A 123,179-nucleotide genomic window follows, 5' to 3' on the forward strand; every position below is an offset into this window, starting at 1 on the left:
GAATTTTTATAAATTAATAATAAAGTTGAGAAAGTTGAGGGTAGGATTGAATGTGTATTGACAAATCAAACAAAGGTTTTACTATTAATAATTTGCGTTAGATAGAACAACGCGTTACTCTCAATAATTAAATATTATTATTATTATATTTAAAAGGTAAGCTTCTATTCTCAATTATTAGATTATTAGGTATCTAATCTTAATCGATTTTGGTGCAGTCCGATACTTAGTACCGACATGTATTTTTAGTCAGCGTCGAACTGACGCAAAAACGCTAAATTGTATAGTAATTAGTATTCAGTATATGTTGTTTCGCTTAGACATTGTTGTAGTAATTTTTCTGTCCGTAATATTGTTACTTTCTAGTTTTATAGCGTTTTATTACCTTTTATTTTATTTTTGTTTTACCGGACCATCGAACCATGGAGGTAAAACTAATGTTATACCTCCATGATCGAACGATAAGACCCATAGGCCTACCAGGACAATATAACGATCAACGATAAGTAAATAATGCATTTTTCCTACCTAAAACAAAAGAAATCGACATAGTGTTCATCCTAGGTCTAAATATTAACCATTTATAATGCTCCCTTTGATGGAAATAAGTCCAAGTACAGATGATGTCATGATTGTAAGTGCAAGTTATTGACCACGACGTACAGTATACAATACGATATTGTTCTTATTTATCATTACGTCTTTTGATTTGATTGAATTCAAAAAATATTAGGCCTATTTAAAAATAATTTTTTACACTATCTTCCTTTGCTTTATGTAAGAAAAATGAATATAAATCCTAATCGTCGTTCGTAATATCATGATATAGAAAACTGATGTCCAGTGATGGACATCAGAAATTATTATATTTGTTAAAACATATATAATAATCTGCTTTGATATATAAAAATATGAACCAAATCAAAATATTTTATATTTTTAATAATTTTACATGAAATGTGCTATAGGCCATTGAACTGTGGCTGTGCGACGACCCTGTGTTGTACGTATCTATAGCCTACCCTGTACTTGATAACACTATATAAATAATATGTATACAGGTTAAAGTACAGTTGGCCAAGTTAGCCTTGGTTAGAATAAACAGTATTTAAGCTCTGACATGACGTGACCCAAAGACATGTTTTAAATTGTTTTTTATCTTTATTTGCGACATTCAGGTCTTGCATTTTAAGTTTGAGGTAAGACTAAGAAGGATGGAAGGATTATAATTGATACTGGCGCTGGACGCAGATTATTGAAGTATTTTGTTGAAGAAAGTTTGATGTTCTGAAGGCTAGGCCTGACGTATCAATTAAAATCAGTCTTCAGCCATGGCAGAAAATGTAACCTGGTTTCCGGTACATCCTGTTCCATCATCATCACCAATACAAATCGATGAATGGATAGAAAGTTTAACTGTGACGTCATGTATTCTGTCAGCAATTGGATCCATATTAATTATTTTAACTTTTATTATTTGGCGCGACCTCCGAACAAAAACACGTGAACTTCTTGTTTATTTATCAGTTACGACCTTCTTTGTATCGGTTAGTTATGCCTACGGGATAATTGAAGATTTCCATTCCAATCCTATCGGATGTACTGTACAGAGTGCCATTACAACGTTCTCCGAGACCAGCTCTTTTTTCTGGACTGTTGCAATTGCGATTTACCTCTATGCGCTAGTGGCACAGTCCAGTCAGGTTGTGATGAATAGGCTGGTGTGGTTATTCCATTTTGTCTGCTGGGGTGTTCCACTTATAACAGTGATTGTTGCAGTATCTTTTGGTGCTCTGGGGTACGATGATTCGTATACATCCGTAGGGTGGTGCTGGGTCGACTTGGATGTGAAGCACAGGATTATGTGGATGTTGTTGGTTGGTAAAATGTGGGAAATCGCTTCATATTTCATCCTACCTCTTCTCTATATCTTAATCAAGAGAAAGTTCAAAAGATTTGTGAGTAAATTTATACAATTATTGCTAAATTGTAAATGAATCTCCATTAAAAATAATATAATCAGTAATAACGCTCTATTAAACTGAACGAAATAATTGGCAAAACCTTACAGAGACCGACAGAGGGCGCCCAATTAACGTATTAGTCCATGTTGAAGATACAGATAACTCGAGATTTTGTGATGTCATCATATATCGATTTTTCTTGAAAATCAATTGGTAGGGTCTACGGTACAAAATTCAAAACAATTTTAGGACGAACGAACTCTCACTTTTAAAAATTGCAACAATGTTTATAATAATTATATACAATTTTTTTTACAACGTCCAGGTGTCCGACCAGAACCAAGTGACGGTGATTTCAAACCAGGGATTGGTTACGACAGTCACTCTTAAGATTGATGTCAAGCTGACGTTTATTCCAATAGTGTTTCTGGTGTTACATATCTGGAGTACGGTCCGATTCGTTTTAACGGTTTATGATAGTAGTGCTGTTTCCAACCCTATTCTAATTCTGTTACATGTAAGTAATTTCATCAAGATTTTGTTATGTTAGGGTCAGGGGTCAGAGAGGGAGACCAATATTTTTGGGGAATCAGCCATCCAATAACATTTACTTTTCTGTCACCTGCACATTCAAAATGAGAAGTCTTCCTAACACCAATGAATATGGAGTATAACCAAATAAATAGGCCTACACTGAAATTGTCTATCCACTGTTGAGAAACTGTATCAATTTCTTTGTCAGAATTGTAACTTTACTTTGGATATTCTCTCAAATTACAAATACAAATTACAGATATGTCTTTTCAACAATTTTAATTTCTTATATTACAGGGAATAGGCAATAGTTTCCAAGGAGCGGCCAACTGTATAATGTTCTGTCTTTGTAACAACAAAATCAGGCATCGTTGTAGAAGAGCCTGCAGGCGGTTAACAATAGGCTGCTGTACGTTGAAATGCTGCCAGCGTCGTAGAAGAAACGAGGACTCTACTGGTATAATTGTGAATACGAATACGGACAACGCCTTCCAGCAACCGTAAAACGTCGCTGAGAAGTGATTTTCGGGCGCCCTTAATTTTTGCGATCATTTGTCTGTCGCGAAAATAAGGGCGCGCGAAATCGCAAATTTCCCAGTAAATAGTTGCTGTATTCATGAACGGTTCCTGTTTTTCTAATGGCTCGAGTGAAACGATTCTATCTATACGACCAACCGCGATGTGGACGTCCACTTGATATACAAACACCCTCACTAACTGGGGGTTATCTTTTTATGGGATATGGATTTTTTAAATATTTATTTCAACAATATTTAATGATGGTGGTCCCTCCAGCCGATGTTGATTATAGGACCCTGGGTAGCAGCACCTTTCACTCTCGGCTTGCTATGGTGGAACACCTCATACAGACCTCCCAAACTCTCCCGGCAATGCCGGAAGTCTCACAATAAAATGCAATTTCCTCCCGATTTTGGATAAACAAAAAAATATCCCGATAATCTAATATCTATTATTCCAGATGATAAAGAAAGAAAAGAAAATATGTTAAATATCAGTTCGCAAGATGTTTGTATAAACAATTCATGTATTGTTTAATAAGTGAAATAATGAGTTGGCATCGTCCCATGTTTACTATTATAAATACCAATACCTTTAATTTTCTAATAGCGCCCTCTATAATTTGATGTATTTATCAAATATTATAGCGCCCTCTATAGTTTGGACATGATGTCGTAAATCCTTACGATATTAATTTTTTCCAAGTCTAGATTGGGAGGTCTGCTTATATTATGCAGAGTAAACCGCGAGCCAAAATGCCTTTCATCCCCGTATAAATTGTTTGAATAATTGGTTTATCCAGTAGAACCAATCCTTTGTGGGAAAACTTTCCCGTTAATAGGCCTATCGCTACGGCGGCCAGAGAGTTTGGTCCCGAAGGTGTGTCTAATCATGGTCTAATTAATAGGATGGTTTCATGTATCCTACTCATGGTGGTACTTTATAGCCTAAATTTAAAGTCTGTGAAGCATATTCTTCATATTAATCCGCTATCGACTTTCCACAAGTAGGCCTATGTCATGGCAAACGTACCACTACCTTAAATCTCCATTCATCCGCGGGCTTAACTTGCATCCTGTAAGAAATGATGAAGAAAGTCATTGTCTGATAAATTTATTTGTAACATCAATAATCAGTTTGTGTAAACTTAGAAAAGTCGGAACTATTTAATTATATCTTTTCTAAATATAGAAAGCACAAACTAAACTAATGAGTCGGAGATGATTGATCAACATAAATTGTTTTATTTTCTAAAAATTAGCCTCTAAAGTGTATATTAATCCGTTGCGTGGGGTAGTAATGGATTTTGTAAGAAATCCATTTTGAAATGTTGGGCCGGGCCGTCTTTTATATTAATTTATATGTAAAAAGAAAATATGTAGTGTGCTGATTTTGTATTTTTACTGTGATTATTGGATCAATCAGAAACAAATTGTATTTTTTGTATTTTGTTGACCTACTTTTAAAGTTATTTCTAATTATTTAACGGTTGTTTATAACGTGTTTATGGCTTATTTTAATTTCTTTTTTAACTAGCGTAAAGTGTTCTGAGTGCGCAGGCGTATGAGAACAAAAAATTGTCTAGACACACACACACACACAACACCCAAGAGTCTCTATCTAGACCAATTACTCAGTCAAATTCTGTAAAATAATCTAAATTTGATACTTTATAAATTATGTTTTTTGTTATGTTTTTTTGATGGATTCGGTTTAAAAAAAAAAATATTTTACTGTAGGCCTAATTGTGATTTGTTTACTGACAAAAAAAATTCCCAGTATAATGAAAAAATACATATAAAATATATTTAAATATATAGTAATCCTAGATTCAATTGTAGCGGTTTACGTTTATGTATTTGTCCTTCAATATGAAAAATAAAGATGAATGAAATAAAACTTTAAATAGGCCACTTTTCCATATAACAAAAACATAATAAAATAATGATTTCACAAAATGAACAATTAAATTTAACCCGTAATGTTTTTTTGTTCGATCTAATTTTTGATCAAATTGAATAATTATTATGTGACATTAAAATCGCATACACAAAGTGTAAAAAATATTTTTTTTTTCAGCAGGACAATATATCAGATGTCAGAGTGTAATAATGAAAAATAAAACTCTATTAAAAAATACACTTTTTCGTCTTTTCTTGTTATCTCAACTAGACTACAGAACATCCACCATTATATTTTAAATGCTAAGTAAATATAAATGGTTGTTTGAGGAAAGACTTAAGTTTTTCTAGAAAAAGTATTGGCCTAAGCAGCAACAGTTTTGACAATTGTATTAATGGTATAGAGAGAGCGATAGAGAGAGAGAGGTGGGGAGGGGGGGGGGGAGAGAATGAACATTTTGTTAACCACTTTTGCTTTGACCAACCACGATTGAGCCTTGACCTTGGGTTCGGAGGCGAGGCACTATGATACACGGCCACTAATTTATCTAGGTCGTGATACGATATTCATAACAAAGACGTTCTTGTTTTCTCAGCTGGTATCTAATAGTTCGATAATTAAAATTGCTAATTAATTGCATGGTTGATTTGATTAATATTTCTCGGAAATCCGAATGTGATTCTGCTTTATCTGGTCCTAATTAATAATGTTATCCCATCTGTAGGCCTACACCTCTGGTCATCCAGCCTTGCAGATAAACAGTTACAAAATATACATTAGGCCTACTAGTCTTAAAACTAGTAAAATGTTCGCAGGTATACGGCATTGTCCGTTCTTTAACACAGCCTTGGCTATTAGGACGAACTTTAGTTTTTAATCTAATTTTGTTTAAAGATATATTGTCCCCTTGAAAAAATAATTATTTAAATTTTTGTTGTTGAATATGCTATTTTAATGTCACATAATAGTTATATACTTTGAAAAAAAATTTAATCGAAAAAAAAAATATTTCCCTGAAGAAAAAACTGTAATTTAAAGCAAAACATAGTCAAATTGGCTGCCAGCCAATGGGTTTTTGGTTGAATTTGACTATTTATTTTGTCATTTTATATGATAACATTTTTTTTTGACGGAAGGGAATAACTTTATTAAAACTACAAAATAACCTATTCAAAGTCTGATTAATTAATCTTCATTTTTCATGTTTTTGGGGACAATACATCTTTATAAGATGTTTATAATTGTATTTTAATATACTTATTAAGCAGAAGTCTCAATTGTAGGGTTACATGAGTTTCTCAATGAGATAAGACTTTCGGCACGTAGCATAATTATTTTAAAACTGATGTGAAAATCTGTACTTCAGAATTATGTATATATCCATCCATACGCGCCTCCTCCCAAAAAATAAGTATTTTGTATTCTATATACAAATAACGAATAAACAAAATTCAATGTAGTATGCACGTGGATATTTGGCTAGGGGTTTATCGTTTGTTGTATACTGTCACTTCCTCGAAGACACTGTTATGTATTATTGTTGCCAAGTTAACGGTTTTTTCAGGACAAAATAGCTTAATATTAAACAAAAGTTAATATCCGGGATTTTGTCGGTATTGGCAGCAAAATTCGATGCCAAACGAGAAATATTATGTAGGTCTCAAATCCTTTCTCACTGGTCGATATTACTATGTTTATCTCTATTATTATTGTTTCTATGTTAACGATTAACAGACTATTACCGGCATATATTGACAATCTGTGAAAGCCGAGTTTTGACGGTATTGCGGTAATTGATAGTTCGATGCCAAAAAACATGAATATTTGCATGAATTTATAGTTGGTTGTAAAAGTGGCGTAACGCAGACGTTTGTTTAGGAACCCTAAGTGGCCTTCCAACGCTGGAAGCCTCGGGCGTTATTAGCCCTTTTCGCCATATCTTCAAGTCTTTTTTCCTCTGGGTACTGCTCAGGGGCCCCCATATAAGCTCCGGGGCCACTGGCGGGTTTAGCCAGTGAGCGCTCATAGCCGTTACGCCACTGAGTTGTAATGAACAGGCCTACAATGAACTTTATTTGTAATATTTTTTTTCCGTTAGATGACGTCAGAAACCTGACTGAAATCAATAGTTACGAGAGTTACTGAAATAGCATAAATGTCATCCGGTGAAAATGCGCATAATAAGCGGCACGTAATTATTCATAAAAAAGAAACGAAACTAGTAATGCGTAGGTCTTGGGATGCGGTTGTGCCGCACTGAATCTTAAATGAGCTATAACTCGAATGCGAGTAGCTCCCCATTGAAACATTATTAGCTACATCCATTGGCGTAACTGCTATAAGCGCTCGCTGGTTAAACCCAGGGGCCCCGGATCTTATGGGGGCCCCTGAGCAGTGTCCAAATGAAAAAACAGGCATTACAATATGTCGAAAAAGGCTAAAAAAAACCCCCGAGGCCTCCAGCGTTGGAACCCCAAGTGGCTCTCCAACGATGGCCTCCCGGGCGTCTGAGTTACGCCACTGGCTAGCCTACATCTCTGCTCTGAAATGTAATATTGGCTCTAATGCTTGGTTCTCACTAGTGACGCAACACAACGACGCAACGCAAGGGATTTGACCAATCACAAGCGATGAATTTATTTGACGGTCGCTTGTCATTGGTCAACTGGTTTGCGTTGCGTCCTAGTGGGAACCAAGCTTAATGCGCCGCACTGAAACGTAAAGTATGTGACACCAAAACATGTCGCTCTCTACTGCAACCACCGGCGCAATCATGAAGAGTGATGGTTGACACAAGATTGTAAAAATCGGCAACACCAGTCCTAAACAATGTGTGAAAATATCATAATCAACTGTACAATTAGTAGGCCTATAATCTTAGGAAGCGGACCAGGCTGAACCATCTTCGGCCTTTTCTTCCCTTCTTACTCCAACCCTTCCTCCCTACTGCCGTAACCCCATCCCCAACTAAGCGGATACAGTATTCGACTGCATACGTTCATTCAAACTGCACCTCTAAAGCTTGGTTCCCACAGTTCGCATAATCCATCGCTTGTGATTGGGCAACTCACGTCCTTGCGTTGCGTCCTAGTGTGAACCAAGTTTTAGCAGTGCATTTCGAGACACATGCGAGGGCAATGAACATACTAAAACAAAAACAAGAATAAAGTTAATTAAACCGAATTTAATAACAGCTTAACGTATAATCAATGATAATTGTCTATCTCATGAACTGATATAATCAGCAGTTATAAAACAGACGGTAGACGGTACTGTTAAATCTACCTTATATTAAAACATTAGTGAATCTCATTGCTAAAATTCCAACTGCAATATAAATTCAATCAATGTTCATTTCGTAAATTTGCCAACTTCGTTTTCTACCACGCGTTCTATCGACCAGTATCCGATCCACGGATTAAAACAACGGAATAATCACCGTATAGTACTACAAACTAATAATTCGTGGCCTAGCTAGCTTTAATATCTATACGCCCACTCAATCCGTTAATTTCATCTTTGTCTTGTTTAAATTGATTGAAGTAACGGCGTTAATTACAATATTGAACTCTTATCGTCCGTAAATGATATTTTACTGAGGCTACTGATGATCGGATCGTTTATTACAATTTTAAAGTTTATAGTTTCCAGTATATAATATGAAGCACTTGCATCATGCGCGGCTACCCAGTTTCATGCCGATACCAAACCATGACGATCGGACCTTCAAATTTAAAGAATTCCCGACAACTTTTGTATAGTTATTCCGTTTCTAAGTTTACAACAACGCTTATTCACATTCTTAAACGTCGTTCTCGTCATGCACAGCGTACTCATTGCAAGTTTAATTTCTTAACACTTGTCCACATTACAGGAGCTTGGATTAGAACAAATCCGTTTGATTAGTAAAACTTCGGCTTGTCCACACCAAACACAATTAATTTAGGCCTAGTAGTAGGCATAAACCATCTTATTTTTTATTACGCGCGCGCGTCAACACAATTTTGAGCGCGTACGTGTGTACGTGAACACACGTCATATTATTATCCTTGCTATTCATTGTACCAAAGACAAGTTTGGTTCACATGATACAAAACGACATGACCGAACTAATTTGCAAAATGTTCCGTTGCTCTAATACGTGAATATAAACCACGTGTATGTAATGGCAATTAAGGTTATGCATCGTAATTACGGACGAAACTGCTAATTGGCTAGATCCAAGGCGACCGGTAAACTATAAGTACAACAGCTCGTAGATTAGTTATTACACTCAGACTTTTAAGTTCGCTATGTTTATCTTGTCTTAAAAGTTACTGTAGGCGTGTCAAACAATATTTGCTGTTAGAAAAATAATATTGTTGATTGAAAATCTATTTGGAGTTCGTTTAGAAGAAGGTAAGATATTTATTTTTCATTTAGTAATTCTTCTAATAATTTTTAGTAATTTTTATTTTAACAATTTAATTTTTTGGCAAGCAACCGAGATACAATCGATGTTGTTCAATATACGACTGCGATTTCACACTGGTGTTTGTATGAATGTAACCTGTACTTCTATTCTAACAATATTTAGGTAGATCAGTACGTTCGCCTAATTTACGGGCCTGATTTTTCGTGAATTATTGGGCTACTGTCCCTGTGTTACAATTTAGACTGTATTTTTATGTTAGTGAAATCACAACATTTGAGATATTGTCCCTCCCTACGTGAGCGCAGTCTGTCGATATTACTTTAAAATGGCAAACATTATTTATTATAAAGAAGATTTTTTTAATGCATTGCATATTATAATCTCTTCGTGTAAATTGTACATTGCTATCAGAGTCTAGTAATTTTCGTCGCCTTCATCAATCTTTTTAACGTACCGTATATTTTAGTAGAACCCATGTAAAGTTGACACCTTTGGGCTCAAAACAAGTGTACAGCTTGTTTCTCACTAGGACGCAATGCAAGTTCGTAAACGCAACGCAAGGACGTAAACGCAACGCAACGCAAAGACGTAAACGAAACGTAAGGACGTAAATGCAAGTAATTTGACCAACAAAAAGCGATGGATTATCTATCGCCGAACAAACCGCTTGCGTTGCATTTACGTCATTGCGTTGCGTCCTATAGCGCCAGCGGGAACCAAGTTTAAAAACATTACCCTTCATTATTGTCACTACACTGTTATATATTTTGTTTTATTTAGATGGCTTCAGTATATTTAACAACAATTATTGGGATTGTCTGTTTCTTTGGAAAGTTCTTGTCAATCTATGGCGCTCCTACATACACTGAGGTAAGAGTATGTGTGAATAGGGCCTACTAATGTAGACCTCATACATTGAGAGTAAGAGTATGTGTGAATAGGGCCTACTTAATGTAGACCTCATACACCGAGGTAAGAGTATAGTATGTGTGAATAGGGCCTACTTAATGTAGACCTCATACACCGAGGTAAGAGTATGTGTGAATAGGGCCTACTAATGTAGATCTCAGTCACTGAGGTAAGAGTATGTGTGAATAGGACCTACTAATATAGACCTCATACACTGAGGTAAGAGTATGTTTGGATATGGCCTACTTAATGTAGACCTCATACACTGTGGTAAGAGTATGTGTGAATAGGGCCTACATAATGTATAGTAGCACAGCTCAGCTCTGTAGATGTCGAGTTGTTTTAATCGACTCACTTAAAAAGCAAGGATTTATAACGGTTATACAGCGTGTAATATTTAGTAAAGTACCGGTAGTCCTTAAATGGAGCATCGTCTCTTTAAATGTTAAGTTCTTAACACATTCACTTAGCGTATTAATTTCTTAGCGTATTAATTTTTTAAACATATTCATTTCTTAACATTTAACAATTTATTCTTATTCAGCCCGAATATGGTACCGTATTACGGAACGTTCTACTCTCGGCACATAAAGCGACGAACAGACAAATGCTACCAAACAGACAACGGCCAGTTATGATTAACTCTGGACTAGAACCCCAACATCTGACTAAAGGAGGATCAAACCAGATTATTAAACCGTCATTAGAATCCATTTCACTTCTTTCGTCTATGTTGGAAGAGAAAAACAAATTAAAGAAGATGCCACCAAATATTATGCCGATGCCACCAAATATAATGTCGTCACCACCGCTGAGTAGCCCGGATCTTCCTGGACCACTCTTGCCTTCTATGCACGCCTTCCCAAAACCGTTGGTAAGAATGGAAGTTAATTTATATATTTTAAAATTAATTACATTCTTTTTTTTAGCTTATTGCCGTTATTTTGAATTATTGCATTGGGGAGGGTTTGCTTTGATTTCGCCCAACTGTACCCAAGAATCGAATGAGGAAGCATATTCAAATGTTCCTGCATGCGCAAAATGAACGAAACTAGTTCCTATCGAAATCTCTCTATTGGGATAATAAAACAACTTAACACCGTTCATTGTAGTCACTATCTGTGCTTTTACAAATTTGTTTTATTCTTTTTGTATTTTCACTCCTTTTATCATATATGTACAAAATGTTTGACTTAATTTGTTATTTTACAATAAGTTTTAAAGAATTCTGTAAGCATGTTTTAACCTTTTATTTTCTATAAACAGGACCATATGTAAAACAGGTGATACATCTATACCTGATATGTTTTTATCCTGTATAAATATGTTTTTAAATAAATAAATAAATAAATTAGGGAGGTTTCGATTTGCGAAGACCGACGACTTAAGGGTCAATCGATGTGTTTTCGGCCGTCACCTGGACTTAGATAAACCATCAAACCTGTGTCGAGATGCGCACCATGAATGATCGCCTAGAAAAAAAAAGTCTCTACGCATGCGCATACATAATGAAAACTTGTGTTTTTGTTTGGTTACATAGTCAGATGTTTCGATATCAGTAATCACTGCTCTGCCGTCCACATCACGGACGTTCAGCTTCGCCGTGCCACCAATGTTCAATACAATGAGTCTTCTAAGTCGCTTAGCCATCAATTTCCAATCTGAAGAACCAACAAACCGTGTACCAGTAATATTAAAAGAAGCAACAGGAACGTGTCAGGAAATCGATCAACTTGGACCGTTGACGTCACACAACGACGCAATAACCATAGAAATTATAGATACTGAAAATCGAGTAAGTAATGGCCAATCAATTCATTACCGCTAAAGTAATTATAAATAATCGAATGATCTGTAAAATTAGTAGCAGTTTAACAACAAAAAGAAGGTACCAGTATAGCTGACGTCATCAGCAATTAAAATACTTGAGTTTGAATGGTAACCTCAGAGTTTAATTGATAAATTGGTTCGGTCATGTGAACGCACCTTGAAATAGCCTTTAGGTATTGTTCTAATAATTATATTCAATTTCATACGTCAATAACAATTATTATTAATAAATAATAGTCTTCTTCTGAAGCTGTACTGGCACTTAAAAATGAATCGTTGTGATAATTAGACATATGGGACCAACAGCATAATATTCATTTTGAAGGACGATATAATGATGATAAGAAGGTCAGAAATGACAGTACTCACGCGCGCACCTAGACAATTACAAATTTCTGTATAGAATTAAATTGAAACCGTACTTCGTCCTCGCACCAACTATAGAACTCAGTTCAAGTTTGGTACGGTATTTTATTTATAACAATATAACGCTGCAAAACATGCGTGTCCGTCCCCCGTGCTCTTAATATTCAACATCGTTCTTTCCATTTATTAGGCCTACATCCAATCCATTTTGTATCTCTATGGATTTTTCCATCGCTGTTTCTTGTTATCCTAATATTTAAAGATATATTCTCCCCTGAAAAATTAGTTGTTTTTATTTATTATTATTGTTGTTGAATATGCCATTTTAATGTCACATAATAGTTATTCACTCTTTGACCAAAAATTGAATTGAAAAAATATATATATTTACCTGAAAAACTGTAATTTAAAGCAAAAAAATATTCAAACTGACTGGAAATCAATGTGTTTTTGGTTGAATTTAATCGTTTAATTTGTGATTTTATAAGTGAAAACATTTATTTTTTCGAGTTTTTTTTCCAACGGAACTGATTAACTTGGTTAAAACTACAGCATGGCCTGTTCAAAGTTTGATTTTATTAATCTCATTCTTCCTTTTTCATGTATGACAATACATTTAAATTTCGGTCGATATGTCGTTGGTTACCTGTGCATATGTCTCAAGTAAACTCCGAAGAACAAATATCAATTTCTTTTTCTTTTCCTAGGTTCTCTGGGACAATGAGTGTCTACCAGAAGACACACTGTACATCTTGCCTGGCTATAAAGTAAAATTCTACTCTGCTTCAGATGATGACACAGATCCAAGCTACTCATTGTCTAGCTGAACAGTTTGTCTATCTGTATAAATATAATTGTTCAATAAAGGCTAATTTATTATGTATAATATTAACAAAATGTATTTACAAAAAAAAAAAAATATTAATTTATATTCAAGTGAAAATATTTATCTAATAATGATATGTTGTATTGTCAGTGACGATTTTTGCGCACCCACACCAATTGACCCCGATTAAACAATGGGAAAATGATTTTACTGATTGATTTTTTAAATAACGTACGTAAAAATGCAACTAATATTAATGGTACTTTTATACCCGCGCCTTAAAATGCACATAACTGAACATTTAAATACAAATAAATGGTACTTACTTTTGAACGCGCGCGTCCAAATAATAATGATACTTTTGAACGCGCGCGTCAAAATGAGGACGACACATTTGAACGCGCGCGTAAAAATGAGGATGATACTTTGAACGCGCGCGTAAAAATGAGGATGATACCTTTGAACGCGCGCGTCAAAATGACTATATGGTCAACGCGTTGACTTGTATATTCATATCATTTTGGTTCATTCTCATTGCAGGGTATAGAATAACTTCATAGCAGTAGGTCTATAACGCCAACTATATTAATATTGTAAAATCATTTGGAAAGAAGAAAAAATACGCAATGATTACAGAGTAGGCATTTAGGAGAAAGATTTGTTATTACTGGTTGGATAAATCAATAAACATAAATTAAAAATGTTATAAAAATGTATTATTGTATTTTACTAACAACGTAACAACGGCGGTAACAACGATGACGGCGGCAAAAAATGACGACGGCGATGTATGTAACAACGGTGACAACGACGACGGAAAATATATATGAAAACGAAGACGAAAATATAATTTCAAATGTTTTCGAAATTTATTTACATACAATGATCTGAAGGCCTGTTGATAGTTCGTTGTAAAATGTATAAACGTGTTTTACAAAATATATTGTTTACTGTCTTCATATTCCTTCTAATAACATTCTGTCACGATTTCAACAACACAGTAAGCTACTTATAAAATAGAAATTCAAGAATTTAAATTAAATTTAAAAAATAGCATTGTTTAAGCTAAAAATACAAAAACTAATTTTAACACAACGAACAAAAAACACGTTTCAAAACAGGAAATATTTTAGTAGCTACAGTAAATAAAAAAGAGAATCAATAATGGAATATCCCTCTAGTATTTTAACTGTATACATAAATGACAAATTTATTGTATTAACTTGAATAATATATTCTAAACAATATATATATATATATAAGTGTATATACCCCAATGTTTAATAAGACAACAAACAGTTAAAGATAAAATTGTCCCACTGAAAAAAAACCTTTAGGTCATTTTAATGTCACACAAAAATTATTCACTTCAACAAAAAATGGTACCGAATGGGAAATGGTAAACCAGAAGTCTATTGCCTGAAAAACAACAAAAATATGGAGCGGGGTTGGTAAAATCTGTCCATAATAGGGGCTAAAGATTAAATGTAATATTTATTGCGTCTTTTTATAAGCGAAATCAATATTATCTTAAGTTATGGGGAACAATAGTCCCTACTTTGATGTAGAAACTGCCCAGTTCTGTACGGTAGGTCTATATACACAACATATAAACACAACTGGCTGGATACATTAAATTGTTAAAATTATCTGAAGTAGGCCTATGCCAAGTGCTTTCCAAAAAGCAAAAAATACAGTATAGAGTAAGCGATTGTTTTTATATAACTATAGAAGTGCAACAATAAATGTATACATTATCATGAAAGATTTCGCGGCAAGATGACAGATAATATTGAGAAGATAATACGTAAATTGCTTGCAAGATATAGGATATTCGAGAGAAAAAATCAACCAAAAATTGATTACCAGTGTTTCAAGCACTAAAGTTGTCAAGTGGAGTGAGGATATAATTTACCACCACCCAGACTTTACCAGCTTACCACCTCAAACTCCGTCTATCCTACCTACATTCTTGAATACAAGGATATTTAGCTACAATACAAATTGGTTTTAAGAAACAATAGGCCTATATAAAAAAAAAATTCAAAACAATATATGGCAATTGAGCCATGTACAACCACATCATTCTTATGGAAATACTTCTCCGGTATCATAGGCAAATTCCGAAATACAGAATCCCATATGCTTCACATGTGATGTCTATCATGGTTACAGTAGGTTAAACGGTTCATTAGGGTGTAATGCTACTTTGTTATACATGTTTCACTTATGATGCTGTATCACTGAGTTACTGGGGAAATTTGGATACAGTCCTGATAATTAATACAGTACAATTAGGTACACTCACGTAGTACATACCAGCCATTTTGTGTCATTTTAAGATCATTAATGCAGATGTCATATGTGGAACATTATACTGTTTATTTTTTCATATGTAGATTCGTGACTGCTGAGATACAATACAATTAATTAAATTAATAATTTCTGTACATTTTCATGTACACGTTAAAGTATAAATTTATGTATACGATATCATTATTTACAATTTTTATATTTTCATTTTGATAGCCCAAATGTTATAACACAGCAAATATGCTGAATAATCATGAATAGTGGTATTAAAAACAATCGATAAATCAACATTGGATCTAGAATTCAAAATTGAATTCAGTCCCTCCAATTAAACGTTTTATACACTAAAGGGCCTAATTAATCTGTGTATTTCTAGTGCTTATAAACCAGATATATCTCTATTATGATGTCTAACCATAGATTAACAGTTATTGCATCACTGTTGACTAATTGACTATCTGGATACTGTCGTAGTAACTCTATGTCTATAAATAAGCATATACACAAACACATGAATCATAATTTTCATTTGTATTGATTACAATTGGTTGATATGAATATTAACAGCATTTCATTGAATATATCATTTATTATTCTGATTAACCAACATTTTACCAATACAATCAATATATTGATATCAATCAATAATAATCAATAGTAATCAATATATTGATATCAAAAAATAATAAATATATCTATACCAATCCATATATTAATAACAATCAATATATTGATATCAACCAATAATCAATATATTATTTTCAATCAATATATCAATACCAATCAATATATAAATACCAATCAATATATCAATACCAATCAATATACCAATATTAATCAATATATCAATATCGATAAATACAGTAATTCCAACAAATTATCAATACCAATCAATATATCAATACCAATCAATTATCAATACCAATCAATATACCAATATTAATCAGTGTATTAATACACATCAATGTATCAATAATCAATATTCATATATTGTACAATCTTAACAAAGGCATAGGTCTACAATAAATGTAACATATTTTTTACATTTGGTTGACATTTATTACACTAAGTTTACAAATCGAATACTGACATATATACAATATATGTCTTTTACATATCTACATATTACATAGCTATTACTATAATTAATATTAAAGATTTACATTAATTAACTTAAGTACAAATAATTTGATCTTATAAACTTTTGTATACACACAATAATTATTATCTTATTTTATACAGAGTTGATTATAAACAAATTCAATAAATAAAATGTAGAAATTATGTAACATAAGTTAATAACCATACTAAATATAACATTCTTATATACCTAATTATACATAACGTTCCCTACAATAATTTTTAAATACAAATTGTGAATATAAACTGAACCTTATTTCAGTTAAAATATATTATATGTTTAGTATTTTATAAGTTTAAAATGAATTTTCTCATTGTGGAATTGTTGATTGATGTGTGTACACTGTGAGGTGGCATTTTTCATTGCACATAATCAAAATTCATCGACCATGTCTATTTTTTCTTTCTTGTAATAATATTTCAATAAGAAAATGAATATTGTACAATTTACAATTTTTTATATGTACAAGAGAATTATGAAAATATTAGAATAGTGAAATAATAAATGAGAAGTACACATTGTATGTAACAAATTAGAATCAATAGTAATGTGTGAAACACTTGTGTATACTAATGTCCAAGAGATTTGAAGTTGGAAATATATAAACAGTATATACATCTGTTTTTAGTCCTCGTTTTCAGAACCATTTTTTCTAATTGCTCTACATATTTTTTTGGTAGAGTACTAGGTACTACTTTTAAGAGCCACGTCCTCCTAGATAAAATGCAGGAAAATCAACTCTCAGCTAAATCTCATATCCATGAAAACATTAATAGACACATTAATTTCCTAACTATGGAGATCCAGTCCCATTGACCTTTGACATGCATTTTAGTAGGCATAAATGCTAAGTAGTAGCTTATTCTATAATTAAATGAAAAGTACAAAAGAGACAACATAAGGCATTTTACACATATATATCATACACATCCTGGGTCAGATTGATCAAATGTGCTTAGCATAAAAATCATCTAAATTTGAGTAAGCTATTTTGCTTAAGTTATGTTTATTACTAACTCTATTAGTAAATATGTTTGCTTATTTTTCTGAAATCAAAGATGACTTTTTCTGATAATCAGAAAAATACAATAAGGAGCTGACTACCAACCTAGGTCAGGCCAATCAAGGTGTCATCGGTTGTTGTCTGAACCTACCTGTAGAAACCATGAAACCTGTGTCGATGTGGGGTCCAAGGACACACATCCCATTCTCTCCACATGCGCACAATGAACTAACATGAAATAGTTTGGTTGTCAGTCTTTGCAAATCAAAAAGCTCCCTAAAGCTCTATCTTCACTATCAAACTTTATGTGACAAAAAAATGATGTCATATCACTACCATTTTTGGTACATCACGCATTTTTTGTCAAACTAGTTTGATAGTGTAGACGAGCTTAATAGTTTTTCTCAGGAACAGCCGAGCAAAATTAACACACAATCGTGGTCCTTATCACCATAAAGATATTATAACATCTTTATGTTATCACTTATGGACAACTTTCCATAGTTCAATGTGAAAATTGTTTCTGCTTGGTCGTATCTGCAGGTACAAAGATAACAAGATCTTTTGCAGTTGAAGAAAACCTCTGAACTTTGACATAACTGATGATTCTTTAGGTTCAACTTGTCCATCCTGGTTTATCATTAACAACAAAGTCGCAGCCTGGACAAGATAGAAGTATGAACATATATATAATATATTATACTGTGAACATATATATAATATATTATACTGGCTTGAGAGCAAGTGGTACAAATATAGTCCCAGGGATCCCAAATTACTGTATACTTAGAGTCTTTAACTTGTCTTTTTGAAGTTGTCTTTATTGGAGGCAAAACATATATTATACTTACATACTGTTAGGTGTCACTGCCCATCTTTTATGGAGTTTCATCTTTGTTCTTTGTCCTAAAAACTGACAATACTTTACTTTTACCGCTGAGGGTCTTGCTTAGTTTACGCGCTTTCTTCTTTTTAGCATCATGAACTGGTTTTGGGGAGGATGTAATAACCGTCTTCTGCGGTGAGTTATTCTCATTTACTTTCTCATTTACTTTCTCCGAGCTGGTAAAAACGTCATATTCCACAGCATCGGATCGAGTCATCGAAGCTCTGTTTTTCTTTTCGTCTTTTTGTTCTTCGATTTTACCGTTGGACACTTGACCGTTTTTTACCGGAGAAGTGGGAGGGGATGGAGCATCATCGCTTAAATCAGCGTCTTCGTCGCTACCTGATCCAGGGACGTACACGGCTTTGAATTGCCCGTTAATTAATTCATCTTCTTCGTTAACGCTGCTCGGTGACTCCTCTGTCACTGATGTTATGGATGCAGATGGTTCCGATATCACGCCTCTTGATTTAGCCAACACGTCCCATCTTTGTTGCAAAATTGGATTTTCAAATGCGTTATCATTCCCTTCTCCTTCTACATTTGCTGAATCAAGCGAAGCAGTGAGCGGTAATTTGTTGCGCTTTTCATCTGTTTCTCGATCACCTTCACTCTTATTACGGCACGTTTTGAAATCAGCTTTTGCTTGAAGCGATGTAGGTGGCACGACTGTTCTATTAGGAATGAATGATTCTGGTTCGCTAGTATCGGAGTAGTCGTCATCATCGTATGATGACGGAAACATAATATTTCCACTGTGCGTTGGTAAAGGACTTGATTCAGAGGAAATACTGTATTGTCCCAAGCTTGAACTGTCGTCTAAACCAATATTCGGTGTCACAATGACTGTGGGAAGCGGTTCTGATTCCAGGAACTGATCTGGCGTCTTTGGATCTGAACTGTCTGGAATTACGGTTGGAACTTTCGTGACCGATTCATAAATCTCATCAGCATCTTTGGTACATACGTCTTTATACATTTGCTATAGAAAAAGGAAATAAATTAATTTATAAAACATGGAGCTATAAATTTCTGTTCACACTTGGGAGACAAATTCACAACACATAAACATCTAAAAGAAATTCCTATCAATAACACTGTATCGCTTTTCTTTAGTTTTTATTTAGTGACAATGTAAAAATTATTCTACTTCAGTTACTACATATTTTTACTACAATAAAATTTTATTTGTTACAATGAAGACCAAATGTATTTTATTCAAGGTCCTCAAAAAAGCTTGAAATAATTGCAAAACAGGTTAAAGAGTAAACAAAATGTAGTAAACTGAAGTTGAATAATTTTAGTAAACACCTGTGTCATATTTACTTAAGCTTAGCATTACTCTAGAAGAATGTTGAAGTATAATAACCAAAATGTTGAGACATCCACAACTTTACCCCTATTTCCCAAGGAACTAACCAGGATAAAAATCGAGTTGACTTCCAGTTAACAACTGTACATAACAACCAAAATTCTAGTTATAAATTGGTTTTAACTGTAACTTGTTAAATTTAACTAAATTAGAAATTTACTGGAAATGTTTAAAATACCAGTTAAAACTAGTTATTTACTAGAATCCAGTTCTACCAGTTGAATTAACTAATTTTAACTGGAATTTTATAACTGGTTTAACTGGAATTTTATAATTGGTTTTTCAACTGGAATTTCCACCAGGGTATGTTGTACTGTGAACCTTACCTATAATAAATTAATATGACTGTGGTTTGGTTGAATTATTGGGCATTCTCTTGATATATAAAAACACATTTTTTCAAGTCTACCTATCTACCTATGGTTTCATGCAACGTATGTTGAATAGTGGTAACATCCTTGTTGCTTGTGTTTGCAAACATATGCTCCATAACTCCAAAATGTATTGTAGATGGAGAAGCATTCTATATACTTAAGTTTAGTTTTATGGTTTATAAGTTTATTAATATGGATGATATTTCCGAAATAAAATGAAATTGAATTGAATTGAAAGTACCTTTGCCTTCTTGATACATTCCAGCCATTGCTTCGTTGCTAACCCTGATTGCACAATAAAAGCTGACACTGCACATCCATACTCATCTTCATACACCACCGCAAAACCACCTAAAATACATTGTTTACAACAGAAACATAAGTAAGTTGACTGTCACAGTTTGGACAACAATGGAAGAAAAAAATGCAGGAGACAACCGTGGAAAAAGAAATTCCTCTGGAAGTGACTGTGTGACAACAACCTTAGTTTTTTATTGAATTAATAAATAAAAAAGTACCAATATTATTACAATTGCAAAGCTCTGTCTACACTATCAGACTAGTTTGTAATGTGCCCAAATATGGTAGTGATATGCCCAAATATAGTAGTGACATCACCATGTCCTTATTTGAGCACATCACATTTTTTGTCACATAAAGTTTGATAGTGTAGATAGAGCTTAAGGATACATTTACTCTATTCTGTATATTGTACAGTATATATGCTGCGAAGGATGAAATAAAATTTATCTGTTTCTGTATACTTACTTCCATCTTTCAGAATCATAGTCTGCAAACGATCGATTCTCATTGGTTGTTTAATGACCTTCATTTTAACACTGGTTCCTTTCTTCAGAGATTTCTTTGTGACAAGTAGCATATCAGTAAAAAGTAAACCTGTGGCATCCACCTATCAATACAATGTTTTCATTTAATTCATTTAAATTCCATTCATGCACTACCAGTGGCGTAACGCAGAGGCCTTAGGCTCCTGGTTTAGGAACCCCAAGTAGAACACTGGAGGCCTCAAATGTTTTTAGCCTTTTTTGACATATTTTAATGCGTTTTTTTCCTCTAGGCACTGCTCAGGGGCCCCCTATTAGCCAGTGAGTGCTCATAGACGTTACGCCACTGTACATTACTACCTCTATGTTGCATTATTAAATGTACAGTATCAACGTACGTGAAATCAAGAACTTGTATTGGGTAATCATCAGGAATAGTCCTGAACAGCGAGATGAGCGCCCCTGCCCACCGATGAGTTTCGGGATCCCTTTGACCCGGAGGGAGAGTACCCGTCAGGGTCCCTACCAAGGGTTACAGGTCCCACGATTTTAATTGTTTTTAAAATTAATTAGTGTTCCATGACCTTCTCATCAAAATTAACGTCTCTCATTGTTGTGCTATGTCAACATAATGTCAATGACGGCGAAATGTCCCCAACAATGGGGATAGCTATGAAAACAAGTAAGTAAGTATGTATTATTTATACCTTTTTGTTTTCCTGGTCTTTTATCTTCAATGGTCCCTCAAGAATCAACCATCTTACTTGGTCTGGCATTGCATTTGGCATAGCTGACTTCAGATTTAAGGCTTTCAGTGCCAACAACTACATAAGATAAAGAAATATTTTATTATATTTATTTTAGCCTCTCTATGTATAGAGATTTACACACTTTATTATGTGATATATAAAACTAGCCATGTTTTACTTAATTAAGCCTGTTTTCTACTAGGCAAATTGAAAGCATCAACTAAAAAAAACAAATTGTAACCAAGTTTGCATAGTGTGAAAACAATTTTGAGGAAAATCTTTAGAGATTTCACAGGGGTCCCTTGTGAAATGTTGAGAAAAACACACCAACTAGAGGCTGCGTTTTTTGTTTAAAGATGTCCCGATTCAGTACTACAGTATATGCATGTGTAATTGCTCTGGTAAATCATAGTAATCAAATAGTGCCCAACTATAATTCCTCTTGGTCAAAATTGTTACAAGTTCTAACAATTTGTGAAGATGTGAAGGATATACTATATGCATGTTTAGTACCAAATCCATTTCTGCGATAAATTTAGGTTCCTTCGGTCTGAGATTGATACCAATCCAATTACTAGAGCTGTTCTGCCGTACCATGCTAAGGGTGTTAGAGTCGCTATCCAATCGAGTTTGAACAATACCATGAAAGCCCCAGTGTCTAATGGTTAGGAAATCTGCATATCAAGCAGAAGGTTCCAGGTTCAAATCTCAATTGGGGTGACTTTTTCTCATTTTCACAGGTTTCCTCATCTTTATTGTATAAATTAGTAGACTAATATTCAGTATATCACAAGCGGTTTAGATTTTGTTTAATGCCTGTTAATTTGCATATGTTACCTGAGTCAACTCATCAGTATTGCATGAGTCAACGATATCGCATGACTCGATTCTTGAGGCGACTTCTTCAAGACGTTCTAACTCGTGATCCTTGCGGACTTCGTGGTTTACAGATCGGATGAACGAACCTACTTCTGTCTCCTTGAGAAGAAAATGTTGTTTAATATCATATGTATTATGAGAAAATGACTAAAGTTTATTAAACTAAATTTCCCAAGGCAATTACAGTATCACACCATCTATATTTTATATTATATATACTTCTTAATATAAATAGTGCCCTGGAAAAGTAATACTGATTGCTTATTATTGTTTTTAAATCTTAAAATTCTCCTTATCCAATTTTTCTAATCGTCAAATCTTTCAAATCATCAAATCTTTCTAATTATCAAGTTTTTCAAATCATCAAATCTTTCATAAAAAAATAATCAAATATTTAAAATCATTTAATCATCAATTTATTTTAAATTCTAATCATCAAATCAGTTTATTCATCAAATTTTCAAATCTTTCTAAATCATCAAATCATCATTTCTTTCAAATCATTATTTTATAAATTCATTTTAACCATCAAATCAATCTAATCTTTAAATCTTTCAAATCATTTCTAATCATCAAATCTTTTCTAATCTTCAAATCTTTCAAATCATTTTTAATCACCAAATCTTTTCTAATCTTCAAATCTTTCAAATCATCAATTCTTTCAAATCATTTCTAATCATCAAGTCTTTCAAATCATTTCTAATCATCAAATCTTTTCTAATCTTTCTAATCATCAAATCTTGTTAATCATCAAATCATTTTTACCCTTTGCTTCACCAGATCCTGCACATCTTGGTCCTCTTCCTTCTTGCCGACAGCACCTAACAACAGTGGATACTTTGTTAACCTTTGCATAGGTGATACAAGTAACTCGGCTAAGGACCGCCTCTCACTTTTTGTATGCTGTTCACACCACTGTGAAAAAACAAAAACAAGTTGCAAATGGCTACAAGCAGATATGAATATTCTCTACTCTATTACAGTATTTAGGGTAAACTTTCCTGTGAAACGAACGAGGGAAAATGTATATTGTAACAAAACGGCTAACCCTTATTCAGGACACTGCCCTATTAATATGAAACTTTCCTGTGATATAAGCAAGGTGTTAATACATGTTTTAACATCTATTCAAGGGACATCCCTAAAAAGGCCATGTACTGCCGTAAGACCAGTTTACACAGACAAGTGGCAACGGTAAGCGGAAAACCATGTAGGTTGCCCCACGTAGAATCTGTATCTATCATGAGTGGAAACCGCCCATCAGCTCCGCGTTGTGTAAATGGTCATAAGGAATAACATAGATAATATATTTTTATTACTGTTGTCTATTGCATATTGCTCTTTCTGCTGATTTCAATGTAAATTACTTACGTCTACGAACAGTTTAAATGCGTCATTCTCTTTTTGTTTTTCCCTGTGATAGTGCAAACATTTTTCTTCTTCTCTGCAAAATTTATTATATGGGTAAAAGCGTTCCTGGAACTATGAATAGAATGAGAACATGATTTAATTATTATTTCAGAAAAAATGTCAGTAACAGTAGTAATAATAGGAAACTGAGTGAAATATAATATATCAGGAAAAACTATATTTGGAGAGAGAGGGCTCACTACTTAAAATTATTGTTAAAAGAATACAAAGGGGGTGCTATTTAATATCTCGTATGGAAGATTTTGAATGCAACTCTTACTGTTTCAAAGGCTTTGGCAATGTCGACGGGGGAGAGAAGACTTTTTGCTGTTCTGGCATTTAGGAGTACATCATGAAGACACTCTTTGTAAAATTTAATATGCAAATCCTGAATATCTCGTATATTACTGAATAACTTCTCTGAATCGATCTGAGAAAATAAAACAACAACGAAATCTCAAAGCTAAAGAAATATTATGCATTTCAATACAAAATGTAATGAAAAAAGGAGAGTTTTGAAATCTTCAAATACTCTAACCATTGTGAAAATAAAGTTATGGGTGTAGTGTATGATGGTTTAGGATGATTTATAATCGAATAATAGGAAATAAAAAACAAATTAAAAGATGAAGGTATAGTAATTTCATCATAGAGCTTAATTGAAAACTGAGGAAATTCGGATTAAGCCCTCTATGGACCCACAGTAGCCAGCAGTGCAGCGCCTACCAGATCAGCAAACCGGGAGACAATATCCTACTTTTTTTGAATAGCGAATGTACTAAGTTCAGCTCATGCCTATCACATGCTAGTCCAATGTGATTATCATTACATCATTACTCTATGGCACCTGAAATAATATTCCCATTGCTGAACTTCTGTGATATGACGAGAACTGGTGTTTCAACGCAGTATGGCCGTATTATGACTTGAAGATAAGTTTATTTATTAACAATAAATCAATTAATTTTGGTCAGAAAAAACCCTCAAAACTTACCTCGCACAAAATTAAATGCTGTTGTACATTTAGAAGAACTGATAAAAAAAGCTAAAAGTTAAAAAAAAAGACAATTATGTTACTTTAACTTCATATTTTCAGTTATTTAAAATTTAAGATATGGTTAATGAATATTATAGTTAGGTGAAACATACATGTCACTTAAACTTATCAAACTTTATGTGACAAAACAATGTGATGTACCCGTATATGGACACAATGATATCATATCACTACCATATTTGGGCACATCGCACCTTTTTGTCAAACTAGTTTGTAGACAGAGCTTTAGAAACCTTAAAGATGTATTGTCCCCCTGAAAAAATAATTCTTAACAAAATTTTTGTTGAATATGCCATTTTAATGTAACAAAATAGTTATCCACTTTGACCAAAAATTGGATCGAAAAAAAAAAGGTATTTACCTGAAAAAACTGTAATTTATAGCAAAAAATGGTCAAATTGGCTGCCAGCCAATGGGTTTTTGGTTGAATTTAACCATTTGTCATTTTATAAGTTTTTTTTCTACTGAAGTGATTAACTTTATTAAAACTACACAATAACATATTAAAAGTCTGATTTAATTAATCTTCATTTTTCATGTTTTTGGGGGACAATATATCTTTAAGTTTTAGACACCTTTATGCACACTGCCTGCATCGTTCAGAATATTCATATTTTTCTGTGATTGTGAGAAGAAATTCATGAAGGATGTTAAAGACAACACTTACATCCACAATAATGTTCAATTTCTTAAGGTACGATGCCTCGGTAAATATAATTTCCCACATGGCTTCTTGTTGATCTCGTTGTTGTTTGGTTAACGCTGTTGGGTCTCCACTATAAATCTCTTTCCAACTCTCCTCCTTAAATTTAGAAATTAAGAATCTTAAAAATGTCCACCAAAAAAGAAACGGCAGAGAGATTGACCTCATACTTTTCTTGAAAGGTTGCCTAAATTTCTAAAAATTAAATTCATTGCAATACTAGCTAGCTAATTCATCAAGCTATACACTTATATTATTTAAAGTTACAGATAAGATAAACAAAAGAATATCTACAAATTACTCAGCCAGGCTCTTCTCAACGAGCTACACTAATGCATCTAAAAATTAATGATGCGTGTCAATTAGAATAGCCACAGTTGAGCCAAATCGAGAAGTGTCATTGATCTCAAATGAGATTCTGTAATCTGAAATAATTTTTCAATTGCTGCAAATCCTTTTATGCCCTCATTGGAGGATTCAAATTATTATTGTATATTTTATTGTTGCTATAGTGATATATATAAATATTTTTGTTATCTAGATGGATATAGAACTAGATTGGCACCTTCAACTTGAATTGTGAAAAAAAAAAATTATATTTATATTATATATATATATATATATTATATTGTTCTTCATCAGGTTTCTGTTATTATTTTTATATTCTAAATTGAACAGATAGTGGACATTTTTTAGAGTCTCTGTCCTGTTGACATCACATCATGGTCACCTAGTTCTTAGTGTGTCTATGGTTGTCCATATTTTAGATTATTTCTATATAAATTACAAATTAAAAGACGTTTACTAAGTAATTTCAACGTTTCGGTATCGAAATGTCAATTTTTTTTCTTTTTGTTAGTAACTTTTGCATTAACAATATTTTTATATACTAAATATATATATAAATCCAAAGGCAAATTACTGAAAAAATGACAATGCTGTGGGTATCAGTGGCTGGATCTCAATGGAGATACAAAAAAAAGCGAAAAGCAAAACGATAAAGTAAAACAGCCAGAAAAGTTAGCAGAGCTTTCGGGCAATATATCAACAGATACAATGGTCCCTGTTCTATTGGAATCACTGCATTGACTAGTTTTCCATGTCTATGGTTTATATAAAGTGCGGTACACCGTAAGAAGTCTTAAACAGCTTTCATTGTCATCAGAAAAAAACAAACATTTATTCGTCTTGTATTTTTACGGAGACGAATAAACTTTCTGGTATGTAGTTTTGAAAAGCTTATTGAAGTTTCAGTCAATGCTTTCATCAGGATAACAGTAAAAAAATAATACATTGATAATTTTGCAATTTTCTTACAAGTTCTAAAAGTCCTGAAATGTCTTCTTTTTTCCGGTTGAATGAGAGCAATGCCGGAAATTCCGGAAGACCTTCTTCCATATAAAGCTGAAGCTTGTCCTCCAGCTCTATAAGGCGAATATCCTTAACTTCCTGAAAATTCAATTCATAATTCTTATTAACATAGGGAGTTAGTGGACTATTTTTTTAAAAATCATCAAAATAGTTGTCAGTTATGCCATAGCAATGCAACAGGAATGAATATTGTTAGCAGATTTTTACATAAAAAAATATATCATAATTTCAATTAAAATGCATAAAAATACAAAAATGCAATCTCTGGTAATATTCTAACCATATATTTTTTACAAAAGATGAATTAAATCATTTTGATTGTCATTTTCCATCACTTTGCTATTGGCAAAACAAATTTTAAATTAGAATAAATTTAAACAAGTAGCATTAAATCAATTTAAATAAATTTATTCATTTTAAAAATCAAAGAATATATTATCAGCACGATGTTACATACTTACTATTTCTTCTGAATCAAGTGTAAATTTGTTAATTATCCCATATTAAATTAGTCGATTAAGTTTTCTAAAATCTAACCACATGCAAAGTATTTTTTTTTAAATTTAGAAGTTAGTTATTATTTTACCAAATGGAAAAAAAATTATTGAAAATATGTGCATTAGTTTTATTAGGAATCGCTCTAAAATATTAGTCCACCAAAATACAAACCTGTCAATTAAACCGATTTACGCAGTAGGACACTGAGCAGTTCGCACTACTTTTTTTAAAATTTATTACAATTCTTTTTTTTTTTCAAAATAAAATTTTTTAGTTAACAAGATTTTATACAAAGAGGTAAAACAGAAAAAGCTTCAAAATTTGTACGTAATTGTAACATTTGTGTACAATTTAATTTTGGAAAGGTACATACTTAAATGATGGGTTTAGAGACCCAACAAATAAGGTAGGCTTTCACATGGATAACGTAAGAAATACTGTAGTTTTAATGCATGGATAAACAACATTTCTAAAAAACAATATTTTAGAAATATCAATATCAAAATATTAAATCTCAAACCTTGCCATAGATAAATATTTTCCAATATAAAATATTTTGTAAACTATTTGGGCATTTATTAAATTTTAACCAGCGCAATACTTTAGTATTAACTAAAACAGCCTATGATACAAAATTATTAAACTATATGACTACTTTGTGCAGTGGAAAATAAAAAGTGTTGGCATGCTGTGAGAAAGTGCAGAAAAAACAAATCTTTGAATTTAACGAAAAATGAAATTGACAATAGAAAAACAAAAGTAAACATAATTTGTACAAAAACAGTAATGAAAACATCATAATAAATTAAAACATGACAATGTTTTGTATCTCAATTTAAGCAATCAGTATTTCATGTTTTTATGTCTGGATTTTAAAGTCTAAAATATTTCACAATAAATGTTATTAACATTACTCTGGATATCAAAAGTCTGGATATTCTAGGCTAGGGTTGAAGTACCTGGAAAGATAGGTATGTAACTAAACATACCACATGAAAAAAACATCTTTAATTCATATATAAGTTTTTGAAAATAACACAATTTTGCTTGTAAAAAGTGATTTTATTATATATTTTTTATGCTTTAGAGCAGACAACACTAAAAAAAAAGCAACATTTTATAAACATATCAAGATGTGCTTTTTGATAATATAATAGCAAAAGTCAAATTTCATTATTGATTTTAAGCTACCAGATGCACTAATATGAAAAATCAATCCCAAGCAACTATTCATAGCCGTAGGAAGTATAAGCATTGAGGGCGATTTGCAGTAGATATTTAAAGCGTAAATTTAGTTGGAACTGAAGAATGACTTGAGTTTTAGATCTGTGACAATTAATTCTAAAGAAAAGTTTGATGACGTCGTAACATGATGCATAGAGTATGTGTAATCCTAGGACATAAAATCTAACAAAATTCTGTTAACACAAAAAATACTGACCAATCACAATGAAGAAAATTTAGACATCAATTGAATAAAAATGTGCCTATTTTACGAGTGTTAGGCCTACTTTCTGTTGGTCCTTTGCTCATCTAGCCAGATGTTCCAACTTGGAAAATATTGGGAAACTTTTTAAAGGCTGTAATCAATGCATTTTTTGGCTTTTATAAAAAAAAAATCAATAAAGCTTGGTTCTCAGAATACAATGCAGGGACGTAAGAGCAGTGAAAATTTGAAAAATGCCACCGCCCATCATGATTGGTCAAATTACTTGTATTACTCTTATATCCTTATGTTGCATCCTAGTGGGAACCAAGCTTTTGTAGAATTTAAATATAGTTAATACATGGTTGTAGATTTACTAGTTGTCACGGATCTAAAACTCACTGCCATTTCAACAAGAAGCCAGGATATTTTTCCCCACGGCTACGTAGTATCTTTAAAATGTAAAGTGCTATATGGCGAGTTGCGAATGATAAGATATGTTATCATGAGAACATCCGGTGCTGTTAGATTTTTTTGTTTTTTTGTATTGTTTGAGGAGCTATCGGTACAAACCTTAGGGGACGAATTGCTGGAAAAGTTCAGAACAGGGAGTGAGACTCTCCTAACTGCGGGGGAGTTGCTTTCTGGGACTGGCAATGAAGCGATGGAAATTGTCGACATACCAAGATGGGTGAAGATGTCTTTTCTATGATATTGTTGCTGAAATGTAAGACAGATATTGTACTACATGCTAAGAAAACAGACAAACTTCCTATTTATAAAGTAATTGTTCATGTTTTATGGATTATACTTGTATTCTGCAATGTAATCTTTTAAATTAATTGAACATCCTCTCAAATTAATGTGGTAAAAATAAAAACAGAAGAAAAAATTATTAAATACAAAACTACAGCACACCTATCTTATTAATAAATTCATATTTATAATATTTATATACAGTATTATTAACATTTTCCAATTTGAAAAAAAATGGTTTTTCTGCATAAGGAATCAATTTTATTTAAAAATCTAATTTATAATATTGCAATTTGTGTCCTTGCCTTTGTGTTTATTTCATCTGAATTTAAAATTTCTAGAAATTGAAAAAAAATAAAGATCGGTGGTTCAATAATGACGATATGTTTTTGCTTGATGTTTATACCAAACTTATAACGATATTTTAATAATATTGAATATTTTCAAATTAAATTATAAGGTTTAAGAATGTAAGTACCATCGTTGTAGTGTGGCTCATATTTTTCAGCCTTTTTATTTTGGATTTGGACAGCAATCAATTTCAAATGTGCAATTGTATTTACTAAACTAAAATGCTATATAGCTTGATTTGAAACCATAAAGATTTTGAAGAATTTTTTTAGGCCCACAAAATTGTTAATTCTTAAAGTTTGTCTGTTTTCATAAAGAACAAGATTAAAAAAGGATATCTGAAATGAAAAAAATCGACATAATCCAAAGAAATGAAGAAAATGATATAAAAGACGGTATAGAAAAACATCATAGGAAAAACATAAGTATAATATATATTCCACAGCACAGCAAGACTAATTGATGATTTGGAGTAGAGGAAGGTGGTCTGCACGCATTATTTTTTTCTCAACATGTTATGGAAAAATCATAAATAACGGATGAACATAATTATTTTCATGTAAGAATCGCAAGATAGCTTTATCTACCAAATAACTATCAACATAGCAAACCTACTCAGCTCTAATAAAAACGGCATATGAGTTTAAAACCCGGGTGTCAGCTTTCATTAACATTAACCATTAAGCAAACTAGCTGCTTGCAAAAAAGCGTTCTCATTACGTAGGTCTGAGCGCCCTCTGTAATCTATGCCATTTAGAAAATATTTATGTTCATTCATTATACTGTTCATGTTTTTTGGTTGTTTTGCCTCAACATGTTGTGAAAAAAAACCCAATATATTATATTGATTTCACATCTATAATCTAGGCAAGAATAATACTTTTTTCTTCAGTAGATAATCGCTAAGGCAGATCCCAATGTAAAGCCAATTATTAAAACCATGAATATTGATTTTTTTAAAAACTTATTTTAAAAGAAATTTGTAATAAGATATAATATTAAAGAGCTCAAAGTTTTAATTTGAATATCATAGTAATACTTCCAAATAACCTATATACCAAGAAAACCAAGATATTAAATTTATTATTATAATAAAAATCCTTAATGTAATTAACATTTACCCAAACTATACCATGTAATATAAAAACCACAAAAAAAAAAAAAATGAAATAAATCCTTAAATATAATTTTGATTTTATAACACAAAAAAAAAAAATTGTAAACTATTAGATTCATAAATATTATTAATAAAAAACGGTGGTATTGTGTTTTTGTTAGATTGCATTTAATATTTCTATGTTAATAGAATACAATTACATGCAATTTCATTAACGATGTTACGAGTGAGTGCTACAAACTTGTGACCCAACTATAGGCTTAATTTAATGCAATTTGAGTCACATTACTACTAATTGGTGAGAAGATATCAGATTATTAGGTTCTAATATTATTGAAGTATTAATTAACTTATCTACATAATTAAATTTGTATAAACTAATATAAAATATTAATTTTTAATTCTACCATGCATGCTTAATAAAAAACTATATTAAATACAAACATCATTACTATAAGTAAAATAAAATGTTTAACAATTTCTGAAATATAAATCGCTAGACTTTTTATTTTCCACAAAAAATTACTAAACGATGTATTGAATTTAGAATAACAAAAACTTTTTCTGTAGCATGTTTCTTTAATGCTCATGACCAAAAAATATGGTATAAAAACATGGCTTCAGTTCAGTAATGTCTGAAATAAAGGCCATGTATTAATTTTGAAATTAGGCAACTCTGCCTCCGGTTGGCTGAAAAAAAATCTAGGCCACAGGAAAATTCAAAAAGTATTTAATCTCAACACAAAAAAGTAAGCAGAAAACCTTTTAACTTAATTTTACAGAGATAAAATCACTCTGGTCTGAACACAAGTTTTAGATAGATATAGATTATTTTCACATTTATTGGAATATACAGAATGTACATTAAATACCCAATATACACACTAAACAAATTCTTGTCATTTGATTGGATGATTGAGGATCACATGGCATGCAATAATCAATATTAATTTTTTGCTACTGTTACATTTTTGTTATTCATATTCATTTCATTTCATTCAGGCAATTGGTGAATTTTATTTTTATGTTATATTTCATGCATTTGCAATATGAGAACTACAGTACAGAACTAGATGGTTTAAAGAGTAGCTCCGGATTTTCTATTATTTTATAAACCTTTCTAACAACATGATGATGATAGCCCAACTTATTTTTCGACAGCAATGAAGCCAAACAATTATGAAAACAATATATATATATTGTTTTCTTAATTTTATATCAAAAGAATTTAAATTAACATTTCATTGTACTTGCCGAAAATAATTGGGGTTACTATCATTTGCAATGGTTTAGATTATATAATAAATAATAGAAATCTTAAACTTGGAGACCATTTAAGAACTTAAACAAATTTAAAAAGATGAATCCATATATATATATATATAAACCTCTTACTCTAATATTAGTATTTAATTATGGAAAAAAAAAAGATTAAGAAAAAAAAAATTTCGAAAAGTCTTACTGCTGGTGGGGTAATTCCGAGATGGCCAAAAATATCTTTTCTGAATTTATATTCTTGACCATGGTCAAGCGACTAGTTAGAAAGGAGAGAAGAGAGGAAAACAATAAATCAATTCCTTTATTATGGAGAAGAAACATTATAATTACAGTACAAAAAACACTGTTTAAGACAAATTAAAATCCTTTGGAATATTCCAACCAAAAGTTGTAAACAAAATTTGTTATAATTTTACATTATAAAGATTTTAAGAACTTTTAATTAAAAAAATAAAATTTATATTTTTTAAAATTGCAGGGCAATACTGTACTTTTAATATTACTATTAAGACAATGGAGAAATTTTACAATCAAGGTGGATTTAAAGGTATGTGAAAAAAGGGGAATATAAATAGAAAAAAAATAATGGAAAAGTAATTAGGAAAAACCCGGAAGGAGATGCAGGGATAAAGTTACCTGACAGATACTGAGATAATTAAAAACTAAAATTACATGGAATAACGATTTGGAACACTACAATTATCCGGGAGGAGATATTGGGATACACCAATTTTCAGGAAGGAGATACTGGGATAAACCAATTATCCGGGAGGAGATACTTGAATATCACAACTATTTGGGAGGATATTTTGGGATACACAATTAACCGGGAGGAGATATTGAAATACACAATTATCCAGGAGGAGATATTGAAATACACAATTATCCTGAAGGAGATACTTGAATATCACAACTATTTGGGAGGATATTTTGGGATACACAATTATCCGGGAGGACATATTGGGATACACTATAATTATTGGGAGGTGGAATGCACAATTATCCAGGAGGAGATTTTGAGATACAGTACCATACAATCACCTTGAAGGATATACTAGGAGGCACAACAAAAACTACCCCACATCAAAAAACCCACGGCACATTTTCCTCAAACAACACACAAATTACATTACTATTCTTAAATTACTGGGTTGGGTATGGTAAAATCAAATATTATTTTCAAACTTTTACCAAAACAAGAAACTTCACTTCAGTATCACAAGAAACTTCACTTCAGTATCACAAGAAAACATCTTATATCTTTCATGATCATTATTATTTTTTTTTAATTACCAAAACGAAAAAAAAATCACAAAATGTCCACTGCATACAACTCTCTGATAAGTAAAAGCAGAACATACCGCATGCAAAATATTTTTATATACCAAGGATAATTGAATCAACAATAAAAAAAAAACAAAAAAGAAAAATAATAATGAAGATGATAAATTTGAATACAGTATGCAAAATGATGAATTTATTTGTGACAAAAATAAACAATACATACATAAAATGTGTATGGAAAAATAAATAAAATAAAAGAAATACCATACTTTTAAATAATTCTTGTTTGATTTAATTTAAATTTATAATATTTGTTACATATTGAAATTAAATAATAAACATGTAATGTATAAATTGTATTGTTCTGAGGATAACCAATGGACCACTTTCATTAAGTGTAGTTGAAATAAAATGAAAATGTTTAAAAGAACATAAGAATATCAAACACACAGCAATGCACACACACACATTTGGTACAGCATACATGCAGGCAGTACAAACACACATAAAACATTTATGTTTAAAAAATCACTGCAAATCATTCCCAAGAGAATAAAAAAAGTGTGAGAAAAGGTTGTTCAACTTCAAGTATGAAAGTACTGTAAACTCCAAATATGTGGGTATCCTTTGATCATTTGATTGGCTAATTTTTTGTCTAATTGCCATTTGATTGGCTGACTTTTTGTATCCTTGCCATTTGATTGGCTGACTTTTTGTATCTTTGCCATTTGATTGGCTGATTATTTGTATACTTGCCATTTGATTGGCTGATTTGTTTGTATCCATGACATTTGATAAAATGACTTTTTGTATCGTTGTCATTTGTTTGGTCGATTTTTAGTATCTCGACGTACCATGCATTATTTTCTTCCAAGTTTTGCTATTTGTAAATACTTTGAGCGACGCGATTGGTTGGTGAATAATGCACAACCAATCTGTAAAGCTTGGTTCTCACTTGTACACAACAATGTAGGCACAATGCAATTGAGTTGACCAATCACAAACACTGTGTTGAGTTCACGTGGGAACCAAGCTTAAGGGATCCACCTCATGGCAAATTTCAGAGAGCATTCGACAACAATCGTTTCAAGAGTGAAATGCCGGATCAATTGAATAAAATAATTTACTTAAGGATAGGTTTGTAAAATAATATAAAGTTATATTTTATATTCATTGAATGGGAATAATATTTTCACTCACTGAAAGCCTGACTGCTCTATTAGTCTGGGTGTATAATCCTTCACCTCATGAAAATATTAATTCTATTCAACTTTAAAATACAAACATCCACGATGGTATTTTTTTCATTTATTGGAGTATGAATATACTTTTGTACCTGAAGTTTAACCACATTTTTATTTTTTGAGAAATCTTGATGGAATAGCTTGAAAAAAATTGTGTTAGAATGAAGATATTTTAGAAGACAAAAAAGAACTCTTACAGGATGTGGTGCGATACCAAGATGACCAAAGATATCCTTTCTGTATGTTTGACCGAACTCGGAATCTGACTACATTGAAGAAGAAGTGAAGAGAAGTATATATACAGTGAATTATAACAAATACAACAAATATTAGTACATTTCATATAACACCTAACTAAAGTCCTGTTATTTGATTGGACGATTGAAATATGTGTGCAATGGTACAAATAATTGCATGAAAGATGAACTTGGAAATAGAATTTCATCTTTCATGAAATTATTTGTACCATTGCACTCATAAACATTCAATATTTGAATACAGGTGCACTCTATAAATAGGGACATTTTAATTGCATGAAGTGTCAGGAGACTATTGATGAAGCAACAGGGTATAATGAATTTCTTTTTAATTTCTGTGCGTCATGTTTTGCATATCAATGCATGTGTACAAGTCAGGTTTGTATAGATTTCCATTGCCATCACATCTATGCAAACAAATCAAGTTGTTATTTGTTGTTGATTAAGTGATGAAGACCTATAACAACACTAAATTGACTTGCACACAAGCCTGTACAAAAATGTTTACTGGGGTTCTTTTTTTCCACAAAATGGAAAACATCGTAAAGAGCTGGACTAATTATTTAACATCTCTTTAGTTTCAGGAAAAACGAAGATTTGAACACTCGAACCCCAAAATCTCTTTGTATAGTCTCTTTTGGTGAACTCCATCATGCAATTAAAATATCCTTAATAGCATTACCATACCACAACATCTGATGTTTTCACAAAATGTGGTGATGCCTGGTAATGAATGCTACAGCATACTTTATTAGTGAGTTTAGGCCTATAGGATTTATTGGAAATTTGTTAATAACTTGGCCTGGTGCCAAATTGAAATAAATCAGTCAATAAAGAATTTAAATTGGATTCTTTATTAATAGCTGAAAATGCCTTCTTGCAGCCAATTACTGTAAGGAAATTTTAAATTTAATATTCATGTAATATAAATTTCATTAATTAAAAACAAAATTCCTCACTATAGGCCTAAATTGTATTATTTACCATCACAAATACTTTGATATTAGTATACAAAGCCATATTTTAATTCATTTATCTTCATATTATTACCAGATAAATAAAAGCATTACAGATACAGTAGAACTCCTCATTTGGGACACCCGTTATTTCTGAGACACCTCTATTTAAGGGCCAACCTCTACTCAAGGGCCAACCTCTACTCAAGGGCCAACCTCTATTCAAGGGCCAACCTCTATTCAAGGGCCAACCTCTATTCAAGGGCCAACCTCTATTCAAGGGCCAACCTCTATTTAAGGGCCAACCTCTACTCAAGAGCCAACCTCTATTTAAGGAACAACCTCTATTCAAGGGTCAACCTCTACTCAAGGGCCAACCTCTATTTAAGGGCCAAGCTCTACTCAAGAGCCAACCTCTATTTAAGGGCCAACCTCTATTCAAGGGTCAACCTCTACTCAAGGGCCAACCTCTATTTAAGGAACAACCTCTATTCAAGGGTCAACCTCTACTCAAGGGCCAACCTCTATTTAAGGGCCAAGCTCTACTCAAGAGCCAACCTCTATTTAAGGGCCAACCTCTATTCAAGGGTCAACCTCTACTCAAGGGCCAACCTCTATTTAAGGGCCAAGCTCTACTCAAGGGCCAACCTCTATTCAAGGGCCAACCTCTATTTAAGGGCCAAGCTCTACTCAAGGGCCAACCTCTATTTAAGGGCCAAGCTCTACTCAAGAGCCAACCTCTATTTAAATGCCAACCTCTATTTAAAGGCCAACCACTATTTAAATGCCAACCTCTATTTAAAGGCCAACCTCTATTCAAGGGCCAAACTATATTCAGGGAAATTTTGTTGGGCAGGTGTAATTTTAATAGAAGTTCTACTGCACAAAATATACTGGTATTTGAATAATAGCTGTTATAAAAAAAGCTTTTGTTAATTACAGTCATTTTTTAAAAACAATATGGTAAACATATTTAAATCAATACAGACATTTTTGTTTGTATCTGGTGGCTGTTGAAAGCCATTTGTTTAATATTTAAATTAAATATATATATTAAAAAAAAAAAACATTATTTATGATGAGAATAATAACAATGTTAGATCATCTAACAGTTATTGTTATTAATGTATGACAGTAAAAAATCTTTGAGAAAATTGAAATTCACATAATCCTTTGGATTACTATATTTTACAAGTTATATGTGAAAGGCCCAGTACAACAAGGATCTAATATATTTCAGTGGCAATCATTATAGTAGGTTGTTCTACATGTTCATAATAACATTGTTTAATGTAGTACATTAATTTGGCTGTCAGTGAGGAGGCAGAAGCCTGTAGTTAAAAGGATGATGCACATCATTTCTCCGAGAGGTTGACAAATTTCTTGGATGCTACGATTGCAAACGGAATACAATTTTGAATTTAATTTTACTAGTTTCAATAATTCTGTACATGATATGTAGGAACATGTTAGGAAAATGAACCCAGATATCAATGCTAAATTTGCGAGTGAACCCCTTCTTTGTATAACCCTATTCAGGGGACTACCAGTAGTGAAGAGGGAATGCTTTAAAAACTACCTACGCCTATTACGAGGACACCCTGTGATGATTTGGGGAAATCTTCAACCTCAATTCAGAGGACATTTGTTGGGTCCTGAATGTTTCCCCTGAATAGGGGTTCTACTATACAATTTTGCAATTCCAGATAAATCATTGGATTGTCTGGATTCAGACAACATTCAACACCATGTCTCAATAACCGACTGAAACTAACTGTCACTTTGTATTAAGTCTGTATACATAACACACTTTCATAATGACTTGGGTAAATAATTGTTACAGATATATACGTATGGTCCGCAAAAGATGCCACAAAAACAGTGCAAACATTATGGTAATTTTATTTTAAGAAAGCAAACATAGAGACAGCAATTGATACGACTTTGGTGTATATTGTGATTAAAACAATACACTATTCAGAAAATGGTGTCAGTTGCAGAAGCTATCATGACGTACAGTACATTGTATATTTGGTACATAATAATGATATTACAATCAATTCTTTTGAATAGTTACATTTTATTAGGGGGGGTGGGGGGTTGGGGGTAGAGCAGAGTGGTCTCCCACACATCTTTTTTAGGAATATTTGTAGGAAACTTTTTTTTTATTTACCGTAACTCTATTTTAGATTATAAAATATAAAAAAAAACGGCCATTTATGCATACAAAACAATACAAGGAAGGTTACCTACGCTAGACAATCAATTTCTATCTACATTAATAAACAAGATTACCATTATTAATATAACCGTAATGACGCTACAATGTTGTATACAAATTAACTGATAGTGGTATCCAGCCTCATCAATTATAAAATAATAATGAAAATGACATTTTGTTTCATTCTATAATCTAGGCAAGATAAATTTATAACATTTTCATAACCAAGATTTAATTTACGTGGCAAATGAGTTGGAAATTTTTTTTGCGACTAACATTGATAATCTATGCAAGTTTTTAATAAACTGGAATTAATTTTGATATATCAATTTAGAAAATTTCTTAGAATACTATGAGTTTCATCCCATCAGTAATAATCGTTTGTTAATTTATTAATAGGGAGCCTTCGGTTTGAATGACCTAGGACCTACGCATATCGTGAAGTTGGTAATTGTCTAGACTTAAAATCAGTCAAAAATATGTCAAGGAATTTAGTGAAGAAGCATGTGCCAATGTCGCTGTAAGCGCATAATAATTTAACACAGTTTTCGTAGGTCGTAGGTAGGTGCAAATACCTATCAACCTATTAAACAGAAAACCCAATCCATCAATTCCAAATAAATAAAATACATTGATTATATACATTTTGAATTTATAAAAAAAACATAGATTTCATCTTTTAGGAATAAAATTTTGGTTAGATATAGGATTTATAATTAATATTGAACATTAACTTGCATATAAAAGGCAATTAAGTACCAGAGAAGTATCCAGGATTTTTTAAACTGTGAAGCATGCACTCAAAGAGCATGCTTAGCACACCCCTTGGATCACCCCTAAGTGCCATAAATTTGAGGGTAGGACTTATATATCTAAAGTACTTATATTTGAATCAGAAATGCCCAAAACATGTAGCATCATTACATCATCATCATTAGTAGTATAGCAATTGGATTAATATTTTAAAAATAACTTATTCCATTAAATTAAAAAATTAAAAACAATTACTACAAAAAAGCTCTATTAATTAACCATACTTACACAAAGCAAATAATATTATTAGTAAAGAAGAAAAGTAGAACAACACGAAAGATAGGAATTGATATCTTAACGACAATAGAATTATAGTGTATGTATGATATGAATTATTCATCCTTGTTGATATGTTCACACCTATTGTGTTTTCGTAGCCAACAACAAACAAAAATTATTATTATCAAGTAATTGAGTAGTATACTGTATATTCTATTCCTCACATAAAACACAACAAACTCATTTACTTACTTCTCTAATTTGTTTTATGATATATTTTCAATCAAAACAAAAACAAAAACGATGAATAAAATCAAACTTTTTTGTTTTTTTTTAAAATAAATAAAGTAACTCTCTTTTTTCAATCCAACCCCTTCCCCACTCCCCTCACCCAAACATAAAAAAACCACACAATCACAAATAATGAATGTACAAAAAGTGATAAAAAAATTATTACATAAAACCAGAATCCTTGTCTTAAAGACATAACCCAGTTTACTATATATTCCTTTAAATTATTAAAACAAATTTTAATCATTATTTTTCCAGGGTGAAAATATATCTTTAAACATTTTTTTTTTTCATAAAATGATTTAAATTTACTATTTTTTTAATCTGTACTACTCACCGCTTTGAAACTAATATTGTTTCAAATAATGTTTAAGGTAAACAGACATTTTCTATTTATCAACTGGGTAATCAACAAGAATGAATGAAACGGATAACAGTCAATGTCATTCAACACAAATGTTTTTCATCCGCTGGCTAAAATCTAATCACAAGAAAATTTATCTGTGTTGCAGGGAACATGTAATTTGTTAGAAGATCTAAAAATAACAATAAATGAGATTTTTTGAATGATTTGAGTCTATGTGCAAATAGGATTTCTCTTTTAATGTTATTGGAGATGTAATCTGATGTTTTGTTTACTTCAAAAGATTCTAAGTACATTTTAAAATTGAAGTTTGACATAAAAAAAAAGTTCTTCTAATAACAGACCTACAGCAAAGAATAAATAGCAGATTCCATTCATATTGTGTATACTGAATTCTTGAAAAGAGTAAAACGATTTCATCATGATACTTTCTGATATCCTTTTATTGGTAGAACCTTTGTTTTATTGAAACTTTATTTTTCATTCAAAATTATAAAATGTATACAATATTTGAAATCACTCACAATACTTTTGTCAGTGTCTCAAATCTCAAATTTAAAACCAAGAAATATATTTAACAAAATTAAATAATTTAAAAAATATTAATTATAATTTAGTACCTTTATACTTCATTTTAAAAATGTTCACAACTTAACTTAGATATCTATACTGAATATCATTTGCATGCTATAAACCATCAAATAAACTGAATATATCTAATTAATGTTGAGTTTATTCTACTGCATTTTGGAGGTGCTTTGGATAACTTTATACCGAAGTGTGTGATTTGGTGTGGAGTTACACACAGTACCAATGTTAGTCCCATATTAATTTGTATTTGAACAAAAATTTAGTCAACAACAACAATTCATCAATGTTAACTGTTTGTCTTATAATACTTAATGTAATATAATTGTAAAAAATGAAATAATAAATAACATTATGTGTAAGTAAAACTTAAATAGAAATTATTTTTATTGATACTATACCTAACACTAAATTTTTGGTTGTGCCAATATATATCTACTTATATTTATTATTATTATATAACTATTGTCTACTTACTGTACATAATTCAAGAAATTGAATAAACTAAATATAAGTCAAATCATCTATCTTAACTGCTTATTTAATTTACAGGGTATAAAGCAATAATTATTGTATGTGTGGTGATAAAACTAAAAAAATAACTTTATATTGTATTTTTGCTAGATAATAATTATAAAATAATAATTATTAAAATAAATACAATAATAGCATGGAGTAAAAATCCTTTACTTGATGATAATAATTTAAAATTCTGAAATGCAAGTAGAAGTTGTTATATATGATAATAATCTGTGAAAAAAAAACCAAATTAAACTTGATTTTATATATTTGAAATAAAATCTAAAGAAAAAGTAATTGTTGTACTTACGTCCTTATCATCCCAGGCCTTCATGTTGCGTAGAGCTCGTGGCCCGACTGTTCGTCGTCCGTCACCTATTGCGGAATCTTTCCTTTTAGCTGAGAACGAGTATAAAAATATATGTTTTCAAAGATTTGCTACTAGCAATTAGACATTGTCTCTGTATGTTCATTTTCTTTTAACGAAAATATGCATGTTCTGATATAAATGGTAAAATGGTATTTTTCTGTTTTATTATTGATACCAATACACCATAAATATAAATTGTACAGTTTTTACAATGTATTACAATTCTTATTTTCATAAATCTATATGTCCATAAAAATGTAGTTGTGGTAATTTCTTAAAAGCAACATTTGTTATTATTGTGACATGAACAATTATGAATGCAAGTTTTTTTCCTAATAATACGAAAGTCGTGCAAAAACTTCAGTAAAATAATGAAAACATTATTATTAATAAATCCGATTTTGAATAGGCAATTTTGTAGTTTTAATAATGCAGAAAAAAACCCCAAACTAATGTTTTCACTTAAAAAAAGACAAAACAAAATTCAACCAAAAACCCATTGGCTGACAGCCAATTTTGTTATGGGACAAATTAAAATGGCATATTCAAAAAAAATAATTTAAGCAATTTTTTTTTCATTTATTTTTCTATTGAAGTGAATAACTTTATTAAAATTGCAAAATGGCCTATTAGATTCTGATTTTATAGATTTTTATTTTCCATGATTTTTGGGAGTCAAAGGGAGGAAAAGTGTGCATGCCCTATAATAGTTCTCCATGTCCATAATAGTACGCTCAGACTCGCGCAGTTAATCTAACGATGATGATCATTGGTCTTGCTGACATTATGTTTAGTAACTTACAGCGAATGTATATCTTTTGACCTCCAAGATGATAGCTGGGAATTTCCAATGGTAGAGGTGAGGATGAAGACTCCAGAAACACTTGTATATTGTTAGTGTTGATTTTACGGGTCTCGCACAACGGTTGAATGGCTTCCCTTAAATAATGGAGAAAAAAAAAGATCACGTAAAAAAAAGATATTCACTTTGATTAAAACAGTAATTGGCAAAAAAAAAAAACTGTAAGCCTAAAAATGAATAATGTTATTGGACAAAACACAAAAACCTGTGGAAACAACCATCTATTCTATTATAGCCATTTCAAGATATAAAATAACACTGTATTGGAACTCTTCCTCGCACGGCAGCCCAAGTATATAAAATAACTATACTGTACATCCATGGCAAACATGGAATACTCTGTCTACACTATCAAACTATTTTGACAACAAAAATGTGATATGGTAGTGATGACATCATCACATTTTCATTTTTTGTCAAGATTTTAATCATATTTTTTTCTATGCAATATCTTGAATGTTGAAATAAAGAATTTTGTTTACTGAAAGAAACAAGTTAAAGATTTTCTTGCATGAGGTCAAAGGTTATTTCGGAAGACTTTCAGTGACAAATCCATTTGCCCATTATGCTCGAGGGCACTGTAAAGTCAGTAATTTACAATTTAGAAAAAGATGTCATTAGCAACATGTTATAGTCATAGGCATGCCATTAAACACCTATGGAACAGTGATTAAAAACCCCCGAAGTGGAATAATGAAGTATAAATACGCACATTCTGGATGCGAAAATCATGCGGTGACCGACGCGTAACTGGGTGAAAAATGACATTCAGCACGGTCTTTAATCATCTAAAGTATGTATTCTGTTTGAACATGTCACTAAATCATCTTAATGAGTACGCTTCATTCTTCACGACTTTAATTCAAAACAACGCTTTACTAACTGTTTGATGAGATTACATGATTTTCTTGGATTTTTGTAGGGCACGTTCTACCAAGATGCGTAGCTATAACAAACAGAAGATTGGCTATTCACAACAACATGGTTAATGTATCGCCCAAAATAGGAACTTAAATTTACAAAATTACTTAATTAGTGATCTGGTTGCTATTTATAGACAGTCTCGGGTCTATGTGTAAACAAATAGTAAAAGTGCAAATCTTTTTTTGCAATTCTTTCATAGTAATTCCTTTCTATTTTTTTTTCAATACAACTTTTCGTTTTCACAATGCGCCCATTGTACAACTCTACCACGAGATTTGATATTCTCGTCTTTCTGACAGGTACAAGATAAATTAAAGACACAAGAAAGAATCTACCTTTTAAAGATTAATTCTCTTTATATGTAAATCGTTTTGATTTAACTTTTCGCTTTATTTTTGTATCTCCATTGAGATCCAGCCACTGATGACATTTCTTCAGTATTTTGCCTTTGGATTTATATGTAAATGTAATGAAACTTTTCCACGAAACAATGAAATTTGTAAATCAACTTTACGATCGGTGAATGTTGACCTTCACTATCGAGTCTCATTTATCAAATCAAAGAATAAAAAAATGTTTATGTAAATCCAGCGATAATCTCCAAATGCATGCTTTGTGCAAAAGCGGATATGGCAATTTCTGCTATTTTAACGATGAAACAGCTTATAAATTCTCATTGAATTAATATAAAAAATTTAAATAAAAATATAAAATGCAACCAGACATTATTATTATGAAATCAATTTTTCATGAATGAAGAAATAACTTATTTTAAATTCAATTTAGAAACTATTAATTTTTAAAATGGTATGGTTCAGTTTTAACTTTAACAGAATTTTAATTTTAAATATTGATTTGATATTAATTGTACTGTAAGATTGGATTTCTAGCCTAGAGATAAATATATCAAAAAAATATTAGCTGTTCATTTGAGCATAATTCATATTTATTTGAGTTGAGTTTTAGTTTCTCAGGGTCTTGGGTTCAAATCCCGCCAGATGCCACCTTTTTCTTTTCTCATGACACAGACTTTTTAAAGACTCAAAGTTAGAACATACTTGAACTATTAGAGCCTGTCCAGACCTACAGTACAGTACAGGAGCTTTCATATTAAATTTTACAAGGAAAATATGGAATCCACCTGCTAGGTACAATATTTACAATATGAAAGTCATGCATCAACGATTTTGACCAGCCAGTCACCAACCATTCAAATTTATTCCAACAAGTCAGATTGTTTCCTCGATCATCAACACTTTAGTTTTTAACGAAAGCGTTATAAAATCAAATATAAAGAACATTTTTCTGTTACGAGACTAATTATAATGTGACCTTGCTTTACGATACAAAACCAACTGTATGTTTGAATGTACTCTTTAATCAATAGATTTTTCTTCTGAATATCTATATATCTGGAGATAAACATAATTGTCTAGGCCTTGAATAATAGCTTGGTTTCATTGTGACTCCACATAAGAAGGGACAAGCAGAGCTAACAGTACTTAACCTCAAATCTTAAGCTCTTAGATTTAAAACCTCTTAGACCTACAAAAATTATACCCTGTTGATTTGTCCAAGGAGAAAGGAAATGAATGTCGGACAAATGAATGACTTAATAATTAATACATTATTTGAAACACTTTTTAAGCATTTAACCTAACATTACCAATGATTTTAGTGTTTTTCTAAGTTTTTCCCAAGTGTGCCATAACTAAAGTTGTTTGTCAGCAGTCAATAAAATGTTACTTGTTACTATACCATTTTACCTGAACAACATTATCAAAATAAAGATTATTATTTTGAGAAAATTGGAGAAAATGTGATGGTGGAATAGAAACAATTTCAGTATGAACTTCTGAATCAGCCACCCCATAACCTCCACCACCCAACCTTAAGCTCTGTCTACACTATCAAACTAGTTTGGCAAAGTGTGATGTGCCCAAATATGGTAGTGGTATGCCCAAATATGGTAGTGATATGACATCATCATGTCCATATATTGGCAAATTACCTTTTGTTGTCACATAAAGTTTGAAAGTGTAGACAAGGTTTTACCAGCGTACATGCTGGTTATGTATGTGAAAGAAGAAGAAAAAAAGAACCCAACAACCACCAACCTGAGAGATTTGTTTTTTATTGATTGGACTTTCACGACTTCTTTAGCTCCCAAGATTTCAAGGTCCACATGGAAAAATTCTCTCATACGCTAGAAAAAAAAGGTCGTAAAATGTCATTTTAAGAAAAAAAAAATCAAATTTAATGAAGAATATACTTATTCAAAAAAGTGTATAAATTGTTCATGAATTTTAAGCAAAATGCGTCTAATGTGTAATTATGGATTTTGAAAGTATAATTTCATAATAGTCAAAATGATGAAAAAATGGTGCAGATTTATGTACCTGGCTAAACATAAGCAGAAAAATGACAATAATTTGCAACTTTGAAAATTAATTGTAGTGATTAAAAAATACATTGACAAATATGATTAATTGAAAAAAAAATGAATTGATTATTATTATTATTATTTTTTGAAAAAGCATTTAAAAAAAATGTAGTTACTTTTGTTTATTTGTTATATTATAAATTAATTATATTTTAAAAACTATATATATGATTCATATTAAAACCTCTATATTTTTTGTAAATTGTCATTAATTTTAATAGGTTTTTTTTATCCAGAATAAGATAGTTTGATAGTCAGATATAAATTGTAAAAAAAGTTATTAAAATCAATTTATTTACAAGTTTATAATAAAATTCTATACATTTAAAAAAATTATTTTAAATCATTTTATATTTAGAACTATCTTTTTTTTTTTAAATTAATATTATATTCTGTACCTTCTGTACCAGACATTGAAATATTTTATGTTTGCTATGTTTTGTTTTTAAACCTTCCTTAAAAGTTTTTTTTTATATTGGTTCTAATTAATTAAATTGAGTTAAAAAACAAATGGCCACATGGTGATTGGAATGTGATCAATCAACCAGGCTACTAAATTATTCTGTCTGTTCCATCAAAAATAATAAAAACTAAATCTTTCTGAGATACTTGAGGTTAATAGGTTGATTAAAATTACATGAGCATATCACGATCTAATTATGGCGTCAAATAAATACTAGAAAACAATTCTTCAATTAGCGACACAAATTTGAACTTATAATTTGAAACCATGCTGAAATAATCCTTCAATTAGTAAGCCAATCATCAATCAATCTATCAATCACATGGTTTGAGGTTAACCAATCAACTCCCAATTTATTTCATTATATTCTGAAGTTTGACATTTCCTAAATGTGTGTGTGATTTAATACATTATTTGTTTTCATGTAAATCACATGTTAAACATTATTTATTGTAATTACCAGCTGAGAGTTTTATTAATACAAAACATGTTTAGTGCTTAAACCATTAATAGTCAATAAACACAGGGTATTTTATTTTAAGTTTTTATTCTAAACAAACTCAATTGAGGTTAAACGATTCAGAGACATTCATCTCACATTTTTAAATTTTTTTAAATGGTTGTTTTTTTCCCTGTATCATGTATTGTTGTTAAGGAGATAAATTAGTCTAAGATTTATATTTTGTAAGAATTTGATTTAATTGGTCCTGCTTCTACTGCACTACCAAAATACAGGTAACTTTCAATCTACACTTCAGACTGTACCATTTATGGAAAGGGGTGTTCAATGAATTTATATCTTGCTCTTCAAGGAGAAAAGAATATTATCAGCTTTTCCAGGTAAGATTGGCACAAAATAGACTTAAACTAGATTTACATATTCAGTACCATGCAGTGTAGTACACTTTTTGTGATTGATACCTTGTCAGATTTTGGGCTACCCACTGGGGTCTTCTGTCCCAGTGGCAGGGATAACCTGTTTTTTATCAGATCTTTGTCGTCTAGTTGTATTGGAATCGGTATCGGCTTCTTTCCCTAAAAGCAAAATGCAAGAAATATGGCATGCAAAAAGAAAAATGAGAAAATTTAAGAAGAAAAACAAAATCATAAAACAATCAATAATAAGAAATTCCCAGAATTCATTGCAAATATAATATAATGAATACACCGTCTCTAAATTTCAGTTCTTGATTTAAGTCAACCAATAAACATACAACAAATAAAATAAATAAATCTGTACAATTTTAATGTTGTTTAGGAGGGTATTTGGTTGAAATTGTCAAGGGTTGTAGGTCTATTATTTTGTTTGTCAGATAACTACTGAGTACCATATATAGAGTCCAATTAGACTGAACTCTGCTAAGCTATACAGTATTTAAGATCAGCGCTGTACATATTACCCTGGTCATTTTTGGATCAAATATGTTTGGAAACATACACCCATAATGCAGTTACTGTAGTAATCATGGCAAACTTGTTTCTTGACCTTATCAGGTACCACAGTATTTGTATACCTGGGTGGAGACAGAGGCAAATGTAAGTAAAATGTCTTGACCAAGGATACAAGCAATGCAACGAGCATTGGATTTGAACCCACGACCAGTAGTCCAACGGCCAACACGCCCTTATGATTTAAAAATTTGTTTGTACAGTTATTTTGCACACCTTTTCCCCCAATGTTAGTTGGTTAGTTAGTTGCCCCTCCCTCACCCCAATGATGCGCCATTGATGTACTCTTATTCATGTTTAGGGATTATAAAACAATAAACAGATGCATTCTCAAAATCATTTTAGCTGATTACAATTGCTTTATACAGAATCACATCTTGCCACATAAAACACAAGAAATTTAGTCACCTTGAATTATATCTGAGTAATTTATCAAGATAACTACGACGTGCAATGATCATTATTCTTATGCTGATTGCATTTTAAGACAATAATCTTTTGTTATAATTTGTAATTTGCCCGTAGCAGATTGAATTTGAAGTAAAATCATCATTTTAAATATTGGAAAGTGATGTTTGAAATATCTCATTGAAGATTCATGATATCAGAGGATTCACGATAAAAAAGGTCATGTAAAAAAAATGAAGCAAACATAGAATATTTTTAATAATTATTTTCTAAGATATGATTTTGATTTCCTCATACAGTTTTTCCATCTTTCGTATTTGTAAGGGATAGGTTGTCAACATAGTGATGAGTTGGTAGGTGAAATTATATTAACTCTACACTTTCATCCAAAGTACAAAGGACATTGGCTGACAGAACTATATACGTCTGAATGCCCAAGATACCCAGGGATATTATATAGGCCTATATATAACACATATGATTGGTGAGCCTCAATTAAGCAAGGGACAGTATTTGAGTTTGAAATTATACAAGGGGCTATATTTGAGCCTGGTATTTTTTTTATCCGGTTTATAATAAAATCTTTTAAAATAATAACTGTAAGGTTAAATCTCAGAAAGGCACTTGAACAATATTAATTCTTACGCTTAGTTCCCACTTGGGCGCAACAAAACTACATTGACACAACACAAGTGAGTTGACCAATCACAGGTGGTAGTTTGGATGATGGTCAAAGTACTTGTGGAGAACTTACATCCTTGCATTGCGTCCTAGTGGGAACCAAGCTTTAAACCAATGTTACTACATTTATTACTTGACTAAAATAAAGAACAACGTAATCACATGTTTATAATGTGCGTAAAAACTGCGAGACGAGAACAAATCTCGCAAAATATTGCAATGAATTCTGAGAAGGTAAGTCTACTAAAGAATAAGATGCAAATAAAGTATAATGAACAAAAGCAAGGGATTATGTGAGATTATTAACATCGCAATGGATTAAGACGAGATTAAGTACATCACTATACTAAAATGCATGCAAATGGATACGGATTATCAAGGATTTATCTATCCTTTGCAATAAAATATTTATGTTTAATTATTTGTGTAATATAAAATGCAAAATAAAATGTAAATAATAATGTTTAATCATTTTTCTAATTAACTAATGCAGCTCAATTTACATATTTATATAAATATGTATAAAATGTATTTTAATAAACCTTTAATGATATCAATTTACATAATTTATTATCTACATTATAATTATAATTTATATAAATAGTTAATAATTTGGGTATATAATATAAAATAAATGTAACTTTATCTAACTAATAGTGATTGTTGCATATTTGTAATCTACATATCTAAATAATAAATAGTTAATTTGCATATATTAATATTGATGATGATGAATGAATATTTATAACATATAATGTATGTAATACATGTAATAATATGTAACATATCTATAAATTATATAAATATTTATTAATTCTTATATTAAATGCAATAATAGAACTGAAAGAAATTGAAATAAATTCATATTAACGAAAATCCACATTTTATAATTAATAATTTCCATTAAGATGTGCATTAATATATGTTTTTATTTATTTTTACATACACATCGCAAGTTAATTTGTTTAATTCAGTAAATATTTGCTGTAATGAGGGAATGTTAATTTATATGTACAAATAATAGACTGTTTGAAAATGAATATTTTATATTTAAAAAAAAAATAGATATAGACACATTTTAAATAAAAATATTTGTCTAGTCTCCACTCCACATAAATAAAATAAAAAAACTAAATGCACATAGAATTCCCGATAAAGATGTTTTATAGTAGTGATATTTAGCTAACATTCAGTTCCAAAAATACAATGTAGGACACACAGTCATGCTGACAAAAAGATATTTAAATCTTGAAGAATTAGTAATACAATAAATTAATAATAAATAATAAATTAACACAAAACAAGACAAATATATAATTTATGCACATACCTCGGTATTACGCCTCTTAATCACAGCTTTGCGTTTTAACTTTGAGTCGGACCTTGTAATGTCGATGGGCTTACTTTCCCTATGACAAGAAAAAACAAAAAGAAACCAAAAATTATAAAACCACATTGTCAGGAAGAATAAAACCATGTCATTGGCCCAATCATTAAAACAAATTCTGTAGACCATTTAAGTTTGTGTATAAATGTCTATCAGAAAACCACATTGTACTGTAAAAAAAAAAAAAATAAAGCCATTTATTTTTTTAATACCACAATATTTCGCAGACCATTAAAGTTTGTGCTTTATGTCTGATTTTACAGGAAGTAGAGTTGAGGTAGGCATTGTTACACTTAAAATTTTTAGAATTTATACATTTTGTCAATTTAATTCTAGTAAATATATCTATAAAACATTGAAAAATGAGGTAGTTTTTTTAACGCAGAGGGGTGACGCCCCTGGTTTAGGGACCATAAGTGGCCCTCCAACACTAGAGGTCTCTGACGTTTTTAGCCTTTTTCGACATATTGTAATGCCTGTTTTCTTCCTCTGGGCCCTGCTCAGGGGCCCTCATAACCTCCCGGGGCCTCGAGTTTAGCCAGTGAGCGCTCATAGCCTGTAGTTGTGTAGAAGGTATGTGAGAAACAGAATAAAGTTAAACATAAAAAATGTTATAACAAAATAATTTAAACTCCAATTATTGGAGGAAATATGCCAGACGTGATCGCTGTTTAAGATAGCAAAGTAAACAAATAAAGGGTTTACAATGCATAAAAGCATACAAAAAAAGGAAAATGGTAAAGGTGAACCTTTCATTTGAACTACTTTATAGCAGCCTCTTGTGTAAATAACACATCTTATTTGTAGCATTGTGCAAGATTCAACAACACATTAAAAGGGGATTTTTTTTATTCACAATTTAGACATTTTATTTATGCTTAATCAATTATGGTTAGTTGCGTTTTTATTCATGCTCCTGCATAAGAATTAGGGGAGCACTAGGGGTGAGCGCACCCCTGCCTGTTAAAAAATAAAATTATGAACTTAGATATCTGTGACAGATTATTAATATTATAATGTTTAGTATTCTACTGTGGACTCCAATGCAGCAAAAACGTCCCTAAAGCTCTGTCCACACTATCAAACTAGTTTGACAAAAAAAGTGTGATGCCCATATAATGGTAGTGATATGCCCAAATATGGTAGTGACAAAAAAGTGTGATATACCCATATAATGGTAATGATATGCTGAAATATGGTAGTGATATGACATCATCATGTCCATGGGCACATCTCATTTTTTGTCGTTCACATTAAGTTTGATAGTGTAGACAGAGCTTTAGAAAAAAGATTCTCACTGATAAACAAATTATAAAGAAACTGAATTGTAGCAGGTGAAAGCTTTTTAATGAGACAATTGCATTAATTTGTCACTATATTATGTGACATTTATAAGTAATTTGTCATTACAGCTACATTTTGTCCTTGTTAAACCACCACAGGATATTTCTGTTGGCATGGTTACGGTGATTGCAATTACTCCATTGACCAACAGGTTTCATTTCCGTTTCAAATAAATATTTTTTTTTTAAATAAAGATTAAAAAGCAAGATTTTTTACCATATCTCGATTTTTTGTAAGTTATTTCTCAACAAGAATAGAATAATACTGTACTTTAAAACAAATTTTATATAATTTTTTTTTTGATGTTGCACCAATGTGAGCGGTCAGAGATAAGCTAAAAAAAGCCTTCAACGGCAAGTATTGTACGCAAGACAAATGGATAACTATAAATGTGATTTAAAATAATATGGTTGGATTTGTATGACCATTTGTAAAGATAAATGAGTTTATTTATAGATGATGGGGAGTATGTACATATGAAGGGGTAAAGGTTGCTGATAACAATGTAAAGATGTAAAGAAACAAGTTTATATAATATTTATAGGCTATTATAGAGAAATCTAATATTAAAGAAGCAAGCTTTCATTTTTGTTACAGGAGCAGAACATCCTTGGACGTTGAAATATATGATTTTGAAATAGGGGGAGAGGGGTGTGGATGGCCCTTTAAATTGAACTTCTGACCCTACACAAAATTGCTCTACATTGTGCATTGTGTTCATAGGATTTGTGGAGGATGGATACACCAATGCTACTTGTAGCACTATCTATAGAGTACCTCTGTTTTATTTCTTAAATACTATTTATAGAATGAATATCACTTTAAGTAATACTATGATGTATAAAATTCAGTTAGGCAAACTTTTAATATTATTAATCGTATTATACTTAATTACAAATTAATTTCATGTATTTATCATACATGATTTTAATACATACATTTAATCTGTATAGTGGCATATCACTGCCCATGCTATTTCCAGTTCGGAGACATTATTCACAGTATGTTGTAGTAAACACCTATACACGTTTGGGCGATTACGATAACACTATCTAATTTGCATATCAAAACTTTGGTCATGCTTCATCGGTTTAGTGATTTAAATCTAATAACTATCGGTGTTTACATAGAGGATTAGAGTGGGAGGAGTTTAATTGGTTAATTGACATTCTTTATGGTGAAACATTGATTTTATGTATGTTGGTAAATGTTAATAATGATGTTAAGAAAACATGGACCTATAAATTAGAATCATTTATCAGTCCATGGATAAACTATTTTTAAAAATTTATAAAATTATATATAAACACAGGTTATTCATTATTTAGTAATTTATAGTTTAAAGAGAGTACTGTATTTGGGACAGTAATGATGACATTCCACCAAAATAAATTTGTACCATGTACCCTAAAAAACACATACAACATTTATAAATCTCATTGTAGGCGAACTAATGTTGCTAACTAGTCATTCATTCACTTTATTTTCGCATCATCATTTGATTGCCAGAATGTTATGTTAATCAGCATAATAGTATATATTGTAGGTTTAACCCAATTTTTAATTAATTTTTTTTAATGGTAAAGCACAATGATCCTCTTATAGAGTAATTAAAGGTAATTAAACGAGTTAATTACGTGAGTTAATTAGCTTTGGGTTAACTTCTAGCCTGCAGTAGGTGTGAAAATATAATTTAAAGCTATTGGCAAACTAAATTATATATCAATCTGAATAAATATATTGTATTTAAACTGACATACAATACACCTTATTTTGGCAGTTTCTCTTAGTCTTTTGCTAAAAAATTAACTATTATATTATAAGGCTTAAGACACCACCAGCATAATATTCCATTCAAAGGACACAGCAAAAGAGTTACAACCTTTTATTTTACTTTATTACTCTTTCAGTGAAGAAAAAAAAAATATACAAAAATAAACAACTGCATTTTGCCTAAGGGCATACATGGAATGATACAGACAGGTTTCTGATTCTTTTTCAGCAGAGCCATCTGCTATCTTAAAGTGTTCATAGTGTTGCAGTTGTCTATTACAAAAAGTACTGTTGAATGAATATTAGCAGATTCTTGGTACCTGTATCCATAATTTATACAGGATCACAGGCAAATACTGCAGCACAGTGTCACAGTATGCATCACATGTGATGCGTCTAAGCCCAACCTTAAAATTACAGGTGCCATATGTGATACATACTGTATGTGACACTGTACAAGTATTATAGAATTTGCTTATGATTCCAGACATGATGCTATACACGTATCACATAAGAGGGGGTTGGGGGGAAATGTCACAGAAGGGGGATTTTCGGGGGAAACCAGCCATACTGTAAAATGTCATATTTATACCTATGATGCATATATCATAGGATATTAACCTTAATAAAATACAGGCATTATATGTGATACATATGTGATACTGTATTACAGAATTTTCCTATAATACCTATTACATTAATGGCATATGCAGAGACAGTGACGAATCTGGTGATATAATAGAAACCATCTGTTTATTCTAGTGGATGATTTCTTTATGAGCAAATACCTAGTAGAAATCTAAAGAACATAAAACATTGTACAAATTAATGACAAGAGTTTGATGTTTATTTTAGCAGTAGACAATTTGTTCCTAAATTTAGAATATTATGATGTTGTTACATCTTTTTATGTACCATATCGATTTCCAACAATATCATTTTGATATTTATATATGCAATTAAACCAAATTGAAATACATCATTTCACAATTCCCAGTAAAGGTGAAAAACATAAAATACACCAAAATTGACAACTAAAATCGAAAGAAACAAATCAAAAGAAACAAGAGATATATAAGAATGCTATAAATAGTAAATGTGAAACCAAAATTTATTAGTTTTCAACGTGTTCTAACCCTCGGCATTTAAAAGCGATTAAACGAACATTGAAAAATATGCATCTTAACAAAAATCAGCATTTTATACTTGGGAATTTGCGTAAAAACAAATTCCGCAAATTGTTCACGATTTTTTAACTAATGTAAAAGTAGATATACTGTAGGTAAACATCTATCTTATATACAGTTAGAGGAAAAATAACAAAATCAGCACTGGTCATGTTTACAATCAATACACACTATCTGATTGCTGTATATCTTTAGGTATAATCCCGCTTCGGGTTTATAATCCCACCCCCTAGATTATGTCTGATTTCACAATCAGGCATATCAGTGGGTATAGTCCCAGTATATTGACTTTTGTTCTGGTAAGTAAGTCTCTCTCCAGCCAGTTCATATGAGTTTTTACAAGAAATGCTTAACAATCATTTTTTCCCTGAACCAGGCTTTCCCCAGATGTAGTCCACCCCACAAAATTGAGCCCAATTTCATGTTCGAGGGGGAGGGGGAAAGGTAGATATTTACAGAAAAGTCGAGACACTGAATAGTTCTTGTCACAATACATGGTGTACCGCAAACAGAAACTGTATATCAACATATGTCTTGAGATTATTTTTTTTGTAGATTTCATAATTGAGAGGGCGTTTGAGTCCGTTTTGTTTCCATTTTACACCTAAAAAATAATGCCTCCCCAAATAAATGTCCATCCTAAAAATCTACCTGAACAATTTGACATTAGGGAGGTTTTGCAACCTTACGAATACGATAACGAAAACGGATACGTCACACATTTGTGAAACTTTTGAGCTGATCCCCATTTCATATTCGTAAAGCGTATTCGTGTTGAAGAATATCACCACATATTCGTAACTACAAAACGAGTATAGTTTTTGATATATTTTGTACATTTTGCATTTAAATCAGGAATGATTCATGATTATAGATTTATTGAAAATAATTTACTAAAGTAATTTACTAAAATGCCAGGTCAATTTTGATAAATAGCAGTTTTTAAAGTCCTCACTCGCTTTGATGTTATGCTAGGCCTAGGCAGCTAAGCACCAAGCAACACGTACCTGCGCTTCGCTCAAATTTACCGCAGTCATATTTTGGACGGCGCCCTCAATATTTCGTTGCCGTGCGAAGCAGGTTTTTACTGGCTTACGAAAAACGAATACGTGTGTGTGATGTATTTGTTTTCGTTATCGTATTCGTAAGATTGCGAAACCTCCCTATTAACTCAATTTTGTTTCAATTCTTCTGAGTTTCTTTCAAATTTTGATTCCTTCTACTACAGAATTATCACATAGGAAACATTTTTACAATATGGAAAAAAAATTATATTATATAATAAAAATCATCAAAACCATGTTTTTCTTTCTGAAATCTGAACCATACAGTAATTGTTCTATAAGCAATATTTCTCTACAAAAGTAAAACTATTGTTTTTTAAAGAAATAAAAGAAATGCTCTAAAAAATAAAAATAACATTTCTCTCTTTTTCAATTTTCTTTCTGCGCAAAAAAGATACATTCCAATATTACATTAATTTATACTTGTTATGTTTAGAATTGATATCATAAATATAAAAATATTTTTTCATCTAAATAAATACTAAATAGCTGATTCTTGGTACTTTGTCAAATATTATGGCTAATTTTATAATTCACAGTGTCACACATGTATCACATGTGACGTCTGGACCATTAACTCCTATAAACTCTACCTATGGTGTAAAAATTTACAGGTGCCACATATGATATATGACAATGTTATTACAAATTGTGCGTTGATACAGGCCCACAGATGTGAAGATTAAAGAAAATCTTAATGTTTATTTATTGCGAAATGTGGACATCAGAACAATCTTTCCAATGCTTTGTAACTGTACAGTACTGAATATCTAAAACTATCAAAACATTGTTTTCGTTTAATTGTTGATTTTAATTGTTACAGACAGTATAATAACCTCTGTTTATATACTTAAACTGAGTGTTTTTACAAACTATTTATCATTAAAACGTTTAAAAGAATAAAATATACTACATACCCAACAAATAAACACTTTAAAGCGAAAAAGACATGGCTATGAGGCTGGCCTAAAACAAGTACTGTATGTTCAACAGTGAATCACAGAAAAAAGGTGCAGTCAACACTATGCTAGAGGCATGGTAACCATCAGGGGGGCTAACCAATTTAGTATTCAGTGACCTAAGCCATAAAAAGGCTTCATTGTGACTGGTTGATGGTCCGTCTATAACCTACTTGTAATCATTATTTCCAGGGCACAAGTGCACCAGTGGTAAATGAGAAAATATTGATGGAGCAATGTAATAGAATTAGACAAATTCATACACAGCTTGTTTGAATAACAAGTAATGTTTTAATTGCATGAGAACTCATGTCCCTGTCGCACTTGTTGAGTGATGGTAAAGAAACAAAGTTACAGATCATTAATTAAGAAAAGCAAAGCAGAAAAAAAAATTGCTTCAAGTGTCATTTCATTGAAAGGTTAGCTAATGAAGGAAAAAAAATCTTCAATAAGTGACCTCCTTTCTGTTGAGTAGTAATTCATTACTTACAGTTCTAGTTTTCCAGTCAAATTGAGAATTTATGCTGTATGTATGCTGCATTCTTAGAATTTCTATATTTGATTTGGGACGTAAAAATTCCAATAAATATAGAATTTATGGTTACCAGTTACCAGTCAACTACTATAATTGTAGAAAATGTAATTTAAAAAAAAAAAAAATTATCATGTTGTCTTTAGTACTATACATATATTTATTCATAAAAAAATGATAAAACCATTACATTATGAATAGGGATGTATAGTAAAGAATTCTATCATAAATCTCCCTCTAAAAAGTAAAGGGTATTGTTTGTTTATCCAGGTAAGTTAAGCATAACAGAGGAAGTTATTCTTAACATTTTTTCAGAGAAGCAGGAGAGGGGGACCAAACAAGGGGTTGAGATGTGGGCTTATGGAAACAATACTTTGTGGTACTTTTTATAAGTGTATAGTTAATTGTTCTTTTTAACTCTCCACCTTTCCCCTCCTCAAATTAAGGTCATTATCTGAATGCATTATGGGATACATAAAGTAGAACGCTTCCTAGACACACTTTATGACATGATTACCTTTAACAGCATATTTGCCAATTAAATGTCTTCGTCTCGTACGTTTAATTGTCTGATGGGCTTATGAGCTGCGAAACTTGATACAGTTATTACGATGCTTTTGTATAACATGTCTAACATGAAAAGATAAACAACCACGTCTGTGTTATTAATTTTTGCCTTTATAGCCATATTGGGACTTTTTATCTAATTTCACTTTATTGTACTTATAGCTATATGGTAGATTTTATGCATACATCGTGATTATCTGATAATTAAGGGCTTCTAATGCCTCGTTGGGGTCTTTTAAAGATAATGATAAATAATAATATGTCATTCTTATGTAGCGCTTAATGCTCAAAGCTTTAAAGCGCTTTTCACATTATCACCCTCTGCCATTTTTGGATCAAACACGTACATGGAAACATACTTCCATAATGTTGCATCTAGCAATTGCCTATAGAGGTCACCTGATGCCCTAGTTGAGGTCATCTGATGTCTAGTTGAGGTGGTCATCTGATGCCTAAGTTTGGGTCACATAATGTCCTAGTTGAGAAATTGATGTCATCTAATAATTATGTCCTAAGGTCATCTAATGTCTAAGTTGAGGTCATAGGTCAGGTCATACTATAAACTATAAGTTAAGGTTTTTATGTCTTTAGACCATAATACCAAGTTTTTATGTGTTAGAGGTCATCTGATGATTAAGTTGAGGTCATACTGCAAACTAAATTAAGGTTTTTATGTCTTGAAGGTCATCTGATGGCTAGTTGCAGTCTTCTAATGATGCCTAAGATATCTGGGTCACCTGATGCCTAACAAGTTGAGGTCATGATGCTGATGCCTAAGCTGTTAGTTGAGGTTAATTGTTGACCATGTTGAGGCCATGTTGCTGATGCCTAAGCTTGGTCATCTGATGCCTAACAAGTTGAGGTCATGATGCTGATGCCTAAGTTGGTAGTTGAGGTTAATTGTTGAATACGTTGAGGTCATGTTGATGATGCCTAAGCTTGGTCACCTGATGCCTAACAAGTTGAGGTCAGGATTCTGATGTCTAAGTTGTTAGTTGAGGTTATCTGTTGCCTAAGTTGAGGTCATCTGAAGTCTAAGTATTAATTCTATTTAGGAGGACTGGAGTAAGGTACTGTACTGGTTTTTACACTTGGATTCAATCCACCAACATTCCATGATTCATTGTAATATGATAATCAATATTTGTTGAGCTTTATGAACGAGACACAAGTGCAACAAAATAAAATCAATAACTGTTAGTATGAATATTTGTACAACATACATAATATTTTGATGTCATACTAGTATCAATGGACTTGTAGCTTGGGGCTTTGGAAGATTGCCAGTCTCAATCTCATGGGCTTGGGTTCAAATCCCTGTCTCTTACACACAACTACATGTGTAGTGTACTGCGGTTTTGTATGTCACTTCCTGTTAATATTTTGAGGTGTAAACTGAATTGGGGTTGGAACCGGACTCTGTGACAGTGATTTAATTAGGTTGACACCTGGTCTCTGCAATTCAGTTTTAAGTAAATATTAAAAAAGACCAAATAATAATGATTTGAAATTCCTGATATTGGAGGATTTAGAGAGGAAGGGTTTGTGAGGAGGGGATGAAGTAATTTGACTAATTTTGACCAATGCAAAACATAGTTCAAAACTGAATACCCTGATTATGCAAATCGTACCGTTTATCTGACTAACTTATTAGTTCAAATGCGTAATGTTCTATTCTGTCATTATGATTGATGTTGAAACATTCCGTAGTAGACCCACAGGTTTTACATCTATTCTTGTTAATCTTAAATTATATTTATTTATTTATTCTAGGAAATGATTCATAAACTAAGGTAAGATTCGTCGATTAGTCATCTATTTTACATTTTCCAATACACAAATCAAATTAATATGTCATCTATTTTACATTTGTTCTTTCATCATTCAATCACTTTATATAATATACAAAATGTCTTATTATTATTTATTTTAAAATCGATAAAATAAAATCCTTCCTTCCGTTGTTGACAGCCCTAATAAGTTTTAAAAACAAATTAACTGTGTATGAATTAAAAATCATGTCATTTGTATGCATTCAAATATTGTCCCCCTAAAAAAAAAATTTTTTTTTTAAATGTTTTTTTTATGCCATTTATTCACTTTGACCAAAAAATTGGAGAAAAAAACAATTTACCAGAAAAAACTATAATTTAAAACAAAAATTAGTAAAATTGACTAGAAGTCAATGGGTTTTCAAAGATAAGTGAAAACATTCATTTTTTTCCCTATGGAAGTGGTCAACATTATTAAAACTGCGAAATGGTATATTGAAAGTCTTTTTAAAATCAATTTCCATTTTCATGTTTTTGGGGACAAAAACACAATTAAGCTGTTTAAACTTAGAGAACTACGGTAAGAAAATATGATAAATAATGAAACATTTTAAAACCTTTCCCATGACTTAAACAATTATAATATAATTATCTATTTTAATTGAACAATTTCTGAGATTAAACAATCAGTCTTATATAGTCCTTAAATGTCAAATTGTTCTGATATCCTATATATTGAACTTTTTTAATCAAGGAATTTCTAAATGAATGAATGAAGGAAGGTCATCATGAGGTCATTCTAAATCAATTTCCCAGTTAGAGCAATTTATGACATCATCAATAATAGAGACAATACAGTGTAGTCATACTGTACTTAAAATATTGAATACCATACCCAGAATTTACAAGCGGATTTTCATCATCTTGTTCAACATTCTGCCAAATGTGGACTAAGGCCCAAATTAGGTTTGCGAAAGATTTTGTAAGGGCTACAGGGCAGCTTGATAAATTGAAGAACAACATTTTAGCATCATAAGGGCCTTTATTTTAAAGCAATATGTGTTCTAGTAATCGCGATATAATGTAAAATATCCTACAGTGTCATAGTGTACGTGATTTCACAAAAAATCACAAATTTGATTCTGAGTGAATGAACATTTACAAAAAGATGTCATAACAGGAACGAAAGCAACCTCATTAACTCTTATTTTTCTCAATACACCATCAAACGTGAAGCTTTGTTTATGCAAACGTCTGTACCCTGTGGGAATAATGATTCCTTCATCATGACTGAAATTCTATTAAAAACGAGACAACATTGAGAATAAACGACTTACGACGCTTGAGGAAAGAATGAAAATGAATTTCTTCTCTAGTGAGAGGCTAAATGTAGATATTAATGAAAGTACTACATGAAGCTGTCTTAAATCCTATATTGGAGTTAGTGGTCTAAATCTGTACTGATTAGTGGACCTTTCGCAGTTAGAGGGCAACTTTTTGGGCAGTATACAGTAAATTTATAAAATTGGATTATTGCTAGGGAGTCATAAAGTTATAAAGCTAGGGGTCCCTAAAGCTGTACTTACTTTACTTGATAGTGGACCTTTCACTACTAATGTTAGAGGTAAAAGGGGGTAATGGTGATTTTTTAATCAATTTTATAAAGTTGTAATAACAGGTAGTCATTTTGATTATAAAGCTAGGTGGTATACTAGGCCTCTAAATCAGAGAAATATTGTATAATTATACAAATTTAACTATCAAGGAAAAAAATAGAGTATTATGAGAAATTCCTGGTTAAGCACAATGATTCTATTGGTTTTTCCCTGAAGTATAAAAACAAAGTGTAGTAGCAAATAGAGACCTTTAACAAAAATCTCATGCTCGGAAACATGCTCGTGCACAGAACGCACAACAAAAATAATACAATTTTTGTAGACACACCGAAATAAATTATAGCAGCTGAGAATTATTACTAAATTAAAATAAAGAAAGATCAGTGAATTCATAGCTGCGCTATTTAAGTTTAGTATTGTTTTAAGTTTAATTTGAAAACCAGGTCTCATGTTTAAAGAATTTACAATTAAACCTACTTTAAAGGTTTTACTAATTTCATGATTTCTTAACTTAAATTGTTGTATATGTCACTTAACATTTAAATAGCTTTATTTTATTGCCCAATAGGAGAGTTTAATTGGTTTCAGAAGGAGAGAACGACCAACGGACTTTGCAACCAAATTATATTTTTTCATTCTAATTAATTTAGAAAATTTGGCCCGATACAGTAGGTAGATTGAAAAATGAAATAAAAAGAAAAATGTTACTTAAAATAAAGATAAAATAATACAAGTAACTCCAAATATAGAGAACACATTTTTGGATGTATAAAGATGTCAAATGAAAAGTACATTAATGGAGAATTAAAAAAACAGGATACTCCAAAGTACAATGCCAGCCACACCTTTTGACACACTATCATTTTACGTTTCCATTTTTGAAAATACTCCTGACTAAAGCTCTGTCTACACTAGATCAAACTTTATGTGACAAGAAAATGTGATGTGCCCATATATGAGCATGATGATGTCATATCACTACCATATTTGGACACATCACACCTTTTTTTTGATAGTGTAGACAGAGCTTTAAAGTTATTTTTAATACGATAAACTAAACAATGTTATGCATCAATCTCATACAAAATAGTATTAATATACTTTATTTTTCCTTTCCTTTATGACTTTGTTATACCATAATATGCAAGCAATATGTCATTTAATAATGGTGTAGATCAGCTAATAATATTTTAACTAACAATAACATTAAATTTAAAAAAAACAAACAATTAATTGTGGTAAAATGGAATATTACCAAACAAGATTTTACTATCTCCTTGAGATCACAATGAATCAACACCATTATTTCATACAGTAATAAAATATTAATATTTTTATTATTAATTCCTGGAAATTGGGTCATTTCACTACTTTCTTAAAGCACCTTGCTTCTTTCCTTCACCACTTCACAAAACACTATTTATTATTTAAGAACCAAATTCATGACAGTTGTAATAGTCTAATTAAAACCATATATATGTACTTCCACAATCCAACCTGGATCAGCATTGGTGCAAATTGATATTTTAGGTTGTTTTTGTAGAACATGCTATTGTTAATTTCCTGGTGAAATTGTTTCTGTTTTTGTTTTGTATTTTTTATGTAATATCATGTCTATATACTATTATACTGTATATATTATAAACATCACAGGCACAGAATAAATTATAAACCGCCCAGCCATATACTGAAATTTAATTAATTAAATTGAAACAATAAAGATGAGAAAATCTGTGAGAAAGAGAAAATTCACCCTAATCGAGACTCAAACCTGGAGCCTTCTGCTTGATATGCAGATGTCCTAACCATTAGATCACTGAGGCTTTCATGGTATTGTTCAAACCCGTTTATATGTACTATCCGAAATAGGAAATGAATGAATGAATTATACTACAATACTCTGATATTAAAAGGTTTTATAAATCTATATTACCTATTTTTAAAGAATTATTAAAAAAAATGAAAGGTACATTATATCAGATTAATTTGTTTTTCCTTGGGCAGTCTATTTTAAATTATTCATATTTTATTAATAATTTCCATTTGTATATATACTGTATATCTATTTTACTCTGTGATCCAGGTGACCTACTTCTGATCGTCCATGTGAGGTGATTTACTTCAAATTTTATGAAATAAATGTTGACTGATATTACGGTCGAAAGTCTATATTCCAAAATTAAATATTTTGCCTTGAAATTACATAAAGCTGAATATATTACTACAGACATAATTCTCCTTTTAAGAAATTAATTGGATCATACAGTTACATGGCTACATTAATTCTATCTTAAATAGCTGAAAATCAAGCAGAACATATGATTGCTTTAAAGATGTATTGTCCCCCAAAAATCATGAAAAATAAAGATTTTTAAAATCGGACTTTGAATAGGCCATTTTGCCGTTTTAATGAAGTTGTTCACTTCCATAAGAAAAAAAACGGGGGAAAAAATTATTTCACCTATAAAAAGACAAAATAAACAGTTAAATTACCCAAAAACTCATTGTCTTCCAGACAATTTGACCCTTTTTTGCTTTAAATTACATTTTTCTCAGGTAAATAAATTTTTTTCAGACCCAATTTTTTGTGAGAGTGAATAACTATTATGTGACATTAAAATAACATATTCAACAAAAAAATTTAAAAAAATATTTTTTTAGGGGGACAATATATCTTTAAATAGGCATGTTGAATAGGGTCTGTTTTTAAAGTATAGCGTTGACTAAACCGTTTATTTAAAAGTAGATTATCAAAAATATAATTTTATATTGACCACATTTTTAGTTAGTTTTCTCCAAAAATCAGAGTTGTTGATAAAAAAATGTTGATATTACCCAAAATGCAATGCGCTCAGATCAAAGTCTGAAAAACGATCATTACACAGAAATAACTATAATAACCTTAGTTACACAGCAATAGCCAGTTAAATGGCATGCGGAGATGTTCGGACATGTTTCTTAACTCCTCACCTCGGCACAGGTTTGGGTCCAGACGACGACCAATGACACATCGATTGACCTGGCTTGGTCATCGGTCATCGCAAAGCTCCCTACTATTCCTTAGTTTAAAGTTGAGTATACTGTATTCCCTTTAAGATTTAATATTATGTTTTGATAGGATACAACCATTTTGTAATAGTTAAATTAAACGACACAATACTATTTATTGATGGCTATCATATATTCAGTTTATATGAAAATACATGTCTTAATTTTATCAGGTATTAAATTTACATTTACTAGACTACAGTGAATGTGTGAGAACAAAAATTAAACTAAGCCATATGGCTACAAAATAAATATCAACTCATTTAATAGGCAAATCCAAGGCCAGAAAATGTGATAAATCTATACTATGTTTAGTAATTAAAAATATATTTAGAACTAGTGTTTAATCTTATTGTTTGTTTAGGTAAAATTATACATTTTTCTTCTATTTCCAATAGTTTATGTCCAGTATTATAAAGGCAAATTGTGTAAACATGTGATGTATGAATCAATTGATCATATTTAGGTCATAATAAAGGGTTTGGTTAGAGTGAAAATGTTGGATAAATATATAAAATATGTAGAATATATTGTAAAATATGTTATAAACATATTCATTGCTGATATTATCAGTGATAATGACATAATGTTGAAATATTGAATCCTTTCATTAGTGTATACAATATTTAGTTACTGCAGTAAGTGCAGTAGAATAATTTTACATGGTTCCTTAACAGAAGAGTTCAATCAACTTTTAAATAAGTAAAATTTTATGAACATATTCATTGCTGCTATAATGACATCATGATGAAATATTGAATCGTAGTCATTAGTGTATACACAATCTAGTTACTGCAGTAACTGCACTAGATCATGGTCCTTTAACTGAAGAGTTCAATCAACTTTTTAAGTAAAACCTTGAATGTTAATTGTTATGAAAATTATTCATTGCTGATGATGACATAATATTTAAATATTGAATCCTCTCCTTATGGCCTAGCTCTCATCACTTAAATGTATCATATCTTACATAAAGATATGTATCAAATTATATAATAATTCTTTTTAAATGACACTTAATATAATTGACGATTCGTATAACAACAGTTTCCTGAGCAGCTGCTTATAGCTCTTTTATCTGATCTATTTCTATTTATACAGAGATGGGTTTATTGTCGGTTATTACTATACATTGATATTATCTATTGCCGACATAAAGTCTAATATAAAGTGCAATAAAAATAAATGGTTAACAAACTTTATGGTATATTTATATAATAATTAAAAGGAAAGCAAATTTTAGATTTTGTATGCAGTTTATAGCGTGATTAAATGATGATGAAATTGAGTATTAAACTTTGTTGTGATTTATGTAATTCTACAAATAAAATAGGACTGAAAATGTTGAGAATTGTTTTGATCTGTTTGATCTTTCTAACAATCTGATAGGCTTGACATCGTTTTCCATATAAGTACAGTTTTTACAATTAAGTGTCACCAGCACACAAAATAAGGGCAGGGAAAAATAACAGCAAATAAAGAGGCAATTAAAAGTTAATGACTATTTGCTATTTTAATTGTATTAGTTATAAGAATCAGATAAGCTATATTTTTCACACAATTTTAGTCGCATGCAAACGCGACTCTATACAGCTCACTATGTCGGTCGGTCGGTAAACAGTAACTCAAATTTCTGCACACGACTGCAGCCATGTATATGGCCTTGTTAATATTACATACAGTATTTACACAAAAAACACCACCAAAAAATAGCAATAACAAAATTAAACAAAACCATGTTTATGTTAAATTTAGGAAATTTTAGAATGATAACTTCCATTCTCTATCCAATAATACGTGTTGGGGGAGGAGGGGGTGTGGGTAATTGTTATGATCACATTAGAAATATTAGATTGTAGATTTGCATATCATCATACCTCCCTCTGTTAAAAAACATTTTAATAGTTAATTTGTAAAAATACTACCCATCATGCAAGTTGGATAATACTGTACAGTATGTCTTTTTTAATGTATTCTTCAATATTAATTTTTAATTTTTAAAATCTAGACATTCATTCAGATGTTTATAATATTTTACAATATATATTTTATAACAAAATTATTTTATGTTTTCAAAAATAACCAGAAAGCCAACAAACCCCTCATCTTTTTCACGAAATGTCAACGTTGCAACTGTATGTCTACGAACAAGTTGCTTATTCGGAGACATCTTGTCCAGGCCGATGGATTCTGCCACATGTCCTACTCAACAAACTTTCTTGCACAGGCTAGAGCAAGCCAGGTCCCAGATGTCGAAAGGAAATCCTGTAGGTGAATCCTCTAGCCTAACGTCCAGGAACTAACAAAACTAAATGTACAACACAATTGATAATACCAGCATACAGCGAAGGTCAGTAGTAATCTCGATATAATATCCACAGAATATCCAATCGAGGCCTCTTGAAATAGACTAATCCCAAAGAAGACAATTACAACTTATGGTTATTAATATCTAAACATGTGTTATGGTCACAGACGTGTAAAGAACATATAAACAAAGCATGTGGTGCCTGAACATATGAGAAAAAAACTCAATTATGATAATATTTATGATGCTAGTTTTATTGCATATGGTGAGATATTTGAAACTAATAAAGCGTACCCTCAATGTATATTGCTTTAATATGTACAGTGTGTATGGTTGAGATGTTGTGCAGTTTAAAGTTGACCAGATTTTAATACGAACATCTGTTTCTATGGGGATAAATATTATAACGCTAGTATTTTTCAATAATAGTGATATATTTCAAATATTAATATTACAAAGTTAATAAGTTTCCACATTTTAAGCAAGATACCTAGAATTTTAGACATAGTTTTAAGTGATATATTACCATTTTATAATCCCTTATTATTATTAACCATTTTTAATAAAATCTGTACAAATATAATCCAATAATTAATTAAAAACATGAAAATATATTCAATGACTTTATTTATTTATTACTTTAATTGTTAAAGTTATATTATCTCCCTCAAAAAAATAATTTGTTATAATCATTTTTGTTGAATATGAATGTATAATATTATAATATATTTGAATGAAAAAAAAAAGTAAATTGTCTGTCAGGCAATTTTGGTTCAATTTAACAGTTTACACTGTATGCTCATTTATTTTCGTTCACTATTTTTCTAAACAATTTAATTAACTTTATTAAAACTGTAAAACGGCATATTCAAAGTCTTATCTTCACTTTTCATATTTTTTGGGGACAATTACATTCTAAATTCATTATTAAATATCAAAGATTACATATTTATTTTTGTTCATGGAAATTGAAATCTGAGCATTATTTCATGAACCAGGAAGTAGTGACAATATTAATCTAAAAGTATGCTTCTACTGGATAGGAGGAAGGCTGGCTGGCTATGGGCTTGAAAAGCATGTACAAATTTTAGACCCTAACCCTACATTCCGACCCCTATTTAAAAATTCTGGATCCTCCACTGGCTGAGATGAGTTTAGGGATTAGTTGATCTAACAGGAAGTAATTCTTATACACTAAATAATATTCAATGGAACCAGTGAGATGTCACAACAAAACAAGATGTACACTGCAGTTGACTTTACCTGTACATGAACTTATGAACAATACTTTCAACATAGAATCTAACTGTTACATTATACTACATTAAGTAGTAATCCAAGGCATGTCACACCACTCTAAAGCTGTCCGCAACAAACTATTCTTTCCTCATTAAATCTAAAAATATCTTGATCTGCAGTAATAACAAAAGTCAAATTTTGAGAATGAAAACAAGACAGTCAGTTTCAATAATTATTTGAAGTTGATTTCTACAAAAACAAAATGTTACATTTGTCTAATTGACAAATTGTTTACAAATAGCTTGTTAAAAGACTAAATAAAAACATCTAGATTTAGACATTTTTAAACTATTAATATCAGAGTTCATGGGAAAATGTTTGATTTTTGTTTTCTAGTCAAGTTCCATACATCTAGCATGAGACTCTTTGGCCCAACTTTAAGCTTTCAAAATCTCGCACTTTTTCACTATTAATCTCATTTTTTGTTCTCAAATTACTTGTAAACATCAAAATTCTATTGTTATATCAATATCATGCCTAGAATCACGGATCTTAGGCCTCATTCAACATTAAATTAATCTTTATAACTGGGGAATCTCAGCAGTGACCTCAAACTTTAAATTTATGTAATTTTAAGTATTTAGTTTAATTATTTATCTTGTTCCACTTAGTTTACATAGATACAAACATAACTGCTATCTATCCAAAGTAATTTTATATTTTTACGTTAATTTTATAAAGATCAATTCAGATCCGTTTAAAAAGTAATGCCTTATAGTTCTATTATGTTCTTGGTTCTTATGTGTACAATACATTATATTGATGTTTAGATGTAACTACTGTGTTGGACAGAGGTGGATAACAGTTTCCACCCAGACAAAAGGAGTATATAAGCTATTGAAAGACCTTACAGCCAGCCTACAATATTTTTAACGTAGCACCAATCCAAGAAACCTGTGGGTATCTGAAAGTACTGTATTGTACTGTACCAACCTCCACCATCCTATTATATTACCTCATTGCTCCTTCCCACACATTTGTCAGGGCAATGACCTTATATTCAAATGACTTAAACAACCTGTGTCAATTTACTGCCCCCTACACCCAAACACACACACCCCTGCTTCCTCCCATTGGTCAGAGCAATGACCTTATATTCAAACTAATTATACAACCTATGTCAATTACCTGAACCAACACCCCCCCCCCCCCAACCCCAAACACACACACAACCCCTGCTTCCTCCCATTGGTCAGAGCAATAACCTTATATTTTAACTAATTAAACAACCTGTGTCAATTTACTGCCTCCTACCCACAAACACACACACACACCCCTGCTTCCTCCCATTGGTCAGAGCAATGAACCTTATATTCAAACTAATTAAACAACCTGTGTCAATTAACTGTCCTTCCCCCAACCCCAAACACACCACCCTTCCCCTCATTGGTCAGAGCAGAACCTTATATTCAAACTAATTAAACAACCTGTGTCAATTAACTGCCCTCCCCCCAACCCCAAACACACCACCCTTCCCCTCATTGGTCAGAGCAATGAACCTTATATTCAAACTAATTAAACAACCTGTGTCAATTAACTGAACCCGCCACCCCCACCTCCCCCACTCCCAAACACAAACACCACCCTTCCTCCCATTGGTTAGAGCCATGACCTTATATTCGAACTAAAAAATCTATAATATTCTCTCCAAGTATTAACGTGCAAGGAATTCATAATAGAAATTGTCTGATGTTGCGACACGACAATGGAACCCCTCAGGGAACGGAAGAGGTAACGCATTATGTACGTGATTGATTCTTTAGCTATTAAAATGGCGCCTTGAGTAGCGTACTAGAGATGGATACGCATCATAAAATAAGGAATAATTATGCTAATTATTTTAGAAAATTAATTATTCTTATGAGGTACTGTACTAACATATTCTAGGACAAAACAATCTTAGTATGAATTGTATTCCAAATAGAGAAACCTTTATTTTATGTTGTACAAATTCATTCTTGTCAGAGGAGTTCTAATAGTATAAAAATGTACAACCACTTGATTCTGTTTCAATTAAATATTGTTTTTTCCTAGAAAAATGTAATTTAATTGTGAATGTGATGAAAAATGTCTTTTTTACATTTTACAAATGACTATAATACTGTATCTGTAATAGAGGTATCATTGAAACTCAACTTGGCAATAATGCAACTCAACTATTATACTGAACTAAACACGCAATTTTCTCCTTTCAATATTTGAGAGACCTCAAATAGCAAGTTACGAATTACAAAATCTGAATTACAAAATCTTTTCCTAAATTTATTCAAACATTTTCAAAGTGTTTACTGATTAAATACAAACGAATTCCCAAACGTGGTATAAATATTTTCCTAAAGTAGAAAGCACATCCCTATACGTGCAGAACTGTGGGCTAGTGTATCATGTACACATAGACGACGTACTTATTGAAGGGTGACCGAATGCAATATAGTCATTATCCTAGGTCGTTATGCGGAAACACATTTTAACGGGTGTAATTAATCGGTTAATTAATAAAACCATATTTGGAAAGAAAATGCAATAAAAATAATTAGTGTTGGTGTAAAACATAGCGAAATGGAATATCAGAAGGCATTTTAGTTTAACGACTCAAAAACAAAATTATGCGACGAAAGATATACAGATGTCATTACAGGCGGGGGAAAACATGTTTACAGGTCATGAAGGAGGATCTGGATTCTGCATCTGTTCTTGCTTTTTACTCTTAGTCGAGATCGTAACCCTCTTATTGTGTTATTAAATATTTTTTTTAAAATCAGCAATAAAAAAAACCCCACCGACTGACCCTATTGTTTCAATTGATGCTTTTAAATGGACGAGACGGAAGAGGAAACAGAACAGAAAGAGGAAGAAAGTACATATTGATAAATATTTGCGATTCACTTGAAATCTTATCTAGATAAAATATTTTACCTAAAAGTATTACTAATATTATCATTTATAATATTTCTTTTATTTTGTGAATCTATATTTAATATAGCACTAAACCCAACATTTTGAACTCATCTCCTCCTAAACCAAGAGTCTGATACTAGCACCATTTAATATTATTTATTAATTATTATATTAAATACCCTTTTAAGTTTTATCCATTAAGTTATGTTAGAATGGCGAATTTGTATGAAAAATGTGTTTTTTTAGATCAATGTTTTTGTCAAAATGACTTATCCTATGACAACTATTGGCTTTGTAAAGAAAGTTCAATAAAATACATTTCATTTCGACAGATTTTTATTTGACTTCTTTTCATTTGAAAATCTTTACAAATGATAGCTGAGAAGTTTCCAAAATCTTTGAACAAACATCTGCCCACTGAGGAGAACTACATACTAAAAGTGTCTATTACTTCAGAATCACTCTTTATGGCCCAAGGACAAACATGGCATTTACTCAGCTAACACAGTACAAGCTGTAAAAAAAATTATCATGGGGCCTCAAAATATTTTAACTTTGGACTTGGAAGCAATTACATAGAAAAATGTTATATTTTTTTTAATGATCTTCTTCGGCAAGATAGGGTTATAAAATACATTTCAAATACTTATACAAGAAATACATTAAAAATAATTATAAAATGCATTAAAATATGATGTGGCGGTTTACATTCTGAAACTATTGGAGTTGTATAGGATTAACAATTTCATGGAGGAAAAAAAAGAGTTAATGATCACACAAGCTATAGTTACATCAGTTTTTAACTCCGATATTATTTGGATCAACCTAACTCTCTATGTACGCTTGTGAACACAGAAATAATCTTGCACTGTGAGAATCAGAAATATCTTAAAATAGTGTGTTGACAATGTTATCCCTCTTACTCTTAGTGCATTCCATTCAATAATCACCTTTGATAAGACTAATATTAGATTCCTTAAATTCTTAATTAATTAACGATATACTTTTGCAAACAAATATTCTGTATGATTAAAACAATTCAAAATCTACCTTTTTCTCCTTTTCGCACTAGTGTCCGCAGTAAATAGACAGAGTGTGACTAGAACAGAAATATCCACAAAGATTTCCTTGTTTTATTACAGTCAGCATGCAGTGAAATGAAATACAATACACAGTTTGACAAGAACTGTCAGAAGGATAAAGCATAACAAGTAACCATAGCAGTGACTATATGGATAGAGGGCGCCAGGCATTTAAAATACAACATGTGCACAGTGTCTATTAACATTATTAATGGACCTGGATAAACATGACTTGTGAAAGATTGAATCTAATTGGTCCAATGGGAGTATAATTGACTCTGTATGATCTATGTTCAATGCGGATTTAAGCTGGAATTTAAATGACAGATCAAATGGAAAAACATTCTAAAAATAAGCTGAACAATTTTAAATTATGTTCTTTTTCATTGCTATGCTCTACTAAGCTGCTATAGAAAAAAAGGAAAGGGTTTTTTTTTGTTTGTTTTTAAATAAAAATATCATTTACAAATACATACGATGAAAATCATACTACATGGAAAACAAGACATTTGGCCATCAGATCGGAGTTTGTCCTAATTTAACTGTAGTACAATACATTTTCTATTAATAAAAAACAAGATGAAAGAACAAGATTTTACAACATTTCTATAGCATTTGGTTCTGAAAATGAATTGCAAAGGATTTTGGTTTTTTTTACTGTTTAAATAAGCAGCTTTAAAATGGAAAACATGAAAAAAAAGTTAAAAGAACAAGAAAAAGTACTTTGAAAAATTAAAGTTGCATATATGCAATAAATAAAAAAGATATTTAAGGAAACCTAAAAATTAAAATTGTTCAAGCAACTCTGGAATACCTGTCACAACGAAGGAGGGATACCATGACCCAACCTTTCCCAATGCCCTCAATCTGTCCTTCCCTCTCTTGATGATACACATTTGTAATACAGTGCGCAATTCTCCACAAAAAGTCGACCAAGGAATTATTTTTTTGAGGAAGCAAAATCAGGAAGCATTATTCATGCACAAAAAAAGATTTAAAATGGTAAGCGTTGGCTATTTAATGATTTAATCTTTAAAACATTTTTTTTGGACAAAGATGGGCAGTGTGTTTCATACATACAGAATACAAAATCATGAGTGGTGGTTGATGAAGGAATTATGAAGTTCGATCCATGCAACCTTAGCGCACAAGATGGTATAATTTACAAAGGTAGCATAAAATTTAAAAGAAAAAAGATGCAAGAGATTTTAAAACAAGTACAAAAAATACCAATGAAGATAATATCTTAAAAAATACTGTTTATTTCTTACCGGTATGATCTATAGAAACGATATCTGTAGAAGAATAGAGATTTATAGTTTATTTTACAATAAATATATCAGGGAAAGCTTGGTCTCCATTTTAGAATCAATGAAAATTAGAAATAAAATTGTGGTGAAGTCTCTACCCGAATAAGACTTAATATTGAAATAAATCATTTTATTATGTATTTTAACTACTTAACAAACACTGTAAAAAATCTTTGTGAAACATACAATTGAGAAAAATGCTTAAAAAATAAATAGATTTTTTTAAGCTACAGTACATTGTAGAGTATAAATTTGAATACAATATAGCATTCTCAATACTACAGGTTGCCATCAATTATAGTATGTTCTGATAATAACTTTAAAAATTATAAAAAGCCCTCTCTCCATAGCAATCAATACTGTACATCTTTCTTTAATTAGTATGCCAATATTATAATAAAAATGTTATAGCACCCTCTACACTCTCAGACCTCTATCATATACTCTTTTCAAATCTGCATAAATTGTTACAACTTGTTTTGGACATTTGTAGAAGTTTATGCATCGTTTTGACAAATTAAGTTTGGCGAGGTTTGTGAACTCCGTGAATAAAATAACAATCTTTGGTTGCTTTGAAGTCATGTGATTAAACTCCAGTAAGTTTAGAAAACAATCCCAAACTTCTCCAAAGAGTGGCAAACTCATATGCAAACCAACATTCAGTAAAGTTTGATATTTAACACCTAAAAGATTCATGTCATTTGATTGGACAATTGTGGGTCACATGATAATCATAAGCACCTTCGTGAAAATAGAATTTCATCTTTCACCTCATGAAATTATTTGTACTATTCCACTCATAAACATTCATTATTTGTATACTAGTGTACACATAGCATTAAAAGGCTCTTTAGTGTATCATGAATATTATGATATTGTAAAACATTTCACTTAAATACCAGGATATGAAGTTAACAGCTACAACAATCAAGCATCTGTCACTGAACATTCTCCTTCAAACTAAACCAGGAACCAAGGAGTTTACAGGAAACAATACATAATACTACTGGGTCTTACAAATTATCCAGTTTCCTTTATATAACAAGACTTCAGGGACCTCAAAATGAGTTTTAAATCTGCTCAGGGATCCTGTTTATGTATAGGTTGACATGTGGTGTAACTCAAGAAGAAAATTGATCCTATAAGTAAGGGGAATCCCCTGTTCATTTGTTGATTCGAGTTGTAGTAGTACCAAGGTGGTGTACCACCAGCTGATATAAAGATGTATAAATAAGTATTTAGTCATACTTGACAAATTTCATATTTGAAACACCCAGGATTTCGAAAGTTACTTTCTACAAAATTTCTAAAAACTCTTTCGCACTGGTGAAAGTGATGAACTTCGGAGTTCAGATTGAAATTTTTAGCCAGCGTGGTTTAGATACCTTGGTCAGTTCAACTGGGCAGGCGTGGGTGGTAAAATTAACCATTGGTCTTTGGTTAATTTAACACTAGAGAATTGTAGGGCTCGAGCATTTAGATTGAACTTTTTTTGTTATAAAAATAGACTGCGCCTAAGTTAGTTTGACCAAATTAAGTCCAGTGCAAACGTGGCTTAAAGTTGTCTTTACAACATATTTAAGAATACACAATATGCTGCTGGCACCTAAAGCCTCGATCACACTGAACTCAATTTGACCAAGAAAAGTCCAATCCTAACACTGGCTACGATTCCTAAAGGAAATTAAGTGTAATGGTTACTTTTACCAACCACTGCCTGTCCAGTAGAAATTACCATGGTCTCGGTAAAAATTAAGAATGAGAACTTCCTCGAATCCAGTCAGTTGATCATGGAAACCAAACGAACATCACAGGATAACTTTAAATTTATGTTCAAAAGGAACATGATTTGCATAGAATTCTCATAAAATCCTATGTTTATATATGGAAGTTCCCAAAAAAAATATTTGGAAATCTGCCCAGAGCACATATTGTTGTTCTTTTATTACAAAATGAAAGTGACAGGGAAATTCCCAAGTTACATCATGGGATAAAAATGACCAGCACATTTTACATTCCCATCGATTCCAGCCCTACTATCACTTGGTAAATGTGTGAGGTGTCATTGGTATTTCAAAGTAATTAATCAGATTTCATTGATTATGATTTAAACTAAAATCTTCACTTAAATTTGCAACTATTTAAAATTAGACAAAAACCACATTGTTAGTTTTATGGCAGGAAACATGTGGGATTTTGTATTACTAAGCTTTAGTATTATCCAATGAATTTATTCAGAATAAAATCAATAGATTTGATTTGTAAATCTCTACACCACATAACTTGGCAAAGTATGTAGCAATTTGTGTGAAAACAATGGAATATGTCATTGAACTTTGTGGAAAATTTGTACAAAGTTTGTGAAAGTAGACTGGTGGTATTGAAATCAATATAAATCATACCAAAGCAAACCATTTTATAGAATGAAATGCTACATGTACAGTAGGTGTTTAATTTATACATATAGAATACTGTAGTATACTAAAAACTGAATATGTATGTATAGCGCACCAAGCTGTCATTTATTCAGAAATAAAGATATCTTAGTTTAAAACTAAGATATCTCTAATAGAGATATTTCTATTTAAAACTAAAGATATATCTCTATTTAAAACTAAGATATCTCTATTAAAAACTAAGATATCTCTATTAAAAACTAAGATATCTCTATTAAAAACTAAGATATCTCTATTTAAAACTAAGATATCTCTATTAAAAACTAAAATACGGCTTTACCACGTTGAAACACTGGTTCTCGTCAGATCACCGAAGTTAAGCAACGTTGGGCCTGGTTAGAGCTTGGATGGGAGACCATCTGGGAATAGCGGGTGCTGTATACGGAGCTGGGGTTCCGTTAGGCATTTGAAATCAGCACTGCTGACTCTTATGGCAGCCTCTGCATCTAGTATCTGCCTCAGACCTCTGGTCAAGGTGGGCACTGGATGAGAGACGCCCTTGATCAATGTTAGGACCAATCAAGTTGCTTTAAACAGTCCTGGCTTTGTTTGTATCAAACCTGTTAGTGGCGGTAATTATCGCTGTTGTTTTCGATTGAATAAAATTAAAAAAAATAAAAAAAAAGGTATCTCTATTAAAAACTAAGATATCTCTATTAAAACTAAGATATCTCTATTGGTTGAATAATGACAGCTTGGCGCACCATACTCACGTGATATTAATTTGATTTTATGAAATAATCATGCTCTGAAAATTATTTTTTTATTAATTTCAAAATGATAATTTTGGGACAAGTGTTTGAACTAGAAGGTACAAATTCATCCCCCTCACGTCCTAGGAAAAATTCATTGTGCTTCCTTACTTTATCCTCTCGACACAGACAGCTTTCATAGTTTTTAGGTCCAGACGACAAACGACGACAAATCAATGTATAGGTCAGAGGTCAAAACAAAAAATAATTATAAAAAACTTACAGATCATTTACGTCATCTTGCAAGTCTTGATCTGAACTAGGGTCCATGTTAGCTGGTGCAGACTTGCTGGATAATCCTCTTAGAAAATCAGACTCTATAAAATAAAAATAACTCTGCTATTAGCTGGAAATCTAGTTAGTTAGGTCGAGCAAGACACTATGAGAGGAGTCTAGGAATATTGTGCATTAACAAGGAAAAACTTTGATTTTAGCTAATTCTAGAAAGGCATCTTCAATCAAAAAAATTAAGGGGACACTTTCCGGTGAAATATATGAAGCAAAACATATGATTTAATAACAGATCCATATAACCAATCTCTATTAAGGGGACACTTTGTTGGGTCTTGAAGGTGCTAAATTTAAATAGGAATTATTAATTAACTAAAATTATTTTAAAAATAGTTATATATAACTACTTTCTATAGAATACAGTATGTTTGACAATTGTACACTTGTTTAAAAATGAAAATGTCATGTACTATATGTGATAGCTGTTTTTAAATGCTGTAATTGGCCCTTAGAGCAATTAAAGAAAATGACATTTTTATAGTTGTACTGTAATTATCAAAAAAACAATATAAAACAATTGTGATTGCAAAAACAATCAATAGGAATTATTGAATAATACATTCAATTTCTCATTTCTCAGAAAGAGAGTGTTTACAAGGATCAGAAATGTGTAACATTTAACTCACTATATTGTACAACTACAAGCTTCTTTCATCTCAATGTTCAACTTTTAGTTTCACCGAGATAACCATCCACCCTCCCTTGATGAGACACAGTTTCAATATGACTCAACGAAGGGAGAAAAATGGGATAAAGTTTAGGACACAATATAGATGGCATCCACTCTAGACGATTTCTTATCTATTAGCTATTTAATGCCAACGAATCAACAAATTTTAATATAATTATGTAATTAATTAATCAATTAATTATAAGTGAATTGTTGGTGTGAAAATGTGAACGTTCAACCAGTCTGAAATGAATCATGGAACATCCTTACTTTCATTTTTCGTAAGATTTTGTCTGGAAAAAATATCCAAGAAAGTTCACCATGATATAGGTTTAAAAAAACATCTACAAATATCATATGTATAGCAGTTGCCCAACTACATACCTCACACGATTGGTTCTGTATGTCCATGTCCTGGGTATGCATTTCTACTCCTGGGTTGGCAGTTGTAGATCCAGGATTTTTAAAAATGGTGAAATGAAGGCCGAGCTTAATTTGGTGTCCTATCTTTTGCATTACTATTTGCAAAATTTAGGGGGACCCTGAGACGGCTTGGATCCGCCCCTGGTGGATATTTATACTACTGCGTGGAGGTTGAAAGACAATATGTGCTTTGTTTAAATTTCCATATTGTCATGAATGATAAAGGTTAAAAAGATCCCAACCCTCTGTTCGGTTCTTATATTCCCCAAGTTTTTTTTTTGTTGTAGTTTAACATTTTCGGTTTTTACATTGTGGCAATGATATTATTTCTAATAAAATGAAATTTAACATTCTAGATCTACTCATCTACAAACCACACGTCTCTCTCATAGAAATAATTATCCTACCTTGGCGAACATTTAGTCTGGTGTGACTTTTGAACTGCTCGGCCGAGTGAATCGTCTGGTCACAAATCACGCACAACATCAGCTCCTCGTTGTTGTTCTGCGATGTGCAACTGGTGTTGTGACACGACTAAAAAAAACAGAAAAAAATGATGTTTTTTCAAAACTAAATAGTAATACTGAAGATACTGATTTTGACAATAATCATGATTAAGATATTGACTTTGTTATGATAACAACTTTCACTATGATGTTAATGATAAATAAAGAAATCAAAAATATTGAAATTGATGATAATTTGATCATTATGATGATAATGATAATGACAATGGTGAACTAATATTTTAATGATAATATTTAGATATCAATCAGTAATAAAAACATTGATACATTGAAAATGTTGATAAAATTGTGTCAATAATGATTATACAGTATACGATTACGATAATGATGTTAATGCTACAGATTACATTGACAACTACTGTATACTATCATTTTTATTCATCATCTTGAAATGAATATAATAAACGACAAATTACTAATATTAGTTTTTGCTTGATTCTCTCCGGTTGCACAAGCCAACCTGTCAAATTGACTGTAACGATTTGTTAACAAAAATCTGTGCTAATCACGTCAGAGGAAAATACGATACTTATTAACACCAAAACAATGTGCAACAATCTTTATGCAACAAGCAGTGGATTAATCAGAAGAAATGGGTCGTATATTTTAATGTCAGTTTTGCTACATTAGAATATGAAAAATCTAAGAACTCAAGAATGTACAGGTTTATAAATTCACGAGACGAACATAAATATATTATGTGGGATAGTTAATGTCAGATTGCATGGCTTCTTTAAGGTAATAAAACAAAATTCCTTATGCATATAAAATTTTATTGTAATAATTTATTCAAATATACATATGAACATATCTATACATTTAATATTTTTAATTCATTTTAAAGTACGCCAATTGGCTAAATGCAAATTGCATATAATATAAATTTAATTCAATTTCAATTTCTTGACACAAGATGTACATTATGTAATAATAAAATCAGAGTGTAGAATATGTAGAATGCATGATGTTTTACTATATAACAAGAAATATTTCTTACAAAAAACGCTGCTCGCTTATTGACGTAACAGTTTTAAAGATATATTGTCCCTCTGAAAAATATTTTTTATTTCATATTTGTTTTTGAATGTGTCATTTTATTGTCACATAATAGTTATTTTACCTGAAAAAATGTAATTTAAAGCAAAAAATACTTAAATTGTCTGTCAGACAATGGTTTTTGGGTTAAAATTAAACGTTTCTTTTCTCTTTTTATATGTGAATAAATATTATTTTTTTGTTACAGAAGTGAATAACTTGTCACTTTAGTTTATTTTATTGCTAAGGTCAAGTCTGGGGGTCACTTCATCAGGCCTAGATACTTCAAGTATCCTATTACAAACAAAAACTTTAATGGACTGTTTTGATAATAATTCAATGATTATCTGACAGCGAATTGGTCAAATGGGACTCATAAATACCAGAAATGCTTTGGGATTTGTAATTTTAGCATGACGTGTCCTAATAGACTCTCTTTTTTGGGTCCAGCAGCTGGGACCTATAAATTAAAGTCAAGTTTCCATTTTAGCAAAAACGTCAGTCTCTAGTACTATAACTGCTGCTTGCTTTCAGCTTATAAATGAGTCATCTCTTATGATGTAGCGTGCTAGAGCAGCAGCGTGAAAAAACATAACAATAAAAAACAGTGTTGTTCCATAGAACAATTTTCAAAATAAAAAAACATTTGTATAAATATGTTGGCAAATCTAGAATCCAGAATGATAACATGGAAGAAACTTTTAATTCAATAATTACCATATAACATTTTTCTACTGCAGTCAAACAGCCATTTAAAAAAAAAATATTTAGCAAGTTTTTTTGGGCAGTAAACATACCGTTTATTGCAGAATTGATAGCCCATTGAAACAAGCTAAATAATGTAATGTAATTACTGCAGTAACTACAGTAGAACAATTTTAATAAAACATATATTTTGGATACAGTATTTAAGACAACTAATCAATATTACACTAAGAGGAAGGATTACAACCTGTAAGTCTTTTCTAAAGAAATAATCATTAACAAAAGGTAGGCCATAAAGGGCAAAGGTCATTGACTACAGGTAAAAATAAAGACACCTGCAATAACAATCTTAGCTGCCTAAATACACTTTCACTCTCATCAGTCAATCATCTGACATGAACAATAAACCCCGCCCTCAAATGGATTTTTTTATTGATTATAAATTTAAATCTCCATGACAGGCGGTAGAAAAAAAATTATAGTGAAATTGAAAGTAAATAGTTTACAAATATCAATATCTATAAAACTGAGGTCATTTGGCTATTAAAAGTTGCAAGATTTTTGTTTTAAATCAGTAATTCTATTTAATTCTGTCTATAGAACCCCTCTTTTGGTACTAGGGACACCCCTATTCAGGAAACAATTTGTTTATTCTACTGTAGTAAAATAAACACACAATGTTATTAAGAAAATCGAATGTAAAATTGAAACAAGAGATTACTCCATTTTCTAACCCACACCCCTTAGGCCCTAAAGTCGAGACATTGTTTTAAAATGTTATTCTTCTTTTAACTATTTATTTGTGTGAGAGTTTAAATGGTGCAGTAGTCACAAAAAAAGGTAACAATCTCTGTGTTGTCAAAAGTCTCAAAAGAGTGGTCAGGTTGAAACCGTACCAACTGTACTGGTGGTACGGCCCTACACTCCCTAAACTATATATTTTTTTGCCTTGAAATAATTTCGTTTGGATCAAAATATTATAATTAATTTGTTTGTCATTAATAAATAACTCTGAAATACAGTGATTTGGAGAATCCACAAATGATTTAAAAAAATAATTTTCTTATTGATTCTGCAATTATAAAACAATTAAAAATGCCAAAATTTAGAAAGAATGAAATATGAAAATAAAAAATACTTATACTTATGTATAACTGAATCTTACCTATAACTGCTAGTAGGGCCAACTGTAAATTTTTCCAACAAAACCATTTAAAGTTTACGCTAAATATTCCATTGGTAAAATTAGCACTCACTCGGATATAAATATTTGTTGAACGCAAAATCATATAGAGTAAAAATAAATTCAGATCATGTTGAGAATTCTATGACGTAAATGCGGTCGCGAGATTGGCTTACAAATATTAAAAGCTAACGATAAAGAATTGCATTAAAACGTTGCTGCTCCAATACATGTGAGGTCGTTTATTCCAGACACAAGTACTAGCTGTACGTAGTATAGCTAGAGTATAATGAAAATGAGTACGATAAATAATAGCGGCTATAAAGTTGAAATTGAAACTCGGTGTAGTCTTATCAACAACTACACAGCAAATACATTAACTTTAAGAAAGCACAGGAATGTCCTGCATCATGTGATAAACATCATGTGATATAATAAAGACATATTAAGTTATACTATTAAAAGGCATATAACAATTGGTGGTTAATACCCTATTCACACATACAAAAACGTTAACAACATGTTTTCTATGGGCACGTTCAGGCATTCAGGTAAGTTGGTGTACTACCCACACCAATAGTGAAATTTAGTCTATGGATCAGCCAACTTATCTGGGAAATAACTAAGCCTAAACGGGCCCATTTTAACAACTTTGGTACGAACATGTTACATCAATGTATGTAACGCAGCGGTATCTACGTATAAGCATGTACCTGACTAATGAGGTTTTAAAATTGTTTTATGACAGTAGACAACCCAGCTGATGAAAGTATGCAAATCAGTCAAATTATTCCAGGAGATCCATGTAAAAATATGTTGTTTGCTTTCCATATTTTGATATGTATCTTCAGTGGAATTCTTTGTGAAGGTGTGTACAAATTGAAACCAATCAAAAGTTTAAGCTTGGTTTCCACTATTACGCAAAGCAAGGTTGTAAGCGCAACACAAGCTAATTGACCAATGACAAGTGGCAGTTCTGATAAATTATTGCTTGTGATTGGTCAAGTACTATACATTGCACTTACGTGGTGCATCATTTTCTTCAAGATTTTGTTTGTGAACAGCAAACACTTTTTTACAGGTAAAATAATAAAAATTCTTGACAGTCATTTAAAAAAGCATTACAACGCCTCTTCCATATTCCTACCTTTAATTCTACATCTGGTACATCTTCGTCAGAAGAACAACTTGACATTTTGTTAACTTACAACTCGAACTGTTGGTTGGGTCTGGCGATCAATTCCCGAAAGGATAATTATTAAAAAAGGTACTATAACGTTTGGCTAGATCCAGAGAGACTGAACTTGTGACTTCTTCGCACAGAGCTCAAATAAACAGATAAAGATGAACAACATTCATTTAATATAAATATTTACAGATGACAATGCGGCCGATTATCTTAAATCCATCATGATTTCTTTGAATTTTTGTAACCAATGAAAAAATTGCTACGTCAGTACTTACCAATAACAGACAATCGATTGTGGAAAATGTACTATAGTGGTTATAATAAAGTGTGTACAGCGTTCACGCGACAAATTCAACAGGATTTTCTTTTGCCATTTTTTGGTTAAATCCAGAGATGTGTGATTTCTTCGAACCTTTGAACGGTGGCTTATCAAAACTGGAAGTGGTTTTAATGCATGTAAAGTACATAGTCTGGTTCATTCCTTTAGTGACTGTATAATGACATTTTACAGGATTACTCTACGGACAGGTCTGCTAAAACCCCAGATGGAAGCTACAGTACAGTAGTACATTCTAAAACATCTAATAAAGCTGAATTGTTTGGAAAATCAACATGCAACCCTACAGTTACAAGAAATGATTTATGATTATTTTTTGCAACTATGCATACCCTTAGAAATGATTTATGAATTTTTACATTAATAATTATTTAGAACATGTATGCATTTTAAATCTTACAGCAATTATTGATTCTCTGGTGTCAAAGAAAGTTCACTCCCCCATGCATTCAGGCTTTTTATAGTTGTATATAATAATATTAATTGTGCTGACTAAATACAGTAAATATGGTTAGTGATACTGTACACATATTCCTTCAAAATTGAACTGCAGTAACCCCTATTTAGGGAACACCTCTTTTCTGGCAAAAACTCTATCTAGGGAATTTGTTCTATTTAGGAAACTTTTATTAAGGGACACTTTATGTGAAACGAATGAGGGCAATGTTTTACCATTAGAGTTATCCCCTATTATAAGGAAAACCCTCTATTAAGGGGACACTTTGGTAAAAAGGTCCATTAATTTATTATAATCAATAATATGCAGTGGTCAAATCACACAAAAGCTGCTCTATAGTCATGACACCTATATCCATACCCAAGTCATATGCAAATGATTTTGCGTCTTGCATGCAGAGGATGGATCCCTCCAAGCTACCATGCATGGGTTAATAAAATGCTTTTATGAAGTCTTCAACTACCACAACCTAGCAACACCTCAGATATCTCGTCTTTTGCATGTATGCTAAAGGCGAGGCTACAGTACAAACCTTCTTTAGGATACCCCTGTTTAGGGGACACCTCTTGTGATTGAAGTACACTTTCTGGTTAAACAAAGGAGGGGCAATTTATACAGCCAACCTCTATTCCAGAGATATCTCTCAACACTGTTTTGGGTCTTAAGATGTTCACTTAATATTAGAGTTCTACTCATCAATTTGAATATTTCACTCCCAGTGAAAAAGAATGTATCCACTCGTAACTAAAACATGCCAAAACCCAGGTGGTTTAATGGCAGGTTTTATGCATATCAAACAGAAGAGTAGGAGTTCAAATCCCTTTTGGAAGCCTAGGCAATTTTTTTGTATTGTTTCAATATTGATTAATTTCAGAATTTACTATTGGGCAGATTGGAGTTTTTCTCTTTCCATTAAAAATTGTGTAGATAGATAAAATGAAATAGCGAGTCTGCTGTTGAAAATAATCAATGCTATATATCTCAGAACTGCTTTTCTACGAATGGTCATAGAGTGAATGCTACATTAGTCTAACTACCATCCTGGGAATCCTCTTAATAATTTATATACATGAGTGAACACGAGAGATTTCAGTAAAATCATAGAGATACTATTTAACGACTAGAGGGCCAACTATAGGCAACAGTTCAGTATACTGCACTCTGGGAACAGATTTTTCTAAGATTTACCGCCATATATCTGTTCAACAATATTTAATATGTAAATAAATCAATTCTTTCCTGAAAAACACTTTTTTTTGGCTTTTGGCCATTATTTACTTTTATTTAACCCTAAACAATGAATGCGCTTTCAGACCATAGAGCAGAAAGCAGCTGAATAGCTTGTTTTTATATCAGCAATAAAATGTATTGATCAATACATGGAGTAAAAAACAAGAATTGGTAAATATCTTGAAATTTAAAGGTCAAAATCATTTAAGCGTTGCTGGAGTTAGTTAAGATGGGGTAGTAGCTGTCGTTAATAATGCCACAGACGTGGCGTAGTTAGTTGCGTTGATAACGCCACTGTCTAATTCACACGCAAGGCGTAGGTTACGCGAGGCATACGCCATGGCTTACAACATACGTGTGAACAGGCTCTTAATATAAATTAAATTGTTTATCTTACATTGTTTATATGGAGACGATATTAATTACAACAATATTTATACAAAGGTTTGAGAATGACATTACAGTTGTATAAACAATCATTATGATGGAAAATCAATTTTATTAAACTCATTAAAATACCATAGAGATTAGAGACCATGTAAAATTTATTATACTGCAGTTAGTGCAGTAACTAGATTTTGTTTGCTATATTAAATATTTAATGCAATTATATATTGGCAAGTTTTTTTTGGTAGCCATATATACACAGTTTACTGAAGCTACTGCCTCAGAAACTTCTACAAACACATCAAAATTATCGATTATTTCAGTAAAATGTTGTTACTGCAGTAACAGCAATACAACAATTATTTTTTTAACAGATGACTTGAATGACGACTGAGACAACTGATTGTAGTCTCAGATGACAGGTATGTTTGGAAATGAAATAAAAAATAGAGAAGCATTTAAAAAATTGAAAAAAACATGGTCCTGCCTCAAATGCGTTGCTTGAATGTTAAGGTTTCGTATTGAGACGGTAGACTGTAATTTATACAAAAAAATTACGTACAAACTCAGTATTTTGTCGATTTAATCATTCAAAGCGCATTTACAACAGAACCGAAGATATGTTACAACCGTCACGCTCTGATAAATTACATTACTTCTTTCATCTACTGCCCTGAAAAATATAGGAGTCGTGTAGTTGACCAAACATGGTCCAACTTGACAAAACATGGTCCAACTTGACCAAACATGGTGAAACTTGACCAAACATGGTGCAACTTGACCAAACATGGTGAAACTTGACCAAACATGGTGAAACTTGACCAAACATAGTCCAACTTGACCAAACATGGTGAAATTTTACCAAAGTCTCAACTTGACAAAACATGGTTTACGTCCATGACACAAACTTGACCAAACATAGTTTTCCTGACCACAAACATGGTTCACCTTGTACAAAAATGGTCCACCCAGAACATGTCTGTTCACTCAACAGGAATGATTTTTTTTTTATATTTGTGGATTTAGTTTTCAAGTGCTTCTATATTGTCTAAAGAATAGTTCATTGAAATGTTCAAGAGGCCTTCATTGTTCACATTACATACATGTTCTTGAGCAATTTTATCAACTCCAATAAAATCTGCAACATTCATTCAATAAGATTAAATCTATGAATGAAGTATACACAGAAAAAGCCCTATCTTAACTCCTAAATAAATAACTACCTGTAATAGTAAATAGATCAATTACCATCTAATCTCTCAAACAAATATAGGCTTATGGCATTCTGAGAACGTCCATTTGTATGGCAATTCCAACAATTACTTTAAATAGACTTTAAACACTTTTCAACAATGCTTCTTCCCTAGGGTGACTTCATGTCAGTGGTGCCAATTCATGTTCTCCCTTGCCTTTCTACTACAGTGGCTGTGATGATGTAGTACACCGGGGTAACACAACCCTACAGTATTTGTCTGACGATGAACCAAGATCTAAAGTGCACAATAAGCATTTTGTATATCATTATCACCTATGGTATAAGTCTTTATCTGAGAAAAAGACTTGTTCTACCATGGACCGAGTGAGCTGCGAGTACGCAAAAGCATTTTGCATATCACCTACGGTATATAATTATGAGAAAAAAAGACTTGTTCTACCATGGAGTTGAGTGAGCCTCAAACTCTTGACTGATATTATGGTTATAGATTACAGTTATACTGTATTAACCACTCGGCCACTAATTTAACCATTATCATTTTAAAGTAGGCCTGGTAGGTGGTCAAACATCACAATACAGGTAATGACACATGAATTCGGCTATCGATTGTCAAGTGATGTCATTCATGCATTGCTCTCATGTGATTTCAGCCAAATTGATCCATTACTCCGAAGGTACATATTCAAATCATATGAATTTGGTGTGAATGATCATGTTTCACCACTGAACCTATATTCCATGAAATTTTTCTCAGGACACCGGACCAAATCCGATGCGAAAGCAGCTTTAATAACAAATTCATTGTTTCTATTTTGTTCTATCTCTGGCATATTATACAAATTGAACGGATGACAGCCCTACAGTCAGCGCTGCAATGTGCAAGGATGCAGCAGGTCTATTGTACAACTCAATTTATTTCCAATTATAAATTGTTCAAGTTAGTTGTCATAATGAGATGAAATATGTCGAAAATTGACAAGAACAAATGAACTGAGAGTATTTTTTTTTATTCTGAATCAGAACAGAAAACAACATGAACAGAAACCAGGGAGGACACAAACTCAGTCACATATTATACTTAGTTGCACCACACCTATACAATTTATAAGTCCATGGTTGCACCCAGGACATCAACACATCCAAGCGGGGAACACCAGCAAAAAGCTGATATGAACAAGTGGTGGCACTAGACAGCACCGAAACACATCAGTAATGATATACAATCAACACGTCACTCGCATGAACAAGGCTACCAATGCAAGTCGCCGAAACGAAGCAAAATAGTAAGTCTATTTTTTATGGTTTACCAAAAGGAAAAAAATGCTATATAAACATATATGTTTTTTATTAATTGTCACACCTCAAATATATGTCTACTATTAAAAACTTTAATTCCTTGTGGAGGAGAAACTGTAAGAACCAACCGGATGTATCACTGGTATTTTTGGCAGGAAACCTGTACAGAGGAACCCATAAACTACATCCGTCTCAATTTTGACAACCCTTATATAGACATTAAGTCGTAAAATCATAACACATAAAAAACTGAACCTGAACCTCATGTCAACCAAGAAAATATAAGAACCATCTGAGGATAGATTTCAATTTTAAAATTAAATTTTAATACTTACTGAAAAATTTAAAAAAAATAATAAAAAAATAAGTATCTCTACACAAAAAAAGCAGACAAAACAAGTATCCAGGGTAAAACCATTCTACCTGCCCACAATGATCTGGATTAACCCCATGAAACAGAACCCGAATTTAATCCCCACTGATCCATGGATCTGTTGGATTAACCCCATCCCATAAACTTGATAACTTCAATTTGCTATTTAATGTCAGAATGTTCTTGAATTAATTCAGTAGTATTTTATACTGTACAGTATAACATTTTAGCATTAATTGTTTACAAGGTAACATGAGTATTTAAATTGAATGACTTTTTGACTCAACAGTTGCATTTACAAGTAAATGGATACATGTTGATAAAGTTTGCGGTACACAATGTATATTAGTTCTGAAAAGAACTGTTGAGTTTCTCGACGTTTCGATCAATTTTGATCGTCCTCAGATTGAGAATGCAGAAAGTCCAGGAAATATGGTGCTTTTCCTGGTTTGTACTTTATACTATTTGAATAATCAAAATTCAATGGATGCAGGAACCTAAAATCTCCCAACTCACGAGACCTGCAGATCCCCTTAAAAATACTAGGTATTAAAAGCAATGAATAGACCGTCAGCTTAATATAGATTTTGAGGATATGGTAGAAATGCCAGCCATGTAGGAATGTCAATTGTATTTAGTTTAGCTGTGATTGTATTGTTGAAAGTTATTCAACCAAATGCTATTTAGCTGACCTGAAAAGGATATAGTGTTATCAGCCCATGACATGTAGAAATATGTACAGTCGTAAAACAAATAAATACTACAATACTATATAAAATACTTTACAGTGCTTTTCCTGGTTTGTACTTTATACTATTTGAATTATCACAATTCAAATCAAATTAAAATGAAATGAAGAATGAAAAAAAAATGTTTTTAATGAATATACGGATTCTATGAAGAAAACATGATACATTTACAAATACTGTATTAGATTTAAAATACAAATCAACAGGCATACAGTACTACAAATTTTATTTTAATTTTTTTTTATCAATTAATTAATTTGAAATGATAAAGTACCACCATACAGAAATCACACAATAAGAAAAAGAGTTATATACATCTTATTTCATTGTTTGATATAACAACTCAAAGAATGTCAGTGTTTTCTTTTTCTATTTTGCATAACAAATAAACATGATTTAACAAGTTGACATAAACTAACCTTAACAGCAGGTGTGCCTGGCTGGGGACAAGACAGACTTTGACAGTAAATTATTATATCCCTAGATTTACCCCCTTGCTTAGGCTCTGGCTTCGGTGAGTCCGGAGAATTTAACGCCAAATCTGCAAAGAAAAATCAGAGTTAAATTCTTAATTTTTCTTACGACTTATCTTCCACTTTTAAAATTAGTACTCTTGATAAATAGAAGTTCCGGAGACTTTTTCTTCCTCTTTCATTGGTTCCAGTGAGTGTGTTCTGGAAGTGGTTAAACACAGACTTAGATATAGACACAGATAGATAGATAGAATTCGCACCAAATTAACACACTATGGGCTAGTTCAGACCTATGGAGTTATGTTTTCGTATTGTACGCGGCGTTCAGGTCTGAACCAGGAAAAGATTAGTGGAAGCCACCTCGTACGACACTGACGAAAGGAGGAGTCAAACCTGAATACTATTATAATATGACATTGCTTGCGATACGAAAAAAAATTCTGTTTTTTTTGGGGTACAAAAGAGAATTGATTTTCTATCACTGTCGGCTTTTTACACAGAGTGTGGATAGTCTATCAGTGAAAACGGACGACACCCTGACAAACATTGTTATTAGTCTGTTAGAGCAAGCAAAGATTTCATGAACATTAAAATGAAACACACAGCAGTAGAGCCATTTTTAAGAACAAATTTCAATCAAAATTGATTCTGTGAAAACAGTACAATATGATCACAGAAGAAAACAATTTAAAGACAAGGAACCTTTACTTAAATCTGATTTTAAAATGATATCTTTCTTTTTACCATGTTTATCGAGAACATTCATAAAAACCGGTGTTAAAGAAATAAATGAAAGGTACTAACTTGTTATTATCTGTCTGTCGGCTATCGTAATAAAACAGTTATTGCTATATCTATTCTAGGTCAGTTTATTTACAGAAACACATTATTAAGTATGTTCATAGTTGACTCTTTTGAATCTTTTATCTAGCAAGCTTTTTTTGGTACACCACATTACAGCAGTAACTGCAGTAGAATAGTTTTGACATGATTCCTAAGATATGTATATTTTTATTTCCCATCTTGGGGTAATTTTAATTGAATAAGAACATTTTTTGTAGAAGAATAATATCTGCAGATGTTATAATACAAAATACAATTTTGGGGTTGATTTCCTTTTAAACAGGTATTACCTGTACAGTACCCAATTTAGGCCAAATTTCCATGATTTTTATAATCAAATTTCTAATTGTTTGTAGTTACTATTTCATTAAAGAATAGATCAATTCTATCATAACTTTATGTTTGTAAAAAATTTAATATAGATAAAATGTAACTGTACAAAATATAATCCCCAAACATACTGTGTAGAAGGTAGAGATGGTGAATAATTAATAGTACAATAGTACATTAAAAGTACAACTTTGCAAAGACCTTTAACAGTAAAGGATTTTCTGTATTGTAGTTTTTCGCAGAAGTCAACACATAACAATGTTATAGTATATTGTTATCAGTAAACAAAAAGGCTGGTATTTCAAGAACAATAAATGTTTGGAATACCTTCCTAAAATACTATATTTTACAATGTAACCTTGGCCTATTCTACAACAATGACTAATCTCTTTTATAGTGTTCTCTTTCATCTCATTTCTCAAATACATACTTTTGCATGTAGTAAATTCCTTGTTTAAAGGCAATTAACCAAACTCCATTAATTTTATGCTATCTCAATTTCCTCCTGGAAGACATGGGTGTTTTACCTGATTAAACATTTTCTAAGCAACATAGTAGGTATATAATATCCGAAAGAGCAAAATGACAGCTTTTAGGAAAGTTTTTTTTTTTTTGGTGGATAAGGCACAATACCTTTTCTCTAACTTTTTCAATCTGCCTTTCGTGTGTTGTTTTGTGAGAATACAGAATAAATTACATTTATTGAAATGCAGATCACATTAATTGGAGCCTTGTCTTGGATGGAAGAGGGGATGTTCAAAGTATTGTTTATTACTATTAGATGTCTTCATCCAGGTAAATTATGCACGGAATAAAATAATTATTAGTTTATTGTGCACAAATGACACTGTGAAAAAAAGAGGGGCAGTGTATGATTTTAACACCAAGGCCAACTTCTAAGCAGGGAATACCGCCTTTTAAATGGACACTTTGTTGGGTCTCGAAGGTATACACAAATAGGGGTTCTACTGTATTTAAAAGATAGTCTTGCTAGGCTAATTTTTATCAATATGTTTAGTGTTTTTCAGAGAACCAAAACAAAATAGTATTTTCTACATAGCCTTGGGACTATGAGTCTGGCAGGAATTAAAAATGGCTTTCGATATTGTCTGAAGTAATTGTTAAGGAGTGAAAGAAGTATAATTTTAATTCCATTCAGGATTATAACCTATTCAGATTGTTATTGTCTGGTTTACTCTGTTTACGAGTTTGCCTAGCCAGATTTTTAAAGAAAACTAGTCAGAGCCAGGTCATAGCTTCAGACAATATGATTTGATTTGACTTTACTTCTTATTAATTACTATTATTTAAGTAAAGTACAAAGAAATAATTGACATTTCTTTTTATATTAATGTTCAAGACAGCAGTGGTATAACTATGAGTGTCACTGGCTAAACCCAGGGCCTCAGAGCTTACAGTAAGGGGCCCAGGCATAAGCAATGCAACTACTCTTCTTGGAGGGTCCTCATGATACTAAACCAGGGGCTTTTCCCTCTGCGTTATGCCACTGCAAGACAGCATCAATTTGTAAAACATATAGGTATACTTTAGACTACACCTTTAAGGATATTTTATCTAGCACAAGCACGTCAGAAAAATGGGGGGGGGGGGGGGAGAGAGTGTTTTCACCTCTGAAACCCATCATGACTACAGCACAGGCTTATATTGATTGGTAAACTCACGAAAACTTCAGAGTTTACTTTGCAAACATTTTGATCAGGAACTTTGACAAATTTCTAATTAGTAATCTAGCAACACAAACATTTTGAATCATAGTAGAGCTACTACTTGGGTTAACAATTTCAATACTAGAATAATATTGTATAATAAAATTTGAATTATGAAGAGAATTTCCAATTTGATACCGAAAAAAAATGGGAAGGAAGATTATGAAATACTTTTATTTATCATACAATACAATAATACCTCTATTTCAAGCAACAGGTGTTAAAAACTAGGGTTGATAATATTCACAAGCATCTACAAATCATTTTATAATGCTTAAGTGTCAATTGATGGGTCAAGTGAAGCACACAGGTGAAATACAGCAGTGTGTGTACTGCAACCATACAGTAGTCAATAGAAAGTAAATGGTACAGCTCTGTACAATACACTATCATAAACTTTTTAAAGATATGATGTTCAGCTAAAGAACACCAGTAAGAGACAGTACCTCAATTTTTAGTATACAGTACCCGGTTTATAGTACAATTTTAGTATATAATTTCTACCTCCAGAATATTACGGCCATGATTACATGATTATAGCTCAGCTTTGACAGCTTTCTTGAACGTTAGGTAGGTCAGATTGGGAAAGCTTCCTCCACTTTTGGCACTTGTAGGATCATAAAATTTTAGCAGATCAGCACTACTTACAGTAGGCCTAATAATAAATGTCTTGGTCAGGTTCGTAAAGTTCTTCACTTTTCTATAAACCTACTGCTGTACACAAAATCTAACCACAACTATCTCAACATTAACGAAACACCACTGAAGTGGTAATTAATTAGAATAAAGACCAGTATTTGTATCTCACCATTTATAGCAGCATCCTCAGGTACTGGTTGTAACCCAAGAGGCTCCATATTGTTTAAAAAATAAAAAATAAACACCAATATAGATCCTTGTTGACAGATAAATCCAGATTAAGATATCACACCACTGGTATAAAATCCAAGATCAGCAGATTAGCGATAAAACTAATTGCAAAGTTTTATACACGTTAGAAAACGACATTCATAACATGTCTCTATGAATTGTATTATGTTTTCACACCCGTGACTATATGCATTCTGACAATCTCTCAAATGCCTGAAAAACGGATCTATACTTTTCTTTATTGTTACTTCTTTTCATTGAGATCATCCAACTAATTTGCATTGATTATAATACTGGTGACTGGCCTCAGCCACTACCTTCCTCTTAAAAAAACCACTACATGCATGAACGAACAAACTGTTATGCATCACCGCACATTATACTTGCCTGTCTTTGGTTACTTGGCTGTTAAAGATTGGTGAGTGACACTGGTATAAAGGTGTTTTATTATTGTTGAAATATCACACAAATCTACAGGTATGTGTAAACAAATACACAGTATTGAATAAATTATTGAGATGATACACTATCTCCAATTACTATCTATTAGTTATCTATTGTACTTGGGATTTATCTATTTAGGTTGGAATTTTGCACTACTAACCCAAATAACTATTTTCGTCCTTCGTTTTCAAACAGTAATTTAAGTGTGATGTCTGTTGCAACTTGAATAGGAATTGTAAAAACCAACACAAACTATACAATAATACTTACAATTTATAAAAGAAAACTTAATTTTCAGACACATCAAAAACCCCTATTCTGTCTGCTAGTGCTACACTGAGAGAAGATGCATTATAGATTTTACATATTACCACAATACAATATATTAATCGTACATTCTCATGGAGTAAATTAGGCCTTCTGCGGACCCACAGCAGCAGGTAACATGCACAAAAGAGACCAGATATCTGTTGCAACTTGAATAGGAATTGTAAAAACCAACACAAACTATACAATAATACTTGCAAAAAGAAAACTTTAATTTTCAGACACATCAGAAAGCGCCTCTGTCTGCTACACTGAGATACATTATAGATTTTACATATACTACTACAATACAATATATTATTCATACATTATTATCATTGAGTAAATTAGGCCTTCTGCGGACCCACAGCAGCAGGTAACATGCACAAAAGATAAAAATGCACAAAAGAGACCAGATATCTGGTGCAACTTGAATAGGAATTGTAAAAACCAGATCAGACACATCAGAAATTATTCTCTATTACGGTCTGCTAGCTACACTGAGAGGAGATGCATAATAGATTTTACATATTACCACAATACAATATATTAATCGTACATTATCATTGAGTAAATTAGGTCTTCTGCAGACCCACAGTAGCAGGTAACATGTACAAAAGAGATGGACCAATATACACTGGGGTAAACTTAAACTCTTCCGAAAGAAAAATGCGAGTTGCGGGTCGGAAAATGCGAGTTGCGGGTCGGAAAATGCGAGTTGCGAGTTCTATACCACCAAAACTGTGGCCGAGGAGAGCCTTTAATCTGTGCCGATATTTTTTGTACTATGGTTTGGCCTGAAAACAAAATATGAACCACTAGGAAATATTTAACACAGCCTGGTGGAAATCAAGCAGTACTACTAAAATAATTTTATCATATAATGTATTAATAAAAGAATTTGTACGTAGGATGTAATAAACCATACAGTAGACCACATTATAATCCATGTATGATCTTGATTGGCTGATTGGGGGCGTTTCCATCAGCATATCCCACGCCACACACACACACACATAAATCTACCGGAAACACAGGAACCAATTACTTCTATTCTTAATTCTTTCCATTTATATTTAATTTTGTTAAATATCGAAGAAAATAAAATAGATAAAGGATCAAAAACTTACAAAGAAAAATTACTTTAGATTTTTCTTTGTAGTGATGTAGTGAACCGAATTTGTATTAATTAAACAATTATCAATTAATCTTTATAATATGTCTTTAAAAGTTGGTGATTGATTTAAAGTTTATCATGAAGAGCACATTGCCCTGCAGTGGCATAACGCAATCTAGGCCTATAGGCCCCTTGTGTAGTGGCCATCCACGGCTGGAGGCTTCAGGCATTTTTAAACTTTTGGACATCTTTTGCCTTCTCTTCTGCATAAATGTCCACTTAATCTAAACGTTTAACAGAATACAACCCATGTGGATTTGAACTTTGTGTACATTCACTCAAATCTAAAAGACCTTATTGGAAGTGTCAACTATGCAATCACTAAACATTTTTTCAACTACCTTAGAATGACAATGCAAGATTTTTAGCGACTGTTTGTAAAAACGATTCTACTGCAGTTCGTACTGCAGTAACTACATTTGTTGACTAAACCTGCCTATGCATTATTTAGTAAGCTTTTTTTTGGGTATAATCATACACTGTTTATTGCAGTGACTGGCTCACAATGTTTGAGGTGGAACAAACTTTAAATTTACTAAAAGTAAATGTTACTGCAGTTACTGCAGTAGAATAGTTTTGACATGATCAATAAATTGTAGACTTTAAACAAATAAATAATACATTTTAGTAAACATCATGTTTAAAAAAAAGAAATAAATTTATCATGTTACCGTTATTGGTTGATAATTGATCTTCAGTCGGTTTCGACATGACTCGATAAAATAGAGTACTCATGGTCTTTCACTCGGTGCACAATAAAAATCCTGAATAGATATCTGGTTACAAACTGTTAAATCTTCCCTACCAATAACAACACATTTTATTACTTTTGCAACATGATAGTAGAGACACTCCTAGGATATTTGATTGAATCCGAGTCTTAAAATGATCAGTGTTTAACAAAAACAATTGAGAATCTACTGCAAACGTCAGTGAAGTACTTCCTTTATTGTCAACGCTTGGAAATCATTCGCACCTTCCATCTCAACAGGAAATGTATATCCTTTTCTAAATCCGTTGGTAAAGAATCCTGAACTAAAATTATCTCTGCACTCAACTCCAGAGTTTAAGGCCGGAAAAAGAATTTCTTAATCATAAAAATGGAATATCTCACTTTTTTTTACATAATAATAGAATGAACTACAGACGGCAGGTACATCTAAGGATGTTCCAAGGAGAGGTTAATAACTGTATTAAAAGTTAATCAAACAATAACAGAAATTCCTATTGTTGTTTTAGGAGTATAACTATACCATATTAAAGTGTTATCGAAGCCTACTTGATTTCATGTTAATAATAGCAAGCCCTCTACATTTTAATAATAATAGATACATAATAATAATAATAATAATAGATAGATTTATATAGCGCAAATAAAAGATGTCTCTATGCGATCGACAATAAAGAGAAAGAGTAGAAACCAAAAGGAAGAGAACAAAAAGACAAAAACACCAAGCTAGCACCCCAACTGGAGTATTGGGATACACCATCACCACTAACTGTGGATCACTGTGTAAGTACTCCAGTTAGCATCGGTTAAGTATTGATCTTTTCAGGGATCCGGTGCCTCTTAGCCTAGTCAGTAAACAACAGGCAAGAAAGGTGAACAAAAGCAAAAATAAAATAAAAGGATTAAAATGAAGCGGATACTATTTCATAGAATCCATATAGTGTCAGCTCTCTCTCTTGCCTGTCTACAACAGTGGCTGTGTCATCTAGTACACCGGGGCAACCCCTACTCGTCTAGAAAGATGTACTAGGTTCTTCTAAAGTGCACATATGAGCGTTTTTGTGTACACTGGACCAGGCACACAGATATAGTTTTACTGTCTTATCTGCTCAGCCACAAAAGACGAAACAGAATGTTTAAGTTTGTTTGTTGCATCAGTCATACTACTGAACAAAAGTAAAGTACATCTTCCCATTACAATCCAGTCATTTAATTTTGATACATCCTACTACTACTGTACTGTGTATTAATGCGTGCAATTAAAAAATGTGTACAAACTCTCTCTTTCAAATAGTATAGATGGCCATAATGCTGAAGCCTTTGTACTTCTACACCATGTAAGATCTATTTTCTATAAGATTTTCAATTGCGTGTAACAGCCTTATCTTTCATTCTGGGGGGAAACGGAACAGCTGTGAATGTAACTTTGTAGCCTGTTCGTAAATATGTTACATAAACAAAGTCATTACTTCAAAGATTACAGCAAAGAATTTTAGAAAGAATACTATTTTTAAATCTAATATAGAATAATGTACCATGAATAAATAAACAAAATACAATGTTGATTATCAAATTAAAAACATATACAGAATATCATAATTACGCTTATATCGTACTTACTTTGAAGATATCTTTCCCTATACATCTTTCCTCTTCTTCAACACTATCTTTATAACTGACCACGCATGTTAAAAAGAACCTTTTTGGATGCGCTAATCCGGCTTAGCAGAATCTCTATTGTGGGAACGCAATTTACCTAGAGTAGTGGCCGTTAAGATTAAGGCCTGTAGCTGTTAATTACCAATAACAATCAAGATGCAGAAGAAACTGAAAGTGATGCTGATGGAGCATATGTAATAACTCTTGGTTTCAGATATCACATTAAATATATCTAGACTGCCTGTCATAGGTATTGATAGACGACTATAAATCTTTGTATTTACTATCCTATTTTGATTGGGCCTGAGTTGCATGGAAGTACAGAAAATGTGTCTGTTTAAGTTGCATGGAAGTTAACTGTACAAATAGTGTAGTGTGTGAATAAAGTCCTGTTTTAGTTGCATGTTAACTGGAAAAATAGTATAGTGTGTGAATAAGGGCCTGTTTCAGTGCTTGGAAAGTAACTGGATATTGTACGTGTAGTGAAGGGCCTATTTCAGTTGCATGGTATTAGCTGGTTAAAATAGTGTAGTGTGAATAAGGGCCTATTTCAGTTGCATGGTATAAACTGGTTAAAATAGTGTAGTGTGAATAAGGGGCTATTTCAGTTGCATGGTATAAACTGGTTAAAATAGTGTAGTGTGAATAAAGGCCTATTTCAGTTGCATGGTATAAACTGGTTAAAATAGTGTAGTGTGAATAAGGGCCTATTTCAGTTGCATGGTATAAACTGGTTAAAATAGTGTAGTGTGAATAAGGGCCTATTTCAGTTGCATGGTATAAACTGGTTAAAATAGTGTAGTGTGAATAAGGGCCTATTCCAGTTGCATGGTGGGTCATTCCATGCCAACTCAACAAATTTTCTGAAAATCATGGCTGGGTACCCCCTCAGATTTTCTTGAAACTTTCATATAATATGCAACTATATGTCTCACGAACACACCAAAAATTTCAGTTGCCAACACCAAGTCGTTAAAAAGTTATGGCCATTTGAAAATGTGTCGTCTGTAGAAATTTTGGTCTTAATAAATTACCTTTTTGTAAAGTTGCATTTTTAATTAGCCATATTTTAAAAACTATTAAAGCTAATAAGCTGAATATTGATACACTGACATAATTTTGGTCATAGATTAAAAATATGAAAAAAAAATTGCTGTATCTCAATTATTTTCCGAGATTTTGGTCCCTAGAGACCCCAATTTATTTTGTTGCAAACAGTTTCGGCAATTTTTACCCCTTATTTAAATATGAAAATACATTTTTAAATTGATTTTTTCCTATACAATGTTAATATATGGTGCTAAATGTATCCATACAAAAAAGTTCATCATATTAAAAATTCATCCTAGGGGTACACTGCGCGTCAAAAAGTCACTCGGGACACAAAATACAAAAAATCATTACTTTTTCGTTTTGAACTTTGACCTTGTGGGCAATTATTCCCAAAGTTGAAACTCATCATATAAGTTCATCAATGTATGATTCAGCTATGTTCCAAATACCAGTTTGGTGTCTTTATTCCTTCATGTCCAAATATGACTATAAAATGAAGGCGTTTTGTGTCTATTTGTAGCAATTTCAATGTAAAACATGCTATCGTCAATTTTCGGAAGATCATAATTTCAGTATTTTATCTCCTAGTTGCTTTCAATACATTCAATTTTAGACAATTTTTGGCCCTGAATCCATTTCTGCAACATTTAAAGGAACAAAATGAATAGTTTAAAAGATATACGTGGTCAAAAATGGCTCAAGTGCATAAATAGTGTGCACATATTGCTACAATCGCGATATTTAAATGGACATAAGTTTTATACTGAAACCCCTAGAACATCACAACTTGTTATCCTAGCAAAACTTTTGATCCTGAATCCATTTCTGCAACATTCAAAGTAACAAAATGAATAGTTTAAGAGATATACATAGGCAAAAATGGCTCAAGTGCATAATTAATGTGCACATATTGCTACAATCGCGATATTTTAATGGACATACGTTTTATACTGAAACCCCTAGAACATCACAACTTGTTATCCTAGCAAAACTTTTGATCCTGAATCCATTTCTGCTTCATTCAAAGTAACAAAATGAATAGTTTTAAAGACATAAGTGCTCAAAATGTGCACAAATTTGACCATTATCAAGTAATGTATGTCACATCTCTCTCTCTCCGCATGTGTATACTGAAACACCTGTACAGTAGCTGCTTCTCCAAAATGATACAATGTTTAGGTTTTAAGATAATACAGTAAACCAAAAGAATGAATCAAATGCAGGAGGTACATTATTTATTGAAGTATTCATTAGACTGATGGTATGCTTCTTGGATGTTCATGAATTTTACATAGACGTCCAGGCCATATTTTCTTCTGATCTTTCAAGTATTGTTCCTCCAATGTTCCATTCTTTATCATAAGTACTTTTATAAAAAGATGACTATATTTGAGAGGGAACACCACTACCTATATTAACATTTGATGTATACATGTTGTTAGGAAATTTATCATCTCAGCCCGTTCAACTAACGTTATGGACGTACTGTTATGGACATACATAAAAATGTACGTCCATCATATAACGACAACAAAAAGAAAAGAAAATTAAATGAAATGTTCATGATTTATGAATTATTTTTTAATCATAAAGGCTAAAAAAAATGATAGTTCAGCTAAAAAAAATCCATATCAATATGCAATTACGCAACTAAGAAAAAATGATTTGTTGTAATGTTGTTATGGACGTACACGTCACATCACACCTAAAATTTACAAATTTTGCACAGCCAGAATTTTTTAATTTCTAGGGAAAATTATAATAATTATGCATTTCCTTTTTAAAAACATTAAAATAAATTGCCCTATCATGTTAGAAAAATCATTTTACATTATATGTTTGTAAATTGAATTTTTAGCAAAATTCAGAAAAAAAATGGGAAAAAACAATTTTTCAAATGTACGTACATATTCAACAGACAAAATATTTGTTTTTTCTGATTATATAAAAAAAACCAATTATAATTAATTAATAAAAGTTCAACTAATAATATTTTAAAAAACATTTATGATTTTTCAATGTCAATTTAAATTTTTGTTGCACTGGGTGACATTTTGCTGGAATTAATTGCCCATATTATATACATATTTGCAATTGTTGCTGTGTGCATCCACTCTAGGGCTATTTTTTAACACAGTATCTTTTAAACTATTGATTTTGTTACTTTATTGATTGTAAAAATGGATTCAGGATCAAAAGTTTTGCTAGGATAACAAGTTGTGATGTTCTAGGGGTTTCAGTATAAAACTTATGTCCATTTAAATATCGCGATTGTAGCAATATGTGCACACTATTTATGCACTTGAGCCATTTTTGACCACGTATATCTTTTAAACTATTCATTTTGTTACTTTGAATGTTGCAGAAATGGATTCAGGACCAAAAATTTTGCTAGGATAACAAGTTGTGATGTTCTAGGGGTTTTCAGTATAAAACTTATGTCCATTTAAATATCGCGATTGTAGCAATATGTGCATACTATTTATGCACTTGAGCCATTTTTGACCACGTATATCTCTTAAACTATTCATTTTTTGGTACTTTGAATGTTGCAGAAATGGATTCAGGGCCAAAAATTGTCTAAAATTGAATGTATTGATAGCACTAGGAGATAAAATACTGAAATTATGATCTTCCGAAAATTGACGATAGCACGTTTTACATTGAAATTGCTATAAGTATACACAAAATGCCCTAATTTAATAGTCATATTTGGACATGAAGGAATAAAGACACCAAACTGGTATTTGGAACATAGCTGAATCATGCATTGATGAACTTATATGATGAGTTTCAATTTTGGGAATTATTGCCCACAAGGTCAAAGTTCAAAACGAAAAAGTAATGATTTTTTGTATTTTGTGTCCCGAGTGACTTTTTGACGCGCAGTGTACCCCTAGGGTGAATTTTTAAAATGATGAAATTTTTTGTATGGATACATTTAGCACCATATATTAACATTGTATAGGAAAAAATCAATTTAAAAATGTATTTTCATATTTAAATAAGGGGTAAAAATTGCCGAAGCTGTTTGCGACAAACTAAATTGGGGTCTCTAGGGACCAAAATCTCGAAAATTAATTGAGATACAGCAAATTTTTTTTCATATTTTTAATCTATGACCAAAATTATGTCAGTGTATCAATATTCAGCGTATTAGCTTTAATAGTTTTTAAAATATGGCTAATTAAAAATGCAACTTTACAAAAAGGTAATTTATTAAGACCAAAAATTCTACAGACGACACATTTTCAAATGACCATAACTTTTAAACGACTTGGAGTTGGCAACTGAAATTTTTGCTGTGTTCGTGAGACATATAGTTGCATATTATATGTGAGTTTCAAGGAAATCTGAGGGGGTACCCAGCCATCCCATTTGTTGAGTTGGCATGGAATGACCCTGGTATAAACTGGTTAAAATAGTGTAGTGTGAATAAGGGTCTATTTCAGTTGCATGGTATAAACTGGTTAAAATAGTGTAGTGTGAATAAGGGCCTATTTCAGTTGCATGGTATAAACTGGTTAAAATAGTGTAGTGTGAATAAGGGCCTATTTCAGTTGCATGGTATAAACTGGTTAAAATAGTGTAGTGTGAATAAGGGCCTATTTCAGTTGCATGGAAGTAAACTGTATACTGTAGTGTATGAACTGAATAGGATCATTTTCAGTTGCAAAGTTTTTGGGTTTTAAAATATAAAGACATTCATCAGATTTTCAACAAAATAATGTTTCATTGGCAAGTCGACCACAAAAATATTCACTATAAATTTGCACACAACAAATTCACTTCACATATTTGGGATACTTGAACAACTAATTAATTCTGTTACATTCTTTATGTAACATATTTCTTTACATTCACATTTATAATTATCTTTTATCTTGATTTAGATGTGCAGAGATAGTCTACTACATTATTATATATGAATTATTTTTTTACCAAATGTTTTGAATATTTTTATATTCACTACTCAAGATATTTTTCTATTTGAAGACAAAATAAAGTGAAATTGAAAAAAAAAAAAAAAAACTACTTTATAATGTCCTTTAAATTGCATAAAAATGTATTTTATAACCTATTTAAAAACAAATTATATCTCAGAGATAAGTAATGAATTAATGCATTTTATGTACTGTACTGTATTTTAAATGAATTTATTTTAAAGTTCTATTTTACTTTTAATGATTGTTGCCATCTCATTTTAATTTCATTTTTTATATAGTCATGAATTTTAAGTTTTATGAAACTGATATGTAATTAACAATTGTATATTTTTTTTTCTGTTGAAGGCCTGTATAAGTCAGCTAAACGCGGGAAATAAAGTTGAAATAAAATAAATAAAACAAAATGTCCATTACATAAAAACATTTTATCTTCTCAAAAGCAATGACATTGTTAATACAAAGTTAATCATTTACAACCATTATTTATTTTCCACTAGTTAGTTTCAATTTGAACATCAAAAGATTACTAAAACACTGGAGTATCGATAATAAAAAATATAGTATTCTAAAAAATAAATGCATGTTTCAGATAAATTTTGCGTAAACACATAAAAAAACTTGATATTCTACTTCCTTCTACAGAATTATAATCAGTTGAATGAACATTAATAAAATGAGGCCTGGATACAGCAAATGTGTCTATCTTGGGGGCTGCATAGTTTAAAACCTACTATATCCTAATACCGTAGTTCCTCGGGTATAATTCTACTAATTTGAGACTATACCCAAGGAACTATATGGTACAAAAATACCAACAACCAGTATGTAGCCGAAGTGACAATAATTTTCAATACCCTTTTTCTAATGGCCATACAGTAATTGCCTTTTTTGTATGGACTATAACTATCGCCTCTCCCCTTTCCAATCATCACCTCTCAAGAAAAAGTCTGGTTCGGCCACCCAAAGTATTTTGTATAAAATGCACTAAGATTTAAAAGTACAGTAGATGTATATAGCTACAAGGAAGTCTCATCATGTGAAAAGACAGCATTTTATCATTTGCATTAACAATAAAAGGGTAAAAGGTATTTATTATGGCTTCTTCAAGCTTAACTGGAAACCGGATTCACGGTAGCCAACAGTGCAGTACCTACCATATCAGCACACCACCGAGAGACAATCCCCCTACTCTTATTCTGCTATTCTATACTCTTATAGTATACCAAGTTCTTTATCGTGCACTATATGTACACGGGACCAACGGCTTTATGTCTCATTCACTTTTAGGGGGTTAGGGAGAGAGTTCATTTGAGAGTGGCATTTATTCAAGGTGAGGCATGACAACAAAAACAAATTGTAAAATTAAGTTCTGAACTTAAATGTCAATTAAGTGTAATTTTCACAATTCAGGATTGGTTTTTCTTGATCCACATACTTAAATAACAAAGAATTAACTTATATATCAGATAATTAATAATCGTCACGACTCTTGGAAATGTTGATAACTGTAATATCTAACAATATACAAATAATGAATGTTTTTAGTAATGGTACAAATAATGGCATGAGGTGAAATATGACCTTTCATCATTCACCGAATCCCATTATTGTGTACCATTACACAAATATAAAACATTCATTTGCTTAATATTTAAATATATTCTTGTCATTTGCACTATTGACCGTGCATTCTATTGCACACCATGTGACCCACAATCGTCCAATCAAATGACAGGAATTTATTTAGGAGTTATATAATTATTAATAATTCATATATCTTAAAAATGTTGATAGTCTCTCCATACTTTCATTTCATCAGAGACACAATCAAGGTACAAACAACTATTACTATTACAAACTTACTATATTATAACAGACATTGTATTGGAATTCATAGAGATATATTTTTTAAGGGCTAAAAAATGGTACGTCCAATTAATAAATAAATGATTAAAACTTAAATTAAAATCCTGTTTAAAGTTTAAAGCCTCTAACCATTCTATACTTAAGGTCATTTTTTTAAATCTAAAGAAACATCTTAACCGAGTGAGATTTAGCTCATAGACTTTCCTTTAGATCAATCCCAGATTTTTACTGGGGGTTTATTTTTCCACGAAAGAGGCTACAATCATGATGAGACAGACCATACTTTCAAACCTTAAAACACCTCTGGATTAAGCACCCATGTATTAAAACAAGTTTACTAATTTAGTCTTTGTACAGTATAGAACAAGTTCACAAGTTGCAGATAAAGTAAGCCACACCATCTCTGGGAAATACTATACTTAACTACTGTAGGCTTATATGCTTTTTATACACTGTACGTAACCTACAACTGTAGGTATTGCTGTTTCCATCTCTAGATGTGTACGGTCAGTGGCTAAACACAGAGGCCTCAGAGCATGAACAGCCCAATAATGCACCACTACCCAGCATTGGAGGAGGGCCACTTAGGAGTGCTAAACTAGGGGCCTTGCCCACTGTGTTACACCGTCGCCTACTGTGTACACTATAGGGAAAATAACAGTTCATCCATCCAAACATCTCAGATAGACATTAGCATTCATTAATTACTATAAAAAAAAAGCTATAAAAGTATACTTACTATTTGTATATGGAAAGGCCTATATTTACAGCTGCTTTGACAAAAAATGTCCGATTTACAAATAGATTTGTGGAATCAGGCTGGTGGAATATTAGACAAACTCTCTGATGCTACAAATTACATTCAAGTAAGTTATAATCATAGCTAAAATTGTAAAATATCCTGCCTTATCATGTGATGTGAATACCACAGGTTAATAACTACAACAATAACAACTTTATTGGGACATCCTGGTTTCAGCAACCTGTGGGTTAAGGAAGGAGAAGCTACAAGAAACATTCACACCAACAAGGTCAAAGGTCAACTGTCACTGACATTCCATTTTTCATGAATTTTCTCATGCAATGTTACAGTGAAATGATATAAAATATTGTTTGTGGGCCACAATCAATTTTAGAACAAATCCTATATATCCTGACATTTGATTTGAACTTAGGACTCTGGGATTGGTAGGCAGGCATTTAAACCTAAAGACTACAGGGATGCAAGCAATTACCCTTGCTCAATTTAGCCATAGAGAGTGATGGTGTGATAATAATGGAATCAGACTATCATGTAATATAGGTATGGGCTCTAGCCTGTCTGTGCCATACTGATTGTATCCTTAATAGGCAAGATGCTTATACTCTCATTTGCCTCTTTCCTGTTTATAGTCCCATGTACATTCAGTGCATGTTAACATATAATAATAAATGGGGCTTATAGCCGCATTATGCAAAGCCTCAATGTGCTTAACAAATGAAATAAAAAGCGTAAAACTATAAGAGAAAAAAAAAAGAGTTAAAAAGTGAGTTTTCATAGCAGCCTTAAAATAAGTGAAGTCCAAAAACTACAACTATTCAAAATAAGTAGGGGATGCATAGGCGCTGCAAATTGCTGGCTGCCATGGGTCTGTAGAGGGCCTAATCCGAATTTTGTCATTTTCCAGTTAACTTGAGGATGATAATGATATTTGATGATGATAATGATATTTGATGATGCTTCCTATATGGTTGTTAAATTTTGTATTCCTAGTTTTGGTGAATATTTGTGTTAAAGTCTATTTATAGTTTTATGTTACGTATTAGTATTACGTATTGTATTATCAAAAAATAGCTGGTCTGAAATTTTATATTAGATTTCTTATAATACTCAGGTATTTTTATACCTTTTGTATGTTTTTGCTATGCCATTTTATTTGCCTCCCCCATCTAAATCAGCCTCAAGGAAAAGGAACTTAACTGTAAAATATATATTGTTATCTACTGTATGTACATATTGATCATTACTGTATATAGTCCATTTCTGTTTCACTATTTTAAGTTGAATTCCGTCTACTGTAGTCAGTTTAAAATAATATAAGGATGTAATTGTACTCTATCTATAGCTATCAATACAGGAACTAAATTGTAACAAATTTAGATACGTAATCATTGAAATAGTTGATAAAAGGAAACTCTATGTAAAAATCTTTCAAGTATTAATATAAGGAATTTCTATATATTCTGTCATTGTGACCTTTCACTTTTGCTTGGTAAAATATTGTAATATAAAAACAAAAATATTACATTCACAAAGGGCCTGTTTTTATTTTTCCAATTCCATAAAAAAAACTTTCTTTCCGAAATCGTACAGCTGTCAATCAAATAACCATTTCGTGTTGCAGCTAAAATTGCTCAGCGATAAATGTTCAAACACCGAATTGAATGGGTGTTTTTAACTGGTTATTTTGCGCTGCCTTTTAACCGGTTACCACAAAATTGTCCTATTTCTGCTCCCAAGAAAATTGAGCTAATTTATTCACACCGTTTTTAACCGGTTATTTTTAGTCATCAGAAACAGGCCCTGTGATAGTTAAGGTTAAAAACCATTGTTTTCAATCGGAAAATAAATGTCAGAGAAAACAATGTTTTTTCAAAAAACAGTTTTCTTGTCATCAAAAACAGGCCCAATAACAACAAACTGCATAGGTCAACTCTATATGGTTTACGAAATTTTAAAAACTTTAAATCAGAAATATAAAACTTGAATTAAAATTAAGCTTTTGATGCAATGACTAAGATATTTAGGTCATCTTTAGGATAAATATGACATTCATGCTTAACTATTTCCTTTTTGGTAAAATATGTTGACAGACCGCACACACTTTTGGTGAAAAACAAATTATTAATAGTTTATTATTACAATTTTGTAATGAAAATTATATATTATAAATTATTAAATAATTCTAAATTTTAAAGTCACTAGACAGCTTAAGAGCCATTGTCTGTAAGAATCAAAGAAATATCAAAAATAGTGGCAGACTCAAAAAAATGGATTTCTTTCAAATTTTGCACATGGCTATATATGTGTTGAGAGAAATCAAATATAAAGTATTTTTTATTTCACACATATATTTCCATGGCAACGGCCAAATTTGTGTTTTTGACAAATTTTGTCCTTTTTTAAGGTTTTTTAAAATGGATATTGGTACTACTTTGATGAACGATATTTTTGTTTTGTTCATTTAATTATAAAAAATAATTAGTGTATGCATAATAACAATGCATTGTGTACCTGTTTCATAATTTTTTTTAATTTTTGATTTCATACTTTGGGAGATACCATTTATTTAAAAAGGGGTGTTTTTCACTTTTTTTAAATTGTTAAATGCAACTAAACTTTACTTCACCATAACGCCCAAAGTGGTGTATTTTTTTAGCTGATATATTACAAATAGGTAGTTCTAATGTTTAATAATTGATTTCTAAAATAAAATACTGGGGTAATTTAAAAATCTACAAGTAATGTTGCGAGAAACATGGGCATTTTTATTTAAAAAAAACATGGTATATTAGTAAAAACATTTTATTTTCTTTGATTCTCTGATTTGAAACTCATTGGTCAGAAAAATTCTTAATGTTTTATATAGTTCTAGTTGTGTTGTGAGAAAAAAAAACAATATTTTTATTTATAGATTCAGTAATTCCCAGTTTTAATGTCATTTTATAGGTTTTCCTCTGGAAATTTGAATAAATTATCAGATCGTTGTGAATTTTAATCTTTGCAACAGATTACTCCTCTCTTATTTTGAAGCTCCTCTTTCATTTTTTTACTTCTTTTATTTGCTAACCTAAGCAGATCCCACATGCCCATCCACCACCACTTTCGACTACCACCCAAAAGTCAATGATATACTCAGGTATGTTAATGCTACATAACAAATATTGAAGCCCTTATGTGAAATTTCATTTCATTTAAGGTCAGCATGTAAAATATCACACTTTATATTAAATATTGGTTTTAAATTGAAATTCTATATTTTTTTTACTGTGATGGTTGGATGCAGTATTAATTATTAATTAATAATTATCTGATAATTATTTAATTTCCCTTAGTTATGCATAGCAACAGTTACTATGGTAACTAAATATTCTTTAGATTTTTCATACCTATCTTATACAAATTTAAATTTGTAGATTATTAGCAGGCATGCCTTATTTGCATTTTACCGTTTTACAAGGTCATATTCGTAAAGACTTTCTTCTGTGATTATTTTTATTCATGAAAACCCCATATTTTATTTACAGCGGGCACCTCCCGTAAGCGGCCACCTCCCTTAACGGACGCACTTTGAAAAGCCTGTTTGTTCTTCCTATCTAATTAGTGCATTTGGTACCTACCGTAAGCGGCCTCCCGTAAGCAGCTGCGGGCACCTTTTTATACTAAAAATGAGATTTTTTGTATGATAAATGACCTCCCGTAAGCGGCCACTCAAAAAATGTGATACTTATTGCATGGACCTATGAATTAGAGGTCCATGTTTCTTTATATATTAGCTTTATTTCGAAGCGAAGCATTACTGTGAAGAGATGAGAAAACTACACAGATTTTGACCGACCATTTTTCATATGATAAAAGCTTTTAAAATTTGTCTGAAAATGCTAAAAAATACTAAACCACCTGATTATAAATAATACAATTAGCTGGAAAATTGAGAGGCTCGTTTCGTTAAGAATATCGTGTATAGCCATAATACGTGATTTAAGCTCTTTATCGGCAGAACCTCCCGTAAGGGGTCACCGCCCGTAAGCGGCCACTTTTCCAGGTCCTGAGGGTGGCCACTTACGAGAGGTTCAACTGTATTAAAAAAAACAATTATCCTTAGTTACGCATAGAAACAGGTTCTAAGATAACATAAATAATACATTTTGAAATAATTTGACCCAACAAATGACCCTTTCACAAGGTCAGACATTTTCTGGGATTCAGTAGATAAGTAAATTTGGTAAAAAAGTAGAAAAGCTATGTAATCAATTGTTTATAGTCATTAAACCCCATATTAAAAATATTGTACTAAGTTACGTAGAGAAACAGTTGCTACAATGCACTTTAGGTAAAATGCTGCTGTCATTTGACCTCAATATGTAAAATATATTCTAAACTATGTAGAAAAAATGTTTTGTATTTATGAAAAACCCCTTATTTTAAAAATATTTTCGCATAGAAACAGTTACTATGGTAATATGTTGACCTCATTTGACCTCAAAATGAATGAATTTACAAGGTCAAGTTTGTAATCACTTTAAGATTATTAGAACTGCATTCTCTAAGAAGTAAAATTGAGAAAAATTACAAATGCAATCAAATCTTTGTATTCATAAAAACGCCATTTTTTACATTTTTTTATAAATTACTTTCCTTAGTTACACATAGAAATGGTTGCTAAGGTAACACTATAGGTAAAAAATGAAAATTGTTGAGAATTTTTATGAACTATCTTGTAAATTTTGATCAAACATTAATAGTTGTAGTAAAGTGGGGACCTGTCCTGTTTTGCATTCTGACCACTTTTGACCTCAAATGACCTATTTACAAGGTCAGATTTTTTGGGAGGTCTTTCTGTATCTCTTTACACAAAATATATGTACAAATTTATAAAAACCATTGACGCAATTATTTCAAAGTTTAACATTATTTTCCATCAACTAAATATTTCAATGCAAAATACTGTTTTTCTGGCAATTATTTAAAATAAACCTGGCAACACATTCTCCTATTTTATCTAAACTATTTGTATGACTCAAGTAGCATTATGACAAGCCACATATACATTTTATTATTGGATTAGCCATATTTAAATTGTGTTTCATGTGTTTTGTTTGTTGATATTTTGTTTGTATTTTTTTGTATTTTTCGTATTTTCCTGGCAACACAAAACCTATGTACGAAATTTACCCCAGTGTTTTTTTCGTGATTATTGTTGACAAACCTATTGACTATCAAATTAGAAAACCTCATTGATATAAAAACACCACTTTGGAAGTTATAGGTACGTTTATGAGGTATACTTTTATAAAAAAAATATTTTTTAAAAACACCCCTTTTTAAAATAATGGTATCAACCAAACTCCATTTTGTAAATTTTTTTTTTCTGCATTAAATGGAACTCAATACATGTTGTTTACACTGCTATAAACAAAAACTGTATACTGTAAGTATTTTTGGTTAAAATAAGTATACAAGTTTGTACTTTTTCACTATAGAAAATCTGTGAAAAATGGCAAAAACATCAAAATTTGGATAATTGACCGATTGATTTTTTTACATCTGCCACCAAATCTTTGATTTTTACAGACAATGGCTCTTAAATACTGAATGTTACCAGGGAAGAGTAAAATTACATAATTATCGATAATTATTAAACAGACAATGAATTTCCTATGATCTGTTTAATTTTAATTTTGTCATGATAAATTTACCGATTTTGACTAGGCATGTTGTTTCAATAATAGTGGAGCTGTAGTTTGGTGGTTAACGTGCTTGCCTTCCAATCCAAAGGTCCGGGGTTCAATCCTGACCTAGTGGCAGACTCTTTCAACTCCACTCCCTAAGCCTCAAATGAGATTTATAGTTTAATAAAGCACGATAAATTATTATAGTTTATCCATTCTGTAATGAGTTACTCGCTGTTGGATGCGTGTAAAATAAACAAAATAAAATCAAAAATACACTTTTTTTAGGAATGTGGATTGCAATTGTGTCTTTTTATTGGTCGGCGTTTGACATAAGGTCAACGTAATGTCACTGTTACAGATTATGTTAGTTAATTTGGCCTCATCCGCCTATCATTAAGAATGCCATATACGAGAGGGGTAACAGCTATCTGAAACTAACGCTATGAGTTTGGCCATATTCTAAAAAAAAATCATGTTGTAAGGATTATTAATGCCTATGCGTGTTATGTCTGCTAAATTTGGACTTGAATTACTAAAATATTTTCACTAAACTGCTTTACTGAATCGAAGCCAGAAAATTAACTTATGACAAATTTAAATTGTTGAATTGTAAATTAATTGTAACAAATTGTTTTACCTGGTGGAGTTGGTAGGTAATTAGAAAAGCATGTGAGGAGAATAATGTACTTTTAATTCACTCAACATTTATAAATTGTACAGTAATGTTTGTTGAAATGTTTGAAATTAGTAGTTATTACTGAATTTTAATTAAAATTAATTAATTTTTTTTCATTTAGTAGTAGACTCTTGTATTATTTTTGAATTTTAAATGTGGCTTAATGACCAACAAATTAAAATGAATGCTACAGATTTTAAGCAAACTACAAATCTATGGGTAATTTCTGGTATTTAGTCATTAGGCCTATAATTATGAAGCCAGGGTTTTTTTGCACGAACCACCCTTTTACCAGCAAATCCCCCTTGAAAAACAAAGGCCCCCCACTTCCAAAATCGTGCAATTAATTATCAATTATAGAATATTGTGTACTATATAATTTCTCTGCATAACTCAGATTTTAGTAGGTAAATTAAAAAATGTCTCTGTAAGCTGATTAAAACAACCGAAATTGCTCTAAGAGGCAAAGCTTTCAGGGGCCTTTGGCCCCCGAGCCCCGACCCTGGTCCCTTGCTGAGCTCGCAAAATAATTGGTGTCAAGAAAACCCTCCTCTGATGCATTCTGGCTACAGGCCTGACGATGCTAAGTAAACTCGGACTGCAGTACCTATATCCTTCATTGGTATATTGTACAATGGTCGATATGATAAAAAAGAATATCTTTTAGCAGAGCTCTACAAATGAAGTGGTTTAGGCTCGATTCCCACTAGGACACAAAGCAATTGGACGCATATGCGACCCAAGCGAGTTAACCACCAATGTAAACTGTTTTGTTTGACTGGTATAGTGGTGTGGTACTGCAGCTGGGATCTAGTTATTTTGTTGGACATCGATTTTCGCTATTGTTTACTCACCATCAACTTTACCCATCCATACCCATTTTTAGGGGGCCAGGCCATAGCGTGTTCCTCGCACTTGCTAAAACAAAATGAGGAACTGTAGTATAGAAACAAGTCGCCTGGCTGGTCGTACTCATTCCGTGCTCCAGTCAGTGGTGGTAGGCCTCCAGTTTACAAACAAAAAGTATCAATAAAAAACCTCTGAAGGAAACATGGCCTAACACTAGATATTAAGAAACAAATTACTGCATTAATCATTGCAATTATAATTAAAAACCAACATACCATAATTTTCTGTTGTCAGATGTTTAAAAGAAAATTGCACAAAAACCAAACAAAATCCCCGTGTACGTGATAGGGCTGGTCTGGTATTGTACTTTAAATTTCCCGTATTTTAAGAAACGTCATTAGATTTATCTGTAGAGGGCGCTTTATCGAAAATCTTTAATATCATAGAGCCTAGGTTCTTTGATCATACCCTGTAGCTTCATAATGGGACAGAGAGACCTCTTATTTTAAAAACCAATCAGTGACAAATCTATTTCTCCCCGACTGCCGGCGCATATCAATTTTGTTTACGAATAAAGGGAGAGAGTTGAGATTATGTATTTTAGAAAATAGGCTATTATATACATTTTTAGTCAAAACGTTTGTTCAACCAATCATGACGTCATTTAATTGGATTTCTTAAAATACTATTTTCATCAAATACAACATAATGGTTATCCTACCATTCTAAAGATCAGTCTACACTATCAAACAAGTTTGACAAAAAAAGTGATGTGCTCAAATATGGTAGTAGTATGTCCAAATATGGTATTGATATGACATCATCATGTCCATATATGGGCACATAAAGTTTGATATAATAGTGTATATAGAGCTTAAAAAGATTTCTTGTTTTCCTGTAGACAAAATGTGTGTTTATCATTGATCGTCGTTCTTTTTCGTCCGTATAGTATAAACGGGCCTTTATCAAAATGTCTAGTCATGTTATTTTCCCAAATGAACCTAGTAGTTGTAGTTGTGTGTGAAACTGCCATGTGGTCTCAGATTGTATTCAAGATTCCATTATCGTGAACCTGCACAATGTTAATTACAGCAATTAACACAACGTGTAGATTACATTATACATTATGTACTATGTCGGAATTGCTTTACCTGAGTGTAGTAGTATAATTATAATGCAATGTTACCACGAAGAACTGAAGTAGACACAACAGATATCGAATCAATCAGTATAAGCCGATTTTCTTACATAATTATCGACAGGACGTCACAAACTGATCCACCACTGGCATGACATTGATGAAGTGGGCTAGCTTTAATCGTTTTATTTCTCCACGCTTGTATAAACACCGTTTAGTTCCCACTAGAAGACACAACGCAAGGACGTAAACGCAACATATCGACGCAAAGTACCGTAAGTACATAACATTGCGTGTCACAAGTGGGGACCGACGGTGCCGTAGACGCAGTTTTCTGCTTTGCACACTGCGTACCTACATCCCCGCGTACATCGCACTCAGTCAGATGATTCAACTTCTTGTACAAATAGATGCGAAATTCAGAAGAGTAATTTCTTGCTTCGTCATGAATTGCGTTGCAACATGATTTTAATATAGGAAACAAGCACGGAGGAATCACACTGTCAGAGTGTACTTTTGAAGATTTCACAATGACCTACAAAAATATAAACAACAAATTGAAAAGATTGACACTTTTTCTAGAACATTATTGATTATAGCAAGAAGATTGTCTACGTTTGAAATTGAAAAACTTTTACGGAGAACTTTTCTAATTTGTTCTACAATTGTTCAAAAGAATAAATGACGAGCAATTTCGCGAAAACACTCATAAAGCCATAGGAAATATAAACAATAAATTGATCTCAAAAGATTGAGACATTTTCAAGAAAATTATTGAGTATAGATTATAGAAAATAAGAAGATTGTTTACGTTTGAAAATTGAGCACTCTTACGGAGAACCTTTCTAACTTTTCTAAAAACACTCATCAAACCAGAGGAAAAAGTACAAAGCGCTAGTTTTAAACTCATCAAGATATTGCTGTAAACTCATCAAGAGATTGCTGTAAACTCATCTAGATATTGATGTAACTCATCAAGAGATTGCTGTAAAGTCATCAAGAGATTGCTGTAAAGTCATCAAGAGATTGCTGTAAAGTCATCAAGAGATTGATGTAACTCGTCAAGAGATTGCTGCTGTAAATCATCAAGATATTTCTGTAAAATCATCAAGAGATTGCTGCTGTAAGTCATCAAGAGATTTCTGTAAAATCATCAAGAGATTGCTGCTGTAAGTCATCAAGAGATTTCTGTAAAATCATCAAGAGATTGCTGTAAAGTCATCAAGGGATTGCTGTAAAGTCATCAAGATATTGCTGTAAAATCATCAAAAGATTTCTATAAAGACATAGAGATTGCTGTAAAGTCATCAAGAGATTGCTGTAAAGTCATCAAGAAATTGCTGTAAAGTCATCAAAAGATTGCTGTAAAGTCATCAAAAGATTGCTGTAAAGTCATCAAGAGATTGCTGTAAAGCCATCAACAGATTGCTGTAAAGTCATCAAGAGACTGCTGTAAAGTCATCAACACATTGCTGTAAAGTCATCAAGAGATTGCTGTAATGTCATCAAGAGATTGCTGTAAAGTCATCAAGAGATTGCTGTAAAGTCATCAAGAGATTGCTGTAAAGTCATCAAGAGATTGCTGTAAAGTCATCAACAGATTGCTGTAAAGTCATCAACAGATTGCTGTAAAGTCATCAACAGATTGCTGTAAAGTCATCAACAGATTGCTGTAAAGTCATCAACAGATTGCTGTAAAGTCATCAACAGATTGCTGTATAGTCATCGTTCTTTTATCTGTACAGAAATTCTCATTTAATTTTTAGATAATACAGTATACAGACATTAATTGAAGAAGAAGAATTAAAGAAACGGATGTTCAAAATCGAATATTATCAACCAAATGATAAAAGAACCAAGGTCACTAAAAAAACATCATCAATATTGTCATCGGTCAAAACGTACCTTCTCTTACTCTGTGGTTCGAGGTAAATATCTTCTCTCATTTATTAAGTTAGAGAAATACCCGTACATCTACAGATCTGAGGGTCTATTTAAAATCTAAATCTACTAAAGATTTTTAATGGTGACATACCGACGCAGGTGTTTCGTTATGGATTGACCACACTCTATCAAGTAAAAACTATGAATAAAGCCGAAAACAATTATGATGCATGTAAGGCTTATCACGCGATATCCAGGCCTCCTCATCACAATCCGAATTCATGAATAAGGAATACGTAAAACATATCATTGCTATTAATATTCATTGCATTACTATTCATTTATTATATAAGTAATTACCTACTACAAGTATCCTACAGATGAATAATAGGCCTATCTATTAAATCGCGGATACTTGAAAGATAATGAACTTTACAACTTTAGGTCTTTCCTCAACTTCAAATTTTAGTAGTAGAGTAGAGCTTACAAGACTTTGTCTTTACCATTGTTGAGAACTACAAAACAATCCACAATCGAAACCCAAAAAACACCTCTACTCTGCTCCAAAATAATATATTCTTTTAATTTTTCTTCTTTAATATCTTCACATGATGTTACATTTAACACATAAGTTAATATTATTATTTGTATCTATAATATTGTTATAGCTGATGGAAGATTCTGTAGTATTTTTTATTTAATGTAATTTTATTGTGTTTAACTTTAATAGAAACCTGGCGGAAATGGAAGCTGAACTGTCAACTCAGCTAGAACCAATTAGGCCTACAGATAATAATTCTTTCCCGATGCCCGATACTTTACATCTTGCTATTCCAACGCTAGTGTTGCTATGGCTGATAGCTATCACAACAATCTGTGGTAATATTCTGGTAATTTTAGCCTGGTTCTTAGATGATAAGGTAAACTCAAAACCAGCAAATGTTTTCATTCTGAACCTGTCTCTAGCAGATCTGATCATCGGCTTAATATCCATGCCGTTGAACAATATTTACTTACAATATGGATACTGGCCTCTTGGAAAGTTACCTTGCCAAATATGGATGTTAATCGACTACACGGTGTGTTTACAAGCGGTTTTCATGATTGTGTTCATAAGTATGGATCGATATTGGTTAGTAAAAAAAGGACTAAAATACAGAACTTTTCAAAACAATCGAAAAACTTGGATTATGACTCTAATTGGTTGGTTATTTTCTCTGATATATTTCTCCTTTTCCTGCTTTGTTTGGCCGGTACTTTATGAACATACGGGTACCATTGATTATAATTCTGAGTGTGAATTTGAAATATTTGATACATTTCTGTTTGAAATGATAACACTTTTTATAGAGTTTTTAATACCACTATGTTTGTTGATATACTTTAATAGCGTTGTATACAAAAATATAAGAAATCGGTCCCGTGGTATTAAATTCTATTTCAGACGAAGACATTCTTTAAATGTTTCTGTGATTAAGATAAGACAACCGAACAAATCTTACGCGGAAAAAACTAAACTTGTAGTACTGAAAAATGATGACGAATTCTTGTGTAGGCCTACAGAAGACATTTCTACGGAGAGTACTATTCAAGAAGAAGAGAGGGCTACTGGTGAAGAAATGTTCGAGCCTAAAACATTTAATATAACTGATAAAAGAAGAACCAGGAAAGTTGCCGAGAATCCACCAGAAAACTTTTTAGTTATGAAGAAACATTTTCAACCGAAATCTCATCATCATAAGACTTTCGTCATGCTAATGGCACTTATAACTGTATTTTTAACTTGTTGGTTGCCGTATAACGTTGTTGTTATTTTACAGATTTTATGTGGTTGCAACTATACCGCCCTCTGGGAGGTAGTCAACATTCTACTATGGTCAAATTCTATGTTGAATCCGATCCTGTACGCTGCTACAAATGCGCAGTTTAGACAATTTTACTTCAAAACCTTTTTAAGGAAACGAATAAGATTTTAATGTTTCTTATGTGTTCAATAAGCCAACAATATTTAGCTATTGAAATTGTTTGTTTCAAATATAATGTCTGTCGGTTAACTACCGTATTTTGTTAGCACATCTCCTCTTTTGAAAAAAAAAGCAATTGCACATGCGCATGCTTTTTTAGGGACGACTGCGCACTGATTACTTCTAAACTAACTGAAAGCATTGCGTATAATCTATGATTACATAATTAAAGTCATCCCCACAGAGTATCATAATAATTTCATATTTTGTTCATCATGAGCTCTTTAATCTCTGTTTTCAAGCAAGTAATAAAGCTCTGTCTACACCTTTTTTCTACATATCTTTTTATTTCTCTCGTATATTCCCTGGTGGCATCTAATACCAACAGTAACTGTACTACATATGTACATACAGTAGTATACATTATTCTCCGCGGCGCGGTGTCTGTTAAGGGGAACTGATCATGTTGCAGCCACAGATAAACCCGTTGATCTCCGAAGCTCAGCATGCTGTTGTTAGGTTGCCTTAGTACGGCTTAGTATTCGTAAACGAATACTGTACTAAAAACCGGCTTGTCCATCATGCGGTTCCGTAATCTCTTGTACAGCCAGTACAAAGTAACGACAATAAGTTAGTGTAGCTTCTTTCATACTTTAATACAACAACGAAAACCTGTACAAGTGCATCATACACAGGTCACATAGGTACCAACAATGAACATCAATGAATATACCTACACGCTAACAACGTAATAATTAGACCGGCATGCATTACATAACTATTTTTACAAATTAATATAGTTGAACCAGCGCAATCACACTACTGTACGTAGATATTACTGAAATACTTTTCAAATTACTCAAAAGTTACAATGGCTCCCGTTGGTTAGGTGTTTTCTCTAATAAATGTCTTCCCATACTTTTTTTAAAATTATATTTATTTAATTGATTTTAATTTTTTAAATTTAATTTAATTTTTTTTAATTAACTTTTAATTATTAATAATTAATCATTTACTGACATAGTGCAGTAATCAATAGCTGTAATACAAATTAAGTGACAAAATCGCAAAAGCAAAACTGCTGAAAGAATAATTCACTACAATATCTCTATGCCAGAAGCAGAACCTAAAAAAAAAAAAAGTTAAAAGAATGCGAAAGTTAACAGATGAAAGACAAAAAAACGTGGGATGACGAGAACATAGAAGACAACAAAGAAAAAACAAATAAATACCTTATGGATAGGAAAGTATTCTTAGTCAAATAAGTAAGTCAATATAACAAACGGTGTTAAGATTAGAGAGACGTGTTTTAAACATACAATTGATTGAGTATAATTTCATAATAAGTGATAACGTTTGATAAAGATCTATAGTGATTTATAGAAATAATGGACTAAAACTACCTTGTGTGTATAATATAATCATTTAAAAATGTGTCAAAGTGTTTCTGATATTGCTAATAATTGAGTATTTTTAGTTTAAATCATGTTATTCCCTTCTACAGAAAAAAACAATTTTCTGACAGACAACTTTAAATTACAATTTTTCAAAGTAAATGTTTTTTTTAATCCAATTTTTGGTCAAAGTAATAATGCGGCATTAGGAAAATGGTTTAATTCAATCCAAACAATTCAAGAGGGAGGCGTACAGTATGCACATCGCAACATAGTTATTCTTGTAAAACATCACTGTCAACTCTAACTCTAACATATTACTTGTACTCTGGCTTTTACAAAGAATTCTCTGAAATGAGGGCTAGTAGCCGCGTATAAGAACGGATTCACCATAGAATTTGACCAGAGTAGGTAGTTGAGGAATTTCCGGTTCCACCAGCCGCAAGAAGTGTATACAATTAAGGCAATGTTGAACGGCAGCCAACAAATGCAGAAAGCCGACACAAGAGTTACTAACGTGATGAACGACTTGCGATGGATAAATGGTTGAGAAGTTGTGCTGGTATTTGGAAGATTTAGGTGGTGGGACACCGGGTGGGACCTAGACCTGCTTGTGGAAACTGAGCCAGGGCCTATTTGTTGATTGTTTGGAAATCTGGCGGATCCAACCGTGCGTACGCGTCTAATGATTTTCATATATACCAATGCGTTTAAATAGATTAAACATATCAATGGTATGATAAACATAAAGAATGATATATAATATTAGAGGCATAATCAGATGTTGCGTAAGTGCACATATAGGCGTCTGTCTGTAGGATTTCTCGGCAGCTAATACTATCACCCCATACAAACATAGCAACAACAGCAAATAGCGAGAACATTATCCATCCAATAGCAGACATAACAGCTGTTCTACGATGTGTTTGAAAACGTTTGTACTCCGTACCCTTTTTCAACACCCAATATCGGTCTAAACTGATCAACAGAATCATCCAAACTGATTGTTGAGTAGATATAAAGTCAATACATTTCCAAATTTTACAAACAACTTTTCCAAGAGTCCAGTGTCCATTATAAATATAGACGTTGTACATAGGCAGTGCAACACATCCAACAAGAAGGTCAGCGACGCTTAAGTTGAGGATCAATACGCTTGTGTTTGGAGTTTATTTTCTTTTCTACCAACCAAGAAAGAATCACAATAATGTTACCACAAACTGTTATGATCACCATAAGCCATGCAAATATGTCTCCGATAGAAAAGTTCAAACTGTACTCTTCATTTGTTAATTGTGATGTATTTAACTTCTCAGAAGTTTCTACAGTGGTTGAGAGTAAAACGTTCAGCAAAGTATCGTTTAACGTTTCATTCTCCATTGCTGATTCTTTTTCTCGTAGGTTGTGTTTTTGTGTACAAACCGTCAGTGCGATCTCTGCCACGAAAAGAGTGGTAAACCCAAACAAGATACCTTTTTATACGAGAGTTGTAATGAAGGAAACTTACAGGTAAGCAGACTCATTGGCTGTTCAACGTCACGTGATTGTTTGTAATCGCCATATACAGTCTCATGCGATAATAATTTATTAATTTATGTCAACTTCTTGCATCGAACAACATTATTTAAATAAAAACTACAAACTGGATTGTAATGTTTCGTCATGTCGGCAACGCATGTCCAACGAAATGATGTATTGTAGGCCTAAATGCCAAAATACGAAAACAAGATTATATTTATACAGTTAAGAAACACGTTAACGAATGTGAAAGTGTACTATTGTACTATTGATTTTGTGTGGAATTGTAAATTGTCTAAAGCGAAAAAAAAATGTATGATACTAAAAAAGTGAGTAATGAAAAAAAGAAGAAATAATGCACATTAGGCCTATATGATCGAAGTTCTTTTTAGATTTAAAAAGATCTGTTGAGTTTCTCGACATTTCGATCGATATGCTTCGTTTTTCATCAGGAACTTTATACTAACAAGAATATTGGACTACTTATTTAGTAAAATACAGTATTATAAACTAAAATGTTCTGCAGTTGTTGATAAATTAGTACTTGGCTTGTAATGATTTAGTTGTCATCTTATAATAATTTATAATTCACAAACATTTTTATAAAAGATTATCAAACGTATACAAATACAGTCTTAAATGGGCGTTATTGTATTTTGACTTTTGTTATGCATGTTTTCTTTTATTTATTGAAATGTTACTTATTAAGTTAGAGAAATACCGTACAGATCTAAGGATCGATTTAAAATCTAAATCTAAATATCTACTTTGTTTTAAATGGTGACATACCGACGCAGGTGTTACGTTATGGATTGACCACACTCTATAAAGTAAAAACTAAGAATAAAGCCGAAAACAATTATGATGCATGTAAGGCTTATCACGCGATATCTAAACCTCTTCATCACAGTCCAAATTCATGAATAAGGAATACGTAAAACATTATCATTGCTATTACTATTCATTGCATTTCTATTATATGTTTAGGTATATTCCATGTGTATTATAAATGCATTCGAATTACTATATGATAATGAACTTGTTTTATTTGTATATTTGGAGCGCTGCCTTTTCGAATGGTTTAGTTATAGACAAGTTCTATTTCCTCTGAAATATGGTGTAAGAAGCATTTTTGGGTAGAAGCTGGGATCCACTTGATTTAGGATATTTCGATCTCGTTGATTACGAATATGGCGGATCCCAAGCGAAATTCGGCCATCTAAGCCCTTAATTTGCATAATTAAAAATGGCGGCCATTTACCGTATATTTACCCTATATCTCGAGAACCACTAGTCACAGATAATTAATTTTGATCTTAAAATGTTTTAAATATATGTTTTTATGTTCACTTTAATGACACATTTTCTCAAAAAATGGATGCAAGTCTTATTTCTGACATATTGACCTTTGACCTTGATTTATCGTATCTCAGTAACCAATAATCGGAGAGACACGAAATAGGGCTCAAATTGTTCAGAAACTATACATTCATATTTATTATAATGAAATGTATTTACAAAAAATGGCCGATTCTACAACTATTGACCTTTGAACTATTAGTCAAATATAATAACATAATAATAATATAACTTTGAAAATTGTGGTCTTATGAATTTTTTTTTTTTTAAATTGTTTAAAGCTCAGATACAGGCACGAATTTTAAATATAATATTTGGTTAATTGTACATAAATCAAATATTTGTAACAGAAATCAAGACGAAAAAACATGAATTTCCCTTAATATGGTCAAATACAAAGTTTGGCAAAATTCTTCCATAAAAACCAGAAAGACTTTTTTTCAGTAGTTAGGTAGTTAACCTAATGTAATAACATGTCTGGTGACTCCCTAGAAGGTGAAAAAATATGGTGGATATACGGTGGATAATATTTGCTATAGCATGAAAATAAAAATTTGAAGTTGAATAAAAATACCAGAAATGTAATATTCAAGTTATATTACCTATATTTAGTCATCTGATAACATTTTTTACCACACTGTTTATTTTTCATAGCTTTTTAAAATGCCTCTCTATTTACAAAATTTGTGTACAAAATAATAGAGATTTTACTGTGTAATTTGAACTATCCCCCCCACTGATAAGAAAGTGCTTATTTTCAACAAGCTCTTGTAACACAAATAAAATCCCAAGAATATGAAACATAGGGGAAACTATAGATCGATAATTGTTGGAATGTATGATAAATAGAAATTTTTTGCCCGCACCTGGCCTTTAAAAAGGTTTTCGTCATCTTCAGCGTTGTTACAGCGGCGTAAAGCTGTACATGGTAGTTTTGACTTCTTGCACCTACATCTATAGGCCTATGGTTATGCATCGTGTCTTGCATCCACAATAAATCATCTCTAATGAAGCAGTAGGAATAGCTTCATTTTTCAGAAGCACTGGTTGAAGTTTACCATTAGATAGCTCCCAACCAAAATCTGTTGGTGATGGCAAATGCTGGATTGGCGATACAGTTTTTTTCAATACGAGTGCTTGGAAGTGTGCTCTTTTTATATGCTGGTGCACTGCATTCAACCAGTGCTTCTGAAAAGTGAAGCTATTCCTACTGCTTCGTTAGAGATGATTTATTGTGGATGCAAGACACAATGCATAATCAAAAGATGTAGGTGCAAGAAGTCAAAACTACCATGTACAGCTTTATGCCGCTGTAACAACGCTAAAGATGACAGAAACCTTTGCATGAATGATCTTAACTGATGCCCTTAACATGTTCATTCCAAATGTAGCTTACGTGTTCACATTTTCTTTTAAATCTATACAATCATAATCCATCATATTGATTGCAGGTAATTTTCAAATGTACCTTACGTGTTCAAATTCTTTTTTAAATCTATAATCATAATCCATCATATTGATGGCAGGTAATTTCCAAATGTAGCTGATGTGTTCAAATTCTTTTTTAAATCTATAATCATAATCGATCATATTGATGGCAGGTAATTTTCAAATGTAGCTGATGTGTTCAAATTCTTTTTAAAATCTATAATCATAATCCATCATATTGATGGCAGGTAATTTCCAAATGTAGCTGACATGTTCACATTTTTAAAAATCTATAATCATACTCCATCATATTGATGGCAGGTAATTTCAAATTTCAAATTTCAACAAATGTAACTTGCGTGTTCAAATTTTTTTTAAATCTATATAAATCATAACACATCATATTTGATGGCAGTGAATTTTATAATTTTACTAATTATTATTGTGTATAAATAATTTCATAGTTATGCAATTATATTATATTTAGTATACGGTAGGCCTTTGCTGTAGTTTAAAGGTCAATAACCATACTATCGGCCATTATTGTACAAAATGTGCCATTAGACTGGATAGAAACACACATGTTTTAAACAATTTA

General features: G+C 31.6%; 4 protein-coding genes and 1 pseudogene across 7 annotated transcripts; 4 read left to right on the forward strand and 1 right to left on the reverse strand.

Annotated features, from left to right (window-relative positions):
* Nucleotides 1-1,306: 1,306 nt before the first annotated feature.
* On the forward strand, nt 1,307-3,002 carry LOC144835396 (G-protein coupled receptor 157-like). The gene is made up of 3 exons (XM_078690480.1): nt 1,307-1,958; nt 2,290-2,481; nt 2,796-3,002. Exons 1-3 carry the CDS (start codon nt 1,332-1,334, stop codon nt 3,000-3,002), a joined length of 1,026 nt encoding a protein of 341 aa, XP_078546606.1. The 5' UTR covers nt 1,307-1,331.
* Nucleotides 3,003-9,242: 6,240 nt separating this feature from the next.
* Nucleotides 9,243-13,419, forward strand: LOC144835777 (uncharacterized). Of its 2 annotated transcripts, XM_078690863.1 has the most exons (5): nt 9,243-9,317; nt 10,114-10,203; nt 10,787-11,116; nt 11,783-12,037; nt 13,146-13,419. In XM_078690863.1, the coding sequence occupies exons 2-5, from the start codon at nt 10,114-10,116 to the stop codon at nt 13,263-13,265; spliced, it is 795 nt and encodes a 264-aa protein (XP_078546989.1). In that variant the 5' UTR covers nt 9,243-9,317; the 3' UTR covers nt 13,266-13,419. The 2 variants fall into 2 exon arrangements, with proteins under 2 accessions (XP_078546989.1, XP_078546990.1); XM_078690864.1 differs by lacking the exons at nt 9,243-9,317; nt 10,114-10,203 and adding an exon at nt 10,457-10,461.
* A 3,943-nt stretch (nt 13,420-17,362) lies between these two features.
* On the reverse strand, nt 17,363-95,755 carry LOC144836156 (pleckstrin homology domain-containing family G member 5-like). Of its 3 annotated transcripts, XM_078691367.1 has the most exons (25): nt 92,693-92,774; nt 88,931-89,052; nt 78,235-78,361; nt 76,667-76,760; nt 73,197-73,220; nt 50,420-50,498; nt 47,473-47,586; nt 45,763-45,851; nt 42,662-42,798; nt 41,800-41,888; nt 35,459-35,527; nt 32,918-32,989; nt 29,805-29,951; nt 27,254-27,385; nt 25,901-26,035; nt 25,171-25,221; nt 24,457-24,606; nt 24,138-24,248; nt 23,532-23,681; nt 22,725-22,865; nt 21,846-21,962; nt 21,122-21,263; nt 20,595-20,704; nt 18,573-19,589; nt 17,363-18,381 (listed from the first exon to the last, which is right to left on the reverse strand). In XM_078691367.1, the coding sequence occupies exons 1-24, from the start codon at nt 92,739-92,741 to the stop codon at nt 18,600-18,602; spliced, it is 3,441 nt and encodes a 1,146-aa protein (XP_078547493.1). In that variant the 5' UTR covers nt 92,742-92,774; the 3' UTR covers nt 17,363-18,381; nt 18,573-18,599. The 3 variants fall into 3 exon arrangements, with proteins under 3 accessions (XP_078547493.1, XP_078547494.1, XP_078547495.1); XM_078691368.1 differs by lacking the exons at nt 73,197-73,220; nt 92,693-92,774 and adding an exon at nt 95,353-95,755; XM_078691369.1 differs by lacking the exons at nt 47,473-47,586; nt 73,197-73,220; nt 92,693-92,774 and adding an exon at nt 95,353-95,755.
* Nucleotides 75,958-76,075, forward strand: LOC144836541 (5S ribosomal RNA; annotated as a pseudogene).
* A 19,906-nt stretch (nt 95,756-115,661) lies between the features above and the next one.
* Nucleotides 115,662-116,894, forward strand: LOC144835397 (histamine H4 receptor-like). Its single transcript, XM_078690482.1, has one exon. It carries the CDS (start codon nt 115,662-115,664, stop codon nt 116,892-116,894), a length of 1,233 nt encoding a protein of 410 aa, XP_078546608.1.
* The last annotated feature ends 6,285 nt before the right edge of the window (nt 116,895-123,179 follow it).

The sequence above is a fragment of the Antedon bifida genome, chromosome 2, assembly GCF_963402885.1.
Source record: "Antedon bifida chromosome 2, ecAntBifi1.1, whole genome shotgun sequence".
Taxonomy (NCBI): domain Eukaryota; kingdom Metazoa; phylum Echinodermata; class Crinoidea; order Comatulida; family Antedonidae; genus Antedon; species Antedon bifida.

Coding starts and splice junctions, on each gene's coding strand:
- LOC144835396 (XM_078690480.1), top strand. CDS start 1,332: ATGGCAGAAAATGTAACCTGGTTTCCGGTACATCCTGTTCCATCATCA. Junction 1,959..2,289: donor AGAGAAAGTTCAAAAGATTT/GTGAGTAAATTT, acceptor TACAACGTCCAG/GTGTCCGACCAGAACCAAGT. Junction 2,482..2,795: donor CTATTCTAATTCTGTTACAT/GTAAGTAATTTC, acceptor CTTATATTACAG/GGAATAGGCAATAGTTTCCA.
- LOC144835777 (XM_078690863.1), top strand. CDS start 10,114: ATGGCTTCAGTATATTTAACAACAATTATTGGGATTGTCTGTTTCTTT. Junction 10,204..10,786: donor GCGCTCCTACATACACTGAG/GTAAGAGTATGT, acceptor ATTCTTATTCAG/CCCGAATATGGTACCGTATT. Junction 11,117..11,782: donor ACGCCTTCCCAAAACCGTTG/GTAAGAATGGAA, acceptor TTGGTTACATAG/TCAGATGTTTCGATATCAGT.
- LOC144836156 (XM_078691367.1), bottom strand. CDS start 92,741: ATGGAGCCTCTTGGGTTACAACCAGTACCTGAGGATGCTGCTATAAAT. Junction 78,362..88,930: donor CAGGCACACCTGCTGTTAAG/GTTAGTTTATGT, acceptor TGTTTTTTTTAG/TCGTGTCACAACACCAGTTG. Junction 21,264..21,845: donor AAGACCAGGAAAACAAAAAG/GTATAAATAATA, acceptor TTGTATTGATAG/GTGGATGCCACAGGTTTACT.
- LOC144835397 (XM_078690482.1), top strand. CDS start 115,662: ATGGAAGCTGAACTGTCAACTCAGCTAGAACCAATTAGGCCTACAGAT.